We start from the raw sequence: 142,889 nt of genomic DNA, 5'->3' as shown, positions 1-142,889 counted from the left end.
ATACACACAAATATATACTCACCTCTCCACCGCTGCTGTGTAAATATTGCCTGTGGGGAGTCCCCTTGGCACTGAACACAGTGACAGCACTGTCACAGTGTTCAGTGACTAGGGGACTCCCCGCGGGGAGTAAAGAATCCCCTGCCACAGCTGTGGCAGAGGATCGCAATGTTCCCCCATTGCTTTCAATGGGACCAGTGTTTCTGCAGTCCCATTGAAAGCAATGGGCTGCTGGCAAGCCCTGCAGGGCTTTTCGGGGAAGGGCTTTAAATATAAGCCCTTCCCTTAAAATCATCCCTAGAATATGTTAAAAATAAAAGAAAATTATACTCACCTCTCCTAAGCTGCTGGGGCTCAGGCGAGTTCAGCCTGTCTTCTCCCTGCACTGCTCTGAATCTGTTTCAGCAGACAGGGATTTAAAATCCCCACCTGCTGAAAGGGCTGTATCTGGTTGGCTGAGCGCTCAGCCAATCACAAGCAGCTCTCAGCCATTCATTGAATGACAGCTGAGTGCTGCCTGTGATTGGTCACAGCACTCAGCCAATCACAGGCAGCACTTGGCTATTCATTGAATAGCAATTGAGTTGCGACGGGGAGCGGGGGGAAGAGAGGGAGAGAGAGATCTCCCCTCCGTTCCTCCCCTCTTTCCCCCGCCGCTCACGGCTTCCCGAAGGCCCCCGAATCTTTAGAGACTAGCGTGGAGATACTTGGCTAAGGCACTACTCGCTCGAGTAATGTGCCTTAGCGAGTATACTCACTCATCTCTAGTCTTAACGATTAGCTGAAGACAAAGCCGTAGCCGAAGGGTGACTAGAGGCGGTTATGTTCGAACAATCAAAACTATCAAATTATTCAGTGTAAATGCATGCCAAGTGAGCGATATACGTTTATAACGTTACTGTTGGTTGCATGCTCGTTCAGATTTATGTTGCCGTGGGAAAAAAAGACTCTTACTCTCTTACTGTACCGTTAGGACCACTAAGGAGCAACTTCGTAAATGTGGACATACCCACAAACTTTCTATTTATTAGGACAAATGAAAATGAATGCTGTTTAGTATATCTTTGGCTACTTTCACATCTCTGCTAGGGATCCCCTCAATGAGCGGATCTGTCTCATAACGGAACCACACTGTGCCAAACAGACCCATTGTCTAGAATGGGGTCTGTTCACTTCCTGCACCTGTCTTGCATGTACGACTTTTTCGTCTAGCATTTCATGCCGCGTCTGCGTTGGGGTCCCCGATCAGATGTAAATAGAGCCTTGCATGGTCAGCTTCACCTTTGCTGGCTTGGACAGGGGCACATTTTTTTAGTATCCTAAAATCATTGTATTTTTTATTAGATACAGCTGGCTCTCTGGAGAGGTTTTACTTAACAGAATGTTCAGTACATTGGGTACATCCTGATTTGAGAATCTCAGTACGAGTTTTCAGTGCCAAAGGCATCTTGATTGGCCCAAGGTGTTTTCTCGAAGTACAAACTTTTCCTTCTACCCAAGTGAAATCTTCCTGCAGTTTCCACTTAGCTTTTAAAAATGGAACAATTACATTTTTTTGGTCCTGTGATATCGAATGTGTACACGGAGCAGCCATATTGAAATGTGTTATTGTATGTGTTAGAGGGGAAAGATAATCTTCTGAGTGTGACAGTGAAGCACCCATCAGCAGCAGCAGGGTAGGCACACACAACACAAGCTGGCACTGGCATGAATGCTGCTGTACTATAAATAATAATGTTTCTATGAGTGTGGAGTTTAATTTAGAACAGCGGGAGATAACATGTAGGTTGGAGAAAACTTCAGTTGTTTTGTTGTTTGAAAAAAATGGCAAAGCATTTCCGCAAATGGGCTCCTATATCATGCAGTCAGTGTCAAACGGCGGTCCACCAGAGGAAATAATTCAGAAGGGCCTATCTTCCATCTACACAGAACCTTGTTGTTATTGCACATGCCACAATTTATTAATAAAATCTAATGGGCTTTCTGGGGATCAACATCAAGTGATTGTCTTCAAAGTCTGATCCAACGGGGTTGCTACTGCTCAAACTTTAGGACCCATTAACGATCCTGTAGTACTCTAATGGGTCCATCCAACCTTGCAACCAAAGCAATAAAACTGTATTGTATCTCAAACTGATTATGTTTATGTAGGTTGCAGGGCCCTCAGAACTCTAATGTTAAAGGGATTTTTTGGGCAAATACTATTGATGACTTATCCTCTGGATAGGTCATTAATAGTTGATTGGCATGGATTGTCTGTCCTGCTGTCAGTGCAGTGGGGTGGGCGTTGTTATTGGGGTTCCAGCAGGAAGTCTCAGAGGCGGCTTCACTCTCATTGAAATCAACTGTACTGTATTCAGCCTTTAACCCCTCCAAGCACTATGTGGTCTTTTTCTGCTAAGAACTCCACGTTGTTTCCCCAGAGTAGCCAAAGTTTGGTGGAGCAAACAGGCAACAGAGTCTCACAATCCGAGTCTCAGTACCAGCAAGTCAGAGGAAGCAACAGAGCTAAAGGATGTATAAAATCAGGGTCAGATACAGAGCAAGGTCAGAATCAGGAGGACTGCAAGGTACAAAACGACGGGTAAACAGACAATATGGACCCTCTACAGACCTGCAATATGGCCCCTTTTAATGTATTATGGGCCTATAGTCTTTTATGTAAAGGCTGACAGAGGCTTTTTCTCGTGGATTTTTGCACGAATCATATAATCATGCTATGCACCGACAAAAGCCATACTAGTAATTATTAGGAATTTATAGTACCAGTCTTGCTGTTGGCGCAGAGTGCCACACAGCTGTGCTACCAGCACGTTACACACATCACTGCTACATACATTGTTCATCCCATATAACAGGGATCAGAAGCAACACAGCACTGGAGATGAAGGACCTGTGATGACGTCACCGTCATACTCCACCCCTGATCACATGACGGTGACGCTCATCCCGGGTGAATGACTTAAATGCTCCGACCCTGATCACATGATGGTGACATAATCAAAGGTCCTGCATCCTTGTGCAGATTACAGGTGGACTACAAACCCCCTTCGGTCTCAGTTGGCTTGGAATACTAATGAACTGCAGCCGTGTGCGCACAGGACCTGTGATGATGTCACTGTCATGTGATCAGGGGCGGAGCATGTAAGTCATTCACAAACCCACTCACTCACGCACGGACGGACAGGTCATCGTTAGTAGCTTGATTACAAAACTATTCTCCCCTAGAAGCTCTGATCACGAAAGGACCATATGGTGGCACATGGAGTGACTATGGCAACATGTATCTTGGTGTATTCATGGACCCTAATACAAACATAATTATCTGTGACGACATGATGATTTTGAAATAGATCATGTACTACATAACATAGAAGCCATCATACTTTTTTCTTAAATGCGATAGATCAATTCAATTTCCATTGACAATAGAAGTTTTTATAAATAAACTTTGCTCTCAGCAAACATCAGGTTTTCCGGAACACATGGTTTTGATTCAATGTTTATGTGGTGCATTTTGCAACTAATCATCATTACCCATTTTAGATCACGATGAGGCATGGAATCATTTGGCACTTGCAGATAATCGTCAGCGCAGTTCATCTTTAAATTAGAGCAGGGGACAATTCAGCGTATAATGAGCTGGTACACATAACAATCATATACCACCCTTCGCCGTTTGCGGTTGGCTGGGTTCCTAGGGAAACACTCTGTTGCCAAGGTAACAGAACAGCTGGAAATATTTCCAGAGAGGATGCGGATGCCATATGTGGTATACAGCAAGTGCATGTCCTGAACACATGTTCCAAATGTACACATTCTACTGAGCTACAAACACAGACACACTCCATGATCCAAGGGAGTCGGAGTAACACATTGTACCACTTATGTTCTAATATTACGCCGAGAGATAATTCAGTACAAATATCCCACGTTTTATTGCCATTTTAGCAGCTTTTCTTTAACAGTTACATGATATCCATTTATTAACTATGACTGTAGTGCCAACATTGACCCTGATATTATATAATGAATATATTCTGAATTTATTTGTTTTCAGTCTTTATGCATTCGCTTGCAAAGCCAATATGTAAATTGCAAAATTTATGAATTAGTTTTCCCAATACATACCTATAGTGGCAGAATGGTATATCAGTACACAACTTGGCAAATTGTCCATATAATTCGGGCTTAAGCTTAAAGGTGTATACAAGCCAACATGGGTAACCACTGCTATAGTTATTGGCCACCTGGCCAGTAACTACGAAAATAGCCAAGCTCTTCAGCGCAGCTCCAATTGAAGTGAATGGGAGCTGCAGAAACTGTTGCACAGCAAACTGTGCTGCTTCCATCGCTATCATTCATTTCAGTAAGAACTACACAAACTGTAAAGCGCTCTGCCGTTACCAACAGGTGGTCAGAAACAGACATCTGGGTTTTCCCATCTTGGCCATAAAAAGCAAAGATTGGAACACCCCATTAAAAAGTTTGTTAAATACTGATCACATAGCTGAAGGTAAAGTGGTTGTACCAGGATTAAGTTGTATCACCTATCCATAAGATAGTTGATAAAAGTTTGACCGGTGGAGGTCTCACTAGTGATCCCCACCCATTCCAAGAATGGTGGACCCGTGTTCCCCTCTTCTTATCACTGCAGAGATGCTTCTCCCACCCACAATAGCATCACATTGAGTGAAGCTATGGCCAAGTATGAGTGGCCACCACTCCAATCAATTTTTGTGGACTTATACGTAGAAACAGCTGAGTGCTTGTACTCCAGCAGTCCCATTGAAAATTAATAAACAGAGCGCCATAGATGTTCGGCCATTGCTCCATTCAACATCTTCCTTACTGCTGGGGTGCAGTGGAAAGGACAAGGGAAACAGGAGCCCCATTCCGAGGATCTGTGGCGGTTTTGGCAGTGAGACCCCCACGATCAGAGTTTTATCACCTATCTCATGTATAGGTGCTAAAAGTCCATTATGGTACAACCCCTTTAATATCAAAGAATCTCTAAAGACACAGGCTGAGGGGAATATGATGGATAGTTTAGTTAAGAGTGATGGCCATGAAGGGGAATCCTTTTATATTGTGCAACTAGGAAAAAGCTGTGGCGTTATGTGTTTGCTATTGCACCAACTCTAATGGGATTGGTTTATATTATGAAGATGTTCGCAAATATTAGCAGTGGCATAGAGAGAAGTAACAGTGTTTTTGGTCATTTAAGGATGGTGAATATAGAGCTAGTTTTTGAAAAAATTGGGTCTTAAGAAAACATTATGATGGGACCTTATAAACTTTCAATGATTTACCAAAATAATCAATGAAACATTCAGTCTTCATTCCCTGGTAGTCAGTCAAACATTCAACAGCTTGATCATGGGTGACTTAGTGATGTTGTAACCCCTGGTGGCCTGTTGAGCCATATGGTTTAGTGGGTACTTTAATTGTTGCTGCGCCCGTAAAAACTGTAACTATTAGCAGGCATAGCAGTCCCTGGTGACCCAGGTCCCATATTCTATATGTACACCACTGATTACACTAAATAGTTATTCACCAATGCGCTATTGTAAGAAAGCAACAGTACACCATACCACAGCTGACTTTAAAGGGGTTGCACAGTATTGGAAAAATATGGTTGCCTTCTTCCAAAAACATTGCCTTGCAGCCCACAGACCGGGTGTGGTATTACAGATCAGTCCCATTCACTGCAATAGAGATGAGCTGCAATAACAAACATAGCTTGCGGTGTAACTATAGGTGATGCAGGGGATGCAGTTGCACCCGGGCCCAGGAGCCTTAGGGGGCCCATAATGCCTCTCTTCTCCATATAGCGAACCCAGTACTATGAGTAAAGCATTATAGTTGGGGGCCCTGTTACAAGTTTTGCATCGGGGCCCGGGAGCTTCAAGTTACGCCTCTGAACATAGCCCTTTGATAGATATGCACTGTAATTGAAAGAATACCATATTTCTGTTACCCTGTATACCTCCTGTAAGTGGGTGTAAGTTAGGAATAGGCAGATCATGAGTCTATCCAAGAGAGCAGCAAATGTGAATCCATTGGCCCTCTGTGTCTCAAAAGCCCATGTAAACCATTCACAGCGACTAGAGATGAGCGAACGTACTCTTTTCGGGCGTTTTTGCACTTGAGCACCACTTTTTCCGAGTAACTGACTACTCGGACGAAAAGATTCGGGGGGTAGCAGTGGGGAACAGGGGGGAGCTCTCTCTTCCCCTCTGCAACTCCCCGCTCACCCCCGGCGCCCCCCGAATCTTTTCGTCCGAGTAGTCAGTTACTCGGAAAAAGCGGTGCTCGAGTGCAAAAACGCCCGAACCGAGTAAGTCCGCTCATCTCTAATGGCGACCAATAATGTAAAACTCAGTCAGGGACATAACGATTCAGTATTCTTAGATTTTATTTAAATGACCAAAGCAGTAAAGCACATGAGATTGATTTCCAGAGATGATCGTTCCATTTTGTTTCTGACCTCTTCTTAGCAAGCCTTGAAAATAAAGGTGTAGGTGATAACCATTTCTATAATAATTGGCTCCTACCACCATTTTAATTGTCACTAGAACATTGGTGTTTTTTTTTCTATGGTTTTATGCATTCAAAAATATAAATACATTAACTGCTGTATTAAAACCTGGCTGGAAAATACATTGTGGTAATGTGAAAGAACAAAAGTGTCCAAAATAGGTGGTGGAGGATGAAGTGCTCTCACGATGCTAGAAGAAATGTTCCTTTTCATCCATTCCTATCCATCCAGGAAGACATGCTGCTGCATGAACGATATATCGCACATCTCCTTGTGGTGATAGGATATTGCTGGGGTAGAAACGTCTAAACTTTTCAATCCTTAATTTGTCAGCTGAACGTGGACTGTTGATTCTTGCGTGTTGCCTCGAATAGATTTTCCAAATATTATACTAGCCATTTTAAAATAGATTTAGTAAACCTACAAAGAAGAAATATAATAAGGATCAAAACATCGAAATGAGAATTAGGAACTCATTCAACTCATTCTATGAGGGTCGCTTCACACCAGCGTGTTTTTGTGCGTGCATACGCACGCACAAAAGCACGCTTCTATTTGCAACAATGCATTCCCTATGGTGTTCACATGTCTCTGCTTTACAGGCGTGTGGCTGCAAAGATAGGACATGCGTGCACCATAGGGAATGCATGCATTGTTTTCAATGAATGAATGACGGGTGAAAGCTGCCTGTGATTGGCTGAGCATCTCAGCCAATCACATTCAGCTCTTTCAGCAGGCTGGGATTTTAATTCCCCGCCTGCTGATAGATCAGCACAACAGAGCAGGGGACAGCAGGAGAAGACGCAGCTGTGCCCCGGCAGCTGAAGGGAGGTAAGCATGTTTTTGTTTTTTTAAACAACTTACAGATTGCATTTCTTTTTCATTGGAGGACCCAGCCTATCCTTGCATTACAAAGACAGCTCACTGTTTTCAATGAAAACTGTGCAATCCTTAGTTTCTCCTGTGGTGGTACTGCAGAAATATTGAACACTTGCTGCTAGGTTTCCCCACTGATTACAGTGATCACTAAGGGGGGCCCAGCAGCAGGACAGCCTGTGATCAGTTTGTCATTGGTGTACTCTTTTAACAAAAAAAATGCTAGTGTTTTCTTCTGCCTTTCAGGTCTTTTAGCAAAAGGGTACTTTCAAAACACCTTTTTAATTGTATTTGCAGCAATACTACAACCTATGCCCCTTTAAGAACAACCTTGTCAAAAGTTAAAAAAAACAGTTATAACATTTATTTGATAAGAGGCAAATGATTACTTGTGTGGCACAGAAAGGAGAGTGAAGAAGAGAGTCTATGTATACTAATATGTATTCTAAGAGACCAGGTGACCAAGGACAATTCACGATATGCTCAAAAATGTATGACAACATGTTTTACGATAGTTTACACAACCAGAAGTGATAAATTATAGAGAAACTGATGGGGTCCAACTGGAAGTTGAGAATACAGGTCAATACGAACTGACGTAAACTATTAGATTTGACTGGATGCAAAGACCTTTACAGGACTGTTTGTCAGATCTGCCCAAACTGGAACAGTCCCTCAAGGGCAGACTATTCCAGTTTGGGCAGATCTGACAAACAGTCTTGTAAAGTTCTTTGTATCCAGTCAAATCTAGTAGTTTACATCAGTTCGTATTGACCTGTATTCTGGAGCACCCAATCCAAAAAGGGCGACCTCACTATGGCAACGAGACCAGAACCAGTCCGAGACTTAACTGGCAACCACTACGAGGATTACTAAACCTAAATGCCCTACTGAACCACTTATACTAAACTGACAAATACCCTGGAACTGAATTGCTAACAAAACTGACACAGCGTGGAGGGTTGACAAGCAGTATAACTTACACCCTTAGGACTAAGAGACCGGTTTATATAACAAACAACTGTAACTGACTGGGTTAAATGACCACCCAGCCGGCCTATCAGTGCTGGCACCACAGGGTGATGTGATTGGCACAGCACATGCACTCTCCGGCGCATCACGTGGTCCAGAGTGACGTAACAACGACCCCCCACAACAGGACATTTAAGCCAATGGTGTGTATGGAGCATTGTTAATGTCCGCTGTACAACAGACCTGGCACTCCAACATAGTTTTCATTTTTAGTGCAAAGCATGATGCAGGTATGAACAGAACCTAATAGACAGCATTCATTAACATGAGGATCTGAGTTAATATGTACTTTACCTTGTGTCCAATCTAGAGCACTGACCCGAGACAATAAATTAAAATGCTTCCTAGCATATAATAAAAACGGCAAGGCATGATTATCCAGAAAGCAACTTATAGGACAAAACTACTATAACACTGTAGCGTATGGAAATAATATGAAAGTATCTTCATGGAATTGTTTTAATAGGGACTATACAGAGTCTGCCGATCACATGTACTGTTCATTATTTAGACACTTGCCCAGCAGTGCTACAGACGCAAGCGATCTCAGCTTCCTACCCTCCCCATGGCTTCTCTTAGACATTAATCCTTCTAGCTTATGGTACAGACTGCAGAAGGCACGTGTCTGACCTACAAGAGGTGGGGGCTATTGCTGCCTACCAGATTATTGTCTTATATCATTATCTGCTTCCTTGACATACTCACTACAAAATAATCTTATTATTTGCTGTGTAAAGGGGAATTTTCCATGGCAAGAGAGATGGCCACAAAGAAACGCATGTCTAAACCTGTGCAGACTATTGATGTTTGTTGGTTCATTATCATTACTTGCAATGTATGACATCAATATATGCCTGAGACACAATGCAGCACGGATTCATACGGACACTTGCAGGTTCGACTCAGATCCAGGAGAGAACCCTGCAGTGAAAGTCTTTTCTTCTCTTCTGAATGTAGATATCCTCTGATATCCCAAAATAAAAACTAGATACCCCCCAGCAACATAAGGGCTAAGTCATTCGACATGGAAAGTTATTATGCTATGCTTATTATAAATGTTCTATTTTATTTGTCCCTAGGTTTTTAAAAAGTTAGCCATAGATACTCCCAGTAGAGCATGAAGGTTTCTCCATAACTGTTCCAACAACAGATGCCTACAAAACAGATCCAACCAATAGTCTGCCCCATTTAACATCTCTGACATAACACTACCACATTAACTGCCCCAGACAACATTAGCTCTCATAAGTGCCCCAGATACAGATGTGGCCCCCTAAGTGTTTGCAACAGGGGTGCAGCAGTGTGATTACATTAGGCACCAGATATGGTTGTACTAGAACATCTGAAAGGTCTGATACCTCTCTGTATGCTGTTTTCCAACAAATATTACCCAGAGGAGCGTAAATGGCCTTTTGAGTCTCCTCACTCACAGTCTAGGTGCTCTCCCTAAGAAGAAAAGATAGCATTTCTGACCCCCATCCCTCTCACTAGCAAAGCCAGATTTCTACTGTACACTGATGAAGGGCAAACACCCTGAAACAGCTGTCTGTGCATGGAGTCTGGCTTTGCTTTGAATTTCCAGTCATTGTTACAAGGCTTGCATAAAGAGCATAACTTTGGCGTGAAAGAATGCTGCCTTCCAATAGGTGGCACTGTGGAGATATTATTCCATCTCCCTTATTTGCATTTTACCCAGAGGAGCATGAATGGCTTTTTGAGTCTCCTCACTCACTGTCTAGGTGCTCTCCCTAAGGAGAAAAGATAGCGTTTCTGACCCCCAACAAATATATAATGCAGTACTTCAAAGAGAGTCTCTGAATTGCAGTTATTCATTAGCGTGATTTAAGAACATGATTTAAAGTGACCGCTTCTCTGATACCTTATGCATACTGTGTATAGTACGCTTTCGTAGTCTTAAGGTGCTTTTTCACAGAAAGATTGTAGTTCAAAAGAAATCGCTGGATTGTTCAAATTTGAACGAATTGTTCAATGTAACTATGGCCAACCATTGAACGGAGAACTAGAATTTGTTCACTTATCTTCATCATTTATTTTATGCAAGCATTAACTCTCTCCAGTCCAATTTCTATCCTGGTTTTCCTAGGGGGCTTACTCTTTTTCTGCTGTTATACAACGGCGCTATATGCTGGCTAAAGCCAGTACTGCATGAGGTGACACGTTGGATAGGCTCCAACAGCAGAGAGGATGGCAATATACAGTAAGAGAACCCCGACAGGCGTCTTCCAACATCGGAGCTCTACAGCCTTAAATCATAATGTCTTTAGATGCCAGACAGTGGATTGGAAAGGGTTAAAAATGATCATGGGCTTATTCACTAATCGTTCGGTTTAAACACCGACCGTTCAGTTGTTCTCATTCACTGCTACAGTAAAATGAACCACTGAACGATTCTGTTTAAAAAAAAAAAAAGCTTTGGATTTAAACTGACTGCCCAAAGAAACAAGCAAACCATGTCATCGCCTATTCGGGCAAAAGATTTCTCGCTATGTATAAAAGCACCCTCAGGCTGGGTTCACACAGGACAGATTTGCCACGGAAATTCCGTCCGATATTTCGCTGCAGTAAGTCCACCTGCGGCCGTTAATCCCGGGATTAGCCAGCCATATGGACGAGATTTGTCAAAAATGTCGTCCGCACGGGACGGCCAATCCGCCGCGGCACAGCCAGCAGAAGCCGGCGCTTCAGCGCGGATTCCCCGGCTGTAGCATGTCAATTTAAAATTTTCTTTCTGTTGCGGCCACACTCTCCTCTATAGGAGCGCCGGCCGTAACAGAAAAGCGTGCGGCCAAGCCGCTCCAAAATCCGAGGCCAAGTCCTGTGGGTTTTGAAGCAGCGCTTTCCCGGCGGAAATCTCACATTTTTCTCTGCGGCCAAACCGTGAGATTTCTGGCAAGATTCTGCCGTGTGGGAACCCAGCCTTAGAGACTACATGTTGTTTTGACTTGTTAGTGTTTGTCATGTGCACAGCACTGGTCAATCAATGTCTAATTGCCCTTTTACACGGGGCAACCTGATGGGAGTAGATGCCCGACAGGTTATCCCGGCAATGATCGTTCCTGTGCTTCTGCACAGGAATGAGCATAGCTGAAAGAACAGAGGCAAATTGGGTAGGGGATTGTTCTGGCCTGCCTGCTTCTATTCACAGTAAACAGGCAGTCATTCATAAATGGGCTGATTTGTCATTAAAGGAGATGTCTCGAGGAAGCAGTTAATTTTTTTTTTTGCCCAGTCCCCCCCATTAAACATACATTACAAAGCCCCCCTGTAAATGACATTTCTAGCTGGTTCGTACTTACCGTTCCAGCGTTTCAGCAACTTATAAAAGTTTCCTCAAGATGGCCGCCGGCTCTTTCCCCGTCGCTCGCTGCAGCCCGACGTGCGCGCTCCCGAGACGCCGCCAGCTGTGTCTCCATGGCAACCGGACGCATCGCAGCCGCCGACCAGACGCCCCGCAGCCGCCGACCAGACAGCAGGTAAGGCGCTAGCCCCCGGCTCCCCAGCGCTAGACCCTCAGCCCAGGTGAAGGCCCCGGAGCCCAGCGCTAGGTTCCGGAGCCCAGCGCTAGTTCCCCCGGCCTAGCGGCAGCCCCCCCCCGGCCTAGCGACAGCCCCCCCGGCGCAGCCCGGCGCAGCGGCAGCCCCCCCCGGCCTAGCGACAGCCCCCCCGGCCTAGCGACAGCCCCCCCGGCGCAGCGGCAGCCCCCCCGGCCTAGCGACAGCCCCCCCATCACAGCGGCAGCCCCCCCCCCGGCCTAGCGACAGCCCCCCCGGCGCAGCGACAGCCCCCCCGGCGCAGCGACAGCCCCCCCCGACCCATCACTTACCTGGGAGGCTTCTCGGGGCTGCTGGGCTGGGCTGGGCTTCTCCGCTGGGCAGCTCCAGTTTCTGCACCTTCCTCTAACAGAGGATGGTGCAGAATGGCCGCTTCAGCGCGCTCCCGAGCAGTGACAGCTCGTCTGCGCATGCGCAGAAGAGCTGTAGCGGGGAGCACACTGAAGCGGCTCGTGCTGAATGGAGAAGACCGGACTGCGCAAGCGCGTCTAAAAAAGCAAGCTGCCAGCGAATTTAGACGGAACCATGGAGACGAGGACGCTAGCAACGGAGCAGGTAAGTGGAATAACTTCTGTATGGCTCATATTTAATGCACAATGTACATTACAAAGTGCATTAATATGGCCATACGGAAGTGTATAACCCCACTTGGTTTCGCGAGACCACCCCTTTAAGTTTCTGCATGCATAGTCGGAGAAGCTGGTGCGGCCATCTTTGTTTCTCCAGGCCCGGAGGGTTGCTTTAATGAATTTCATTGAACGTGTTGGTCTCAGTTACCTGGGCCCTGTGCTGTGATGGATATGGGGCCTTGTACAGAAGATCCAAGATTGCGGAGCACAGCTGACCATCTGCTACATCATTAGGACTCTTATCTTCTAATCTGCTGCAGAAAGAACACATTTGCATTATGCATGTGTAAAATAGACTTGCAGTCCACACAAGCCCCGTATTGTGACCCTGTATAACAATCCAGCATAGCAAAATCCATAGGGGAAACAGAATTCAATAATGGTAGAGTTGGAAGCGACCTCCAGGGTCATCGGGTACAACCCCATGGTCAATGCAGTATTCACTAAATATATAGTATAGTGCAGAGTACACTCTACTGCAATGGGAAAGTGGAGAAATTGGTGATAGTAATCTTCACACTAACATAAGGCAAGTGTACACCCAAAGGCAGCAATGCTATCAATGGTTAATACTAAAAGCTCACATTACCTGTGGCATTAATGTTCAGACTATTATAAAAGCTGCAAAATATTGTGGCACTTTTGCTTTCATTGTCAGTCTAAGCTAGGGCTTCAGACTGATATTTCATTGTAGTAGGACTGACAGGCAGCAAACAGAAAGATGTGGTCAGAAAGCAAGCTGTGTCAATACCAAAAATATACAAAGCATACGAACACCTTAGCACAGTGTAGTAGGGCCAATGCTAATGGATTTTAGGCTAGAGTGTGACCTGGACCCCCTTGAGAATGTTCAGACAATGATAGACACAGCAGGGTTAACTAGAACATATGCTTGTTCACTTGGAAGCAACTGGCTTGATAGTTGCAGACTCTCAGTGAGGGAAACATGCTTACTGGTTACACTTCTTTACAGAGAAAAATAACTTGAAAGCATACAGCAATACAATCTATAAAACTTTAATTTTAACTGGTGTTTGCCCAGAGCAAATGCAACAGTCAGTAGTGAGTAGTCCCTTGTACTACAATGAAACATCACTATATTCATTGATGAACTGAAAAACTGATGCAAATGGACCTCAGCATGTTAATAGGCCATTGTTCACATATGAAAACAGGTCACACATCAGACAATAGCATCACTCTGACAGATTCCCATGACTAAAGACCTATTTACATGTAACGATTATTGCTCAAAATTCGTTGGAACGACTGAAAATGAGCGATAATCGTTACATGTAAACGCGGGTATCGGGCACTTTTCGTTTAAAAGATGATTTTAAGGTGAACTTAAAATCAATCGTTTAGCTACTGAAAGATAAAGCAAACACATTTATCTCTCAATAGACCACACACTGTTATCTCCACGGGAGACGGCAGATAATAATGTAATCTGCAGTCAGTCACGAGCCGAACAATGCTGGGCGTGTTTTTAAAAACACATGCTGGGCTCTGCAAACAGCTCCTGGAGGCCCTTTTACGTGCAAATGAAGATGATAAAGTGTTAATGGACATTAATGTCCATTAACACTTTATGCAAATAGATCGCTAAATCTTTCAGTTGTTTGAAAGATTATCTTTGCCTGTAAATGGACTTTAAGGTACTTATACATGGTGCGATTACTGCCCGAGTAATCGCTGGAAACAACGAATTTGGGCGACAGTCGTCCCATGTACACGCAGTCACCAACAGGGCATTAAGTGAGAAATCCCTCATTTGTTTGAGCCACTTTGTTTTTAATTCACCTAAAAACGAAGCAACTATCGGCCCATGTAAACAGTCAGTCGCTCATCTATGAACAACTAACTGCCTGTTTGCAGTGAATGAAGGCAGGCGACCAGAAGAGATCTCTGGTTGACTTGCCTCTATTCTCTGAGCAACTATTTGAGCTTTTGAGTGACAGCACAAGAGCATTAGTCTTTGGGACGGCTGTCCCATGCAAAGGTACCTTTAAAATGGAGTTCATCGGGTTCCGCTGAGGTGCATCCAGCAATATTTTTACCATCAAAAATGGAGCCTCCATTATATATCTGAGCTTCTACTTGTCATACTGTGTTAATCAGTTGTAAAACAAATAAAACTAAACCCAAAACTCAAGTATGATCCTACCATTTCCTCCACACTATTTCACAATATATCATATTATTTACCTTGCTTCTGCTGCAGCTTTGTAAATCAACCCAGACAAAGTTGAAGAAGAACTTGGAGAATCAGGTTGTAGGTTCAGATTGGAAGCGTCTGTTTGATAACTGTTGTCTTCCACATCTCTGATAGTACAATAAAAGTTCATCTGAGTTAGAAGTGAAATAATACTTGTAGTAAAACATAAGAAGGTGGCCATTATAATAATTGGATGACCATGTTGTCTCTTTGCTTTTCTCCAGAAACTGTACTAGTAGTTTAAAATTGAGTTTTTTATGGCTTGTCATTTAGATCGGAAGCTGGGACCCGCTACAGACTTGATCAGTAATGGCCCCGGCTGTCGGCTTCCCACAGATCACACATTCATGGAATGCGCAAAGTTTGTTATTCTCACCCAATTAAAGTTCAGTTTTTCCATTCGGCATATTTTGGGTCAACTATGTCATTCAATACAGAAGCATCCCATGAAAAATGTATACCGTGCGGTATTTATAATGAGAGTCAATAGGTGATGCAGCCCCTGCAAATAGCGTATGGATTATTTTAAGACTAGTGTCCAAATAATTTATTCCATGTCGGCATATATTCATTTATTTTCTACCTCCAGCAATTCTCCACAATCACTACTCTATGCATTGCCCCCATTACAAACCATGATATGAAAATATTTCCGTAAGTGGCATATATGTATAATTAAAGCATAGCCTTTATAACTCTAGGGAGACATAGTCATCTGCATAACTAAAGGATGTAAATAAATGATAAGATCTCAATAGCCTGCAAAGCTTCTCAATGGAAACAGAAGGGGAGGCAGCAGGAGATATTTAAAGCTTCCTGATAATCTGTACCGAAAGTCATAGCAGCTGTAGGGAAAAACATAGAATAATGGCAGTTTTCACTGTTTGAAGAGAATGTGTCATCAGAAATGGATATTTTTAAGATTTTAGGGTGATTTTTTTTACATTTTCAATGTCACCATCTGTATTTTTAAATACTCCTAATATCCTGTGGTTTTCACACTGATCACTAAGCCTAATAATAGTCTGACACTTCCCATTCTGTACAGAGCATTTATCAGCATTCATTTCATTATCATGACAGGCAGGATTATAATGAAAGGCGACACCTATATTGATACCTACATATAGATAACATAGGATACATCAGTCACAATGACCTTTGCGCAGATCATTGAGCATAGAGCACTCTCCCATAGAAGTCAATGAATTTCCTCCTGTCCATTATGTCTTTTCCCCATGAAGCTGCTGTAAATCATATCTCCTAAATGCTTTAACTGCAGCTCAGGCAAGATAGCAGCCCCTATAGACATGTACAGGCAATGGAATAAAAAAAAATCTACAATTGGAACATAAAAACTGAGCAGAAAAAAACTGGAAAGAGTTTCACTTGAGTTAAAAATATATAGTTTACATATTCCCTTTAAGAATCTCATTTTTTTATAGGTATGTAGCCCAAAGATCCACTTTAGAATTTTGGCATCTATTTATGATAAAATTGCTCATGTATGGCTTTATAACTATTGCAACCTTCTTGCCATTCCACACCCAACCACATGGTGTGCTGTTAGGGAGTAACCATCTAGGAGCAGGGTGGAGCACATACCATAGCACTTATACTAGTTCATGGGTATGGGGGTAGTGTTGCTATGCTCCCCTTACGGCCTTATGTCCTGTGTTTTACCGATTTTGTAAACACCGGTTCTGCCGGCAAAGCCCATGTATGGCTGCAAGTCAACTGCGCAAATGGAATTGAGTAAAGTAATGCAAGAGTGAAACCGCTAGCACGATGATGATGTATGATGTGAGATGAACTCTGGTTTTTAGTATGTTTAAGACATGTGGCGCGTTCAGTACGTAAGAACATTACTTCTACAGAGCATTTGATTTCGAGGCCTATGACCATAAAGAATGAGGATTAGGAACTGTATGTAGCGATTATGCTACAGTAATGCAAAACTATGAGGAATGCCATGTGCCTTCCTGCTGCCAAGAGGAACTGGATGTACACGTTGGCAAAGGAAGCCAAGTGGTGAGAAGTACTGTCACTTTAAGCAAAAGTTCAATGACAGTTATTACGCAACGTTAAAGTAACAAAAACCCTCCTGTGGAGTGCAATCCTGTTTATCATGCACATGTTCAGTAAAGTTATCTTTTTATAGAAAAAAAATGTGCCGCCTCTGCCTCCGTCTGTCATCGCCGTACCATCCTGAATCTGTGTCACACCACCACCTGCGCCACACATGCAGGTTATGAATCCAAAGTGCCACCTTGTGGTAGGAACATTACATGCATTGAATACATTTCCGTGTTTCTGCTGTCCCAGATGGGCACAGCCGTGTGGCCTGCTATGCCATGCTGCCCCGTAAAAAATACAAAAACCTCATGGACAAATTATGTGAACGGAACACCAGCGAAAACAGATCTGTCGTGGCTCCTGCAAAAACGGAGGTAATGACTAGAGATGAGCAAGTATACTCGCTAAGGCACATTACTCGAGCGAGTAGTGCCTTAGCCGAGTATCTCCCCGCTCGTCTCTAAAGATTCGGGGGCCGGCGCGGGTAACAGGTGAGTTGCGGGGGGGAGAGAGGGAGAGAGAGATCTCCCCTCCTTTCCTCCCCGCCCCCTGCCGGCCCCCGAATCTTTAGAGATGAGCGGGGAGATACTCGGCTAAGGCACTACTCGCTCGAGTAAAGTGCCTTAGTGAGTATACTCGCTCATCTCTAGTAATGACGGGAGTGTGAACAGAGCCTTCCGCACACCCACGTCAAGCACAGCACAGTTACTTCACAAGTGAGTGTATGTCTGTCTGACACTTACCTTTTTCCAGCTATAGCAGAATTTAGAATTTTACGGATTGCCGCTGATCCTCTGGCCCGACTGAATTCACTAGTGAACATACCGTCTACATGCCTCCTAGTCCTGTTTACAAACACAGAATATCTGCAATTAGTGTAACCTACAACTGCAGAATCTATCTTACTTCTTTAATGCACTCCTTTAGTATATTCAGTACTTGTGGGTTATCTGTCACCACTTTTTAAATCAATTTCACAAATGTTTCTCCAACACTAGAGATGAGTGAGTATACTCGCTAAGGCACATTACTCGAGCGAGTAGTGCCTTACCGAGTATCTCCCCGCTCGTCTCTAAAGATTCAGGGGCCGGTGCGGGTGATAGGTGAGTTGCGGTGGGAGCGGGGGGGAGAGAGGGAGAGAGAGATCTCCCCTCCGTTCCTCCCCACTCTCCCCCGCCACTCCCCGCCCCCCGCCGGTGTCCGAATCTTTAGAGACGAGCGTGGAGATACTCGGCTAAGGCACTACTCGCTCGAATAATGTGCCTTAGCGAGTATACTCGCTCATCTCTATCCAACACAAAGGTAAAAAAAAAACACTATTTATTTCTTAAACACTTTTTTTCCTCCAAAACATAAATATTTATAATGTTATTCTATATTTAAAAAGTGCTGACAGATAACCCACAAGTACCGTATATTCTGTATGCATGTAAATTGTTCGTTCAGATTACCCAGCTACCAGCGGACTGCTTGCCCAGGTGACTATCCTTTGAATATATGTGCAACTCAGTTTGCTGAGTTGCACATAATGTGCTACTGCAGAACACATCATATAATGACAAAAAAGATAATCAGATAGAAGGGAAGTAAAATGCACAAATACCAATCAATGTATCATCTGTCTGACCATAAAAACTGTTCGGGCGTTTTTACACAAGCTAATCCGTTTTAGGAACAGCAAAAAGGAAAGAAATTTTCCATTTTCCAGCCCGTAGAAATGTATTGAAGCGGAAGGTCTTCAGTTTCAATTTATTTCCGTATTTTCCATCGCCCTTCCGTTTTTTTACACTGGATCAAAGGCGCAGACTGCTGCACTTTTGTTTCCAGTTTCAGAAACTGAATAAAGTTGGATTGTTTATTTGTTACATTGTACTTCGGGAAAAGCAGGAGTTTAAAAAAAAAAATCTGTACTGCGCATATCCAACAGCAAGCCGTGCGGACCAACTGCAGTACAGGAAGAAGAAAAAGAAAGCAGGTACGCACAAACGCCGCTGCTGCTAGGGCCAGATACCGCTGTGGGATTTCACATGCGGAATCTGACCCGCCCGTGTGCATTCGGCCATATACTGGGACCTGTGAGCCTTGTTTCTGGAGGATCCTGCAAATTTGCTTTATTCTTCCTGTTTTATGGGCCTTTTCTTTTATAGCATAAGTAAACGTCTTTGTCTTCTGACCACTTACCTGCCAGGTAGTGAAGATGAACAAGATAATTGCAAGAAAAGCACAAGGACCATCAATGCTTTAAACACCAATGTTACAGACATGATTCTAGGGAAATATAAAGTAACATTTCAAGGATAAGGTGAGTGAAGAAAACATTTGGATCCTTAGGCTAAGTTCACATCAGCGTTGGGGTGTACATTTCTTGCTCTGTAAAGCTGGGTTCACACGGGGCGGATTTGCCGTGGAAATTCCGTGCGGAATTTCGCCGTGGCAGATCCGCATGCGGCCGCTAATCCCGGGATTAGCCAGCCATGTGGACAAGATTTTTCAGAAATCTCGTCCACACGGGACGGCAAATCCGCTGCGGCTAAGCCGGCAGAAGCCGCTGCTGTGGCGTGAATTTGCCAGCCGCAGCATGTTAATTTTTTTATTTTCTGCTGCGGGTTTTGCAGCGGCGGGTCTCCCAGCGGAAATCTCGTGGTTTTTCGCTGCGGCCAAACCGCAAGATTTCCGCCGGGAATCCGCCTTGTGAGATACCCAGCCTTATGGGAGCAACAAAAATAAATCCAGTGGCCAAATGCATTTGTCTTATGATAGAAATCAATGGCGCCCCCGTTAACTAATTAATGAGGTTCATGTGGCTTCTATTACACTGTCCAGCATTTTCCCGGATGAAATACTACAGCAGGCTGCGCTGTTTCATCAGGGAGTTTAATGCAATTCAGCAATGGAGGCTCCAAACAGAGACCCAAATATTGATGTGAATGAAGCTTTACATGGAAAATAGTGTTCTGATCTATCATAGATAAAAGTGCAAATACTAAGTTAGCGCAGTCTGTGATCTCGGACCACCACTGATTTCCATAATGAGGGGTCTCTAATTTAGGGCATCCCTCTTTGAATAGCAGTCACTGAAAGGGCCTACAAAATCGTGATTTGATGGGACATAGGGATGCAAAAGCTGTTGGACCCCCTGACTAGATCCATGACTTCTTTAGTAGAAAGGTGGCAAGAAGACAGTCATGTGATCCCACTCCACTAATAAGTAAGGATGCTCTAATTAACATACAGTTTTCTTACTGCCCCTAATTAGTTTGTTAGGCGCTGTTCAGTGGGGGTCGTAATACCAACTAGACAATAGTGTTGCTAGCACTTGGCGATAGGGGCAGATGGCCTAGTGCCCTGGGTATCAGGTTCCTATATGGTGGAACTTGCCCATACTGTCCTCTCTCTCTGCTTAGATAAAGAAAATGAGTAAAGATGCCATACTTACTCTTGCAGAGATGAAGTTTTACTCCTCCGAGGCTCCACTACTTGTTTTGAATGAGGACACCAGGAAAGATGCAACAGACATTTCACTATTTATATATTTTGCAGACATGATTGGTACATCATCGGAGATAGTTCTCTACTTTATAGGACCACATGTTCCACACTTCCTGTATTAGTCACAGATGCAGTGATTGCACTATTACATTACAATTATCCAATGATAGAATATAGTGGAGCAGATAAGGTACATGAGTGAAATGGAGCAGGCAGGTCAATAAAGTAATACTGATGTGATCATTAATTTTTTTATCTTCTCTACCCTCTGCAAACAGCTATTTGGAGGGAGGTGAGGTGAGTGTTTGTTCTGCTGATTAACTTACTGTGCCTTAATGATCTGTTATGAGGAATACAGGATGCTGAGGCCCCTGAAACTAAAGCCCCATTTACACGCAATGGTTATCGCTCAAAATTCACTCAAACGATGTGTTTTGAGCGATAATTGTTGCGTGTAAATGCTACCATTGTTTGCTTTTTGTCCAAACGATGATTTTATGTTGAGTTTAAAAACCATTGTTCTGCTGGGCAGCTGATAGCAGGAACCACATGCTGTGTTCTCCACGGGAGCGCTGATAACATTGTATTCAGCTACAGTGCCATGGCAGAACAAAGGGGCTGTATGCCCAGAACAGACCACCTGCTATTCTCTGCACACAGCTCCTGGAGGCTCATTTGCATGCCAATGAAGGTAATAAGCTGCTAGTGAGCATTAGTGCCCATTAGCAGCTTAGCAAAATGATCGCTGAAACGGTCAATCATCTATCTTTTGAACGAATTTTGAGCAATCATCTTTGCGTGTAAATAGGGCTTAAGGGTGCGGGCAGACGAGCGTAGGCGTATTTACGTTCGCACGAGCGCAACGTATAATCGCCCGAGCGATCGTTTTTCACCGATCACGACCAGAGCTAGAAAGCGTATTTTCGTTTGTTCCTACTTTGCAAACGGTCTTTTCGGCGATCTAATATGCGTTGGCGCGTATTTCAGTCGCATATGTTCCGTTTTTTTTCGAATTGCCGTTTTTACGCGCCGTAAAATCGCCCATGTGAACGAATACATTCGAAACCATTGCCTCAGATGGTCACGTATATACGTTTGGTCGCAAAAACGCGCCGTTTATGTGCTCGTCTGCCCGCACCCTTAGAGTGACTGCAATCAATGCACTTAAGTTCAATTAGAAACTTTAAGACGATGGCCTGTCCCGTTGAGGAGTACAATTCTTGAAAAATGTCGAAGACTAAAAGACTCTCTGTCAGATGTATAAGTTGGGGCAGCAATTATCCAGTGTTATACCCCTGATGGAAGGCTGTGATGTAAGCTAGTATATAGACTGTGACCTCAGAGGGTATATACAGTGGGGAAAAAGTATTTAGTCAGATACCAATTGTACAAGTTCTCACACTTAAAAAGATGAGAGAGGCCTGTAATTGACATCATAGGTAGACCTCAACTATGAGAGACAACATGAGAAAACACATCCAGAAAATCACATTGTCTGATTTTTAACAAATTTATTTGCAAATTATGGTGGAAAATAAGTATTTGGTCACCTACAAACAAGCAAGATTTCTGGGTCTCACAGACCTGCAACTTCTTCTTTAAGAGGCTCCTCTGTCCTCCACTCATTACCTGTAGTAATGGCACCTGTTCGAACTTATCAGTATAAAAGACACCTGTCCAGAACCTCAAGTAGTCACACTCCAAACTCCACTATGGTGAAGACCAAGGAGCTGTCGAAGGACACCAGAAACAAAATTGTAGCCCTGCACCAGATTAGGAAGACTGAATCTGCAATAGGCAAGCAGCTTGGTGTGAAGAAATTAACTGTGGGAGCAATAATTAGAAAATGGAAGAGATACAAGACCACTGATAATCTCCCTCGATCTGGGGCTCCACGCAAGATCTCACCCCGTGGGGTCAAAATGATCACAAGAACGGTTAGCAAAAATCCCAGAACCACACGGGGGAACCTAGTGAATGACCTGCAGAGAGCTGGGACCAATGTAACGAAGGCTACCATCAGTAACACACTATGCCGCCAGGGACTCAGATCCTGCAGTGCCAGACGTGTCCCCCTGCTTAAGCCACAACATGTCCGGGGCCAACCAAAGTTTGCTAGAGAGCATTTGGATGATCCAGAAGAGTATTGGGAGAATGTCATATGGTCAGATGAAACCAAAGTAGAACTGTTTGGCAGAAGCACAACTCGCCGTGTTTGGAGGAGAAAGAATGCTGAGTTGCATCCAAAGAACACCAAACCTACTGTGAAGCATGGGGGTGGCAACATCATGCTTTGGGGCTGTTTCTCTGCAAAGGGACCAGGACGACTGATCCGTATACATGAAAGAATGAATGGGGCCATGTATCGTTAGATTTTGAGTGCAAACCTCCATCAGCAAGGGCACTGAAGATGAAACGTGGCTGGGTCTTTCAGCATGACAATGATCCCAAGCACACCGCCAGGGCAATGAAGGAGTGGCTTCATAAGAAGCACTTCAAGGTCTTGGAGTGGCCTAGCCAGTCTCCACATCTCAACCCTATAGAAAACCTTTGGATGGAGTTGAAAGTCCGTGTTGCCCAGCGACAGCCCCAAAACATCACTGCTATTGAGGAGATCTGCATGGAGGAATGGGCCAACATACCAGCAACAGTGTGTGCCAACCTTGTGAGGACTTACAGAAAACGTTCGATCTCTGTTATTGCCTATAAAGGATATATAACAAAGTATTGAGATGAACTTTTGTTATTGACCAAATACTTATTTTCCACCATAATTTGCAAATAAATTTGTTAAAAATCAGACAATGTGATTTTCTGGATGTGCTTTCTCGTGTTGTCTCTCATAGTTGAGGTCTACCTATAATGTCAATTACAGGCCTCTCTCATCTTTTTAACTGGGAGAACTTGTACAATTGGTATCTGACTAAATACTTTTTTCCCCCACTGTATCTCATGGGACCACCATCTTTTCACAAAAGATAAGTAGCAAACATTAGGAATTCAGTCCAACATCAGTAGCTTCTTTTAAAACTGGCTTCTGCCAGATTTATTGCTTTAAGACAGCCAGGATTTCACACAGCACTTGACATATACATAGTGCATAGGAACCAAAACAAATCTTGTTCGTCTGGCCTCTTACTATGCGTATAACATTTATCCTTACTACTATTAGCTCTTGCGCCTAAAACTTCAATCAGTATACCATAACTCAAATATCCCAGCATAGAGGGCATCTTCTCCCCTGTTGTGTCTTGCAGTTAACAGAGTACGGAACTTTCTGACTATCAGAGGGGAGCCAGGAACCCAGGAACCTTTTAACAAGGCCTCTAAGATGGAGCATAATTAGGCTAATCCACAGCAGAGAACTCATCTGTATTGATCTCTTTCTTACTCTATGGCCCTCTGGTCGCTCAATCTCATCACTACTGTAGCTACACTGCCACAAGGCATACAGTACCATCTAGATCTAAGACAGCTTGTAATCATAGGTCAGACCTTACCAATAGGGCAGTAGAAACCAGTCAGGATAGTTTACCCAGATTCAGCTTGTCCATGGCACTGGCTGCAATGCTATACTGGGAAAAGAAGCATTTAAGAAGCATCTGCCCTGTCCCTCAAAACATACATACAAGCTTTTACCGCCACCTCCAACTCAAAAATATTACACAGATAAGGTATTTTCTCAATCCCAAGTCAACAAAAATGCTAGTGCATGTCTTCATCATCTCCCACCTATTCAGTCCATTCACTGGCTACCCATCATCCAGGCAATTCAATTCAAGATATTATCCATGACATGCAAGGCTCTTTCTCAACCTGTCCCCTCCATATATCTCTGACCTAATATCCTGATACTTCTGCACACATAATATCTGATCCTTGCAAGACTTCCTCCTCTGCTCTCCTCTAGCCTACTTCTCACACAATTGCCTCCAAGATTTTTCCCCTGCATCACCTATACTCTAGGACTTGCTACTCCAAAACATCATACTTTCTAAAGTTGCAAAAAGAACCTGAAAACCCACACCTTCACAAAAACCTACAAGCTATAGTAGCCCTGTTACCACTGGCGTAACTATAGGGAATGCGGTTGCACCCGGGCCCAGGAGCCTTAGGGGACCCATAAGACCTCTCTTCTCCATATAGGGAGCCCAGTACTATGAATAAAGCATTATAGTTGGGGCCCCGTTACAGATTTTGCATTGGGGCCCAGGAGCTTCAATTTACGCCTCTGCCTGTTACCACCACTATACGAGCAGCTAGCTTCTACCCTTATTTACTGTCTTTTCGCACTTTCCTTGTTTTTTTGTAACCCCTCATGGGCGAAGTCCTCTCTCCCTCTGTATTAGGTTGCAACATGATTTAATGTTTATTGTCCTGTTTTTCATATGTAATGTATTTAAACCCCAGTTTGTATCTGGAATAAATGGTGTTTTAAAATAAATAATAACTAGGGATGAGCAAGTATACTCGCTAAAGCACTACTCGCTCGAGTAATGTGCTTTAGACGAGTATCTCCTCGCTCGTCCCTGAAGATTCGGGAGCCGCCGCAGCTGACAGGTGATTTGCGGCGGGGAGCAGGGGAGAGCGGGCGGGAGAGAGGGAGAGAGAGATCTCCCCTCCGTTCCTCCCCGCTCTCCCCCGCCGCTCCCCGCTCCGCGGCGGCCCCCGAATCTTCAGGGACGAGCAGGGAGATACTCGTCTAAAGCACATTACTCAAACGAGTAGTGCTTTAGCGAGTATACTCGCTCATCCCTAATAATAACACATCCTTCATTGATTTCCATTCTAAAAATCTGTATACCATGCAGAGAAAAATGTAGACATTCTTTTGGCATACACTTGGGTTCATTGGGTTCCATGGATAGGTTTGGTGTATGTGTCAATAGCTTTCCTTGTGTATACACCAAAACGAACAGAGCTTAATGGCCCATTTTGACACAACGATTATCACTCAAAAGTTGCTCAAAAGACATCCTTTGAGCGATATGTGCATTTACAGGGCAAGGTGATTGCTCAAAATTCACTCAAACGGCAGTTTGAGAGACAGTTTTGAGCGTTGACTTTGCATAAGTGTGTAAATGAAGGCTCACGCTGTATGCAGAAGACAAGCAAGACCGCTATCTTCTGCATACAGCTGTTGTCTTCTTGGAGCGCTCAGCTGATATACAGCTGAGTGCTACAAGCGGGGTATGCAGAACAGAGCTGTAGCGCTGTCTTCTTTATACACCAGCTGTGTTCTCCGAGCAGGACACCAGCTGAAACAATAGTGTCAGCTGTATCCCGCTGAGAACTCAGCATGCGGTACTGATAAGGCTCATCGTTCTCTTTCAGCTTGCTGAAACACAACGATTAACGACTCGTTAACGAAAATTGCACAATGTCTGTGCAGTTAGACCCAATGATTCTCGCTCAAAAGACGTCTTTCAGCGATTTTTGAGCGAGAATCGTTGGGTCTACATGAGCCTTAAGACTGCCCATACACATTAGAGAACTCTTGGATAATAGTGCAGATACGACTTGAATTATCCCGCTAAAAGCATAATTAATACAAACATTATATGTGAAACTATAGTTCTGACCCTGGTGCGCCGTCGGCCACTCACCACATTGGTGAATACTGGCAGGGTCCATGGCTCCCCTGCCTGTTGAATTCAGTGGCGCTGCTTGCTGCGCTGATCCCAGCGCACACTGTGACTTCAGTGTGCAGCCAGGATCCTCCTTCCCCCTCCCCTGACGTATCCTCTTAGGTTCCGCGAGATCAGGGGGAGGAGGCGTCCGGCAGCACACACTGATGTCACAGGAGCATTGGCGCTTCCACGTGGAGGAGGGGGTAAATATATGGGTCTCGGGGGCACTATTACTACTGGGGCCACTGTGGGGGTCACTATTACTACTGGGGGCCACTGTGGGATGTCATTATTACTGCTGGGGCTACTGTGGGATGTCACTATTACTACTGCTGGTAATTACTCAGTGGTGCTGCTATGGGTGCACACACTGACGTCAGTGTTTGTACCTGGGATCTTCCTTACCTGACCTCTTCTCCTTGGTTCTGCAGGAGGAGGAGTTCAGGCGCACACACTGCCGTCAGTGTGTGCACCCACAGCAGTGCCAAAAAGAGAAGCAGCGGCGCTCCGACGACAAGAAAGAGGTAAGTATATAATTCACAGGGAGACACTATTACTACTGGGGCCACTATGGGGCTCACTATTACTTCTGGCGCTACTGTGGAGGGGTCACTATTACTACTGGAGCTACCGTAAGAGACATATTACTAGGGGCATTATAGGGGTCACTATTACTACTGGGGTTGATATAGGGGACACTATTACTACTGTGGCCACTCTGCACGTGGCAGTGTACCTCAAATTGACTTAAGCTATGTTTACATGTGGCAGAAATGCTGCGGACTGTCAGCAGCTGAAATTACCTTGGCAAATTATGCAGCATTTCCGCATCCAATAACAGTCAAAATTCATACCATTGGTGCGGATTTTGACTTGAAATCAGCCATGTACCCACAGCTGATCTTATACTATGCAACGCTCCCCAGCATCTCCAAAGGCTTCCCACTGTCAGCGCTCCCCGGCTTCCGGTTCCCTGCGGCCTGGTCAGGTGTGGCGCCGCTGGTCAGGTGGGGCTACTACAGGCCGCTGGGAGCTAGAAGCCGGGAAGCGCTGACAGTGGGAACCCTACGGAGGAGGTGAGGGGGAGCCTTGCATAGTATGAAATCAGCTGTGGGTATGCAGCTGATTTCTAGTCAATATTTACACCAATGGTACTCCAGGAAAAAAACAGGAGGCGTTTGACCCTGTCTACTTCAAAACAGCCCTCTCCTTTTTATAACAATGGAGGTAAAACATACGTCGTGATAAGCCCCGCCCCCTGACGTGTTGGCATTTTGCGATAAAGAAGTGGGTTTTGGGTTGCAGTTTGGGCACTCGATCTCTAAAAGGTTCGCCATCACTGATATAGTGTATAGTTTTGAATGGTGCTTTGGACAGTTTTGCGCTTGAGCTTAATTCTATACTTATCTTATAGATACTCTTTATGGAACAGATATGTTATCTGAATTAGTGCCGTTTGGCTAATAGGAGCAATTCATAATTACAGCAGAGTCCAACATGATTCCGCTGTATTTACGAGTGAAGCGCTTCCCCAGCCTCCCCTCTCCTCACTCAGGGCAGTACATTCAAATAGCAGATCTGCTGTGAAGCATGTCTGATTGCAGATTCTCTTTAGGCTAGGGCTGTACAGTGAATTTGGTCATGTGACATGAAGGTCAGAAGGTTGCATTGTGTCATCACAATTAATGATTGTCAATGTGGTTATGCTCTACACATGATTTGATGAGCTCGTGATAGGACAGTAGCAAAAAAATCTAAATCTCCTGGATCGACACTGACTTTCCAACAGAAAGTTAAATGTTATTTGTGTGCAACTGAGACTTGTTAGCAACACCACAGCAATTTTCTTAAGTGTCTGTTATGCTTCTTTCACACGAGCGCATATCGGCCGGCCGTTTTCACGATATACGCTACTTTGGCGGCGAAAAAACTGGTGAACGGGTGCACAAATTAAACGTTTGTGCACCCATTCATATGGCCTGGTGAGGCCGGCGCAAATGTGCCGACCTCACCGGGCATCACCCATTTCCCCTCCCTCCCCATCGCAGGCTCACCTCTCTTCCTTCCCGGTCTGTGCAAATGGGGGGGGCTAAGCGCTGGTCAACCCCGCCTCCTCCCATTGATGGTTATGGACAAAGGGCGGGGAGAGGGCAGGCGCTTAGCTCCGTCCATGTCCCGGCCCTTGTCCATAGCCATCAATGGGAGGAGGCAGGGCGGATCGACACTTAGCTCCGCCCCCTCCCATTGCACAGACCAAGCGGGGAGGAAGAGAGGAAAGCCTGCACGGGAAAGGGGAGGAGAATCAAGGGAGGGAGTTTAGCAGCCATAGGAGCCCATGCAGCGGCCAACATATTTTGGCCCAAAACATAGGTCAATGCTTTGGGCCCGACGTAAAAACGCCCGGCGCTATATCGGCTTGGCCGGGTGTTTTTACGCCTCACAAATACGCCCATGTGATCTGATGCATTGCACGTGAAAACGGGCGGCCGATATGCGCTCGTGTGAAAAAAGCCTTAGATTGCTAAATCGTAAATCACATACAACTTGGATTGAGACTGCACCCTTAAATTGTGTTGGACTTCAATACATCAGCATGTAGCAGACAAACTGTACACGTTTTAGCTGCATGACTTGTTTGCGACTTGATGTCATTTGATTTTGAGCCATGGCTTAAAAGTTAGGCCCTTCTTTTGAAGCTACTTTAGCAAAAAAAGTCTGTTTCATAAAGCCACATATATTTCCTCTTCAGCGGCTGAAGGGAAAATGTAGCATTACACGTCAACCATTCAAATAATCTGACATTGTATTGTAGTGGCCCGGAGGGTCCTCCAGAATAGCCACACACTCATTGTCCTGTGAACACCTGGCTATGTGCTCAGACAGAGACATAGAAGGTGTAGCATATTGAAAAGCCCTGTCTTTCCCCTTTCATTTAACAAGCTAAACTAACTGTTCGGCAACACCTGATTGCTGATTGGCTGCTTGTCACAAAGATACTGATTAGGGAAGGTGGAAGGATGACAGTCTGGCGAGCGGGAAAAAGCTCAAGGCGAGTCAGGATGTTAAGCGGAGAAGTAGCTGAGAGTGTGGGAAATAGACAGGCATAGAAGGGGGGTAGTGGTTAGGAGGGGGAGGAGAGGGGACATGTTGTCGGAGCAGGACATGCAGGAGGTGTTCCGCAGACCTACCAAAGAGAGAGAACGTTGCCTAGAATAGGAAGCCGGGATTAAATAAGCTTCCGAATCAACCCACAGCATGGAGAAACAAACTGGGACCTTTTCATCTAACAGTGAGTTACACGGAACCCTGCTCAAATATACTCCGGGAAAGTAAGAGAGGCCCATCTTTAAACCAGCTTCAGTTACTACTGTAAAGTCTTCTAAACAAACACCCCAACAGATAACTAGGACTGTGGGAGTGCTGTTAGGTAACCTCTAGAAACAAATAGATAGAGCATTGCCGAATAAAGTGTCAAATGTACTGGATTTGTAAAGCAACGTTACCAAGTAAATACTTCTGTCATAATCTGCAAGTCTGCCATTGTTGTGATTGTTCCACTATTTCAAAAGCTAGTAAACTGCGTACTTTAATTGCATCTGAAGTTCCTGTAGAGGTGCTGGCGTCACGTGACAAATCACCACTCAGACGCTGCAGTATAACTAGCAATTACTGCTTCTAGTAAAAGTAGGTGCATATGCTGCAAGAAAATCCACCGCAAATGTTCCAGCAGATTTTCCTGCAAATCTGTGGTGAGTCCACACCCAAATTGGCATGTGTAATTTGCAAGATTTTGCTCAAGAGTTCACCACGGATTGCACCCTGACTATACTGAAAAGGGTGAAATACATGTGAAAATCCAAAACAGAAATCGACATGCTGCGGATTTAAAAATCTGCACTGCAGTTCAGTTTCGGGCAGAAATTTTCTGCAGCATGTGAAAGAGATTCGTTAATATTTTATCCACACTGCTGCGACTGTACTTTACTGCGTATGTGTCTTGTACAAATATGCATGTAAAATCTACAGCATTTCCATTCCATTTTCATGTACCCTAAGTATGGGAGTTACTGACTTGAGTGTGCTCCAATAATAACCCCCACAGGCAAGTCTCTAGAGTAGAGTGCCACTTTAAGATGTTCCTGTAGTTGTACTGGAGATTTCTCATTTTTCTTCTGTATTCATGCACCTGAGGAATTTCAAACAAATGTGCTGCGTCAGAATAATTATCCAATCACTTTGTGATTCCAGCTCAACCTGAATTGTATAATTGTATCCTTTGATGATGTTCCTTCATCTACCATTATACACTATGTATGAAATATGACAGCGTGCGCTTGGTCTTGGTCCCTCACATTGATTTAATTGCAACGTTTTGCTGCAGTTTTACTGTTATATATATATATATATATATATATATATAGGCAGACTGAGGCTAATTAGCTGGGACAGCTGTTGGGGCCGTTAAAACCACTAGCCAGATTGTTGCTGAGAGAGAAGAGAACAGAATAGTTATTGCTTAGAAGTAGCTGAGAGGGCTGCAAGCCTAAAGTCTGTTGCCACCAAGCTGTGGGATTACCACAAGTCTGACAAGGAAGGATGTCCCCTAGACTGACACCCTGGATGGGTGTAGTTTTATGGACATTGCTATATTGTATTGAAGTGCCTCTATGATAGATAGAACTGCAATTCTATGTGAGTTAGTATTCAGACAGCTGGGATTTCTGTTATTCACTGCATGTGTGTACTGTGACTACAACAACAGTGCGAAGATTTGTTGCCTTTGTTATCTGTTGTGCTACCAAAATACATGGACTTCCTGAGCTTTACCACCAATTCTGGCTTAGATGTGGGTTACTGAGGTGCGACCACCCATCTAGATGAAGGAAAGATGGCAATTTGATGAGTTAACAACCCCCAAGTTGCCACTAATATATACACACATATAGCATTTTCAGCAAAATTCTCTAAATCCACTATTGGCAGGAATAGAAAGGTAACTGCAAATTCCTGATTATCACATGAGCATAGATAAATTTATGTACTACGCCACTCAGAATCAGACTGATGGTAGATTGTTGGATCTTCTGGATTAGTAGTTGGTCATATATAAGTATATACAGTATAAATTCAAGGCTTGTTCCAGGTATAAGCTACAATAAGCAATAGAACCACAGTGAGCCCCTGTCTACCTTACACATAAGTTGTTAAGCATGGAGTTTATTTAAATAGATGTGTGCATCATGTAGGCTGCCTGTCCACAGGCAATTATTCATTGCGTTACCCGTGGCGATAATCCGTCCGCTGGTAATACGAGGGGCTGCTGATAAGTCTTTGGCTTTACCCAGAAAGAAACTAGATAGAAAGATGATACTTTACATTTATTCCACATACTCTCCACTGATGTCAACACACTTCTTACATCGGTATTCCAAGTTCTGTAAGCCTTGCAAAAAGAAGGATTTTGGTTGTGCCTCAAACCAGTCATCTGTAGCAGCCATGGCATCAGAAATGGTGAGAAATTTGGTACCCTTGAGGTGTTTCTTCAGGTTTGGAAACAGATGATAGTCGGAGGGAGTGAGATCTGGTGAATAAGGTGGGTGGTCAACCACCAGGAAGCCTAGCTCCACCAGTTTTGCCGGGGTCGCTAGTGCAGTGTGAGTGGAGGCGTTGTCTTGCAGGAACAAGATTCCTTTGGACAGCCTGCCGTGCCTTTTGGCCTTCAGAGCTGCCTTCAATTGGTCCAAAAGTTCAATGTAATACCTTGCATTGATGGTGGGACCATTTTAAAGGTAATCCACCAGCAGCACACCCTTCTTATGCCAGAACACAGACTCCATCACCTTAGTGGCTGATTTTTGCACCCTGAACTTCTTTGGGCGAGGAGAACCACTGTGCCTCCACTCTTTTGACTGCTCCTTGCTTTCAGGATCATACAAATAAATCCAGGTCTCATTCATAGTGACCAGTCGATCCAGGAAGTTCTTGTTAGTCCAGAAACGCTGACAAATGGACCGGGAAGTTTTCACTCGCAGGCTCTTCTGATCTATTGTCAAACATTTGCAGATAGCTTCTTCATGTTCAAATGTTCATGGATAATGACACAAACACGTTCATGAGAAATCCCCATGGTGTCTGTTATTCCTTTAGCTGAAATTCGCCGATTTGAGGTTGTGCACAGCATCAACGATCCAACAACCTCTCTCGGTCGTCCAGGACGTTCCTTATCATTGGAGCTGAAGTGGCCCATTTTAAATTTGGCAACCCAGTTCTTAACTGTAGAATATGAAGGGCATTGATCCCCCAATGTCTGCGACATATCACCATCAATATCCTTTGCGGACTTTCCTTGCAGAAACAAGATTTTTATCACTCCTCTGCTCTCGTTTGCTGTGAATATCGCCGTAGACTCCTCCATTTTGTTTTCCCACGTGCCTAGATCACTGTTGCCATAAACTACAAACACAAAAGAACACAAAGCCAAAGACCTATCAGCACCACCTCGTACAATGAATGCTTTCCATAGTGTTGGAAAGCACAGCCGCGGCGTCCACGAGCAGAGAATCATAGCGATTCTTCGCTCGCGAGATTCAAATCGCGGCATGCAGCGATTCTCCGCGGTGAGCCTGTCAGATAGGCTCACCGCAGAGAACTGACAGCGGCCCATCCTCCATTCCCTGCGGCGGAATATCACTGGCGATATTCCACAACAGCCGTGGACAGGGGGCCGTAGTCAGAGAAGCTATGTAGACACCTTTGTCCAACCCGGAGGGTCACTTTAACATTTGCGACATAAATAGGGTAGACAAGCTGTAACTATCCCTGTAGGTATTGCCCTGCTATCTTACTCCGTAATAGAACTCTGTGTAGTTGTATTGCGACTCGCAAGTTACTGTGAACATGTCCCACAGATTGCAAATGAATCCAGGCGTACTAGAATGTTTTAGCGATCAGTGGGTTGCAATTGTGGCAAGTTGTTACGGCCCATTTAGACACAATGATTATCACTCACAATTTGCTCAAACGGCAGTTTGAGTGGCAGTTTGCATAAGCTCTTAAGCAGCTAATTAGTGTGTAAGTGAAGGCTTCTGCTTTTGAGTGAATTTTGAGCAATAATCGTTGTGTCTAAATGGCACTTAATCACAATATGACCACGTTGGGTCTAGCCTAAACCTATATGATACAAGTTTGAGGGTGCGTTCACAAGAGCGTATATCGGCTCGGTTTTCACGCCGAGCCGATATACGTTCTCCTCATCTGCAGGGGGGGAGGCTGGAAGAGCCCAGGAGCAGGAACTGAGCTCTCGCCCCCTCTCTGCCTCCTCTCCGCCCCTCTGCACTATTTGCAATGAGAGGAGGCGGAACGGGGGCGGGGCTAAGTTCCGGGAATTAGCCCCGCCCCCGTTCCGCCTCTCCCCATTGCAAATAGTGCAGAGGGGTGGAGAGGAGGCAGAGAGGGGGCGGGAGCTCAGTTCCTGCTCCTGGGCTCTTCCAGCCTCCCCCCCCCTGCACATGAGGACAACGTATATCGGCTCGGCGTGAAAACCGAGCCAATATACGTTCGTGTAAATGCACCCTTAGGGTGCGTTCACACGAGCGTAGGCATATTTACGTTCGCAGGAGCGCAACGTATAATCGCCAGAGAGAACGTTTTTCGACGATCACGACCAGAGCTAGAAAGCGTATTTTCGTTTGTTCCTACTTTGCAAACTATCTTTTCGGCCATCGAATATGCGTTGGCGCGTATTTCGGTCGCATATGTTCCATTTTTTTTTCGGGTTGCCGTTTTTACGCGCCGTAAAATCGCCCATGTGAACGAATACATTCGAAAACATTGCCTCAGATGGTCACGTATATACGTTTGGTCGCAAAAACGCGCCGTTTATGCGCTCGTGTGCACGCACCCTTACTTATAGAGCTTTGATTCCCCCCTTATGCAATTGGCCAAATGCTCATCACACCCCTGCCCATAGATTCTTTTCCCCTTATAGGACTTTCATTTTTTTTATTTGGCAAGAAAGCTGTACCTTCCTGCTTATTGTTTGCAGACCTTGTGCTTCTTATCTGTTCAAACATGTTCAGCAAAGATGATGCAGACAGGAAGTCAAAGGCCAGAGAGCATCTTGATATCAATAGGTTAATGGGAATTCTAAAAGGTTGTTTCTGAGATGTTAATTAAAAAATGTTTACCCAGCTACATCAGTTGATATGGGCCTGGTGCCTGTGCTCAGGTAACACTAGAGATTATCCAGGATTTGATAAGGAGAAACAAACATTTTAGAAACTTTTTTTTAGACTGGCTCTAGTTTGAAGCTCCAGGTAATTGTATGCATAGCAGTTCCCTAATTTTATAATCAGAATCACTTCAACTATGAGTGATGCAAAATTATATGTTCTGCAAGCCAAATTCAAGGAACTTGACATTTCCTGTAGTCCTATAGATCACTGACAATTTTTTCTCTCGCAATTAAAGCAATTGCAATCATATTGTTCTGAAAGTTCTATTTCAGCAGTTCTTTATTATCATGTATAAGTGTTACATTTGACCTGAACATATTAGTTGCATCCTAAAAGATGAATATATACACTTTCAATGTAAATGTAGATAACTTAAAAAAAGCAAAAAAGACAAAATGGGGAATACGGGGAAACTAACCCTAAACCTTCATATACAGAAAGACCCTACCTACTAGTGGAGCACCTGCCCTGATGAGGACGACCGCATGTCAGGAACCTGGGACAACCCTGACTTTCCCTAGATGGTGACAGGGAATAGTGGCAAAGATTAGATGACACTCAATAAATTAAAAAAAAAAATGCAAGAGTATGGATATTCAAACATCCTAGATAATAAGTAAATCACCAGCGGACTGATCTTAACTGAGACGCAAGTCAGGACAAGAAGCTACCAGTAGGACCAGAAACACCTGCAGACAAAGAATACAACTGGCATACTCTGCGCAGAGGAGCTGGAATAAATATACACAAACTAAAGCAGATTGGCTGACCAGGATGCCCACTTCCCAGCCAACCAAACTGGCCGTACACCTGCAGAGATGGTTCCCCATCGGCAAATAGTGAGCATGCGCCGGGCCAAGGCTGTCGCTATGACATCACTGCAGTCATGATCGGCATTCATGGCCGACGAGCCATGACATAAAGTAATACTGCAACAGGAAAACGAAAATAATGGCATCCTGTATCCATTAAATGACACCAGCAGCAGCTGATGGAACCCACTGACTACAGTATAATGGATTCCGTTGGGTTTTTGTTATGTTGTCCATCATTTTACCATTCCAGCATTTATGACGGAAAGCCCAGATGGAAATGTGAGCAGAGCCCTATTTTCTATTTTGTATTGTTTATTTAACCCCTTAGTGACCAGCCCATTGCCTTTTTACGCCCTAGCTTGCTGGGCCTTAATCCCTGAGGACGTAAAAACAGGTTTCCTGCAGGGATCAAGGCCCTGCAAGCTGAGGACGTGACAGCTCCATCCCAGGCCCCGGTCCCCTCCTCCAATCACGATTGCCGGCATTTACCGAATGCCGGTGATCATATAAAAGTCAATGAAAAGTTTAAAAAAGTTAAAGATTCAGCTGCTCTGATGGATCGGATCCATCAGGGCAGCTAAAAGTACTAACCCGCCTTTTCCGCGATGTCCCGCGCTATCCTGGCCTCCCGGGTCACATCGGCGCCTTCTGCGCATGCACGCCCAAATGGCGCTCGCGGGCCGGGAAATTTGAAAACTCTCTGGCTCCCGTCTCCCATGTGTAGCTGTATGCGGTTCCCGGTCACATGATCACTGCTATCCAATGGATAACAGCGATCATGTAAAGTAAAAAAAAAAAGTTTTGAAAATGTTTAAAAAAAAAGAAAAAAAAGTTTAAGTTTCATCTCCCCTCACGGATATGATGAAATAATGTGCCTAAAGCCTTGGATTTATCCGTGGACCTCACCACGGCTTTTGCCAAGCCGGACATTCAGCCAAGCTGGACATTTATATGCATGGAATAGCTGGCGGAAACAGCTGTTGGACAAATGATTTTCATCTGACACTTGTTGAAGGTATATGGGGGCCTTTATACAGGGCTTAAAGGGGTTGTCCCGCGCCGAAACAGGTTTTTTTTTTTTTTCAATAGCCCCCCCGTTCGGCGCGAGACAAACCCGATGCAGGGATAAAAAAAACCAACCGGGTAGTACTTACCCGAATCCCCGCGCTCCGGTGACTTCTTACTTACCTTGTAAAGATGGCCGCCGGGATCTTCACCCTCGGTGGACCGCAGGTCTTCTGTGCGGTCCATTGCCGATTCCAGCCTCCTGATTGGCTGGAATCGGCACACGTGACGGGGCGGAGCTACGAGGAGCCGCTCTCTGGCACGAGCGGCCCCATTCAGAAGACAGAAGACAGGACTGCGCAAGCGCGTCTAAGCGGGCTATTAGGCGCTGAAGATTAGACGGCACCATGGAGACGGGGACGCCAGCAACGGAACAGGTAAGTGAATAACTTCTGTATGGCTCATAATTAATGCACAATGTACATTACAAAGTGCATTAATATGGCCATACAGAAGTGTATACCCCCACTTGCTTTCGCGGGACAACCCCTTCAAGGAGATGATGCCTGACACAGGAATTCATAGGGCAAGACAGACTTTTATGCACTGGAAGTAAACAATGGATAAACCTACTGAGATCTTGAAAACTCTAAGGAATTGACACAGAAAGTACAATGGAAAATTGTGAAACTTTTCATTACACAAAAAAAGGAACAACTTTTTTTGCATATACAGTACTTGTATTAAAAAGTGTACTTGTCTGCACTGTTCAATAGCATTGAAGCAAATGTAACCCATTCAGAGGCGTAACTTGAAGCTTCTGGGCCCCTGTGCAAAATTTGTAACAGGGCCCCCAAATATAATGCTTTATTCATAGTACAGGGCTCCCTTATGAGCCCCCTAAGGCTGGGTTCACAGGGGGCGGATTTGCCGCCGAAATTCCGTCTGGAATTTCGCTGTGGCAAATCCGCATGCGGCCGCTAATCCCGGGATTAGCCAGTCATGTGGACGAGATTTCTGAGAAATCTCATCCACACAGGACGGCAAATCTGCTGCGGCAAAGCCGCCGCTGCGGTGCGGATTAGCCAGCCATAGCATGTTCATTTTTTTTTTCTTCCGCTGCGGCCGCGCTCTTCTCTATGGGAGCGCCGGCCGCAGTGGAAGAGCAAGCGGCCGGGCCGCTTCAAAACCGCTGTGGGTTTTGAAGCAGCGGTTCTGCCGGCGGAAATCTTGGAGTTTTTCGCTGCGGCCAAACCATGAGATTTCCGTCGAGAAACCGCCCCATGTGAACACAGGCTTATGCTCCTGGGCCCGGGTGCAACTGCATCTCCTATAGTTACCACCTATGTATGCTAGTCAAAAGCATCTGTAAAGGACCCTCTGAGCATATTAGACATATATGAGATTCTCACGGTTTATACACTGAGCTTGCATCAGACAGGTTTTTCTATAGGGTTATGTCTGCAGCTGAGTAAAACAGCAGCAAACATCTGTGACCAAGGCCGCAGTTTGTCTTCTATGTATCTTCTGCATGTCTGCAGCGAGCTGGGAATTCCACAGTGAAGTCAGACACGCAGGCAGCAGCCATTGGATGCAGTCACTGGTGGGAGGTCACGAATAGGGAAAGAGTTTTCAGTAAATGAAACTGAAAGTTGTGCAGTTGTGAGAGCTGAAGCCGTAAGCAGCACTGAGATCTTCAGGTAAGGGAGACCAGGTCTAATATTATGTCTTTATTATATGATCTATATATCTGAGGGGTCTACACAAGGGGGGGGCATTACTAACCTGGGCACACAAGTTTATACAACTGCTGTCATTGACCATTCTTAAGAGCTCCTCAGCACAATGTAATTGTGCCATGATTAAGGCTTTTTTGTGTTCATGTCGGCATTTTTCTTTGTACTTTTTTGCGCACACAAAAAAACCCCCAAAAAACCCGGGCCCATGTATTGATATGGCTTATTAGCTTTAGGAGTTCCAGATGTGTTCTTTTTCCGGCATTTGCCCACCACCCGTAGACTTCTATGGGACTTTAGTAGGCAAATGCAACCAAAAGTAGGGCACGCTGCGTTTTTGTATTCGCACGCTAAATACAGAATGTTACTGAACCTATTGCAATCAAAATACACCTGCGGTGGAGCCCTAAAAATCAGTTCAGCCCCCTGTCAGCTGTATATACATTGTTTCTTTCTGATGAATGTCCATGCTATAAGTCGTTGTATCTTGCATGAAACAACCGTAGTTACAGATAGCGTGGGAAAAATCCATTGGTTCTAATTGTCATATATACAATATTACAATGAGCAGCTCCGATGAAACCTGCTGCTTCGTTATAAGAGACTAAAACCCTAAGGCTGGGTTCACACAGGGCGGAAATTCCGCGGCCGGATTTCCCGCGGAATTTCCGTTGCTGCAAGCCTGCATAGGATTGCGTTAACAAACGCAATCCTATGCAGACGGCCGCGATTTGGCCGCGCAAAATATCGCGCGGCAAACAAACCACGGCATGCTCTATTTCTGTGCGGGGCTCGCAGAGCTCCGCCCAGAAATGTCACTCACCCGCCGCCGGCTCCAGTCTGCGCATATGCCGGCTGCCCGGCAAGCCGGCACATCAAACAGCCGGAGCCGGAAGGCGCGGGTGAGTACACTCTGGTCCCTGCAGGCACTCGGGTCGGGGCCCGCGTGAGAATCCTCACCGCCAGAACCGACCCGCCCGTCTGCAGGCAGCCTAAGGCTGGGTTCACACAGGGTGGATTTGCCGCGGTTTTTCCGCTGTGGTTTTGCCGCAGAAAAACTGCTTCTGCTGCAAAACCGCTTCAAAGGTTAATTTTGGCTTGCGGATTTTCGTACGGAAAAATCCGCAAGCATTTTTTCCGCAGCGCTTTTTTGCTATTTGCCGCGGATTTTGCTGCGTCCATAGACGTCTATGGACAAAAAAAGCGCTGCGGAAAAGACAGAATGGACATGCTGCATCTTTGAAAACCGCGCCGCAGTTGCATTTCCGCACTGTGAGAACAGCTTTTTGGCAAAACCCATTTGTGCTGCATGGTACTGCAAACGCAGCAGTTTTGCCGCAGTGCGGATATGCAACGGCAATCCGCGGCAAAACCACAGCAAATCCGCCCTGTGTGAACCCAGCCTTGGGCTGCCTGTTATCCTATGGAAAGCTTGTCATGCGAGCTCCGCATGCAATTTCTCACCACGGATCTTGCAATGACACCTCGCCCGTGGACAGCCAGTCTTAATTAGATTTGTTTTGTTAGTTTACTGATGAAATTCCTAGATTTTATAATAAAATTCTATTTGCAGCAGTGCAGGAAACTAAATGTATAGATGATTACTGTTCAAATAATTGTCGGATGGTGAAAAAATAACCAATAATCGTCCAGTGTACAGATGGCCATGATGGAATGACGAATGACAGCTTGTTCGCTTATCGTTAGTTGTTCGTTTTATGCAGGCATAAAATCATTGTTCGTCGTTTGCCGGTCGCTTCGTGTAAAAGGTGATCGTTCAGTCATTCGCAGACCATTCCCAGTCTCCCCTGACAGACCACTGATGAACTGAACAAGCTATGACAAAAAATGTAAACAATTAGCTGTGCGTGTAAACGGACATCGGTAGAAAGTAAACCAACCATTGTTCACTCGTTCCAAGCACTAACTGCTCCATGTAAAAAGACAATTAGGGCTCTTTCACACGGGCATTGCGATTTGCGGTCGAAAATCGGATGAACAAGAGAAAGCCGCGAGCGTTTATTCGCCCATTCAGACGGACGGGCTGCTGCATATGTACGCTGCAGCCTGGAATGCCATTGGCTGGGAGAAAAGACTTTAGCACTGCTAGAGTCTCTTCCCCTCCCTTTGTCGGCTGATCGCGGCAATAGAGGTTCCTATAGAAGCCTATGGGATCTCTCGACAAAGGGAGGGGGAGGGACTTTAGCAGCGCTTGTCATGCTAATTTCCCTCCCCTGTCTCCCCAGCCTGTAGGAGCTGCCAGCAAAGGGAGGGGGAGGGACTTTAGCAACACAACCCGCAGCTAAACTCCCTCCCTCCCCTCCCCTTTTCTGGCGGCTCTCATAGGCTCGCATAGGAGTCTACGGGAAGCGGCTGCGTATTCTGGCAAAAAATAGGACAAGTCCTATCTTTTCTGGCTGGCTGATTTTACGCGCCAGAAAATCGCCCATCTGAACGGATGCATTGGAATCCAATGCTTCAGATGGTCGCGATAAAACGCTTGTGTGAAAGAGGCCTCAGAGAGCAAAAACTCGTCATAGTCTATCATCCTTTAAGCAGCATTTAAATATAAATCTGCATATAAGGATGCCTGTCCATGGGCGATGATCCGCATGCGATAAATCGCCCGCGGATCAAGCTATGAACAGCTTTCCATAGGCTAACTATGCAAAGCGCAGGCTGACGTCCATGAGCAGAGAATCAGCGATCCTCCGCTCGCAGATTTTAAATGGCGGCATGCTGCGATTTGCCGCAATTGTCCGCAGTGCGCCTATCTATTAGATAGGCTCATCGCGGAGACCAGTCAGTGCTCCCCCCTCCTCCCCCGTGGCGGAATATTTAATAGTTAGGGTGCCTTCACACTTGCGATCGCGATATCGCTGTGTTTTTTTAATGTGAATGTCTATAGGACTTTCTAATGTTAAAAATGCATTGCACAAAATCGCAAAGCACAAACTTGCGATTTTTGTGCGATGCGTTAACATTAGAAAGTCCTATAGACATTCACATTAAAAAACGCCAGAATATCGCAATCGCAAGTGTGAAGGCCCCCTTAGAAAACTCTGCGTTCGCGTTCAGTTCTACAAGGGCCCATTGAAATCAATGGGAGCGTTGTACCGCGATTAGCACAATGTTTAAAACATTGCAGTAATCCTGGTAAAAGGCGCCTGAGTGAGAGTTGGCCTAAAGGTTGCATTTCAATCTTATTTTTCCATGACCCTTCTAATAAAAAAGATTGCTTAAGGCGAACAACCACTATAATGGTGAACTGAAAGATCTGCTGTCCATCCAGCATCCGAAAATGTACTTTCCGATCAATCTTCGACAGATATGCACACAGGTGACAAATAGAATGTAAAACAATATCAAAGACTGCGTTTCTTGGCAGATTCCATGAATACTGTGGAGATGGGCTCTAAAAAGCCACGTATAGTCCCCTGGCTCATCAACCAGATCAACAGTCAGGAGTATCCTGGCCTCATATGGATCAACGAAGAACACACACAGTTCCGAATACCGTGGAAGCATGGCCTGAGGCAGGACCGGTCAGGGGATGATGTGAAAATATTTGAGGTAACTGTGTAGTGATGTAATAAACCTGGCAATTATTTTTGATTTCTGGCCAAATTTGTATGTGTTCTTCTATCTGATAAGACCAACATAAAACCTAAGTGAAAAGTGACAGTAGCCTTAACACCTTGGAAGGCTTCCACAATTTAGGTAGTGAATAACTTTGGGCCTACCATGTGCCTCGTAGGAGGTTCTTTGTGTACTAAAATAGAGCATTATACACTTCACAAGAGGAGAACAGGTGGTATTTCATGGCACCTATTAGATTTTAAGATCTACTCCATTTCTTAAGATACAAGTAACTTATCCACTGTGACTCATATGGTCAATATCGGGTCTCCAATTAGTGTAAATCTAGTGAGTAATAAACAGAGCAGCCGATTTTTATCAAGTTTAACTGACATTACTTAAGGGAATTGTATTTAAGATCCTATATCTGATTTAAAATTCAGGAAACTAAGCTGTTACATAGTTTAAAGCGAAACCTCATCATAGGGAATAGTGTGTAGTCATTTTTTGGATGCTAGTGGGGCAAAAGCCCACTTACACACAACGATTGTCGCTCAAAACTCGCTCACAGCCGTCTTTTGAGCGATAATCGTTGTGTCTAAAGACATGGACATCGTGCAGTTTTCGTGCTCGATTCGTTCCTCGCTCAATTCTAGTTTTCTAGAATTGAGAGATGAACTCTTATCAGCAGTGTAGGCTGTTATCAGAGTCGGCAGCACTGATAAGATTTTTTTTTAGCTTGTGGCCCGCTGGTAGTTTACAGCGGGACAGGAGCTGTAAGTGTGGAGAACAATGCAGCTGTTTGCTTATGCAAAACAGCTGTACGAACGATTGCGGCAGTGTCCCACTCCGCCTGCATAGCTCTTTAGTAAGTACTTAGCTACTATAGACTATGAAAAGTTGATCGCTCAAAACTGCCACTCAAACTGTCGTTTGAGCGATCATCTTTCAGTGTAAATGGGGTCTAAATGCTGTGTATCTCCTATCTCCCTAGGCTTGGGCCATTGCCAGTCACAGTTATGACCCTAAAAAGGATACACCCAATCCTGCTGTGTGGAAAAGAAATGTTCGCGCTGCCCTGAATCGAAAAAATGAAATTCGTGTGATCACAGACAACAGCTCGGACTCTAATGAGCCACATAAAATTTATGAGATCATCAGAGGAAATATTGCTGGTGGTAAGTTCAGTATTCCTACCCCATGAATTGCTCTATTCCTTCATCCTGCAGCCATATTGAAGATCCACAATAATATATTCCCTGGAGTTTCTGGTTTATGTTTTTGTCTTAAAGGGGATGGAGGCAGGTCTAATGATCAGTAACACGCTCCATTTAAAATAGACAAGAGAACAGTTGCAGAACACTCAGCAGTCTCTTGCGGGGGCCAGAGAACTGTGCGCCACACCACAAATGCTCCAGGAAGTCAGTTTGCACCCTGGATGGCTTAAAGCAAGGTGGATAATGGTGTTATGGCACGGTGGTGAAAGATGGAGGCAGAGGCATCACACATTTTTTATTTAAGTTTACTAATATAGTACGAACACTAACATCTTGTTAGACCAGTCTTTCTTATCTAGGTACTTTGTGTTTATCCCAGCTCGGATTCATGACACTGTCCTCTTCCGGGACCCATTCCTGTGTGGGAAGGTAGACTCCCTCTCTTTCCATGCAGCTTGCTTCTTTCGACCCTCCAGGTCATCAGGGCCCTTTTGTGTCCCGTTGCTTGGATCCATGGCTACACCCCAGATAGCAGATGCCCCTTTCAAATGGCTACCAGCACATCCTTTACTATTGCCCTGTGTGCGTCACTAAACTCCCCCAGTGGTGCAGGTACAATATTACTTTTATAGGTGCCTGCAGGACACCTAGGAAGTGCTTAAGACCTTTAAGGAGGCAGGCTTAGCCCTCATACTCACACTTTTTTCCTATCATGTGGACAGTCTTCTTGGCAGTGATGCGCTATTCACATCACCGCCCGAGTCATCCAGTAGAAGCTTCTGAGTGCTACCAACATGGTGGCTTAGCGCCGATTTAGCTTCCAGACGCTGCTGCAGGTCTGGCAGGGGAGCATGGTCTTTTTTCTCAAAAGCGATACAAGTGCTGAACAACCAAGTGCCGGCAAGCATCACCTTACCCGTTACTCGTCTGGTCCTTCAACTCCCTTCTCCCCCTTCCGGCCAGATCCGGTGAGGGTGGGGCTTAATGCCACAGCTCCTGAGCTGCATCTGACAGTGGCTGAACCGCTAACCCCTTACAGGCTGACGGCTTTTGACTCGGCCAACAGTGTTGCTATGGGTCAAAGGTTGGCTATTACAGCTTGCACTGCCAGTGTGTTATTCCCAGTGTTGCACTAACCACAAGTATATAGTTGCCCTGGCTCCTCAGGGGGTTCTTTCAACAGCTAGGTTGCAACATTTCTAAGGAACTTCCTCCCCACCATGCACAACAGCATATATACTGTGTGCATGTTGCCAACACTTTGTGTTAAAGGTGAAAATTGGTGTAATTTCTGCAACACATAGAGCATGCGGCAAATTTGAAAATCCACAGCATGACTTTCTTCCACTGTGGATTTTTTTCTGCAATAAGTGAATGGGGTTTGTTAAAATTCCGCTGCCATTCTGTTTACAGTGTGAGTCTTTTGTAGGGATTACTGTCTCTTTAAGACTAACGCTTCACATTTATTTGTGCGTTGTTGCTGCAAAGTTGAAGTGAATTTCTTCACAGTAACTTGTAGGGCTGTGTTCCCATACAGCATTAACTGCAGCTTGCAATCGATACCCCACCTAGTATGGCTGACAACACCTGGTATCACTACAGAAAGTGATTCATGATTCAGCTTCATACTGGTTTGAGGAACTGCAGACGACTTCCCTTGCTTCTTCCACCCCAGTACACACTCAGTCTGCATACTGCTGGGCCTTAAACGTTGCTCCATTCACAATACTGGATACCAAGCTGGATACCAAGCTTTAGCAGTCTGTATAAGGGCTCATTCACACGGACAATGCGATTTTATGCCGGCTGCATCAGGGGCAAAAATCACATCAGTGCGGAATGGCCGCAATTAAGTCCCGAGATTAATTAGCGTTTTCTTGTCCATTCACATGGGAGTATGGGGTGAAAAATACGCTGCAGCCCGGAATTCCGTCAGTCGGCAGAAATCCTCAAATGACCTCTAGTGCATAGAGCCAGCTGTCTTCATTTCTGAGTGCCGGACACAGGTAAACTCCCTCCCCCTTCCTTTTTTTTAGCTCCAACAGGAATCTATGGGAGTCCGCTAGTGTTTTTCGTCAAGGACAGGTCAAGCCTATCTTTTGATGCAGCGTGAAAAATCGGCGACCGAAAACGGTCACCATTTTCATTGTGCAATTGTTTTGCACAACTGAAAATCGCCCGTGTGAATGAATGCATTGGAATCCAATGCTTCACATGGTCACAATTTGAGATGACGTTTTAATGTGGCTAAATAGCCCGTAAAATCGCTTGTGTGAATGAAGTGTAAGGCTATCCAGGGTGACTAAGGATTTTCTATCTCCAGGTCCTGACTCTAAGGCTTCTTTCCCATGAGCGTAAATCAGCCGCCTGTTTTCACGGACGGCTGATATACATGGTGATCTGATGCATTGGATTCTAATGCATAAGATCACATGGCCATAAAAGCGCCCGGCCAGCCCAATACAGCCCAAGAGATAGTCCTAGAGCTATTTTTTGGGCCAGAATACGTCAGCCGCTGCATGGGCTCCTTTGGGAGTCCATGGCAGCAGCCGCAGGTGGGAGGGAGTTGAGCAGCGTGGCTGCTAAACTCCCTCCTTTTGCTCTCCTCCCTCCATGCAGGCTCACCATTCTTCTCCTCCCTGCTGGTTCTCTGCAATTGGGGGAGGGGGGGTGGCTCAGGGGCGGAGCTAAGTGCTGTCCGGCCTCCTCCCATTGCTGGCTGTGGACAAGGGGTGGGACATGGGCGGAGCTAAGCATCGGCCTTCTCCCTGCCCTTTGTCCATAGCCATCAATTAGGCCTAGACCTCAGCTGTCACTTTCAGCAGGTTTCTCTACTTCTCTTGCATCTTACTGCACACATACTCACACAAAGCACTTACACACGCTTAATATGGATGCACCTCGCACCCACAGGCACTACACTACAACGACTCTGGCATCAGGATGCCCACCGTCAAGTCAGTGCAAGGCTGAATGCAATGGTTGTTTTTGATTTACATCTCCTACCCCTACGGGATTGCATCTAAAAATCTCATTTTAGTCTCGCCAACTAACACAGTAATCACTAAAGTAGCAATTCACCGAAGGCTGGACTTTGTGGGGTGCACCAATAATACACTGAAATACATTGTACAATTCTATCACTAAACAAGATATAAGGTACAAACGCATAACATATGCTTGTAAGATGGCAAGTATGAGTTACTGGTGCCAGTACAGTTGCTCTTCTATTGTCCATCTCTCCTGTTGTAACTTCTGGTCACTGATTTCTCTTGTTCCTGAATACTGATACTTGTATCAGTTGGACTTCAATCTGAACTTCGTTATAAAACCTTACTGTATTAATTTGCATGCCAGCAAACTGCTACTGCAGGCTTATTGCTTGACCTTGACAAATGGCTCTTCTGATTTTTTTCTCATCAGCTGAAGACTCGTTCAGTTATATTGTAATGACTCTTCTCAGTGCTAGATCAGAGAATAAACATGGGGAATCAGAACAAGCACTAAGAGAGCAGTTCCCAGTCTGGGGCTCTTTCGAGGCAGCCCTTGATATTTCTCAAAGCGGGCCAGAGTTCACCCATCTTTTGAATCTCTCCGAGGACCGGAGGGAGATCCAAACCTGCCAAGTATTATAAAACTCCTGAGCATCACTCTCTCCTGCCCTCAGTTCGTCAAAACGCATAAGTTCGTTCAGCTCCTCCACCCACATCGCCCTTGATGGGCCACTGTGGACTTCCAGGATCTAGGAATAATTCTCCTAGTAGCGGGTATAAAATATCTGATAATACCTTTTTTAGTTTTTTTTTAATAGGTCCTGGGAGAATTTGGAGCAGAGCCATCTCTATCATTAATTTCATCTGTGTCATACAGATGTAATTGTAGACCTCCATCACTTCCCTCCACAGGGCCGTCACTGCAGGGCAACTCCACCAGATGTAGGACATGCTCCCACTGTCTGTGTTACAGCGCCAACAAGTGGGGGAAGTCTGAGGGAAAATTTTGGGTAGTTGGTCTGGTGTCCTATACCACCGAGATAAGTATTTGAAATTTAGGTCTTGAGCTTTGCAGGTGGATGATATTTTGTGGCAAAGGATCAAAGCTTCCTCCCAATCCTCTTGCAGTGGATCCACCCAATTTCCCTCTCCAGGGCCTTAACATATGGCGGCCTCTAGGCCTCCGCTTCCCGATTCAGCATCATCTTGTACAAAATAGAGATCGTATGCCTCAGAATGGTCGCGGACATACATATCTGCTCAAATGGTGTAAGGAGACCAGTGAGATTCACCCCGAAGGACCTGAGACCACACAAAAACCCTCAATTGGAAATATTGCAGCCACAAGCCGGAGCGCGGTCCACCCTCTCCCATGATCTCCGTCAGAGTCCTCAGGCCTGTACTTGACATTACATCCCATATCCTTGGTAAGTGGGAGGAATGCATTTTTAGTATAGGGGGCCCCCCTCAGAGAGGCCTCGAACTATGAATTGGAAACCAGGGGGGTAAGGGGTCCTGGAATGGAGTCCAGACCGTTGGCCTGCGCAAATTCTAACCAAGTCCTACGTAATTGACCTATGAACAGTGAGATGTTAGGAATTGAACTTATAAATCTAGGTGGGATCCATGCCGCACCTGGTAAAGTTCCTAGAACTAGGGTGTGTTCTGCCTCAACCCACAGTTTGTTATTATCCCCTTTGAGTAAGTCCAGAATACAGTTGGAAAGACTGGCTTTATAGTAATGGTCAAGGTTGGGCAATCCCAGGGCTCCCCTCTCTTTACTTCTTGTGAGTAATGAAAAACGCATACGTGGTTTCCTCCCCCTCCAGACAAACGCAGTGTAAACGTGTAAACGTTTTAAAAAAGGACTTGGGAGTTTCACTGGAACTGTCTGACATAAATAGGGGAACTTGGGCAGGGAGTCCATTTTAATAACATTTAACCCTTCCACTCCAGGACAGGAGCAATGTTTTCTATTTATTAAGGTCTTTCTCAAGCTCTGCCAGATAGGGGACAAAATTGAGTTTGAACGCCTGGGATATGTCTGCTGGCAATTGGGTTCCTAAGTGTTTAGAGGGGGCTATTTGCGTACTTGGCCCTAACGATCATCGACAAGGATTTAACAGTGTTGTCCCTAGCTTCGCTGCCCGGGACAAAACCCACCTGTTCCCTGTGAACCAGGCGCGGGATGATATCTTGAAGGCGTGTGGCGATTAATTTTGCAAATAATTTTATATCTATGTTAAGGAGGGAAATTGGTCTGTAGTAGCCGCAGATCGAGGCATCCTTGCCTGGCTTGGGAATGACCGTGATGTTGGCCATCAAAGCCTGAGCCGGAAAGGGACACCCTCGCCCTACCGCGTTGAAGGCTCTGAGTACCAGAGGCGATACCTCCTCCTTAAATACTGTATAGAACCTGGCTGTAAAGCTGTCAGGTCCTGGGCTTTTACCCACTTTTAGGTTTTTAATTAACTTTGCAAGTTCTAGGGAGGAGAAGTCCTCCTCTAAGTCCCCCGATTCCTCCTCCGTCATTCTTTTGGAGGCATTAAGAGCAAGGTAAGCCTTGATCTCTTCACTCAACTGCTGGGAGTCCGGCTGTACTGATTCCTCAATACTGTAAAGTTTAGGGTAATATCTCCTGAATTCTTCCAGAATGTCAGCAGTAGCGTGAACCAACCCATGCCTGCCCACCTGAATTTTAGGGACATGTGAGAGGGATGTTCTGGGATGAAGGGCTCTAGCTAGCCAGCTTGCACATTTGTCCCTGTACTCAAAGGCCCCGCTACATAGCCTATCTCTAAAGGCCAGGGATCGTTGGTCAAGAATTTTGAGGATCTGCTGTCTTATGGACGAGATCTCTGCTTTGAAGGCATCACTTTGGGATCCTTTGTTAGCTGCCTCTTTTGCCTTTGGATTTAAAATAAGTTTATGCAGACTTGCAGCATATTCTTTTTTAAGTCTAGCCCCGTGGGAGATTAGGATTCCCCCGATGATGCATTTTAATGCTTCCCACTGGATAGGGGCCGCCGTGGGGTCAGTTTGATGGACCCCTATAAATTCTGTGATCGAATTTTTATTATCAATAACACACAGGGGGTTCTTGAGAAAGTTAGTGTTAAGTCTCCATGAGATACCCCTGGGCGGCCACTCCACCTAGAAAACTCACCATATACCAGCGCATGATTGGACCATATAAAGTCCTTGGGGAGCAGTCCAGCAGACTCTGTGAGACCAGGAGAATATCTATCCTAGTGTATGAGTTATGTACTAAGGAATGGAATGTGTAGTCCCTGGTCCCCAGATAGAGAATCCTCCACAGGTCCACCAAATGTAGAGCATTTAAAGTTTTTTTTAAGTGAGTGTAGTGCTGATCAGGAGACAGAGGTCCTACCTGAAGATGCGTCAAGTTCTGGATTTAGCACCTGGCTCAGGTGTCCACCAAGAATGATTTTGGAGCCGTCTGCAAACCCTGCTAGTGTCTTCAGTATCCTGATGGCATGGGAAATCTGTTCCTGGTTAGGAAGATAAACGTTAGCAATGAAGGAAAATGTATCTACCTTCTGGATCCGTTTAGATTCCTGTACCATGTGTCTGAACCCCCTATGAAGAGCAATTGACACACCTCCTGCTTTCTTGAAAGGGTGCGGGCCATGGAACCGGGTAGGATAGTACTTTGAGCTACATGATGGGATATTGTCCACCCTGAAATGCGTCTCCTGGAACATGGCCCCCTCCCCCCTTTTTTTGTGGAAGTGATAGAGTAGCTGGCTTCTCTTCTGTGCAACATTAAAGGGGTTGTCCCGCGCCGAAACAGGTTTTTTTTTTTTTCAACCCCCCCCCACCCCCCACCCGTTCGGCGCGAGACAACCCCAATGCAGGGGTTAAAAAAGAACACCGGAGAGTGCTTACCTGAATCCCCGCGCTCCGGTGACTTCTTACTTACCTGCTGAAGATGGCCGCCGGGATCTTCACCCTCGGTGGACTGCAGGGCTTCTGTGCGGAGCTACACGGAGCCCCATTGAGGAAAGAAGAAGACCCGGACTGCGCAAGCGCGGCTAATTTGGCCATTAGACGGTGAAAATTAGTCGGCTCCATGGAAACGAGGACGCTAGCAACGGAGCAGGTAAGTGAAAAACTTCTTATAACTTCTGTATGGCTCATAATTAATGCACAATGTACATTACAAAGTGCATTAATATGGCCATACAGAAGTGTATAGACCCACTTGCTGCCGCGGGACAACCCCTTTAAGTCCCTTAGCGTTATACATGCTGCATGATAAATCACCCATGATCACTATATGTGTAGTAGGCCCACTGTTTGAATCCCTGCCTGTTCCCAGCGGGGACGGGGGTTGTTGGGGGGAAGGGGTGGGATGACACACTAGAAAGACAAGACAAATAACCAATAACGCAATAGGTGACTAGTGTCTCTTGATAGACTGCGAGGGCTAACCATGCCATCGCTTCCGTGTGGAATAGCGTGAATTGGCTAACATGTGAACACACTCTCTCACCCCCCGCACTCCAAAAGAATTTTCTCAATGCTCTTTCTGCAAACCATGTAATCCCTGAACAGGTCCAGGATACCCCCACCCTCCCAGATAACTCAGGCTCCCTCAGGAGAATATGCATCGGATGCTTGGACAGTTCTCTCAAGTTAGATCTCTTGGAGGGGGCGTCAGGGTTCCATGGTTCCTCTGTTGTGTCTCTTGCTGTCGTCACGAACAGTGGCCTACTGCCTGCCAGTCCACTCTTGTGGGGGCAGAAGAGAGGAAGGTTTAGGCCAATCCGGAAGAGTTACGGACAGAAGCTCAAAGGTGTTCAATAAGTTAGGCAAGTCGCCCGCTGTACTATCTCATTGAAAAACTCCCGAGCCCAGTTTTCCAGCTGGGAGTTGCCGATTTCCTCAGTGAGGCACCAGATTCTCAAGTTGTTTCTGCAATGTTGGTTTTCTGTTAATGGTGGATGGGGAGCTGTCTGTGCAGAGTGTTAGGGAAAGCGCTGCAGTCCCTGGCGCACTGCCATCCCCCTTAAAACAGGTCTCTTTTGTGACCCCAGCTCCTCTGAGGCTTCTCAGCTTTCCCTTTCCCCCAAGGGCCCTTTCAAATGGAGAATGTGGATGGGGGGTTTTCAAATCCCCTGAATTTTCGTACTGGGAGTTCATTGCATTAATAATGGCTTGTGCAGGGGATTCTTTCCCCAAGACGTTCCCTTTATCTCGGGCCGAGCCATGGCCCCGCTGCCTTTGCGACTTAGGTATGGTTACCAGACTGTGTAGAGTCTCCCTGATGCTTCCTGTCTGCTCTGTCATCACAGTGGGAGTGCTGCCGGCCATAACATCCGAGGCTGTCCCACCAGATGCTGCTCTTCCCACCTAGTTACAGCCAGCAGGTGCCACGGGAGTCCCCATCTCTGCCGCTACCTCCTCTGCTGGGATCTCCACGGCCGGCACCTCACCCACGTGTGCAGCTCTCTTCCGTTGGTGGTGCCATCTTGGAAGTAGCGCCGCGCTCTCCGATGTTTCCTGCACAGCGGAGCAGGGTCCAATCCACATCTGGGGTCTGGATAATGGTGTCTGGGCCGGGAGCGATGTAGAGAAGCGTCTCACTTGCCCATCAGCCGGCCACACCTCCCACTGTTGCTATATCTTTTAACGGACCAGTCTGTCTGATTCTGAGTTTTTTGCTCTGTTGATGACAACTTATTTTGACTAGTTTGGATAAATTTTTATTAACATCTGTCCGCGATCAATACAGGTAACGGATTTGATGTAAAAGTTGTCCCAGAACTGGTTGTTTATATTTTTCATTTTTTTCCTTTCTCTAATTAATAATCATCTTTCACCCAGCCTTTGTCACCATAAGTCTTCAAGAGAGAAGACCATGAGTCTTCAAGGGAGAAGTTCTGGAACAGTGTTGTCCTTCTCAGAGCGGTTACCCTGTGTAGGCAGGAAATTAATAGATTAATAGTCCCTATTTAGTGGTTTTACAATTACAAGTTAGGTTTTACCTTCTACAATGGTGTCTGTTTTAGGTTTTTTCTTTAATCAATTATTTTGACTATGTGGTCACAAACTCCAATTTTCCATTTGTACTCCTATTTTATCATAGAACGTTACAAGGAAAAAGGTCAGTGGATCAACTACTATTTTGATATATAAAGGCCTAAAATATCCATGTGCTGTGCCAAATGTTGACCAGAGTGATGGAGAATCAGTCTTTGGACTTAATGTTCCTTGCGTAAATACATAAGTCCAAAGTTTGGTGGAGGTGGAATAATGGTCTGGGGATTTTTTTTAGTTGCTTTGTGCTAGACTACATAGTAACTAGAGATGAGCGAACGTACTCTGTAAGGGCGATTTCGCAATCGAGCACCGCGATTTCCGAGTACTTCGCTACTCGAGGGAAAAGTACTCGGGTGCGCCGGGGGGGGCAAGGGGGGGGCCCTCTCTCTCTCCCCCCCCCCCCCCCCGCTCACACCCGAGTACTTTTCACCCGAGTAGTGAAGTACTCGAAAATCGCGGTGCGAAATTGCGAAATTGCCCTAACCGAGTACGTTCGCTCATCTCTAATAGTAACATTGAAAAAAAAAATCTCAAAAACCTTGTCTCACGTCACAGAATAGCTGCCTTCACAATGCAGCTATTCTCATAACTCTCCAAGGAACAATGCCTCTATTGGGAATAGTAACATGTAATCAATTTTACATATGCCAAATAGAGCATTTCATTGGGCAAAATGAATAAATAATTAAATTAGCGTTTTCTCCGCAGATGATGTGGCTTCTGAAGACTTGAATGACAGCATCAGTCCAACTGCTGGCACAACCAACTTGAACATCTCAGGAAGCCAGATCGCGGGGGTTAGTTGATTTGCATTTTTCTTTCTGCAAAGTGCCAAACAACCCCAGTATAACTTCCGCAGAATGACTAACATTCTACTGCGGTATGGTTGGCACGCCATAAGTCTCACATTCACTACTGAATTGTCTTGTTATGGAATTCAATGTTCCGTCAATATGCTGTGAGGCTCCAAATCAGAGGTGGTTATGGCGGCCGCCGTGAGAAAGCAATGAAACACAGAGATCAGGCCTGTGTCTAGAAGCAATCTGTGTTTATTCTGTACATTGTCATTTCTTATACAAAAAATAGAAGGAGTATCAGTAGGCGTATCAGTGCAAAGGCTAGTGTTACAAAGTTCAATCTGTTATACTGAGGTCAAAGTACTAAGGTGGTGAATAATTGCGTTTTCTCAATAAACATGGCTTCTTTTGTTGGAATGTATACTGGCTGTCTAGTACCTTGATTCTTTATCACAATCTACATTTTAATCACATGCCCTAGACAGCAGTTAATGATCGAAGCATTCCATTATCCTTTGATCATTGTAACGAGATTAACAAGATCTTGGAGACATGATGGACATTTAAGATTACACCTCTACTTAATGTAATTAAGTACTAACCTAAATGTACAAGCATTTATCAGAGCTTTTCATAGGACACAGAATAGAGTGTACAATTTAGGCCTAAAGCCTCCGGAAACGTATATCAAAGATACATACATATATAAATTAGTATGTTCATAACCCTCACAATCCCCCATTCAAAACAGTCCATCTTGAAAAGAGCCTTTGTTGTGGTACTATCAAGGGTGCTAAGCCACCCCTGCCGGTCTTTCTATCCTCTTCGCCGGATCCCCACTGTTGTTGCTCTTTTACTCTTTTGACTGTTTTAACGATATCGTAGAGGGAGCGATTCCAGATAATTTGCTTGTCTCCGTATCCCACAGAATGTCCATAAGTTGCAAACACCATCACTTTTCCTCTGGCTCGGGAACTTTCTTGCAGTGGGAGGCATGTATCCACTTTTTACAGAAGTAGGCGTTGACAACAGAACTTGGTATGGTCTGTCAAACCTTGGGTCCAAGGCCTTTATTACGTGTCTTTTTGCGACCACCCAGTCTCCAGGCTGCAAGAAATGAGTCCCCTCTAGGTTGTCAGGGTCTGGAATTGGGGAAAACACTAGATCGGGTGTTATTTTCAGTTTACGACATAATTCTTGTACATATTCAATAACCTTATCACACCCCTGCTGTAGGGCCTGTGGATGGTACAGGCCTAATCTTGGCATAGAGCTAAACACTTCTTTTAACTTAAGCGTACCGTTTTAGTTCTTTCAACTCTGCGGGTGATATGGAGTGTGAAACGCTTGTTCCACTCCCAGGCTGACATCACCTCTTGCATCACTTAACCTGTAAATTGTGTACCTCTGTCACTCTCAATTGTCTCTAGTACCCCAAATCTACATACAAGTTCTGACACAAGTTTAGTCACTGTACATTGTGTGGTGGCTTTGAACAGGTCCACGCACACAAGGACGTACTCATATCTGCCTGATTTGGGAAGCTGGATGTAATCGATTTGTAATCTCTGAATAGGATACAGTGGTCTGGGTGTGCACTTCACATATGCCTTTGCCAACCTGTCGAACCCTGCAGCATACTATACCTTGTGCAGAACAGAAACCATGGCATTCCGAGAGGCATGCACTTTCCCGTGAGCTAGGACGGCGAGGTGGGGGTAGGCAGCCGCTGGTACATCATCTACGTCCCGTAGGATGCCAAATCCCAAATCAACAAGAGTGGTGGGACCAAGATCCAACTTACAGCCCAAGGGGTCTTGCGTCCTGTCCAGGAGGGCTGCAGCCTTGGCTGCCCTATCCCTTGCTCTCTGGTGACTGCCCCTGCATGTGTGCTTTAACCTTTATTATGGCCACCTGTCCTGGCAACATGATAGCTTAATGGGCTTGCCTTGTGCCGTGAGAAAGCTCCTGGACCGCCAGATGGGTCCATAATCGTGTGCAGTACCAAAGGCGTACCTGGAATCAGTGTAGATGTTAGCAGTGATAGCTTTTTCAATCGTACAGGCCTCAGTTCCTGCGCTGACATGTATGGCGGCAGTGGTTTTTGTACAAGCATCTCATTCAGTGTGACTACTTCAAAACCTGTTACAAACCTTCCTTTGTCATTCAGGTCTCTAGATCCATCCACAAACATTTCAAGGTGGGGGTTTAGGAGGGGTTTGTCAGTGACATGTGTGAACCCAGCTGTCTCCTGCTCCATGAGCGCTGCACAATCATGCTGGTGTTCTGCGTCAAAGGCCTCCTCTTCATCAGTCAGAGAATTTGCAAAAAGCTGGTCCTCTGTACTTACTCCCCCATTTGAATCAGTGTCACCTAATGGCAATAAGGTGGCCGGATTCAAAGTGGTGCAACGTTGAAATGAGACATTGGATGAAGAGTGTAATGCAAGTTCCATTTTGATCTGTCTAGCAAGGGACAGATGTCTACGGCTTACCTGTGTCAGGATACCATGTATGTCATGTGGGGTGTAGATCACCATGGTGTGATCTAGGACAACGTCAGAACTTTTGTCCATTAGTGCCTGAACTGCTAGAACCGCTCGGACGCAGGATGGAGACCCTCTAGCCACAGCGTCAAGATGGGCACTGTAGTATGCTACAGGTCGCTTTTTGTCACCATGCATTTGTGTCAGTACAGCGGTGGCGTGTCCCTCCATCTCAGTGACGTACATTTGGAAAGGGTTGTCATAGTCTGGCAACCGCAGTGCACCCGGTTACCTGTACTTTCAGCTGATAGAAGGCTGACTCGGCCTGCGGGGTCAGGGCAAATGGCCGTGAACCCAAGCAGTCGTACAGAGGCTGCATGGTCATGGAGGCAGAGCGTCCATTGCCAATAGTATGAAACCAGTTCCAAGAAGGTACGCAACTGGGCATGGGAGGTGGGAAGTTGCATGTCACTTACCACCTTCGTGCGTTCCGGCGTCAGGTGCTTAGTACCTGGACCTAGGCAGTGGCCCAGGAACACTACGTGAGACTTGCAGAACTGAAGTTTCTTTTTGCTGGCTTTGCAGCCATTCTACTCTGATGGAGGAAACACAAAAAGCTTAGTGATGCATTGAGGTAACTATTTGTGTCAGCAGTACATAAAAGAAAATAAAAAACAAATCATCAACATATTACAAGAGGGCGGTGCCCTCGCGAATTGGCCAGGCGTCTAATACCAGTTTCATGATTCTGGTGAACTGGTATTGGGCTATACTGTGCCCCTTGTGGCAGCACTATCCAACAGTACTGCTTTCCTCTGAAATTAAATACAAACAAATACAGACAGTCTGTCGAGGTCCGTCTGACTGGTAGCCCAAAGGCTCGAAGGAACGACACTAAGAACTTGTTTCTCTGCGTGCGTAAAAGTGAAGACAGGTAGAGGTGTTGCTAGGTCTGCTGCCATCCGACAGAAGGTCGGGTGACTTTCAGACCTGGGGTGTATACGAGCCCCACCGGACGGGTGAAGTTCGATACAAGGTCCCAAAGGTCCCATCATTTCGGTTCCCAATATGCTTTCAGGACTTTCCAGCACAAGGAAGCGCATGAGGCATCGTGACCCTTTAAACATTACCTCTAGTGGTTCAGTTTCTGCCAGCTAAATCGGCACTCCTGAAACCCCTTGCACCTATTACTGCTAGACAATCAGGCTGGTATTCTATTTAAAATAGATCAGAATCTTGTTGCAAAAAAAAAATTAAAAATTTAGAAATTGCTGACCTGCAATACCTGGATCACTTATGTCAGATGTCCAGTTCCTTGGGCTAAGCAGTGACTCAGGAATTGGAGTTTGTCTTGGAGGTGGCTTACTATTTGTCAGGACCTGCGGAAAGCTGAGTTTCTGCAGTAGCTATCAAGACAAATACATGAGCCGGATCCACCAAGAGAGCAGTTAGTTTACAAACCTCCTCTGAACTGTCACCTGAGGTCTCAACCCGTACCGATCCATCCGGTGAAAATTTGATGGATGCAGATAAGGCTTGTAAGATATCAATACAAATAACAGAGACATGAATTACAACAAGGCAGAATAATCCACAAACATCTATCCACATTGAAATATGATATTCTTTAAGCAAATTCATTATTAATCTGATCCTGCCTGCAATATCTCATCAAATTTGAGAAGGAAAAAAAAAAACTTTTCCTAACTGCCCAAGCTCCTCACCCCCTCCCTTTGTAGACAAAAGAAGGATGAAACATTACCTACTTTTACATTATCTAGCTCCACCCCTTGATGCTGGTCGTCTGCATGTCTCTCCTACAGAACATTCTCTCAGAGACAGTGCAGTACTAACAGCATTTAGCAGTGATACAGACGTCCAACCAATTACAGAACTGACATTTACCCCCCCCCCCAAAAAAAAAAAAATATATCTTAAAATCCCTATGTTCTCTATTTTTAAGACCGTATAATTCACATAATTCATTACAAGTTTCTTATTTCATCAGTGTCTGTCTTCCTTTCTATGACACTGAATTTTATCTCTATGAAACAGAATAGCTAAGATATTAATAAGCAACTAAAACATTCAGACTTTAAACAGCATTAATTATTAGTAATTACAAGACGTATACTTCTCTCCTAGGCTGGTCTGTGTTGAGGGTGGAGCAAGACCTCTTCCTATTGTTCTTCCCTCCCATCTCCTTACATCACCTAGCTCCACCCCCTGTGGTCTGGCTCAGCGTTTGGTCTTTCTTGCCTCATTTAGTTTCTAGCCACCGGACAGTATATACCATATAACACAATCTAACTCTCATACGGGCCCTTCATTAATACACAAATTCACACTCACTGGGGTTTTCATTCACTCATATACAGACTGATAAGTATCTCATGTGAAGTAGAAACTGGGATTGTATTTATTGTTCATAGAACTTCCCATATTGAACAAAGTATATATAATATATATATATATATATATATAAGAAAAACTCTTATGTACCGCGGTTTTTACATATTTTGTTCAGAATAGGCTATCCAATGACAAACATAATACAACTTATGCCCATTTCCATCCACATACTTATATTCACCACTCCAGATAGCAACTATTATCACTGTTCATTGTTAAACCTTCTACCTTTCCTTAAAGGGGTTGTCCCGAGGCAGCAAGTGGGTCTATACACTTCTGCATGGCCATAATAATGCACTTTGTAATGTACATTGTGCATTAATTATGAGCCATACAGAAGTTATAAAAAGTTTTATACTTACCTGCTCCGTTGCTAGCGTCCTCGTCTCCATGGTGCCGACTAATTTTCGCCCTCCGATGGCCAAATTAGCCGCGCTTGCGCAGTCCGGGTCTTCTCCTCTTCTCTATGGGGCTCCGTGTAGCTCCGCCCCGTCACGTGCCGATTCCAGCCAATCAGGAGGCTGGAATCGGCAATGGACCGCACAGAAGCCCTGCGGTCCATGGAGACAGAGGATCCCGGCGCCCATCTTCAGCAGGTGAGTATGAAGACGCCGGACCGCCGGGATTCAGGTAAGCGCTGTGGGGGTTGTTTTTTTAACCCCTGCATCGGGGTTGTCTCGCGCCGAACGGGGGGGGGGGGTTTAAAAAAAAAAAAAAAACCGTTTCGGCGCGGGACAACCCCTTTAACTCATTGAACCTTCAGCTAAAATAGTTTACATCAACTTTTTATTTTTACTTTCTTGTAACAAGTTATACTACACATTCTTTGTTCCCTATTAACCTGCACAGTCTGTTCACACCATTCACTACTACAGAGACAATATAAAAAAAAAAAAACATAGCTCACACCTTCTTACACTCAGAACATTACTTCACGGACAACATAAAAACCACACAGTATATATACTTCATTGTTCTTTTGAACCCCCACAGATGTGAGTGGGGTATAACTTTCTTACACTTACATGAAGAAGACTAAGTCGTACAACAAAGATTAGTTTACATAACAACAAGACTTACAAGACAAACAATAATGGTTATTTGTCACATAATTGTCCACAGATTTTGCATGAACTTACTTTATGTCCCAGAGGGACACAAACTATAAGAGGATTCCCTTTCTCTGATAACCCCTTACTGCCGTATCTATACTTGCCTTTTTCCAACTATTCAACATTTCCTGTAATCCATTATCTTTTGCCCACCCAGCATGACTGTCTGAAAACCTTTCCCACTGCTGGAGATCTAATACTCCTGTCCCTTTATATCCTATGTGCTTAAACAATTTATCACATCCTCTACCAACTGCAGCTCTGCCTTCTCTTTCTTGTACAATTTCTTTAGCTGTCTTCCATACCTTATCCTCTTTACCAGCAGTATTGCCCATGGCTGGCGGTTTATGTACACCAAGAGGCTTATTATTTTATCCTTTCACACACATAAAACAATCCCCTGACCGTTGAAATATACAAACGGAACTGCAGGGGGCCCTGTCCAGAATCGTGGCCTTGTTAGGGACTCCTTTCAGCGTCACTGATCAGGTTCCTGTTAACACGGGACACAGAGATTTATATTTGCACCCCGGAGGTCAGGTTCCGTCGATCAGGTCAACTCATCAATCACTCACTCGTGCATAAACAGGCACACATAAAGACAAAAACATTTGAATGTCAGTTACTACTTTTTTTAAGTGTCAGTACTTCCTCACTTGTCTGTAAGTGTCGGTACCTCCCAACCCTGCTTATTTTTCCCCCGTCTCAACTACTTCTCTTATACCTATAAGAGGCTCCCATCAGGGATTTTATCCCCTGAAAATTTTTAGGCTTCCCTGGTACAATTTATACCATGCCTTCCAGAGATCGGCAAGAGGGTTTCATATTCTGTACACTGACCATGCAAAGTAACAAATAAAGACAATAACAGTTAAAGAACACCCGCACAGCATATTCAGCCCACCATATGAATTCTTAAAAAGCTTGAAGATTTATAAGAGGCATGCACTTCTTACCCCTCGGACAGGAAAGGAGCAGCCAAGAAGCACGGATAGATTGTGGCAAGATAAAGCCTTACCTTACTGCGCAGTTTTTGTAAATCCGTGGTTCCGAGTGGCTCCTTATCCCATCTGGGTCCGGGGGGGTTTGAAGTGCAGGTGGTCCTCTTGTTCCTTCAAGCCCCACGTTTTGGGCACCAAAAACTGTTATGGAATTCAATGTTCCGTCAATATGCTGTGAGGCTCCAAATCAGAGGTGGTTATGGCGGCCGCCGTGAGAAAGCAATGAAACACAGAGATCAGGCCTGTGTCTAGAAGCAATCTGTGTTTATTCTGTACATTGTCATTTCTTATACAAAAAATAGGAGTATCAGTAGGCGTATCAGTAGGCGTATCAGTGCAAAGGCTAGTGTTACAAAGTTCAATCTGTTATACTGAGGTCAAAGTACTAAGGTGGTGAATAATTGCGTTTTCTCAATAAACATGGCTTCTTTTGTTGGAATGTAGACTGGCTGTCTAGTACCTTGATTCTTTATCACAATCTACATTTTAATCACATGCCCTAGACAGCAGTTAATGATCGAAGCATTCCATTATCCTTTGATCATTGTAACGAGATTAACAAGATCTTGGAGACATGATGGACATTTAAGATTACACCTCTACTTAATGTAATTAAGTACTAACCTAAATGTACAAGCATTTATCAGAGCTTTTCATAGGACACAGAATAGAGTGTACAATTTAGGCCTAAAGCCTCCGGAAACGTATATCAAAGATACATACATATATAAATTAGTATGTTCATAACCCTCACAGTCTCAAGCTAAACACTATTAATACTGTACAATATTACCGCAATTTTCAATCAGTTTCTATTTGTATCCGGGTCATGATTGTTACAATATTGCTAAGACTGATTCTTATATGTTTCACAGGACAGATATTTGACACAGGGAATGACAGAGATCTCTATTAATGATGAAGGTAAATATTTTTCTATATGAAACTATATGAAATTGTATAGAATGTACTGCAGAAAATAAGTATAACTAGCAGCAATAGACAAAGTAAAAAAAAAAAGGGGAACTGCATTTATTAGTAGTAGTGGTATTGTCACAATCCACACTATTATATCATTATGTTACTTATAGGCTACGTCCACCTTTGCAAGCTTTTTTTATACAGCAATGCATCTAAAAAAAATAAAAAAAACCTTTGCAATTACTCGTGATTTTAAATATCCCGCCTTTTAAGTATATAGCAGGTTCATGCAACTGCTGCTCCATAGATCCAGACTACAAATATACCCTACAAGACAGGAATTTATGATGAGCCTGTACCACAATGCTCGTATGAAAAAGGCACACATTTTTCCACAAGTCATAGTTTTGCAAAGATTTGTGACTTTTTTTTAACTGCCCTTGCCTCTTTTGCACCACAGTAGTGCATGCTATATTGCACCTTACAAAAAAACCTAAAAACATTTAAAAACACATGTGGCCAGAGCCCTGACCCTAAATTGCACTATAGACAGCTAGTGATAATAAATAGATATACTAATACATTCAATATAGAAAGTGCTGTGTGCATTACAGGCTAAGGCCTTGTTCACACAAGCGTTGTTTTGCACATGCGTATGTGCGTGCAAAACAGAGCTGCATGGATGTGCAAAAAAAGCATGTGAACGAAGGTCCGTGCCCATTTCTTTCTAAAGGGGCCGCCGCTGCTGCCGGCGGCCCCATTGAAAGCAAGGGGATGCCGGCAACCCCTGCAGGGATTTTTGGGGAAGGGCTTTAAATATAAGCCCTTCCCTGAAAATCATTCCCAGCTTGTGTCCAAAAATAAAAAAAAATAAAAATACTCACCTGTTCGCCACTTTTGGGGGTTCGGTGCGTCTAGCAACTTGGCTCGCTGGCAGTGTATTGAAGCTCTTTCAACAGGCAGGGATTTAAAATCCCTGCCTCCTGAAAGGGCTGCATCTGGTTGGCTGAGCGCTCAGCCATTCATTGAATGACAGCTAAACGCTGCTTGTGATTGGTCACAGCGCTCAGCCAATCACAAGCAGTGCTCGGCCATTCATTTTTAAGGTAACAACGTCCCCGGTCTCTCAACCTTATGCGTTACGCTAGTATACACCTAGTTTCATGCCTCTGATGAAACTAAGTGTATACTAGCGTAACGTGTAAGGTTGAGGGGCCGGGGACATTGTTACCTTAAGACAGGTCTAGCAGTGACTCCTCCATGCAGGTTCCAGTATTGTGTCTTTATCCTGGCATTTGGTTTGCAGTCACACTTTTGCTGCGGGATATATGATGCTGAGGAGATCTTAGGCCCCCTGCACATGGGCGGAAATTCTGCGGTGGGATTTCCCGCAGACTTTCGGCCCTGCCCGCCTGCATAGGATTACATTACAATACACAATCCTAAGCAGACGGCCGCGATTTGTCTGCGTGAAAATGCACGCGGAAAAAAAATCACGGAATGCTCTATTTCTGTGCGGGTCTCGCAGAGGCCCACATAGAAATGTCACTCCCAGGCTGCCGGCTCCGCCCTGTGCATGCGCCGGCTGTCTGGCAGCCGGCACATCACAGAGCCGGAGCCGCGGGAGAGGTGAGCGCCGCACTGGTCCCTGCAGGGGCTCTGGTCAGGTCCCGCTGCGAGAATTCTTGCAGTGGGATCTGACCTGGCCGTCTGCAAGTGGCCTTATCTGTGATTGTGGAGATGTATATGTATATGTATGTTTATGTATTATCTCTAGCTGTCTATAGCGCAATCTAGGCACAAGGCTCTGGCCACATATGCTTTTAGGTTTTTTTTAAGGTGATGTGTTTGTGTACCATGTTTAATAAAGGTGGAATTATCAGTATTTGAGTGCTGGCATGTGTTTGCTTGCTTCCTGCTCTCTCTGTCTTTAGATGCTAGCTTCAGCAGGCCATATGCAAATTTGTGCACCATTAGTTACTTGAGATTGATTGAGGCTGTACCCACTGTTTTTGTTTTTTGTTTGGATTGCTATCTTGCACCAGAGCACTGTATTCAAGCAACTGGTGCAACCCTGTAAATAATGCTTAAGGCCCATTTAGACACAACAATAATTGCTCAAAAGATGTCGCTCAAGTGACTTTTGAGCGATCATCGTTGTGTCATTTACAGCCCAAGATAATCGCTCAAGATGAGCGATCACCTTGCGCTGAAAGAAGACGATGAGCGACGGGATAACGAAAACTGCACGATGTCAGTGCAGTTACACACAACGATTATCGCTCAAAATACGGCTTTTGAGCGAATTTTGAGTGATAATCATTGTGTCTAAATAGGCTTTTAGGCAGGACATACTGCATGTAAGATGTGAGCTAGAGCTGTCAGTCATCTCGGGTGCAACCTAATCTATAGGTAGCAGTAAAAGAATGTAAATTTTTCTGCAACTGTCCTTCTGTTCAAGTGCATTTACCCACAAAGTGTGAGCGAAGCCGTTAGGATAGTGCACTTCATCTAGAGACTGCCAGCATAGTACCCCTCTAATCTGCAAACAGGCGGAGAAATCAGGAAATAAAATAAGAAATGCCAAAATAGCCAACGTTGCAACATCAACATTTCCAGGAATACCCTGTTTCCCTAAAAATAAGGCATACCTTGAAAATAAGACATAGCATGATTTTCCAGAATTTTTGAGGATCCAAAATGATTTTTCAGGCTTTTTGAGGATGCTTGAAATATAAGCCCTACTCCAAAATTAAGCCTTGCTAACAGTTAATTTAAAAAGTCAATTTAAATAGTGTCCAGGCAGCTATACATGTAAAAAAGGTTAAACCTTTTTGAATAAAAATTAATATAAGACACTGTCTTATTTTCAGGGAAACGCGGTATCTTCTGTTGACCCCCATGCGGATTATACAAATAACTGCATTCACATTATGTCTAGATCTGTACCTTGCTGCTGAAGACTTGGAAAGCCCACTTGAGATCCAGTGTTGGACTGGTATTTTATCTCCTGATGTGTATTTGGCTGAGGCCGGTGCCAGTGCCAGTCCTGCCCTCCCTAACGTTTCACCATATTCAGACTTTGACGAGAAATCTAGTAAGTACACTATAAAAATCAGTGGCAAATGTAATCCTTCTGTAAATGTACAGGAAGTGTAAGTCCTCCTCTTTGAAGTAATCAAATTTTTTTCCTTCTTTAACATGACATTCTGCATCAATTCCTTCAAGTTCTCAAGATCTCTGTTTGCTGTCATAGGAACTGTCATTGTTTATTTACAGACATTTGCTGAAACCATTGTACCCATTTTAAGGGTATTATTCAATCTTTAATAAAATGGGCCAGGACCCTGTACCCAATATGTGGCCCCAGCAATGACATCTCGACCAATTGCATATTAGCGGTGAATTTGCACCTGCTCATTGGTTTCAATGGGCTCTTCAGCTGTGCAAATGTGCACAAGATACAGCATATCATATATTTTTTCATACACCCGAATTTCACACACAAAACACTGATATGTGGATGAACCCATTGAAATCAGTTGGTTCTATTCGCTGCCAATTATGGACGCAAAATTTCCTTGTGTAATACACAACGCAAATACAGCCATGTGAATGAAGCCTTAAAGGGGTTCTGACACAAATAATTTTTTTATGCTTTAGCAGCCATTGTTCCCTGGTCTGCCTAATGGACACAGGGAACCCATAGTTTAATGGCTGCTAAAGCATAAAAATCTTATACGTACCTTTTCTTCTGTTGTTGTTGTCAGCAGCGGGGTCAGCCTCTTCTTCCTGCACGAGCCGCGCTGCTCCGGGATCGCGCGCATACGCAGTGGAGAGGTGCCCTCTGACAGGAGTCAGGACAGGCCGCGTCTCCACTGCGCATGCGCAGAATCTCGGAGTTCAGCAGGACGGACGGGCCACCCACAGCAAGCACTGCTTGTGACGTGCTTGCTGTGGGCGGCCCGTCCGTTCACCTCGGAAGTGCCTGACGGACGGAGCAGAGCAGGAAGCGGTCTTTTTGACCGCTCCTGCTCTGCTTTTACAAGGCACAGAAGAAGATGCCGGCTGGAGGGGACATGCCTGGCGATCGGGCCAGGCCAGGCAAGGTGAGTAAAATTTTTTTTTTTTTTATGTCAGAACCCCTTTAATACAATTCTTTTACTATAAAGCACCTTTCCAATCTGCGTTAGCACTTACCTTTATAAGCTGTGCACATTACATTTGCTGCTCTCATAGTACCCATATCAGTAAAGACATCTCAGTTTCACAGTTTTTACTGTATAATGTCTCTTTGTCTTCTTTACAGGACAAGTTGAATATGCTGCAGTTGAAACACAAGAATCAGTGCATCAAAACTTACTGAATCAGTTTTTCCCGAACAAGAACTTTGGTAACTTTTTTTAAATTTCCTATTCAATTCAACGAATTTCTATACATTTCACATAATATTGAGGCTAATATTAATCCAAGCTGTAGAGAGCAATGACATTCTGACAGTATCTTGAAAAACTCCATCCACTTTAAAGTCTATGGAAACCTATATATATGAAAAATCAACACACACACATACCCTACTGCGTCCCTGCAAAAAATATCAGTTTTTTCTTGTATTGAGTTTTCATTCTCTTGTGTTTCGAAAACCTCTTACTTGGTTTGCAAGCTCTTATGCATTAAGTTTCTGGCTTGGGGGCATTTCCAACACTGATCAGCTGCTCTCTCTCATGAATGTCACGTTTGTCTTGAACTGCTAACAAAACCAAGAGATGATTAGGTTCCAGAGCAGTCAGGACAGACGTGTATGCTTGTTACTTGAGTGGCTAGATGCAGGAGCTAACAGAACCAAGGGGTAACAAAAGAGCGGGCACTCTGAACTCCACTGACAGAACCCACCTCAAAGTGGAGCACCCGTGCTGAAAGGGACGACCCCACTTCTTCCATGAGGACAGGTCCACAGTCAGAGGGAAACCAGAGTACAGAAAACCAGAGACAATCAGAGACTGACAACAAATGAAAGATAGGAATACAGAGTGCAAAACAAACAGAAACACAGGGGACAAACCAGAAAACATGAGCCAGATAGACAGGAGAACTAAGCAAGCTGACTTGATCAGAAACACTAAAATATAACCAGCATCTCCCAGCCAGGGAGCGCTGGGTTATATAGGGGGTGGGAAGAAACGGATTGGCTGACAGAGCTGTCAATCACAGCCACTCCCTTAGCTAACAGCTGCCAGACTAATTACCCCTACCTAGACAGGACCAAAGATATTAACCCTAGCTAGTCAGGATAAAACCCACAGTAGCTAAGGTGTGCTGGCAGTGACATGACAATGAACCTGCACAATCTCAGCACCCCCTCCCCTCCTCTTTCAGAGGCTGTGTAGCATAACAAGCTTTCCCATCCTCTCTCAGAGTAGCTGCTGGTCTGTACCTCCTCACTGCTGATAAAAGCAAAAAGAAATAACAGAGTAAGTTACAGCCCTCTGTAATAGTAGTTTTCTCTGCTCACTGTCCTTCTGATCTCTTTCATCATCCCTCAACACTGTCATACAGCGCTCTATAATAGCTCAATGGGAAAGCAGTGAATGCACATTCACAACAGCAGAGCAGGCTAGGGGAGGAGTCAGTCAGTTTACTCTGACTGAGGGATTTTGGTAAGATTTCAGTCCCCGAGTCTGTAGTGCCTTGGAAAACAATACAAGCATAGAAATCAAACATCAGAATTTTTAATGAAAATAAATTTCAAAAAGTCTTAATTTCCAAAAACACATTGATTGAAAAGTGAGTGCAAATGTGTACATAGCCTTTAAAGGGTTTTTCTGAGATTTAAGAAAAAATGAGAGGGGGCAAATAAATAATGGTGTAAAATAAAGGAAAATCATACTCGCCTTTTTATATGGCACCCCTGGTCCAGCATAGCCACTCCGGTCCGCAGAAGAGACTACTGCTGTCACATCCTATTCATTGCTTATATGTCTACTCAGTCAATCATTGGCCTCAGCAGGCATGTGTGATAGCTGCTGGAGGTGGCATTTAAAAGGTGAATGTTTTTTTTCTTTATTTCACAGCATTATTTGCCCCCTTGAATTTTTTTTGTTTCAAATCTAATTTGATTGCTTCTGGAGATCTACACCGAATCACTAGTTTTGCTCAATCTTTCTAACTACATCCATGCCCACATCTGTGGTGCGTTTCGTGATTGGTAGCACATCTAGTACAACTTGCACATTTCCAACCCACAGGGCTCTTGCTTATTGTTTGGGCCACACCTACCCTATGGGTCCTGCTCCACCCTTTTTTCTTTTGAACTGGATAGGTCTGAGTTGCGATACCCAATGCCCATAGGTTTGTCACTGCTTCTGTTTTTCTAATACTGAACAGTCCCTTTAATGTAAGTAAGCCTGCAATTACAGCAATCAGGTGTGTAATTATATTAATCCTGTAATCAGACACATATGAGTAGTGACATACAACAGAGGGCGGCCAAGGTTCTAGGAACAGACCCCCCTACAACATAAATACACTAGTTAATATGCTTTATGGTGGATTCCAGCACAGGCAAAATAAAAGCCAAAATCTTTATCAGTGCATAGAAAATATTGGCGAAATACACAGACATAGTGACCAGGAATATCACCAACGCGTTTCCAACGTAAAGGTTCATGTTCATGGCTTTTTTTTTTATTTTGTATTATTTGGCTTGGATTTTTTCCTCCGTGGTCACTGAAAAGTTATAATATTGTTATTTTTGCTCATCTACCTGTACATATATTTATGGCAACAGACCAAATCAATAAAATTTTGACCCATGCCATGAATAGGAACTTTTGTGTTTGAAACGTGTAGGCCAAATCTCTGGCTTCTACGTCTGTTGCAATTCTTTTTACTACTTTCTATGCAGTAATAAAGATTTTGCTTTTTATTTTGCCTTTGCTGGAATCCACCAGTCTATATACATCTATATGCTAATGGAGCCAGCGTTGATCTGTGCACAACTTAATATCTAGTTAAGGCCGCCTGCAGACAGGCGGGTCGGATCCGGCGGCGAGGATTCTCGCCACAGGACTCGACCCGCGTGCCTGCAGGGACCAGCGCACTCACCCACGCCCGCGTCTCCGGCTGTTTGATGTGCCGGCTTGCCGGGCAGCCGGCGCATGCGCAGACCGGAGCCGGCGGCGGGTGAGTGACGTTTCTGTGTGGGGCTCTGCGAGCCCTGCACAGAAATAGGACATGCCGCGGTTTGTCGCGCGGCCAAACCGCGGCCGTCTGCATAGGATTGCGTTTGTTAATGCAATCCTATGCAGGCTTCCAGCGGCTGAAATCCTGCGGGAAATCCCACCGCGGAATTTCCGCTCGTGTGCAGGCGCCCTAAAGCTACTTGTTTTCTCAGTTGTGTGTTCATGTGAACTTTTTTCATTTTACATGTGCTTAAGTTTTCAAACACGAGGCCCCAAAACAAAATGAAAATGTGGTTCCAGCTGGTGCCGGATATACCATCAAATTTCAACATCCCAGACCAGGATGACTATGCGCAACCACCCACCCCTTCTTGTTTCTTATCATGACATTCTGGTCATTCACCGCCTCATATCTCTGTATTTGTGGGATTCCTGTGCAGATTTACATGACCTGTTGGAAGGGGTAAAGTACTTGCTTTAGAACCTTGTGTGCCGCAGAGTGTTAAGGCAGCAGAATGCAGTCCTAAGCTCTCGCTCACAACTTGAAGGTTGTGAGTTCAATACCCGCTTGGTTCAGGTAGCCAGCTCAATGTTGACTCAGCCTTCCATCCCTCCGAGGTCGGTAAAATGAGTACCCAGCTTGGTTGGAGGTAATGAATAAAAATTACCTGAAAGCGCAGCAAAGTAAGTTGGCGCTAAACAAATAACAAGATTATTTTTTTTATTTACATTTATGTTGGAAGCACTTTAATTTACGATAATTTTATTTTTTCCTATAGAAACCGAATTTGATGTGAAGATTTATTACCGGGGAACTCTGGTGAAGAACACCCTAGTAAGGAACTCAAATGGCTTCCATATCACTTCAAATAAACAACCAACTCCTGAGAGTTATTTAGAGGAAGTGACACTGCCGCCACCAACCGCAATACATGACCAAAAAAAAGCTGCTGAAATAATTAAACTTCTAGAGAACCTGCAACTAGGCACAGTGGTGGAAGTGAGAGATGGGGCCATTTGTGCTAAACGCCTAGGCAAGTGCAGGAGCTACTGGGCAATGACAGACATGCCAAACACATATCAACCCAACCCTATAAACAAAACGGACTATTGCATTCTGTATAACTTTCAACAATTTGTCAAAGGTATGGCCCAAAATCTTTTTCATGAATATTGGTTTACTAGAAGTATATGCATGATACTAAAGCAATTAGGTCGGACTAGTGATATTGTCTTCTGTTTGTTAGAAACATTGATACAGGACTTGCTTTTCAGTAATGATTAATCAGCATGAAAATAGTTATCAAAGGAGAAATACTGCAAGTTGTCCTGCCTAGTCATGTTGCAAGATGGAAGCAAAGCAACTTCATTGGACTTCTGATGGTGGTCATTGTTGCAAGTCAACAAAATTTGGGGTTTAGCTCTGAAATGTAAAAAACTTTTCAAGATTTTCTGGTGGATCTTGATAATCCCCTTAACCTTACAAGACATCAAAAAATAAAAATGCTTTAAATATATTCATAGTCTTGAAAAAGACTGTTTCCAGCACTCTGTCTCACCTGTTGTGGTTTTCTAGGTAGTGAAGTCACAATTTCACTTAACTGGACAGCCAATTGCGGTACTGCTCAGTGGAGACAACATCATAGGCTCATGGCATGTTTGGCTGCTTTGGTCATATGATGTGGTATTAGTGGATGTGATATCACTACCCAGAGGACTGGTGGTGAGGGAGGCCTTGGCCTTCTTTTTCTGTTTGTAATTATATTTAAAATAGTCTTTTTTCTTGGATGTTTTTCAAAAGTCAACCTAGATCTCAGGAAAACCTCATTAAGGCTACATACACACTAGCGCTGACTGAAAGTTGTTCCTAAGAGACTCAGATGCAACTTGCGCTGGACAGCAGACGGATACTAGTCCGTGTGCTGTCTGGTATACACGGACACAACACATGCATTGGCATGTCTGATTTCTTGTCCATAAAATGGAAAGGAATATGGCTGTGCGTTCCTACACGCGAACCATGTGACCATGTGAAAGAATGTCCACGAGTATAGCTTCATATTCTATAGTGGGGCCATGTGCTGTTCGTGGAGTTACATGGACAGTGGCGTGCTGTCCGAGAGTTATGGGGATGCCACATACTGAGATGGAGATGTCAGGATGAGGTGGGTTAGCAGAGGGCAGAAACACCAGTAGGTCAGTTTTTGAGGACATAGTGTTAGAGATAGCGGACAGACAGTCGGTGGCATTCTGGAGGAATAGTGCAGTGATGTCACGGGAAGAGGTGTATAGCTGAGTATCATCAGCCTAGAGATGGTGCTGAAAGCCAAAACTCCTGATGGTTTGTCCAATAGGGGCTGTGTAGATGGAGAAGAGGAGGGGGCCGAGGACTGAGCCCTGGGGGACCCCAACAGCAGGGGGAAGAGGAGGGGAGATAGAACCAGCAAAGGAGATGCTGAACAAATGGTCAGATAGGTAGGAGGAGAGCCAGGATAGAGCAGTGTCTTTTAGGCCGATGGAGCGAAGCATACTGAGGAAAAGTTTGTGGTCGACAGTGTCAAATGCTGCAGAGAGATCGAGGAGGATCAGTAGGGAGTAGTCGCCCCTCGATTTGGCTGCCAGGAGGTCATTTGACAATTTTCTAAGGGCGGTTTCTGTCGAGTGTGGAGGATGAAAGCCGGACTGTAGGGGGTCAGGAAGAGAGTTTTCTGAGAGATAGCTTATAAGGCGGGAGTAAACCAGGTGCTCTAATAGTTTAGAGATGAAGGGGAGATTTCAGATGTTTCGGTAGTTGGCAGTATAGGTCGAGTCAAGAGTTGGTTTCTTCAGCAGTGGGGATATGATAGCATGTTTGAATGAGAAGGGGAAAATGCAACAGGTCAGAGAGATTGAATATAGTAGTGAGGTGGGAGATGACCACTGGGGAGAGGGAAAGGGGCGCTGGCGCAGGTGGTGGGGCGAGCAGAGGAGAGCAATCTAAAGACTTCTTCCTCTGTTTGTCTGAGTACAGAGAGTGAGCAGGAGCTAGATGCAGTACTGACGAGACTAGGGTTGGGGATAGTCTAGGATTGGGAGGTTATTTCCTGCTGGATGTCGTTTATTTTCTTTTTGAAGTAAGCAGCGAGCTCTTCAGCACTGAGATCTGCCATGGGGGGTAATGGGCGGGGCAGCAGTTTAGGACTAAGAAGGGAGTGGAAAGTGTTAAAGAGTCGTTTATGGTTGTGAGCTAGTGAGGAGATGAGAGAGGTGAAGTAGCCTAATGCTCCTTATACACAAGACAATTCTCCTTTAAACCAGTGCATGAGCGAGTGACGTCACAGCTAACTTGTTCGCAATCGTTCACACTCATTCAGCCTGTTTAGACAGGCAGATCATCGTTGAGCATCGTTCACTTCTCCTTCACTCCTCATTCAGCGCTTCACATGCTATGTGAAACATTGAGTAGGGAGCGTTTAAACAAGAAGTGAACAAGCTGCCAATGATTTTCATGCTGGCAGAAAATGAACAAAGATGAAAAGTGAACAATGGCTGCCGTTTAAACATAACGATTATCACACACGTTTAGTCGTTAAACTGATTTTTCAACGATAATGGGTAGATCTAAATGGTTCTTATGTGTTAAGGAGATAAAGTATTTCTTACTTGCATGTGGTATGGTGCACTCAGTTTATATATATATATATATATATATATATATATATATATATATATATATATATATATATATATATATATATATAATTACAGTATTGTAAAACATTGACCTATTAAATTGGTAGACCTGGTTGTTTTTTTGTTCTACTAGATTAGATTTGCTACAATAATTTTCTTCCTCTTTTCAGAGCTGATTGAGTTCATAGAAGAAAAGAGGAAGGAGTCTCCTCAGTATTCCATCTGGATTTGTTTGGGGGAATTGTGGCCGGATGAAAGATCATGGAAGAAGAAGTTCATTATGGTGCAGGTGAGTTTACCACCTGTGCAATCAACAAATCTGTTATAATTTACTGGTCTGATAGTCACATCATTCCTTAAATTTGATGTGATTGACCCACAATGCACAGTTATCCGTTAAAGTTTTTGCACTATGAACAAGGCATTCTTGCATGCATATCGGAATACTTTACTGTACTTTTTCTGCCGTCAGGACATGTTCATGTGTGCGTGGCAAACAAGTGCATCTATTGAAATGGATAATTAGTTGATGGTTTGTTTTTTTCCAAGGGTGTTTTATGTATCTCCCTGCATATTGCATGCGCATTTGTGCACCCCCATTGTCTTTTATGGGGGACTTTAATGCACAAATACACAGAAAGATACAGCATGTTCTATCTTTTTTAGTCTATTAGCCTATTGGTGAGTTCAGTAAATAGGCGTGTTGCCATCACAAAGGGGTTAAAGGGTTTTTTTGAGTTACAAAACTTTGGTGGCAGCGGGGGTGAAGTCATATATTGAAAAACAAAACAATACTCTCCTGCTGTGATGCTCCCCCACTGCCCCTTTGGTCTTCTGTTTACTCAGTCTGCAGTGGTCGTGACTGCTGCAGCCAGTAGGAGTCCCAACAGGGACGTCCTCAGTGATGTCCCTTAAACCTACTGGGGACTTCTACATTAGAACGCCTACATGACATTTTTTTGAGACATCAACAGGTCATAAGACCTGGTGACATCACCTGTCAGATGACGCGGCACGGGGCCCCAAAACAATATAAAAAAATTAACTTGGTCAACTCCTTTACCTCACCAAACCGCTTTACTAGAATATGTCCTTATTATTTCAGATCACACCAATCTCAATGCAAATGCTTCATGAGCTGAGTTACAACACCGGAGCCTCGTCGCTACGCAGCAGTGAGGTCAACCTGCAAATCTCCGACTCTCTGTCTCTGCACAGTACAAGTGATCTGCTGACTTTTCTTAAAGAGTTTGAGGAAAAGATGGATTGTGCTTAGATAACTCATAAATCATGCAGAAGATGAACGTGAAGGAATTTAATCCTTGATGTACAGTTTTGCTGTACAGAAATTGACTTTTCTGAGATGTCATTCCACAAAACATCTGAGATTCTCAACATCCCAAAAGAAGTCTTAATTACTTGGATCAACTGCACCTTAGACTTGTATTAACAAATGATCTATTAGAAAACGATCTCTACTTTTTCTGGGCTGCACAATGTACCTATATACACATATGGCCAAATATGGTGTCCAGACTGAACCCTTGGTGGCTCTGTAGGCTGCTCTGGTCTCTGACTAATAGAAGCCTATGGAGCTATCCAGATTTCTGTCTGGACGCTGTTTTCTTCGGCCATCCGTGGAGCCTTAAGATGGAACTCCCACACAGACTTTTGAATGGTATTTGAACGAAGCTTTAAAATGGCATTCCAAATAATAATTAATACAGATACATAAGATGTGTTCGAAGATTTGAATCATTATGTGCCCAAATCTCCAAATTTAGAATCCAGATGACTTCTCATTTAAGGAGCACCCTCTTTCATCGCCAGTGACCTCTAAGCTGCTGACATCTCCATGATGAACCTCAAAGAAATGATGTGATGTTCCAGAGGAGCGCTTTGTTCATACTTCATTTGACTGAGGACCTGCAACATGTTCTGATTTTGCAGTCTTAATTTACAAGTTTTACAGCCCACACATTCAAAGCAACGGGTTCGGTGTTGGGGTAAACTGTATGTTTTAGTGCCAGCATTTTGGGGTACTTATCTTGTATTGAATAACTTATTCACATTTGGGAGGGGCAATGGAGAATAAAAACAGCAATTCTGCCACTGTTCTTGAGATTCTTTTTTATAGCTTTCACTGCGCGGCATAAATGACATATTACCTTTATTCTGTGGAATGTGGAAATACATACAGTACATACATAGAATTCATTTTATTCATTTTTTCAAGAAGAGGTGAACAAAGAGCACAAATTCTGGCATCTTTTTTTGTCTTTTTCTATGACGTTCCCTAGGCACAATAAGTAACATACATTTTATTACAGAAGCTGCAATATCAATTATGTATACTTTGCCATGATACAAGATGACTTTGTGAGGGGAAAAAGTGTTTTGGGGGATTTTTTTTTAACTTTCTTAAAACTTTATTGAACTTTTTAAATGTTTTTTCTTTAGTCCCATATGGGACTTGAAAGTGCAATACTTTGGTCACTTCCATAATATATTGAAATACTTCTGTATTGCAATATTACTCTGTGTGTTGGTGTACGTGGCAAACCTGGGAGTCATTTTTAAACCCCTAACTGCTATGGTAATGCAACAGAATCCCGCCATCACATAACTGAGGTGCAATGTGCTTACAGAGGGATCTCCATCTCTCTGTAAAACAACTTAGGTGCTATAGTTCATATTGACCACAGAATTTTAAAGGGTTAAATGTCCAGTATTGGAGTCTCTAGGGCTTGGGATCATGCCTACAAGTGGGTCCCTTACCCCTTGTAAAGTTCTACAATCAGGCTTGATTGTGGCACTGAGAGGGCTGCCTGCCAGGACCAGTGTTTTCTACAGTTCAGGTAGTTGTGGCAGAAGTGTGCTCGTGCAATTATAACCATCTTCCTGCCGGTGATCACCTGGGCATGGAGGCAGCACACGCGCACTCACCTTAACATAATCATATGTCAAGGTCCACTAACTACCTAAGGCCTTTGACATAATGCTTAACATTGCTTCACAGCCACTCTGTCCTTCCTATTTGCTAGTCCAGGACATGTGACTGCTGCAGCCAATCACTGGCTATAGAAGGTCATATGTCCTGGTCAGCAGCAACCAGGAAGGACAGAGTGGCTGTGAAGCAATTTTAAGCCATGGGAAACCCCCGGCATTGAGTTTTCCTAAAGAAAAAAATTATTATGGGTAGGGAATTGTGTAAAATTTAAAAAAAATAGATACCTCTTAAATGCCCTCCCACTTTATAATCCATCACAGCCGCCCTGGTCCTGGATTCTTCTGCAGTGTACCAGTGGTAATGATGAAATGAACAGCACACAACTGCAGAAGACTGTGATTGGCTGCGGTGATCACGTGAACAATGAACAGCACTTGATCTCTGCATCAGCTTCTAGAACTATATTTTTTTTCCCTGGAAAACCCCATAAGATTTTTTTTTTTAGAGACTCAGTGATGTAGCAGAAAATTCCAGACTGAGTCTTTACAGCCATTGTTCAGCATCAGGAAGTAGCACAACAGTACCCAGACAGGACAACAACCTCAGCCCCAGGGGTCAAGTCATCCTCCACAGACATGCTCAGTACATTCCTATGAGTAGTTGGGGGCCTAAAGTTTTTGGAAGAACTCATTACTTTAGAATTTGGGGCCCCACTTTTAATTTTATCCAGAGCCATACATTGTCTAAAACTGACCCTGGATGGGAGAGATCTCTGTATTGACCCCTGATATATCTATACATAGTTATTAGAGATGAGCGAGCGTACTCGGAAAAGCACTACTCGCTCGAGTAATTTGCTTTATCCGAGTATCGCTGTGCTCGTCCCTGAAGATTCGGGTGCCGCTGCGGCTGACAGGTGAGTCGCAGCGGGGAGCAGGGGAGAGCGGGCGGGAGAGAGGGAGAGAAAGATCTCCCCTCCGTTCCTCCCCGCTCTCCCCTGCAGCTCCCCGCTCCGTGCCGGCACCCGAATCTTCAGGGACGAGCACAGCGATACTCGGATAAAGCAAATTACTCGAGCGAGTAGTGCTTTTCCGAGTACGTTCGCTCATCTCTAATAGTTATTAGATCGCCCCTCAGCCATATATTTTCTAAACTAAATAACCTTAAAGGGGTTGTCCCGCCGCCCAAACTAATTTTTCCCCCCCCATGAATGCCCTGTAGAGTAGAAGCATCACACACAAAAGCCTTTCCCATAAAAAACGATATTTTCCTCACCTTTTTATTCCTTTTCTTCCCCTTATAGAAAGCTTGCCTGAAGAACTTTTTAAAGATGGCGCCGCTGGGTAGTTCCCATCATGCACTGCTGCCTCTCTCTCCTCAGCGTGCGCGCTCCCGATGATGCCGGTCACATGACTGGAGGACCGGCGTCATGCACGCTTCACTGCTTTGAATGGAGCCGGCAGCCAGCGGCTCCATTCAAAGCAATGACAGAGCAGTGCGATCTCCTGCTTACTGCTGTGACAGCTGTTAGCAGGAGATTCTTTCATCTCCCCGGCATGTCCCCTCATCACTGGACACTGAGACAGCAGTGTCCCAGTGTGTCCAGTGACGAGGGTACATGCTGGGGAGATTAAGGAATCTCCTGCTAACAGCTGTCACAGCAGTAAGTGATTGTGATCTCTAGCAGCACTTTCAATAGTAGAAAGTGAAAGTAGCACCAAGCATGACACACACATGCCCCCCCCCCCTCACAGTGCCCACACACCGTGCCCCCTCCAGTGCCCACACACATGCCCCACCTCACAGTGCCCCCTCCATTCTGCCCCCCCACAGCCACCCCCCCTCCAGTGCGCCCCCCCCTTCAGTGTCTACACACAATGCACCCCCAAAGTGCCCACACACAGTGCACCCCCCACAATGACCTCCCCACAGTGCCCTCCACAGTACACCCCCTCAGTGCCCCCACCACACACATGCCCCTCCACAGTGCACCCCCCACAATGCCCCCACCACAGTTCCCCCCTCCAGTGTCACCTGCCACAATGCCCTCCCACAGTCCCCCCCCCCCAAAGTGCACTCTTGCATCCACCCCCGCCAGAAGTCTATGTGACCGCACACCCACCCCCGCCAGAAGTCTATGTGACCGCACACCCACCCCCGCCAGAAGTCTATGTGACCGCACACCCACCCCCGCCAGAAGTCTATGTGACCGCACACCCACCCCCGCCAGAAGTCTATGTGACCGCACACCCACCCCCGCCAGAAGTCTATGTGACCGCACACCCACCCCCGCCAGAAGTGTATGTGACCGCACACCCACCCCCGCCAGAAGTGTATGTGACCGCACACCCACCCCCGCCAGAAGTGTATGTGACCGCACACCCACCCCCGCCAGAAGTGTATGTGACCGCACACCCACCCCACAAGAAGTGTATCTCCCCCCCGCAAAGTGACAGCCCGCGCCCGACTCCTGCACCCCCCACCCCGCAAAGTGACAGCCTGCGCCCGATTACCGCCCAACCCTTTCCCCCCCGCAAAGTGACAGCCCGCACCCAATTACCGCACCCCCCCGCTAAGTGACAGCCCGATTACCGCACCCCCCCTCCCCCCCCCCCCCCCCCGCAAAATTGCAGCCCGCGCCTGATTACCGGGCCCCCCCTCCTTGCTAAGTGACAGCCCGCGCCCAACTCCTGCACCCCCCTCCCCCCACAAAGTGACAGCCCGCGTCCGATGAAAGCTTGAGGTATTGGTTTGTGGATTGGCCAAGTCACTTAAGCTCACAAGCCACTACAAGGCTCCTTGTTGTTTTGCGGGTCCCTACACTAGCAAGACAACTGACCCCAAGCTGCAGGGATAATGGCAGAACCCTACCTGTAAGCAAGGCGATTGCCTCGATAAAGGCAGCCCCGCACTGAAACCTCGTACCGGACTATTCCTGAAGGAGAAGGACACAGAACCAGACAGAACTGGCACACAGACAAATGCAGGAGAGAGTGAGGGCAAACTGACATGAAATTAGCAGAAAATAAACATAAGAACAGACACAGATATGCAAGAAGGTCAGGAAACAGACTCAAGCCAGAGAGGCAGACAGGATACAGATCGAATATAGCAAGCATGCAGGAAAACCAAACCAACTAGGCAGAAGGCGGATATTTATCTGCAAACAGACTGGTGTTGATTGGCTAGCAGGAGAACACCACACCCTGCCAGCCTAATCATTCCACACTTGTGGGGCTGTGCTACTAGAAACCTACGTGATACAAAAGATCCCAGCCAGCACAACCCTTACAGTACCTGTCCCTTAAAGAGGGGCCTTAGGGGATACAGCTGCCTAACACCTAATTTTGATAACCTATCTAGGTATTGTATAAATGTCCATTCCATTTACTACTTTAAGTGCTCACCTTTGTACCCACTCAAGCTCTGATATGTCCTTCTTGAGTACCCAAAACTATACACAATATTCCATTTGTGGTTTGACCACTGCCTTGTTAAGAGGAAGAACAATGTTCTTCTCATGTGCCCTTAGACCTCTCCTGATGCCCCCCATGATCCTATTTGCCTTGGCAGCAGCTGCCTGACACTGGTTGCTCCAGTTAAGTTTACGGTTAACTAAAATCCCCAAGTACTTTTCTATGTCAGTGTTACCCAGTGGTTTCCTAATTAGTATGTAATGGTTAGTGGCAGATTGTAATGGGGCGGCTGCCCCAGGGCCGAGACTCCAGCAGGGCCCACGGCCATTCCAATCACCGATATTATAATCCACACTGTTAAACATATGGGTGCACTGAAAACAAGCAGTTAAACACTTTGTTACACCCCTACACCCACAACCTATCCCTTCCTGTAGCGGCTAGAATATGTCATCTCCTGGCAGGTGGTGATGTCACATTGGCACGTGACTTTCCTGACACGTGACTATTTCATGTTGTTTCTTGCACAGACACCGAAGAGCAGAGTGGGAGAAGGTTACACTTCTGTATGTCTGTTGTGGAAACCAGCTGCTTGCAACTCTGGTGAAGACGAATAGCTAATGCGTGAGTTTGCAGGGAAATCCTGTGCACTGCTGCAGCTTTCCTTCGTACAGCATCCCCGGCCCGGCAATAAATACTGAGTGGTGTATGTAAGGCCTGTTTGTGTGGGAGATTTTTTTCTCTTATTTGGGGTCTAATGAGCATTGGGTAGGATTCTGGAGTCTATGCTGAAGAATGTGGTGGGGCAAGTCTGTGCTCTTTGCTGAGAATGAAAATCTGCTGCCAAACCAAGAAGATTCACACCAAATTGTTATTTTTGTGGTTTCTTATTTAATGTTTTATCAGAGAATATCTTATCTGGGGGTTTGGGTGGTATTTGTGATGGGGCCCAAATGGTGTGAACAGCCCCAGGCACATTGTCACCTTAGTCCACCACTGGTATGTATTTCCGCTGCCCATGTGCATGACCTTACATTTATCAGTGTTAAATCTCATTTGCCACTTTTCTGCCCCCACTTATCCAGATCCTCTTGCAACTGCATTCTTTCCTCCCTTATGTTAATTTTTTTACATAGTTTTGTGTCAACTGCAAATACTGATATTTTACTGTGCAGTCCTTTTATTGGTCATTAATAAATATATTAAAAAGAATAGGACCTAAAACTGACCCGTCTGGTACTCCACTAGTAACAGTGACCGAATCAGAGTATGCACCACTTATAACCCCCCTCTGCTTTCTATCACTGAGCCAGTTACTTACCCTTTTAGACACATTCTTACCCAGACCAAGCATTCTCATTTTATATGCCAACGTTTTATGCGGCTCAGTATCAAACGCTTTGGAAAAATCCAGATACACAAGATCCAGTGACTCTCCCTAGTCCAGTCTAGAACTTACCTCCTCCTAGAAGCTGATCAGGCTGGTTTGACAGGGGTGTCCCCTCATAAACCCATGCTGATATGGAGTTATACAGCCATTTTCCTTGAGGTTCTCCAGGATAGCATCTCTTAGAAACCTCTCAAATATTTTACCCACAGTAGAAATTAGAGTTACCAGATTATCTTTTTGACCCCTTTTTGAATATCGGCAAAACATTTTCTATGCGCCAATCCAATTGAACAGACCCTGTCACTGTAGAGTCCTTAAATATAAGAAACAGTCTGTCTATCACATTACTTAATTCAACTAGAACCTGAAGATGTATGCCATCGGGACCCGGCATTTGGTCTATTTGAGTTTTTTAGGGTGGTTCCACATTTCTTCCTGGGTTAGATTGGTGAGATTTAATAGCGAGTTTACTTTATTACTCTGAATTTCACCTGACATTTCATTTTCCTGAGGGAATACATTAACAAAAAAACCTATTTAACAGATTTGCTTTCTCCTCATTACCCTCTACAAGTCTTCCCTCATTACTTACTCAATGGCCAATACTTTCTGTTTTATCTTTTTACTATTTATATAGTTGAAGAATAGTTTAGGGTTAGTTTTACTCTTTTTGGCAATGAGTCTCTCTCCATCCTTGCTGCTTTTATTTGGTTTTTACATTATTTATTTTTTTTCCTTTAAGCTTTTTAGTGCTTCTAAACTGCCTTCTTGTTTTAGTAGATTAAATGCTTCCTTTTTTGCTGTTTATTGCCCCTTTTACATCTTTTATTGAGCCACATTGTTTTTCTCCTATTCCTAGCACTTTTGTTCCTATAAGTTGTAAACCACTCACAGTGAGTATTTAAGATAGTTTTTAAAAATTCTCATTTATTGTCTGTACTCTTAAGCCGGCTGTTTGTTACAGTCACAGCGCTATTTCCTCCCTGCTTGCGCTCCCTCTGTACTGCTCGTGAGCTGTTAGCCAGCTGGGTCCAACATGTGTGTGACAGTCCCGCCACTGTTGCCTCCCTGCATGCGCTCCCTCAGTCTTACCCCAGCCAGTGCTCCCACGCTGTTAGCCAGCACCCTAGCACCCTGACATTCCGTGCTGTGCTCTACCCGTCATTGGCTGCCGGCTCTCACAGTGTCTGCTGCCGCTGCTCTCGCCTCCCCGCTGCCAGGCCCGAGGTGAAAGTGACATACGTGCTGTGCTCCAGCTGTCAGCATCCGCCAGCTCTCACGGTGACTGTCACCGGCACTCTCGGCTTCCTGCTGCCGGCTGCCCGCCCCCAGTAATGGCGCCTCACGCTGCTGTGGCCTCCCTGCTGGCGATTCTGCTCAGCGCTTAGCGGAGCAACACATGGGGGGGGTGCATCCTTCTTGAGCGCCGGCAGGGAAGGCACTTACTCATGGGCCTGCGCGGCTGCAATGGGGGGCCGCTGTATGCTTTTCACATTCTTTGTTAGTGGGCTGCCAGGACCTGTAGCCGACCCCGCTGTCCAGCCAATCACGTACATGGGGCATCACCCCCTGTCAATCTTGACTCCACCAAGACTTCCTGGTGGCGTCAAGATACACCAGTACCCAGGGCCCCCAACTATAAAGCTGTATTCAAAGTACTGGGCTCACTATATGGAGAAGAAAGACCTTATGTGCCCCCTAAGGTTCATGGGCGTGGGTGCAACCTCATCCCCTGCATCCCCTATAGTTAAAGGGGTTGTCCCGCGAAAGCAAGTGGGGTTATACACTTCTGTATGGCCATATTAATGCACTTTGTAATGTACATCATGCATTAATTATGAGCCATACAGAAGTTATTCACTTACCTGTTCCGTTGCTAGCGTCCCCGTCGCCATGGATCCGTCTAATTTCAGCGTCTAATCGCCCGATTAGACGCGCTTGCGCAGTCCGGTCTTCTCCCTGGTGAATGGGGCCGCTCGTGCCGGAGAGCTGGTCCTCGTAGCTCCGCCCCGTCACGTGTGCCGATTCCAGCCAATCAGGAAGCTGGAATCGGCAATGGACCGCACAGAGCCCACGGTGCACCATGGGAGAAGACCCGCGGTGCATCGTGGGTGAAGATCCCGGCGGCCATCTTACTAAGGTAAGGAAGAAGTCGCCGCAGTGCGGGGATTCGGGTAAGTACTAAACTTTTTTTTTTTTTAACACATGCATTGGGTTTGTCTAACGCCGAACGGGGGGCCTAGTGAATTTTAAAAAAAAAACGTTTCGGCGCGGGACAACCCCTTTAAGCCCCTGTTGGAGGCATAAAATTGCTGAAACCATGAGGTAATCTGTTGAGTTCAGTAGAACCACAAGGATCCAAGAGTAAGATCCACAACACAGACAGTTAAATATATGTGTAATATGGCTTTCATAAACGGGCATTATTGATGCTCTGCATGTTTAGGTAAATTGGATTAATAAATGCAGTTTGTACTTTTACGTCTGGAAATTTTGCTAGTTTGCCAGTAAGTGGAAATTTTATTCATTTTTCATTTCAAGTAATAAAACAAAACAACTTTAGCGCCACCTAGAGGTATAAAGATCCTGCTAAGTAACAAAGCGGGCTGCAACAGGAAGAAATGCAGAAGTCTGGAAAATGAAACTTAGCCTGATATAAAAAGAAATTGTTTCACTTTCCTGACATCTTGGAACTAAAGGAGACTGTGCGGGGCAGCGATAGCGTGAAGATCTTGAAAACTGCAATATATTAGGTGAGTATTGTCCAGCTTCTCTGGGCACATATACTTATGCATCTAGAAGCATCTAGTATATTTCACATGGTATCTGTTGGTGGACAATTGTATACATAATGTTCTGCATCTGTTTTCTATTTTCCTATTGAGTCAAAGAGACTCTGTAACCGTCTTTTGCAAACCTCTCTGTGGACAGTACAAGTAGTGGCAGTCACACTGATTACACTGATATGTCTGCTGGGTGAATCTGTGCAGTAGTTTTAGAGAAATTAGCATTCTGTCAGTAGCTGCACATGCACAGGACTACTTAAAGTAGTCCTTGATATTCATGAGCTGCAGGCTAGTCCTGCCCACCCAGCACTCTAGCCACTGATTAAAGGGGTTGTCCCGCGAAAGCAAGTGGGGGGTATACACTTCTGTATGGCCATATTAATGCACTTTGTAATGTACATTGTGCATTAATTATGAGCCATACAGAAGTTATTCACTTACCTGTTCCGTTGCTAGCGTCCTCGTCTCCATGGTGCCGTCTAATTTTCAGCGTCTAATCGCCTGATTAGACGCGCTTGCGCAGTCCGGTCTTCTTCTTTTCTGAATGGGGCCGCTCGTGCCGGAGAGCGGCTCCTCGTAGCTCCGCCCCGTCACGTGCCGATTCCAGCCAATCAGGAGGCTGGAATCGGCAATGGACCGCACAGAAGACCTGCAGTCCACCGAGGGTGAAGATCCCGGCGGCCATCTTCACCAGGTAAGTAAGAAGTCACCGGAGCGCGGGGATTCAGGTAAGCACTATCCGGTTTTCTTTTTTAACCCCTGCATCGGGTTTGTCTCGCGCCGAACGGAAAAAAAAACAAAAACGTTTCGGCGCGGGACAACCCCTTTAACTGCTGTCTGTCTATTACTGATCATAGAGAAAGAGAGAGAGATGCCAATCATTGGCTGAAGTGAAGCATGGATGTGGCTAGTATGCAGCTCATGAATATGTAGGACTACTTCTGTGTCTGGCTGCCTCTAAAAAATGCAAGTTTCTCCAAAACTACTGCATAGATACATACTGCAGAGATATCACAGTAATCAGCATTACAGGCACTAACATATGGCGCTCTCAGTGAGGACTGCAAAAACATGGTGAGAGATTCCCTTTAAAGAGGTATTCCCATCACAGCAAGTTTTCCACTAGATCCTCTATCCACAGGAGAGAGGACAACTTGCTGATTGTTGAGGATCTAACTGCTGGAACCACATTGATCTTGAGATCACAGTCTGGAAATGAGGGCAGCAGATGACAAGCATGTGCATCTCTACTAGAGATGAGCGAGCACCAAAATGCTCGGGTGCTCGTTACTCGGGACGAAATTATCGCGATGCTCGAGGGTTCGTTTCGAGTAACGAACCCCATTGAAGTCAATGGGCGACCCGAGCATTTTTGTATATCGCCGATGCTCGCTAAGGTTTTCATTTGTGAAAATCTGGGCAATTCAAGAAAGTGATGGGAACGACACAGCAACGGATAGGGCAGGCGAGGGGCTACATGTTGGGCTGCATCTCAAGTTCACAGGTCCCACTATTAAGCCACAATAGCGGCAAGAGTGGCCCTCCCCCCAACAACTTTTACTTCTGAAAAGCCCTCATTAGCAATGGATACCTTAGCTAAGCACCACACTACCTCCAACAAAGCACAATCACTGCCTGCATGACACTCCGCTGCCACTTCTCCTGGGTTACATGCTGCCCAACCCCCCCGCACGACCCAGTGTCCACAGCGCACACCAAAGTGTCCTTGCGCAGCCTTCAGCTGCACTCATGCCACACCACCCTCATGTCTATTTATAAGTGCGTCTGCCATGAGGAGGAACCACAGGCACACACTGCAGAGGGTTGGCACGGCTAGGCAGCGACCCTCTTTAAAAGGGGCAGGGCGATAGCCCACAATGCTGTACAGAAGCAATGAGAAATATAATCCTGTGCCACCGCCATCAGGAGCTGCACACGTCGGCATAGCAATGGGGAACCTATGTGCCACACACTATTCATTCTGGCAAGGTGTCTGCATGCCCCAGTCAGACTGCGTTTTTTTATAAATAGTCACAGGCAGGTACAACTCCGCAATGGGAATTCCGTGTGCACCCACAGCATGGGTGGCTCCCTGGAACCCACCGGCTGTACATAAATGTATCCCATTGCAGTGCCCATCACAGCTGAGGTAACGTCCGATTAAATGCAGGTGGGCTTCGGCCCACACTGCATGCCCCAGTCAGACTGGGGTTCTTTAGAAGTGGACACATGCAGTTACAACTCCCTGTGGACCCACAGCATGGGTGGGTGCCAGGAAGCCACCGGCAGTACATAAATATATCCCATTGCATTGCCCATCACTGCTTTAATGCAGGTGGGCAAAAAATTAATTGGATTACACTGTAGGCGAGGGCCCCAAAAAATTGGTGTACTAACAGTACTAATGTACCTCAGAAAAATTGCCCATGCCCAACCAAGAGGGCAGGTGAAACCCATTAATCGCTTTGGTTAATGCGGCTTAATTGGTAACTAGGCCTGGAGGCAGCCCAGTTAAAATAAAAATTGGTTCAGGTGAAAGTTTCAACGCTTTAATGAACATTGAAACGTATAAAAATTGTTTACAAAAATTATATGACTGAGCCTTGTGGGCCTAAGAAAAATTGCCCATTCGGCGTGATTACGTCAGGTTTCAGGAGGAGGAGCAGGAGGAGGAGGATGAATACAGTACACAGATTGATGAAGCAAAAAGGTCCAAGTTTTTGATGGTGATAGAGAACAATGCTTCCATCCGCGGGTGCAGCCTACGTATTGCTTAGGTATCGCTGCTGTCCGCTGGTGGAGAAGAGAAGTCTGGGGAAATCCAGGCTTTGTTCATCTTGATGAGTGTAAGCCTGTCGGCACTGTCGGTTGACAGGCGGGTACGCTTATCCGTGATGATTCCCCCAGCCGCACTAAACACCCTCTCTGACAAGACGCTAGCCGCACGACAAGAAAGCACCTCCAGGGCATACAGCGTGAGTTCAGGCCACGTGTCCAGCTTCGACACCCAGTAGTTGTAGGGGGCAGAGGCATCACCGAGGACGGTCGTGTGATCGGCTACGTACTCCCTCACCATCCTTTTACAGTGCTCCCGCCAACTCAGCCTTGACTGGGGAGCGGTGACACAGTCTTGCTGGGGAGCCATAAAGCTGGCAAAGGCCTTGGAGAATGTTCCCCTGCCTGCGCTGTACATGCTGCCTGATCTCTGCGCCTCCCCTACTACCTGGCCCTCGGAACTGCACCTTCTGCCACTAGCGCTGTCGGATGGGAATATTACCATCAGTTTGTCCGCCAGGGTCCTGTGGTATAGCATCACTCTCGAACCCCTTTCCTCTTCGGGTATGAGAGTGGAAAGGTTCTCCTTATACCGTGGGTCGAGCAGTGTGTACACCCAGTAATCTGTAGTGGCCAGAATGCGTGTAACGCGAGGGTCACGAGAAAGGCATCCTAACATGAAGTCAGCCATGTGTGCCAGGGTACCTGTACGCAACACATGGCTGTCCTCACTAGGAAGATCACTTTCAGGATCCTCTTCCTCCTCCGGCCATACACGCTGAAAGGATGACAGGCAAGCAGCATGGGTACCCTCAGCAGTGGGCCAAGCTGTCTCTTCCCCCTCCTCATGCTCCTCCCCCTCCTCCTCAACGCGCTGAGATATAGACATGAGGGTGCTCTGACTATCCAGCGACATACTGTCTTCCCCCGCCTCCGTTTCCAAGCTCAAAGCATCTGCCTTTATGCTTTGCAGGGAACTTCTCAAGAGGCATAGCAGAGGAATGGTGACGCTAATGATTGCAGCATCCCCGCTCACCATCTGGGTAGACTCCTCAAAGTTTCCAAGGACCTGGCAGATGTCTGCCAACCAGGCCCACTCTTCTGTAAAGAATTGAGGAGGCTGACTCCCACTACGCCGCCCATGTTGGAGTTGGTATTCCACTATAGCTCTACGCTGCTCATAGAGTCTGGCCAACATGTGGAGCGTAGAGTTCCACCGTGTGGGCACGTCGCACAGCAGTCGGTGCACTGGCAGATTAAACCGATGTTGCAGGGTCCGCAGGGTGGCAGCGTCCGTCTTGGACTTGCGGAAATGTGCGCTGACCCGGCGCACCTTTCCGAGCAGGTATGACAAGTGTGGGTAGCTTTTCAGAAAGCGCTGAACCACCAAATTAAAGACATAGGCCAGGCATGGCACGTGCGTGAGGCTGCCGAGCTGCAGAGCCGCCACCAGGTTACGGCCGTTGTCACACACAACCATGCCCGGTTGGAGGCTCAGCGGCGAAAGCCAGCGGTCGGTCTGCTCTGTCAGACCCTGCAGCAGTTCGTGGGCCGTGTGCTTCTTCTCTCCTAAGCTGAGTAGTTTCAGCACGGCCTGCTGACGCTTGCCCACCGCTGTGCTGCCACGCCGCGCGACACCAATTCTGGGGGTGGGTAGGACGTGAGCGGTCCCAGGCTCTGACTCTGTCCCAGCCTCCACTAAATTCACCCAATGTGCCGTCAGGGAGATATAGTGGCCCTGCCCGCCTGTGCTTGTCCACGTGTCCGTTGTTAAGTGGACCTTGGCAGTAACCGCGTTGGTGAGGGCGCGTACAATGTTGCGGGAGACGTGGTCGTGCAGGGCTGGGACGGCACATCGGGAAAAGTAGTGGCAACTGGGAACCGAGTAGCGCCGCTGCCGCAATCATGCTTTTGAAAGCCTCCGTTTCCACAAGCCTATACGGCAGCATCTCCAGGCTGATCAATTTGGCTATGTGCACGTTTAACGCTTGAGCGTGCGGGTGCGTGGCGGCGTACTTGCGCTTGCGCTCAAACAGTTGCGCTAGCGACGTCTGGACGCTGCGCTGAGAGACATTGCTGGATGGGGTCGAGGACAGCGGAGGTGAGGGTGTGGGTGCAGGCCGGTAGGCACTCGTGCCTGTGTCCTCAGAGGGGGGTTGGATCTCAGTGGCAGGTTGGGGCACAGGGGGAGAGGCAGTGGTGCAAACCGGAGGCGGTGAACGGCCTTCGTCCCACCTTGTGGGGTGCTTGGCCATCATATGCCTGCGCATGCTGGTGGTGGTGGCTCCCCAGCTGATCTTGGCGCGACAAAGGTTGCACACCACTGTTCGTCGGTCGTCAGGCGTCTCTGTGAAAAACTGCCACACCTTAGAGCACCTTGGCCTCTGCAGGGTGGCATGGCGCGAGGGGGCGCTTTGGGAAACAGTTGGTGGATTATTCGGACTGGCCCTGCCTCTACCCCTGGCCACCGCACTGGCTCAGCCTGTGCCCACACCCTGACTTGGGCCTCCGCGTCCTTGCCCGCGTCCACGCCCTCTAGGCCTACCCCTACCCCTCAGCATGCTGTATTACCAGTAGTGCAGAAACAGAACGCTGTAATTAAATGTGCCGCTTATTGGCCTGTGGTTGGAGGCTGACTTCGCTTACGGAACGCACAGCAGAGGCAGGAAAGAATTTTGCGCAAGCCTGCTGTAACACTTAGCTGGCTGCGTATGAATTAGGACAACTACCCCCAGCAGAGACCCAGTACACTTGTGGACAGGAATACAGCGGTGATGTAAGAGGCAACACAGAAGCAGGAAAGAATTTTGCGCAAGCCTGCTGTAACACTTAGCTGGCTGCATATGAATTAGGACAACTACCCCCAGCAGAGACCCAGTACACTTGTGGACAGGAATACAGCGGTGATGTAAGAGGCAACACAGAGGCAGGAAAGAATTTTGCGCAAGCCTGCTGTAACACTTAGCTGGCTGTGTATGAATTAGGACAACTACCCCCAGCAGAGACCCAGTACACTGAGGACGGTCACAGGCAGCCCAAATAGATTTTTTTTCCAAAATGTTTTTGGAAAGGCTCACTGCCTATATACACTAAATACGTCTTCTGTCCCTGCCTCACCACTACTGGCCCTGGACAATGTAAAATTACTGCAGGACGCAATGCTCTGCACGGCCGATATACAAAAAAAAAAATGTGCAACACTGCAAAAAGCAGCCTCCACACTACTGTACACGGTTAGATGTGGCCCTAAGAAGGACCGTTGGGGTTCTTGAAGCCTAAAATAACTCCTAACGCTCTCCCTATAGCAGCTCCGGCACCAGCAGCACTTTCCCTGATCTCTGTCAGAATGCATCTGTGGCGAGCCGCGGGAGGGGCCGATTTATATACTCGGGTGACACCTGATCTCGCCAGCCACTCACAGCAGGGGGGTGGTATAGGGCTTGAACGTCACAGGGGGAAGTTGTAATGCCTTTCCGGTCTTTCTATTGGCCAGAAAAGCGCGCTAACGTCTCAGAGATGAAAGTGAAAGTAACTCGAACATCGCGTGGTGCTCGCCTCTAGTAACGAGCACCTCGAACACCCTAATACTCGAACGAGTATCAAGCTCGGACGAGTACGTTCGCTCATCTCTAATCTCTACTCCATTCACTTCACTGGACACTGCCAGAGATAGCCAAGTTCAAGTGCTCAGCTGCCTCCACCAATCAGCAACTTATCCCGTATCTGCAAAACCATTCTTTTTGGGGGTTGTCTTGCCGTTGCCTCTCCGGTGCATCTGCTGTCACTTTCATGTGCACCAAAGCAGGTGAAATTGATTCACAATAGCTTATGCTTCCTAACTGGACATATTGACATCCCTGAAGTTTAACCCCTTTTTAACCAAGGCCTTTGATGCCTAAATGTCCACATCAACATTTCACATTAGAAAAAGGTACATTCTAAGGCCTCATATCCACACGCAGTCTGCATTGGAATCCAACCCTGCCCACGGCCGAGGACACTACTTACATGTCTGGGTCCTCTGTGTGGCTGTGCGGGTCTTCTATCTTCTCTCCTGCTTTTCCGCGGCCCGTCCACAGTGTCAGCTGCGGACGGGCCGCGGATCGGACAGCTTCCATTGACTTCATTGGCAGCCGTCCGTGCGGGAACCGCAGTAAAATGAAGCATGCTGCAAAACACATCTGCATGCTTAAAATTCAGCTGCGGACGCCAATGTTTGTCTATGGGTGGCTTGAACTTCAGATTCCGCAATTCAATTCCGCCCGCGGCCTCAGAGTCAATATTTTTAAATGATATCCTTTTTATATTTTGTGCCATAGATTGGACTCTCATATGGTACCAGGACACGGCCAATATTTTAATTTCATGTTTTATATAAAGACAAATGGGCAGAAATAGTATAAAATTCACATTTGTTCTATTTTTAATTTGATGTTCTAAATTTGATAAACTAAATTTATTCAAAAAATAATAATCTTGGACTTCTGTTTACAATAATACCAAATATGTGACCTTAAATTAACCTATTCTATCACTATTATACCGCGGCACAAAGGTCCTCATTTTTATGTTTTGGTATCTTCTCTCATTAGCTGCTAATTCGGCTCACTTTGGCTGCTATGTTTATTACTTTTCATGGCCCTAGAGCTGAACATTTCAATTCCCTGTCACTTCATTAGGATCAATCTAACAAGGTGCCAAGCCAATATCTTTATTGGCAGAGGACTATACGGTGACATTTGCCACTAAAGTGAAAGATGTGTATATATATATATGGGCTCATGCCTATGAGCGTCGCGAGATGCGCCTGCGGATTTACACTGCGGGAGTACCGCGATTACAAACAAAGAAGTGCCTGCGAGTGATTTCCATGGTCTCTATTAATGGTATATTAATGGAGACCCCCGTGGCGTAAGTTCAGGGCAAATAGATCATGCCGCGATTTATTTCCCTCTGCAGAAATCCACAGTAGAATTCTGCAGGTGAGCACTGGCAGGCAGAAAGCTATTAGGTTCAGTAGAACCTAATAGCTGCGGAATTCACATGCGGATTTCTGCCATGGAAAACGTGGTAGACATCCGTCTGTGGGCATTCACCCTAAGTCCTAACTGAGCAGTAAATGAACAATTAGGACGTATAAATAAATAAATATATATAAATATATATATATATATATATATATATATATATATATATATTGTGAGACAGTGACTGGCAAAGTGCTGGAGGGTGGATACGTGCCACCGAGCGGCCTGGGCTCGGTGGAGGAAGCCAGCATTTCTGTGTCAGTAACGCTATGTTACTGACACGTTGTAGTTTGTAAGTGGCTCCAAGCCGCATAGTCCGGGCCGGCGTTTCCTGGAGTGGTCAAAGCGAAGGGTGGGATGGCCACTCCCACGTACCAGGTGAGGCTGGTACCAGGCCTTATAAAGCCTGGGCCTGCAGGTCAGAGAGAGAGCGAGAGAGAGCATCTGGCTGAGAGCCAGGGAGAGGGTGTCTGGCTGAGAGCCAGAGAGAGGGCTCTGTGGAGCATGGAGCCCGGCTAGCCCAGCGTGTGGGCTGAGAGAGCCAAAAGGCGAGGTTGACAGGGTGACGCCCCTAACCTCAACACCCAGGAGGGTGTGGTGAGACCTCCACAGGTCTGAGGACCAGACTGGCTGTGTGCAGCAAGCAAGAAGTATTCTGACAGTGAGTAGTCAGGAACAAGCAGATGTATAGTGAGTGCTCAGACGAGCAGGTGTTTATTTCCGTTTTGGTTTTGTTTCTGCTGCAATAAACCCAGGCAAAGCCTGGACTAAAGAACGTTGTTGCCCGGTGTCACTGTCTCTGGCCGCGGATGCCCACGCTGCTACTGCCCCTAAACGCTAATCCCTCACAATATATATATATATATATATATATATATATATATACACTAAAGGATGCAAAGGGGTTAAGTGACTTGGGGTTACTGTGATGCTTAGGCGTCTCCTTATTTCAGCTATCTCTCGTGGTCCCATTAAGGTGAATGGAGTGGAGTGGAAGCACGCATGTGCATCCTCTGCTGCCCCCACTTCAGAACACTCTAGGGCAGTGTTCCCCAACTCTAGTCCTCAGGGACCGCCAACAGGTCATGTTTTCAGGATTTCCTTAGGCCTCATGTCCACGGGGAAAATCAGATCCGCTGCAGATTCTACATGGAGAATCTGCAGCGGGTCCCTCCTGCCCCGCGGACATGAGCGCTGAAAATAGAAATTTAAAAGCATTTACCTATCCGTAGCGGGCGGCGAAGGTCAGCTGTTCCTCACGGCCGGATCTTCATTTTCGGCCGGCGGATGAATTCCTGACGCCGGCGGCACGTCGCCGGCACGTCGTCGACGTGCCGCGCGCATGCGCCGGGCACATCCGCCGAGCCGAAGCAAGGGAGATGCGGCCGTGAGGAAGAGCAGAGCTTCGCGGCCCGCTGCGGGTGAGTAAATGCTTTTAATTCCTATTTTAGGTCTCCCGCGGATCCGGACGGCTTCCATAGGCTTCAATAGAAGCCAGCGGGAGCCGTCCCCGCGGGAGACCCGCATGAAAATGGAGCATGGTCCAGATTTTTTCATGCTCCATTTTTTTTTAAATGCCTTTTATTGACGATCCGCGGGTATTTATGTACCCGCGGGTGGTCAATGCATCCCTATGGGGTGCGGATCCGCGCGCGGGAGATCCGCTGCGGATTTTAAATCACATTTTGCCCGTGGACATGAGCCCTTAGTGTTGCACAGGTGATGTAATTATTGTCGGTGCCTCAGACGTTGTCACAGGTGTTGTTACCATAGGATGTCCTGAAAACATGACCTGTTGGTGGTCCCTGAGGACTGGAGTTGGGGCCCCGTGCTCTAGGGCTGCACTCTTGGGATCAGTAGGGGTCCCAGCAAGGATTCTCGTTGATCAACTCAGATTTCCCCTATACAATATTTAAAATGGACTGACCTTCCCCCCTTCTACTGAAGTAAGCCTCATTTTCCATAAGGTTTAATTATGGTCTAAGTTCCATCCTCTGGTGGTAGTCTGGTTGTTGTAGAAGCTACAATCTCACCATATATTGGCTGCATGAAACTGGCCAAGCCAGTACTTGCATACTCAAAGGAAAATTTACATCAATAGATTCTATTTATTTCCATTAGGTAAAAGTTGAGCTAAGGTTGCGACTCTAAACAGAAAGTAATTTTTATGTTACTATTAGACTTTAGCGCACAGTTGTGATGTCATTGCTTTCATTTCCGTTTCCTATTCCTCAGCACCCCTTTGGCTTTGAACCATGAGCTCCCAGAAGCCTCGTATTATCCCTTGGCTCATCAGTCAAATTGATAGCAAGATTTACCCAGGGTTGGAATGGGTAAACAGTGAGCATACACAATTCCGGGTGCCTTGGAAGCACGCCCTTAGGCAGGACCGGTCCCCTGATGATTTTAAGATATTTGAGGTGAAATCTAATTTTTACTATTATTGATAGATTAATAACATTTTACAGATTTGTGCTGTTTTATTCTGTGTATATAAAGCTAAAAGCTATGGACACCTTTGGGGGGGGGGTTATTTTTTCACTTAAATGCATGTATTTTGGGTTGGCAATCACTTTTACAATAGGTTTAACTGAATATTTTACGCCGTTTGTCTTCTGCAGCTTCTACGTATCACTGCATATAGGAACTGCAGTGTAAAGCCCCTCATACATGGGACAACTGTCAGGCACTTCAGTGCACAATAACTGTCCCAGCCATGATCACTCCTGTGCTTTTATACAGAACCGATCATCGCTGAGTGAATGGAGGCGGAGAGGGCCCAGGATCGTTCAACCCGCCCGTCACCAGTCACAGTAAACAGGCAGTCGTTCATAGATGAATGATTGTCTGTTTAAATTGAACGATGCTTGCATTCACGCTGCACACTATTAGAAGGTCCATTTAGACACAACGATTATCGCTCAAAAGATATATTTTGCGCGATAATTGTTGCGTGCATTTACACGGCAAGATGATTGCTCAAAATTCGCTCAAACGGTAGTTTGAGTGAAAGTTTTGAGCATTCACTTTGCATAGGTGTGTAAATGAAGGCTCACGCTGTATGCAGGAGACAAGCGGGCCCCCTTGTTTTCTGTATACAGTGATTTTCTACTTGGTATACAGGTAAGCGCTCCGAGTGGGGTATGCAGAACACAGCTGCAGCGCTGCCTTCTGCATACTCCTGCTGTGTTCACGGAGCACACAGCTGGTATACAGCTGAGGGCTCTGAGCGGGGTATGCAGAACACAGCTAGAGCGCTTGTCTTTTTCATACTCCTACTGTGTTCTCCGAGCGGGATACCAGCTGAAACAATAGTATCGTGCGGCACTGATAAAGCTCATCGTTCTGTTTCAGCTTGCTGAAAGACAGCGATGAACAACTTTTTAACGAAAACTGCACGGTGTCCGTGCAATTAGACCCAACATTTCTCGCTCAAAAGATGACTTTGAGTGATTTTTGAGTGAGAATCATTAGGTCTAAATGGGCCATTATCGTAAAAACCACTTAATCTAACAAGCAATTTGCATGATGATTGTTCCGTATAAAAGGGATTTAGAATACTTCTACAATCACCCGTGTAATTGCTCAAAAGAGTGATTATGGGTAACTATCACCCCTTGTAAAAACGTTGGACGTGACATGGCAAATGAGCGAGAACCAGTTACTTGTTGGAGTCGCTTGGTTTACGACTCGCCTAAACACCCAGCGGATGTCAGCTCAGGTTAACAGTTCATGTTAACATTTATGAACGACTGCCTGTGTACTGTGAAAGGAGGCCAGAAGAGATCTCTGGCTCACTCCGCCTCCATTCAGTAAGTTATGATCACTCCAGTGTTAAAGCAAGTGACAGTCATCCAGTGTAAAAGTATCTAAAGGCCCTTTTACATGGATTGTCGACTTTGAACAATAATCATTCAGTTTAAACATGGGCAACGATTAAATGCCGAATGATAATTTCTTCGCTTTTCATTTGATGTTCATTTTATGCAGGCATAAAAATCATTGTTTGCTCATTTGCAACTCTTTATGTGTAAACGGCGATTGTTCAGTCATTCACATTCAATGGTACAGTTCCCTGAATGACTGAACAATCAAGTGAACAAAAAATGTAATTTAAGAGCCCGGCAGTAATCCCAGCAATCATCGCTCCTTTGCTTTGACACAAGAGCAAGCATCGGTCAGTGAATGGAAGTGGAGCGGGTCCGGGATCATTCTGGCCCACCTGCTTCCATTCACAATAAACAGGCAGTTGTTCGTAGATGAACGACTGCCTGTTTACACAGCCTGATCATTGTTTGATTTTTATGTCTGCACAATCCGAACGATGAACGAATTATTGTCTGTCGTTCAGATCGTACAGGTATTTACACTGAACAATTCCGTTTAGATTCTTGCAATCCAGCGAGAGTCTGAATGACAATCAGTGTTTATATACAGTGATAAGTTGACTATCTTGGGTAAAATAAATGTGTGGGCAGGGTCTCCTATTTTTGGAAGGAGGAAAAATGGAGAGTAAACTCTCCATAGTACTGACTTAGTAATAGTCCCACACTGTGCCTATATTATATAGTGACAAATAAAAGTACAGTACAGTGTCTAAACTGGGCCTAAATAATACTGTCATACAGTGCAAATGACATGGTAATAGTGCCACATCCCTTCTGTGTCTATGCACAAAGGATATTTTTACCTATTTTTAATATACACTATGGACATGTGTTTAGATATGAAGTGGGCATTAATAACAGTAAGCAATAAACTCTAGTTTAGGCATTCATAGAACCAAAAAATAGGTATTACAGTAGCAAAATGACCCAACTCACTTTTGTCTCTCCAGGCTTGGGCCAATGCTAGCGGTTGCTATGATCCCTTGACAGACCTGTCCGATCCAGCGCGATGGAAAAGGAATTTTCGCTCTGCTTTAAATCAGAAGGATGGAATCCTCATGATTCTAGACCGCAGCTCAGATTCTGTTAATCCCCACAAGATATTTGAGCTCACCAGTAAGGAATGGGGAATGGACCCGAGTGTCATAGGAAGGATGTGTAGCCTACCTTGCCTATTCTATGTACACCACTACCCCGAGCCAGTATTATAATACATAGTTCAGTACTAAGGTCCTTTTAGACGGAACAGTTCCAAAAAATTGTTCAAACGAGCCAAAGTGAACAATAATTATAATCGTTTGGTCTAAATAGGAGCCAATGACTGAACAACGAACAAGAATAGTTCGCTTTTTTTTGCTCGTCGTTCATGTTATGCAGGCATAAAAGCCATCGATGGCTCATTCACTTATCGTTCAGTTTAAATACCGATCATTCAGTCTCTCTAATTCAGCGAATACGAAAGATTGAACGAGTCAAAGATGTATCTGCCTCCATAAACAGGCTGCACGGGAACGAATGAGCTAACAAAGATGCCACTCACTCCCATCAAAGATAATCGGCACATCTAAAAGGACCTTATGGTGCGTCAGTCAGTGTTATATTACCCCAGTCCATTATTATGTAGAGTGATTGGTTGTTCTATTGTTCTGTAATAACATAAAGGTGATTTTCCAATCTTATAAAGTGAAGGTATATTGCAAGAATATGGCACCACTTAATGATTGGTTGGCATTTGACCTCTGAGATCCTCGACGATCCCAAGTATAAAAGGGACAGCAGTGCTGACCTAGGGCCCATTTACACGCAAAGATAATCATTGAAAAGATAGGCCGTGAGCGAATGTTTTGCATAAACTGCTGATAGACACTAATATCCATTAGCAGCTTATTACCTTCATTTGCATATAAATGAGCCTCTGGGACCTGTATGCCGAGAACAGCAGGTGGTCTGTTCTCTGCATTCAGCTCCTTTGTTCTGCCCCAGGGCTGCAAGCTGAATACAATGTAATCAGCGCTCCAGTGTGGAATAGAGCAGCTTGGACAGCAAACACAGCATGAGGTCTGTGTTATCTTCTCTCCGGCTGAACGATGGATTTTATGCTCACCTAAAAATCATCGTTCTGTCGAAGAGTGAAAGATGGGAGCATTTACACACAACGATTATCGCTCAAATGATGGCATTTAACAGAATTTTGAGTGATAAGCGTTGCGTGGAAATGGTCCTTTAGCCGTGTGTCCACTTATAAATTTTCCTTGCACAGTGGTACTCCCACCCATCAGACTGTGCAGGGAACTGCTGCCGCCTGATCACTTGAACAGAGCTGAGCTGCAATTCCTCTGCACAACAGTTGGCCCCGTTGTATGGGAGAAAACAGCTAAAAAAATTGCAGTGCTGAATTATTGCTATAGACCCTTCATTCTTAGGAACAGCGAGGGTCCCAGAGGTCAAACTTCCACCAATCATAAAATATTATAGCAATATTCCATCACTTGATAAAATGGGAATAATCCTTTAAATTGCCATCACGTTTTATCAAGCTGAGAATACTATGGATGAGGTGGGACCCCATTTATTAGACATTTTTTACATAACCTGTGAGCAACGTTTTACACCCAATTTGTCAATTCACTTGATTACCAAGTGCATTTTCAAAACCAGGTTTTAATTCAAAATTGGCAACTTTAGCAGAATTATAGGGGAATTGACTGTAGCAGCAATTCAGTGAACTGATGGGAAAAGCAAATCAATTCATTCACGCCATGATGCAACCTCAGACGTGTATTACTAAAAACATTAACAATGTGATGCCCTCTAGTGGTTATAAGATAGTTGAAGCATTTTTTAGAGAAGTGCTTCCCATGACTTATTCCTATTGAAAGAAGCCAATCTCTTTTCTCTTTTAGTTCCAGCACATGGAGCTACAGAACAGTATAACAACAGTCCTGCAAACCCAAATTTCCATCCAATCTCCTCCACAAACCAAGGCATTGACAGCGCACCGGTGAGTTGATTTTTTTTAAAGAGTAGCCACTGATGCCTCCTTATTGAAGCTAATATGCCTCAGTGCAGCCATATGATGATCTTAATTTCCTCTCTGCTGGTTTAGTAGCTTTTAGTGTACAACAATTCTGTCCTTGTAAGGCTGGGTTCACACAGGGCGGATTTGCCGCGGAAATTCCGTGCAGGATTTCCCCACGGCAGATCCGCCTGCGGCCGCTAATCTCGGGATTAGCCAGCCATGTGGACGAGATTTCTGAGAAATCTCGTCCACGCGGGACGGCCAATCCGCTGCAGTTAATCCAGCAGAAACCGCGGCTGCGGCACGGCTTTGCCGACCGCAGCATGTCCATTCTTTCTTACTTTCTGCTGCGGCCGCGCTCTCCTCTATGGGAGCGCCGGCCGCAGCAGAAGAGCGAGCGGCCGGGCCGCTTCAAAGCCGCCGCGGGTTTTTCCGCAGCGGTTCTCCCGGCGGAAATCTTGCGGTTTTTCGCTGCGGCCAAACCGCGGGATTTCCGTCGGGAATCAGCCCCGTGTGACCCCAGCCTAAGAGTAATGAGCTCGTCAAGCAGCGACTTCCTGCTGAGCCTGTGCTTATTACCTGCACTGTATAAAGGATGAGGCGGAGCAGAGCAGCTGCCTCCGAGGAGGCAGAAAGTAGATTCCAGACTACTTCAGGCACCCATATGCAATGCAGCAAAGCCTCAGTCATTGATCATAGCTTTTTCCTGGCGGAGCAAGCAAAAAAAAATAGCTAACACTAGATACAATTAAGCAATATCGATATGTACCGTGTTTCCCCGAAAATAAGACAGTGTCTTATATTAATTTTTGTTCAAAAAGGTGTAACTTTTTTACATGTATAACTTCCTGGACACTATTTAAATTGACTTTTTTAATTAACTGTTAGCAGGGCTTAATTTTGGAGTAGGGCTTATATTTCAAGCATCTCCAAAAAGCCTGAAAAATCATTTTCCATCCGCAAAAATTCTGGAAAATCATGCTATGTCTTATTTTCAGGGTATGTCTTATTTTCAGGGAAACGGGGTAGTAATTTACATTTATTTCCTTAAACTATACATGGATGTTCAAACGGTGCATAGGAAGACTACAGAGTCTACCTTGCAGTTGCTGGTGCCAGCAGCTGATTGGCCAAGGACTGGGGCGGCGGACTCCTACTGAACAGCTATTGATGGCCTCTTTTGAGAATCGGTCATCAATTTTTCAGAGCTGGAAAACCCCTTTAAATTCGATGTCCACTTTTAGAATCCTTTTAATAGCTTGACATGTATATTTGAGTGCCTTTAGGCATATATTGCATTAGTTATTATTATCTTGTCTAGATCCTGACTTACAGCCTCTATCATACTCAAGAAATTCATTCCCAATTTGGCTGGCTTCAGAGCTGAACTCTCTCACCGTTCACGATCTGACGAAATGTCTGCAGAGAGTCTTTACAATAGACAATGTGGAGTAATTTGATGTAGGAAATAATAACTATACGACTGTATATTACCCCCTTAGTGACCGATCTTTTTTTCGTTTTTTCCTCCCCCCTTTTAAAAAAGCGTAACTGCTTTATTTATCCATCTACGTCGCTGTATTTGGGGGGGGGTTTGCGGGACGAGTTGTATTTTTCAGTGGTACTATTTAATGCACTGAAAAACTTATAAAAAATTTAAGTGAAGTAAACTGGAAAAAAAACCACAAAATTCCGCCATCTTTCGGTGCGTTCTGTTTCTACGGCGCACAAACTGCAACAAAATTGACACGATAACGTTATTCTATGGGTCAGTACGATTACTATTATATGAAACTTATATCGTTTTTTTTTTGCTGTGCTCCTTTTTTTTAAGACATTGGTTTTTTAAAAATTATTTTCTGCCGCCATCCTCTGCGCGCAATCACTTTTTTATTTTTCCGTCAACATAGTTGTGCGAGGGCTCATTTTTTGCGGGACATACGAGTTTTTAATTGCTTTTTATTGCCTTTTATCTTGAAGACAAAGCGTCGACTTCTGGCGTTCTTTATTTTTTTCGGACGTCGTTTACACTGCGGGGTAAATAATGCGGTACTGTGATAGATCAGACTTTTACGGTCACAACGATACCAAATATGTATTTTTGTTTTAAGATTTGGATTCTTTTATTATAAAAATGGCAAAATGTTTTTTTTTTACTTTTATAACTTTTTTTTTTTAATACTTAGTAAAACTTAATTGTTCTTATTTTTTCTTTTAATTTTTAGTCCCTAGAGGGGACAACAACTTGCGATGCTTTGATCGCTACTGCAGTATCATGTAATGCCACATACTGCAATCGGGCAGGCAGTCTATCAAGCCACCCCATAGGTGGCTTGATAGACTGGCTCTTGTCATGGCAGCCAGAAGGGCTCCTTGTAATCTCATCATGGGGGGCATTAACAGGGGCATTTAAAGGGTTAACAGCCTGAATGAGCTGCACGGCTTATCAGGACTGTTGCCACCGTGTGTCGGCTGTAAGAAAATTAAAATTTTCGTTTACACTTTAAATTATTTTCTGATGACACATTCCCTTTAAATGTAGTTGTCATGTGTGCTATGTATTATGTTATATACATCATGCTAACATATTCACTATCTTATCACTGTTTCTCTTTAGCAGAGAATGCTTTTTGAAGAACTGGAGCAACTGAAGCTTTCCCAAGAGGAGGAAGGTATCCTTCATTTGTAACTGATTTCCCATATATTAGGACTAGGGTTGTATAGGATTCGGCATTTGCTCTTCATCTATTATGATATACCGCATGCAGATATTATATTATGAAAAGGATTGTTTTACTGGAGAAACTCTTCTAATTGTAGTATATAATGTAATAATTGTACATTTGCAGTAGTTACATTTTGAACCAACGGGGGTTAATAAGAACAGCAATATTGGCAGCAAATAAAGTGAAAATTATTAAAGAATTGATACACAAAGTATATTAGAAAGTTGCAGATTATTCTATTACACAATGATTACACATTCTGTACATACAACAGAATAAGTTATATGTTATAATGTTTAAAATTTATATATGCTACCAGAGGCATAACTTGAAGCTCCTAGGCCCCAATGCAAAATATATAACAGGGCCCCCAATTTTAATGCTTTGTTCATAGTACTGGGCTCCCTATATGGATAAGAGAGCCTTGTGGGCCCCCTAAGGCTCCTGGGTCCGGGTGCAAGCGCATCCCCTATAGTTACGCCCCTGTATGGTACCAATTGTCAGATTTTAATTGCTTTAAAACAGCTGCAAAGATTATTCTCCCAACTCCTAAATAAGAGTTGGATCTAATATTCCCAATTGAAAATTTGGGTCATCACCAGTATGAATTGAAACTTGTAAGTTACAGATCCTGCCGTTATATTGCTCTTCAGGGTTGTACCATCCGTGTAATGATCTGCAAGGCAGTGAGGGAGAATTGGATCCGAATTTGGATGGAGCAGCTGCCGCAGCTATTCCTCTGTACGGGGGAGATTATGTTGTCTACAGTGATTTTCCATCACATATAGCTACTGAAGTTGAAGTTGGTAAGTTAAACTTTTTAGCTCCACTCCATTAGGTGACTATAGCATAGCTACATTGTCTAACAAGACTCTTGAGACTTTAAAGTAGTCTGAAATTCCCTCCTCCCCTTCTTTCATCAGAAGGTCAGGCTCTTGACTTGTCCCCCGTGCTTTATACTGCAGCTGGGATTGTTTGAATACTGTGCACAAGAATAATCTCACCATGGGCTCCAATAAATAAGTGCATTGAGAGAAAATGTTCATTACAGCATGGATATAATGATTAGACAATAGACAGTAAAAACAACTGAAAATAGCTGTTCCTAAGAATTTTGGGCAACAACTTTTGGGAATGCACCAACAATATTTGCCATCCAGCTATCCTACACTCCTCAAGATAAATCTGCCAGGTACAATATTGTTGCAGATTTGTTAATTAGAATCCTAAAAGTAGTAATAATAGGCTGTTCACACTTTGTTTTTACTACTTCCCTGAGTTCCGTCCCATGGTTCCATCTGAATCTCCGAAAACAGGACTCAAATAGAACCCCAAGACGGAACCACCTTGGCTTCTCTTGCTCAAACACAGGCTAATAAGGTCTCTGAGCAGCTTTTTGTTTGTTTCCAACATGGTAGACCACAGTATTCTGTCTGGCTAAAGTATTGGGAACGAACGGAAAGCTGCTCAAATAGAGACCACGTTAGTCTCTATTTGAGCAAGAGAATCCTATAGTTCCATCTAAATCCCGTTTTTGGAGAATCAAATGTAACCTTGGGATGGAACCTGAGGACATAGTAAAAATGAAGTGTGAGTGGCCCCTAAGGCAAACGTGTATGTTGTAATCAGAGTTTTATTTTCATTTTATGAATTCTTTACTTGCAGAACACGTTCTGACCCAACCAGTTCAGGACTTTGAGACTTTCCAACAAAGCATACTTAAACATTTCAGCTACAATTCATTTGGTAAGAATCTTATTATAGGTGTATAATGACCAACTTTCCGCCATAAGATGTTATGAATCTTTAGCAATGAGAACTAGAGATGAGAGAGCCTACTCGCTAAGGCAAACTACTCGAACGAGTAGTGCCTTATGCGAGTACCTGCCCACTCGTCTCTAAAGATTCGGGTGCCGGCGGGGGAGAGCGGTGAATTGTGGGAGTGAGCAGGTGGGAGCGGGGGGGGGAGAGAGTGAGAGAGAGATCTCCCCCCTGTTCCTTCCCGCTCTCCCCTGCCGCTCCCCGCCCCCCGCCGACACCCAAATCTTTTGAGACGAGCGGGCAGGTACTCGCATAAGGCAATACTCGCTCAAGTAGTTTGCCTTAGCGAGTACGCTTGCTCATCTCTAATGAGAACAGGTACACAGAGATCCAAGCCACTCTAGAAACGGACCAATAACGTCTCAAAAATTGCATAACAGTTCTCCAGCACTCCAAGAAAAATAGTTTGATTAAAAAATAACTTTAATTACATCAAGATAGAAACAATGTAGAGAAATAAAATATAAAAACAAGATGGCCCCCGTTACGCGTTTCAAACCAACTTATCCTGGCTATTACTATAGTTTGATATAATGAAAGTTATTTTTTAATCAAAATTCTTTTTCTTGGAGTGCTGGAGAATTGTTACACAATTTTGAGAAGAATCCTATACTAAGTGAAGGAACATAAACTACTTGGTAATATTTAGTGCAAGGGCTAGACAGCATTGAAGATAATCTGCCAGGTTGGATATGAATACATGGCAAACACTATGTTAAATTCTATGGTTGGAATAATGGAGGATCCCACCCCTTAATAGAATTGTACAGTTGGTTGAAAAGCCCTAGTCCAGAAACTGATCTTGGTTGGCCTAAGAGTGGTTTCTAGATACTAGATAATGGTAGGTCATTCCTGGACAAGGAGGTTATCCAATGATAGGATGTGAGCTAAGTACGGGGGCTTTTAGACGGAACAATAATTAGTAGAGATGAGCCAGCACCCAAATGCTCGGGTCCGCGTTATTCGAGTCGAGCTTTTCGTAAAATTTAAGAGCTCTACTTGTGTAACGAACCACATTGACTACAATGGGAGACTCGAGCATTTCTGTATGTGGGACGTCGGGTGCCGAGTTTTGTTTTTTTTTTATTTCTAGGTCTCTTTCTCTCTCTCTCAAACAATAGTTGCTTGGTCTAATCGCAGCTAACGACTGAATGATGATCAAGAATTGTTCACTTTTTCTTTCATCGTTCCTTTTTTGAGGCATAAAAATCTTTGTTGGCTCGTTCGCTTATCGTTCAGTTTAAACAGCAATCGTTTAGTCCTTCTCATTCACTTATACAGAATCCTTGTACAGCGAATGTGAAAGACCGAACAATGCTTCTTGTAAGAAACGGGCGACACTCAGGATGTATGAAGGAAGATCACCCCGCGATCTCCCTTCATACACGTTCTGCAGGTACAGGACGTAAAAACACTACAGAGCTGTCACTAAGGGGTTAAGACACTACATGCTGTTCTGACTCGCCAATGCTGCTTACATGGCAGCACTGGTCAATCATAGCAGGTGTCGTGTCTTACACTAATGATGCATACACAGGATGCGCCAGGTAGTCGGAGAAGCTGGTGCGGCCATCTTTGTTTGTCCAGAACTGGAGGGTCGCTTTAATAGGCGCAGGATATTTTATGGCAACTCCAAGGGCAATGTACAGTTTTATAGCCGACAGCCTTATTTTGTCGCACTTAAATGAAATATTTAAGTGCACTTCCATTATTTTTTTACATGAATCACAGTTTAATAACATTTTTTTCTGTTTGTTGCTTTACTACAGAAACTAATTTTGAAGTCAAAATATATTACCGGGGTAAATTGGTTCAAACCACAACAGTGACAAACCCACATGGCTTCTACATCACTGCCGAACCACAGCCGGGCCACAGCAGCTACTTAGACCGTGTATATCTGCCTCCGCCTGCATTAGTACTGTCTGATAAGGTGTTGGTTGCAGCAGTTAATGACCTCCTCTCAAAGCTGAAAGAAGGGACTCTTGTGGAGGTTCGACAAGGAGCGATATGTGCCAAGAGATTTGGCTATTGTAGAAGCTATTGGAGTATGACAAATACACCAACAACTAAAATACCTAATCCAATCGACAAAACCGAGTTCTCTGTCCTGAAGACCATTCAACAGTTTATTACAGGTAATCCATTCTTATTCTTCAGCTCTGATCTTCTATGGAGGTCAACTTAAGAAAATGATAACTCATATTGGGTAGTTTTACAGACTGTTGAGGCAAAAGTAGATTCAAGAGGCAGGGGATATATATAGGAAGGACTTCTACTTCTCCTTCCTGCTGGATCCATTCTGGCTTTGGCTCCAAAAAACGGCATTAAAAGCTGCCACAAAAACATATGTGTGAAACCACCTATGTGCAGAAATAAGTGCGTTAGTGCGGACAGCCGCCTACAAAAGAACTCTAGCAGATGAGAAAATATTGATATGAAAGGCTTGGGCCTCAATACACCAGGAGGTACTGCTACCTTTACGCCAGATTCACCTGGGAGTATTTGCGCACGCAATACGCAGAAAATAGAATCCACTGATTTTAATGGGTTCGTTTACATGTGCGTATTTTGCATACAGATTTTTGATTGAACAAAAAAAGATAGAACATGCTCTATCTTTGGGCTTATTCACACTGCCGCAGGCACAACTATACCTTTAATGAGGTAGATTTTCTCTTCCTCGCCGGCAGCTCAAACTCTGCACCAGAGCGCATAAGTTTGAAACAAGAAACGGGAAGCTAGCGGCAGCCTGATCTCTCCCGCATGTGTTCTTCACTACGTGCAGGAAAGATACAGCACGTCCTATCTCCTCCCAGCCGTACAAATCACGACCAGGAAAAGAGCTAGTGAAAACAAAACCTCTAAAATCCTATCGAGACCCCAAATGTGCACACAATAGACAAGGAGATGCGTCAAACACTGAGTTATCCCACTGGACAAAGAACACATCTGGAACTCATTAGCCATTTCAATGGATGGTTGTTTGCCGTGTGCAAATGAGCATGCCTGCTGGCAGAAATAGTAAAATACACGAATATGCACACAAAAATAAAATTGTTCATAGCACAAAAAAAGTTGCGTGTGAAGACACCCACTTCTTCTGGCTAAAATTCGGGCAGCTGGGTGGAAACCAAATAGACCTCATTATAGTCAATGGGGTCCGTTCAGCGCTGTTCGGTTCCATCATAAGACAGAGCCATTCAGCCGCAGGGATTCCCCTTTCCTGCTCCCCGAACAGAGCAGGAAATGACAGGTATGCGCGGACACCGGCTGTGGTCAGGGCTGGATTCCGCTGCGGAATCCGGCCTATTCGTTTCTAGGGGTTGGTAGCCTCTGGAGTCTATTAATTCCTTGATGGAGACCATTCACTTAACCCTTTTAGTGCCAGGCAGCCATGCACCTCAATGTGGGAATTTTACAGTTATCTCCATAATTAATCAGTACACTCGAGTAGCTCTAGTCTACCCCTTTACCTTGTCAAGCTGCTCAGGTCCACAGCTGTCCAGGATGGCCCAGTAGTGTACTGGTTGAGTGTCGGGTTATTAAAGAGCAATTCTACTATAGTTTTTTCTATACTAATTTGTCAAATCTGTTATCAATCTTCCCCCCGGTAGCAAATTTGGATTGACATATACTGTAGAGTGTGGCAATTGGGTTCTTCCGCAGACAAATAGTTAAGTAACCAGAAGCCAATCCTAGGAGCTGTATGGAGCTTCTTGATGCCTCATAATTGTCTTCTACATCTTGAGACAACTTTTTATTTTATATCTATGTACAATACAACATGCATTAAGCAAACAGCTATACTTTACATATCTCTTCCTTCCTTGGATCAGAATTGATTGACTTTGTGGAAAAACGGAGGAAAGAGTCTCCGCAATATAACATCTGGATTTGTCTTGGGGAGCAATGGCCGTATCAGCAACGCTGGGACAAGAATTGCATCATGTTGCAGGTGAATGGAAAATGTATCAAATAATGGATAATGTATATGAGGTCAGCTCTCAGAGGATAGGGTAATGCACTAAGCGCTGATTCACATGGATATATTTGCGCACACAAAAGTAAAATGCACAGATATGCATGCAAAAAAAAGCCTTGTACATAGCACAAATATGTTGCGCTGAGACGTGCACAAAAATGAGCCCTAAGGTTGATTTTTACTTATCCAACTTTTTGATTCCGCTGGACAGAAAACTAGATTAGTAAAGATAGATCCCAACAGAAGGAATTGGGGGAAAAAAACCACTGTACCCGAGGCCTCTTCCACGCAGCCGGTTTTTTACGTGGTGCTGTAAAAACGCGTGAACAGGCGCCACACATTTAACGTTTGTGCGCCCATTCAGACCGCACAGGCCCTAGTGCGTATATACCGAGGCCACAGTGCCGTTGCCTCCCCCTCGCTGGCTCACCTCCTCTCTCCTTGCCTCTGGCTGTTTGCAATGGGAGTGGGCGGAGCTAAGCAACCACCCCCTCCCCTTAACTGCAGCCAGCAAGTTTGCTACCATTGCAAACAGCCGGAGGGGAGGAGAGAAGAGGTGTGACTGCTAAACTCCCTCCCACCTCCTTTCTCCGGCCGCTGTCATTGGCTCTCATATGAGCCCATGCAGCAGCTGACGTATTCCGGACGGAAAAATAGTTCCAGGGCTATCTTTTTGGCCCAACCTGAAAGCACCCGGCGCTACATCGGCCCGGACAGGCGCTTTTACGCCGCGGGAATACAGTGATGTGATCTGATGCATTGGAATCCAATACATCAGATCGTAGATAAGGATGAGCGAGTATACTCGCTAAGGCACTACTCGTTCGAGTAATGTGCCTTAGACGAGTATCTCCCTGCTCGTCCTTAAAGATTCGGGGGCCGCCGCGGGGCGGGGAGCTGCGGGGGAGAGCAGGGAGGAACGGAGGGGAGAGCTCTCTCTCCCTCTCTCCCCGCCGCGACTCACCTGTCAGCCGCGGCGGTCCCCGAATCTTTATGGACGAGCAGGGAGATACTCGTCTAAGGCACATTACTCGAACGAGTAGTGCCTTAGCGAGTATACTCGCTCATCCTTAATCGTAGAGTATATCGGCCGGCCCTGAAAATGACGTCCAATATACTCTCGTGTGAAAGACCCCTAAGGTGTAGAAAAGCAGAGCTGAGATGAGTCCTGACTGATGTCAATATCCCCTATGTCAGTTGTATCCTAAACCTCATTGCCCTTCTTTTCTTTATGGCAGGTGATCCCTGTAACAATGCAACTTCTTCATGAGCTAAGTTATAGCACCGGAGCGTCATCTCTAAATAGCCACATAAATCTGGAAATCTCAGACTCTTTAACCAGCACGAGCAACCTGTTGTCACTTCTGAGGACGATTGAGGACGTGATGGACTGGGAATAGAGAATTAACCACTTTTCTGCACCCTTCATATGCTGTGAAGTATAAAGTGCCCCAATCCTAAATAAAAAAGGCATCACAGGGTGGAGACTGGAAATATGTTAGCTCTTGCTGAGAGGAGTCAGGGCTTCTAAATCTAATGTGTTTGGCCACCGTAAGATCGGCCAAACATCTGATGTATGTAGCAGCCTCTTGACTTTTAGCTAAGTATGCATGTGTATGATAGATGTCCACTCATTCGGCAGCTCTCTAATGCCTATGGGTATCCTAAGGCTAGATATGTCAGCCCACACACAAGACTGATGTAGTGGCCATACTGTACTTATTAGCAATCAAAGAAAACAGGAATAGCTGGCTCTGGTGATCCAATTCACAGAGGTCTTCCAGGAATTAAATATTGATAGGCGATAGGAGTTATAAAAAGAAGTGCTCCCCAGCTTGTATTGCCAACTTTTCATGCATGCAATATAAGATCACATTCTCACCATTTCTCTGCCGGTTTACACTTCAGACAAACACAAAACATTTTCCTTATTTTTCTGAATGTAGACAGACACCTTCCACATTGTGAAAATTCCACTCAGCACTTTACATTTTATGCGTGCCATCACACAATTTGCATCAAAAGTATAATGTTCTGTATAAGGGTGGTTCCACATTTGTGTTAGAACCTGCAGTTGGAGGTTCCGTTACCGATCCAGCTCAAGATACTGGAAGAAACAGTGCTAGATGCAACGCTTTTTCTTCCGTCTAAAAGCCGGTTTAGCCAAGTGGAAACCAAATGTAGCCTACTATAGTCAATGGGGTCCATTCTTCAGTGTTCAGTTCCATCCTGAGACAGAGTCGTTCGGCCACAGGGATTCCCCTTTATGAATTCCCGAACAGAACAGAAAAGTGGGACCCCCCGACACAGGTGTGAGACCACCCTAAAAAATGCATTAAAAAAATTCACCTTTGTGGCTACATGAATGCCCATAGCAGAGATTGCAATGCACAAAACCTACCGAGAATAAAAGTTTAAGACATGCAGAGTTCCTACATTACATTTACAGTGTGTTTATGTCTACATGCACAAACAGCTCTGCGGTCCACATCCCAGTAAAGATCAGACAAATGGCCAGAGTTGGTGCAGGAGGAAGGTAACCTGTATTTGCTCAACTTATTCCGTCTGTATCCAAAATTGGATTGCAAAGGGTTAAAGTCCCAGCACAAATTTTGTTGTTCTTCCTTATTGCCCTTGTGCTCCAGCAGCTGTTTTTGCCTCTTCCTGGCAGCTGAAGACGACCCCATGTAGAGCTGTATGGGCCACCTTCAGCTGCCATGAGAGGCCAAAAACAGCCGATGGAGCACGAGGGCTGCAGACTAAATGTGCAGGTACTCTTAACTGGACAGTGCCATAGCATCCCGTCCTGGATGAACAACTACAGCAGCCAAAAATCGAACTCATCGCAACTAGTGTTACCAAAACATTAGCACCATTGAAGTGAAAGGGACGGAGCTGCAATACTGCACACAACCTGTGGACAGGTAAGGCTATATTTTGTTGGAGGAAGCAGCCATGATATTTTAATACTCAAACTAAAAAAAAAGTCGGCCATCTTTCTCTCTTGTACTGGTGACTCATAGCATCACAATCTTGAGCAGGAATTCCATGATTCGCCCATATTCACTACAGCATTGTTAAGATCTGCCTGTGTTAACTGTAAGCTGTGGACCAAGATGCCAACCAACAGCCCAAGTTTTGGATTGAGGCTTAGTGCTCATCACAAGTGTTTCTCATTGATTTGAATGGAAAACATCTCATTGCACGGCGTGCAAGTGCCATGTGATGTCTTTTAAAGGTTTCATTGAAAACAATGGGCGAGACGTTCCAAGAGACGCCCATGAATAGAACATGCTGCAATTTTAAAAAACCGCTCATGTGAACAAGTCCATTCAAAAGAAGCGTTCATATTAGTGCGGGTTTTGTTCCTCTTGCAACGCACAAGAGTCTCACACGTATGAATAAGCCGTAAGGGTCCTTTTAGACAAGCCGCTTATAGTTTGAATGAGTGACGTCACCGATAACTGTTTCGCACTCGTGCAGCATGTTTACATAGCGAATGCATCGTTGGCTCATTCAAACGAGAATTGTTCAGTCTCTTTATAAGCGAATGACAGAGACTGAACGCACGCTGTTTACACCAAACAATAAGTGAGCGAGACAACAATGGTTTCTACACCCACATAGAATGGTCGAACGAAAACCGAACGATTATTATTGGTCATCCAGATAACTCACATTTAGACTGAACTATTAGCGTTCACTTTTGCTTGTTTAAACTTTAACACTAGGGAACACAATTTTTGGTGACTGAGATGGTAGAATTTTTTTGTGTGAGGGGGGGGGGGGGGGGGGGGTCATAGATTCTGAAAATTACATTAGATTTTCTCCATCAAGATCTGACATATGACCATATAAATGTACATATATTGTATTATACATGTAATGACTGACAATCAAAAGCTGAAGGAACAAAGATAAATCCCAAGAAGCCCACCCAGAACATGGATAAAACAAAAGTTTTTGAGACATGTTGATGAAACTACATTTCTATGATTTCCTGCGAAGAAATGTTTCTGGACATTCTCCCTGGATGTTTCACCAGTAGTCCGCCATTATATGCTATCCCATCATCCGCAGTACTGTTTTTCCACGATCACCAGTAGTGCTCCATCATATGCGTATCCCATCGTCCGCAGTCCTGCTCTTCCACGGTCCTTATTTCCTGGTGACATCGCTCACCTTGTTCATCACTTCCATCACCAAGACAATCTGGAAATCCATCCACAATGGCTGCAGGCCCTGCGTTCTGACGCTCATGTTACACCCATGTGTTCATGTTCTCCACAAGTTCACCGGAGTTTACAGCCTTATAGCTCTCAAGGAAATGCTTCACAACCAAACAACAACCGCACATGCGCCGCAAAGTTGTCCACTAGATCTTGGAAACGTGGTCTTTTATGAGTTCCCAGATTTGTGGTCCATCGAATTTAGCTGCTTTTAGCTTCTCCATGCTCATCGTAGGAAATGTTCTACATTTGTAGCCGAAGCACCTTCCATTTCTCTTCAATGTCTTTACACATTGTTTCATCAAACCAAGTGTGATGTGCAGCGGTGGCGATATGTATCATATGTACTAATAGTAAGCAAATACTGGCGGGAAAATAAATATAACAAAAATAGATAATGGCATCAGGAATATCTAAAACACTAGAGCACCTAGAATGAAATGGATGGTATGTTCAGAAATCAGCCACACAAAAATACCCAGAATAAAGCCTAGAATTTCAGGAACCATGAATTTTTTTTTTAAGTTCCCCAGTGTTATCGTTCTATCTAAAAGCACCCTAAGGAAGGGTCTAATCTAAAGTCAACATGAAGAAAGGCACAGACAATATTAAGAAACAGGCAGAGAGGCTACAGGATGGCATTTTAATACAGCTATCAGGAAAAGGAGTCTTTAACAAGAACTTGCTACCCCAGAGATGAAACCGTGAGGATGTGTAAAATCATGCAAAATAAAATAATAATAGTAGGGGGGATAACAGTGTTAAGAATTAAAATCCAGTAGAGAATATGGATAATAAAGCTGCAAATCTGTGAAGCAAAAATATATTTACAAGAGACGACTATTTAAAACGAGATCGCACAGCAAACAAGTGGCCTGTGCAGGACTATCTAGAAGTTCCCGACTCTGACAGGTCTGTGACCACAGTACAAGCAGAGGAAAGGGACTTGTCAGGAGTCACATATATTTAATTCTAAAGATAGGTATTTCTAAATTTCATCAAATATTTGCATAAAAGTTTTTTTCATTTCTTTTGTCTAACTTTTTTATTTAAATTGACATTATTTGATCAGATGTATTCCAATAGTCCTCTGGGGTTCAAATTAGTGGTAAAGGGGGTAATGTTTTATCCAAGCCCCCCTGATCCTTTCCACTACGGTAACTGCTCTCGTCATCATCCATTTTCTTGCCGTGTTTCCGGAAGTACTTGTAACGCTGGACGTAGGCTTTCACCAAGTTATTTACTTTGACGGGGTTAATTTCTCCACTTTTGCTATGGCAGATCTGTAAGGAGCAAAGAAGAAAAGCTAACATTTGGAAGGATTGAAAAAGTTTTTAAAAAAAATTATATAAATAGAAGAAAAAAAAAGGGAAAAAAATTATATTAAAGAAAAAAAAAATTGTTACATGACTTCCATTCTGACATATATATGCTGAGAGAATTTTGGCAGGGAACTCCACCTGATTGTTCTGTCCAATTGAAAGGTCACTGGTGGCTGCCCATTAACCCCTCAGTGACCAAACTTGTTTCTGCCTTAATGACCAACTAATTTTTCAGTTTTTTTTTCAACATCGCATTTCAGGAGGGCTTGTTTTTTGCAGTTGTATTTTTAATGACATCATATTTGGATACATACAATGTATTGTATAACTTATTACATTTTTATAGGGGGATTGAGGAAACAAATTTAATTCTGCTACTTGTTTCTTGGATTTCATTTTATGGCGTTCAGTGTGATTCCACAGCCCGATTCCAGCGATACCACATTTATACAGTTTTTTATGTTTTGCTATATTTATACACAAACTTTTTTATTTTTATATGTAAATATCAGCTTTTATATGCTGCTGCATTCCAAGAGCCATAGAAATTTAATTTTTCCCCATCGCCGGAGCTCTACGGGGGCTTGCTTTTTGCAGAATGAACTCTAGTTTTCATGTATCCAATTTTTAAGAACATAACATTTTGATTGCTTGTTATTGCATTGTTTTCTAGAGGCGAGATTAACTAAATCTGTAATTCTGGCAGGTTTTTTGCAATAAAAGCCACATGTTAAATTAGGTTGCAAGCACTACCATTACACCAATACCAAATTTCTATAGGTTTTTTTTCCCTGCAACTTTTTGACACTTTTTTTTCTTAAGGTATTCTTTGTTTATTGCTGCATTCAAAGACCACTAACATTTTTCTTTTTTTTTTTTGTGAGCGGTGTTGTGAAAGGGTTTTTTTTGGCGGGACAAGTTGTAATGTTTAATGGTACTATTTGTTAATCCATGCGACATATTGATCACTTTCTATGCTGTTTTTTGCAAGATTTTTATTTTTCATTTTTTTACATAGTAAAAGGTGAAAAGATAGGGTTTTGAAGTATTTATTTTTTACAATTTTTTAAATATTTTTTTAAACTTTTTATTTTTTCTTCCACTAGGGACTTGAATACCAGGAACCCCTCTGGTGTTTTGGAGATGCTCTGACCCAGTGGTCTTGCCATCACAATTTCACCCTTGTCATAGTCACTCAGTTCCTTATGCTTGCCCGTTTTTGCTGCTTCCAATACACTTCAAGATATATTTATCATCATCTTTTGCATAACACCACGCCCCATAAAGGAGTTAATAAAAAATACAATATATACACACACATGCAGCACATATATACAGAACCACAAGGAGATAAGTACAGTTCAAGACAACCAGAATGTCTTAATATAATCAGATTAAGTGTTTGCACTACGGGTAAATTGGCGGATGAACAGATAAACCCACCTTATGTACGGCCTTTCTCAGTATATCTTTATAATCTTCCTTTGTAATCTCTTTCCTCTGATAATACGGCTTAATGGCTAGTTTCACCTCTTCCACAGCGCGCTCCTGTGTATGCAGCTTCTTCAAGTACTGATTTGAAAGGAAAAAATAAAAAATTAGAAAAAAAAAAAAAAGTGCTTGGGCACCAATTAAGTGGTGCTCACTTAAATCTGACTGGAGACAACATCCGCAGGAAGTCGTAATGATAGACTGATTGACTTCCTACCAATTGTCAATAGTGTGCAGGTGGAACAGGTGTAGAACAAAAATAGTGAAGTACAGCAAAATCTACACTACCGTTCAAAAGTTTGGGGTCACATTGAAATGTCCTTATTTTTGAAGGAAAAGCACTGTACTTTTCAATGAAGATAACTTTAAACTAGTCCTAACTTTAAACAAATGCACTCTATACATTGCTAATGTGGTAAATGACTATTCTAGCTGCAAATGTCTGTTTTTTTGTGCAATATCTACAAAGGTGTATAGAGGCCCATTTCTAGCAACTATCACTCCAGTGTTCTAATGGTACAATGTGTTTGCTCATTGACTCAGAAGGCTAATTGATGATTAGAAAACCCTTGTGCAATCATGTTCACACATCTGAAAACAGTCTAGCTCGTTACAGAAGCTACAAAACTGACCTTCCTGTGAGCAGATTGAGTTTCTGGAGCATCACATTTGTGGGGTCAATTAAACGCTCAAAATGGCCAGAAAAAGAGAACTTTCATGTAAAACTCGACAGTCTATTCTTGTTCTTAGAAATGAAGGCTATTCCATGCGAGAAATTGCTAAGAAATTGAAGATTTCCTACAACGGTGTGTACTACTCCCTTCAGAGGACAGCACAAACAGGCTCTAACCAGAGTAGAAAAAGAAGTGGGAGGCCGCGTTGCGCAACTAAGCAAGAAGATAAGCACATTAGAGTCTCTAGTTTGAGAAACAGATGCCTCACAGGTACCCAACTGGCATCTTCATTAAATAGTACCCGCAAAACACCAGTGTCAACATCTACAGTGAAGAGGCGGCTGCGGGATTTTGGGCTTCAGGGCAGAGTGGCAAAGAAAAAGCCATATCTGAGACTGGCCAATAAAAGAAAAAGATTAAGATGGGCAAAAGAACACAGACATTGGACAGAGGAAGACTGGAAAAAAGTGTTGTGGACGGATGAATCCAAGTTTGAGGTGTTTGGATCACAAAGAAGAACGTTTGTGAGACGCAGAACAAATGAAAAGATGCTGGAAGAATGCCTGACGCCATCTGTTAAGCATGGTGGAGGTAATGTGATGGTCTAGGGTTGCTTTGGTGCTGGTAAGGTGGGAGATTTGTACAGGGTAAAAGGGATTCTGAATAAGGAAGGCTATCACTCCATTTTGCAACGCCATGCCATACCCAGTAGACAGCGCTTGATTGGAACCAATTTCATCCTACAACAGGACAATGACCCTAAACACACCTCCAAATTGTGCAAGAACTATTTACAGCAGAAGCAGGCAGCTGGTATTCTATCGGTAATGGAGTGGCCAGCGCAGTCACCAGATCTGAACCCCATTGAGCTGTTGTGGGAGCAGCTTGACCGTATGGTACGCCAGAAGTACCCATCCAACCAATCCAACTTGTGGGAGATGCTTCTAGAAGCGTGGGGTGCAATTTCACAAGCTTACCTCAACAAATTAACAGCTAGAATGTCAAAGGTGTGCAATGCTGTAATTGCTGCAAAAGGAGGATTCTTTGACGAAAGCAAAGTTTGATGTAAAAACAATGTTATTTCAAATACAAATCATTACTTCTAACCTTCTAACCTTGTCAATGTCTTGACTCTATTTTCTATTCATTTCACAACGCATGGTGGTGAATAAGTGTGACTTTTCATGGGAAACACAAAATTGTTTGGGTGACCCCAAACTTTTGAACGGTAGTGTATGTGATGTTAAATACTCTAGAATAGCCGAATAAATTGGCGCTATACAAATAATATTTATTTATAATACTTTCATTCTTATAGAATGGTATTTAACATCACAGAGATGAGTGGCACAGAAAAATGGATTTTCTGCATGAATGCAAAATATATTGGCACTAGGTTAGTAAAATGGAGAGAAACTGATCCCTACTGATTATACATTATCTATTGAGCACCTTGTCAGTATCGCCTCTGCCCTCCGAGCTTGTGCTGCCCTCCCGTTTTCCCAGGTCAGAGAGAGATGTAGTGTTGAAGAACGAGCTGGATGTCGAGCCAGACATTGCCTGTGTGTTAAGGCATGTAATTCCAGTGGGGGTAGGAGGGCTGGAGCTTCTACTGAGGGGTAGACCACCAAGAAGATACGGAGGAGCTGAATGACCCATAGACGACAAGACGGGTGGAGCTGGAGGCTGGCTAACCAATGAGGTAGAAGGCTTGCTTTGACTGAGTATCTATGGAAAAAGAAAATGTAGAACAATGTGAGTCATGTAGGAGTCCCTTCCTCATTACAGCATGCATTCCAGAAAAGGAGAGTGGATATCTCCAGCCCTGAAGAAAACCATATGAAAAAGCCTGGCTCTTATTAATTTCAGTGCCTCCACGATCCCTGTAACACAAGTGCTCAGGATCTGATTGTAGTTTTCGTACATACCATGAGTTCCCTCTCCTCGATTCTCATAGTTCCAGATGTGAGGCAAACGGGCGCGCTCTTCTCTCCGTATGCCATACCCACACATTGTGACTTTTTAAAAAACTTGTCGACACATTCACTAACTGCATCGCCCGAGAAGCCTTTTAGGTTTGGTTGTGGATTTAGTCCATGCTAAGTGTAAAGAATAGAGATGAGCGAGTATACTCACTAAGGCACATTAATCGAGCGAGTAGTGCCTTAGTCGAGTATCTCCCAGCTCGTCTCTAAAGATTCGGGGGCCGGAGCGGGTGACAGGTGAGTTGCAGCGGAGAGCGGGGGAGAGAGAGATCTCCCCTCCGTTCCTCCCTGCTCTCCCCCGCCGCTCCCCGCCCCCCGAATCTTTAGAGACGAGCGGGGAAATACTCGGATAAGGCACTACTCGCTCGAGGAATGTGCCTTAGCGAGTATACTTGCTCATCTCTAACCAGGAACAATTTTTATTACCAAAATAAGTATAAAATGGAACAACTTTGCAACAGAGGTATTGATTAAATATTGCGGTTCCTATGCAGATTAAGCGTCTCCATGGTAACATACAGAAAATTCGGTGAAATATAGTCCTACAGTCTTGTACCTTCTTGAGTTTGTTTCCGTAGGGCCAATGTCAATTTGCGGAATGAATTTGCGGAATCTGCTCAGGGCACCTGCGCGGCTGGTCCGCAGTTCAAGCTGCCCATAGACAACCATGGGTGCCTGCAGTTAAATTTAAGCATGCAGATTTGATTTGTGGACCTGTTGGTCCGGAAAACAAATCGCAGCATGCTCCATTTTGCTGCGGGTCCCACACGGACGTCTTCTACTGAAGTCAATGGAAGCCATCCGATCCACGGCACACCCGCAGCAGACACTGCATATGGGCCACGGATCCCACGGAAAAGCAGGAGATTAAAAAAACAAAAAAAAACAAACTCCACTCTGCATATGCGACAGTGCGCCCGCCCACATCTACAGTGGAGGAGATGGAAGACCTGTACAGCCTCGCAGAGGATCCGGATGGGCAAGTAATGTCCTCTTGCCGCAGACAGGTTGGGATTCCGCTGCGGCTCCCGTCAGTGGACACGAGGCCTTATTTTGTGCTAATGTATACTTGGTAGGTTATCTAGAAGTAGAGAATAGATAGAAGAGAACAGGACTGCAGGATCAGACTACAGAGAATGAGTGTGTTGTCTGTTACCATGGAGACATGTAGTTTGCATAGCAGCTGGAGAAAAAAAAGGTAGGAAATTTTTAATCAACACCTATTGCAAAGTTGCTTCAGTTTTCCTTTTCTATGCATCTAGAGGACAACAAATGTGAAAGTGGACGTAGCCTTTTAAATATGATGCCCCCGATTAAATGTAATAGCCATTGCAATGTCAGCTCTGTAAACATCTGCCTATAGTTGCATGCATAATTATGATATATATTACTACACGATAGATAGACCACCAGCTAATATCCAAAGTAACCGCCTGGTGCAGCACAAACAGCTGCTAGACGGGGTGGGGATGACTTAATAAGGTGCTGGTTGGCCAATAATCATCCCTTTTTGCAATTCTGATAAATCGCCCCTTTCACCCATGACGAGTGAAATGTGAGCAGACAGCCTATGGCACACCTTATATACACACCAAGCCAGCCCACGACACGTCGCTTGCTTCATGGGCTACGCACTGCCGACATCGAAAGTAGAAGGGGGTCATAATAATGTGACCCAACCTGTGTATACATAGATAGATTATATATTTCCCTGCACATACGTGTGTCAGATTACTTCCATAGCATATAGGTGTGCGTGCAAATGCCATACTTTAAATGGTCACTGCACTTTGAGACAACGTGCATTAGTACGACCGCCAATGATTAGATGAGCAAATGTGCAAGTCACTATTTACCTAAAATGACGTTTTTTGCTTAAAAAAAATCTAGAGTGCTGGCCATTAGGGGCCTTCCTTCCTTCTAATTTGCCACATACTGTATGTGGTGATGTGAAGACAGAGAGACCAAGATGGATTATAGGAAGGAGAGAGGGGGTGGGGTGTCATGTCACCCATAGAAGTTTAAGCAGCGAGGGGAAAGAGGTTGCTGCGCAAGGAAAGAGACTTACAAAGAACTAAAATATCATCTACACTGCTCAGTACTGCAGAACACTGTCCACCATTGTGCTGTTATTTACTTGTGTTATGGAGAGAGGGAGCAAAAACAGCTATTTTTTCCATACATATTGTATATGGACATCACAATAGCAGTCTCTATCCACCAGCTCAAGGACAACCTAAAATGAAAAATGCAACCTGCAGAAGGGAAAACTGGTGAAAAAATGCCATATACAAATCATATAATGGCAGAAGTAGTGTTGTTCCTCATATATGCATGCATGGCAACTTATTCTGAAAAGTTATCTGAAAGTTTGGATATGCAGCTAACCTTCATATAAGCATTCATTGTATCTGTACCTGATTGGTGGCTTGGATTAACTCCTGTGCCTTGGCTCTGCTCGCCATGTTAGCTTCTTCCATCTTGAAGAGCAAAGCAGTCACTGAAAAGCAAATCAAATACAGTGTCAAATATGTCAAACACAGGCAAATTACTTTAAAACATACGAAGGATACGGGTTGAAGTGTACGACTGCCTTTGACAATCATTTCAGCTTTTCTGTAGTAATTGAGTAACTTTGCAAATACATTTTAAAACTTATCCTATTACACTACACAACTGCAGTCACAAATCTGCATGCTTCAGAGTCGAAATCCATAGCATTCTGCTCGGATGAATTCAGGAAAGTGCCATCACCAGGTGCCGGATAATAATCTGATTTAATCCAGTAGTGACAAAGTCCGTTTGCGCTTTAATGACCATCTAATATTTGTTTTTTTTCATGGTCTCAATTTTTTTCATATGAGAGCATGAATTTTGTGGGACCAGAAAACGAACCACGTGATAGGTATTGTCGATAAGGGTAAAGGGACTTGTTATTTGTATAGCGCCAGCTTATCCTGCAGCGCTTTCAGGCAATTTATTTATTACGCCCCAGCAAGCTGGGGACTCATTTTACCGACCTCAGAAGGATGGAAGGTTGAGTCAACCTTGAGCCGGCTACCTGAACCAAGCGGGAATTGAACCCGCAACCTTCAGGTCCATGTGAATGCATTCTGCTGCCTTAACACTCTGCACCACACTAAATGAATTATCTAGTCCGTAAAGGTTGAGTCTGTATAGGTTGAGAAAAAACATATGGTAAGATATCAAAGTCAATATTACGGGCAAAATATTGGTACCACCTAGAGTTATAGGAGATTGGATGGGCAGATAATTTAGGTTAAAATGCGCTTAAAGCGTGTAAGTTCAGTTTGTCATAGTTATTTAAACTCCAACTAGTATGATGGGCACTTGTGCATTGACTACCGGGTTTTCACTGTTGGTCTTTGTATTCTCAGAGTAAGCCATCATTCCTCCGAATAGCAGCATTTCCAAATACCTCACGATGGTTGGCCGCCTTAACTTTGAGACGCTCCCGATAAGCTTTTTGATGTTCGGCGTTCGTGCTTTTAGATTTTTTGTAATTCTCACAAGCCGCTCTATTCTCGAATGCATTTTCAATAATTATGAAGCAGTTTATTAGAAATATGTTGCGACTAGAGATAAGCGAGCATACTCGGTAAGGCGATTTACTCGAGAGAGCATCACCTTTTTCGAGTAACTGCTGGCTGGTCCCTGAAGATTCATGGGGGCTGTGGGGGAGTGGGAGTGAGAGAGATCTCTCCCTTCCAATCCCCTCCGCATCTTCAGGGAGGAGCCAGCAGTTACTGGAAAAAGGCAATGCTCTCTCTCTCTCTCGAGTAAATCGCCTTACGGAGTATGCTCGCTCATCTCTAGTTGCGACATTTTGCAAAATAAATAAAGTTTTCCCACTTCTTCGCACCACAATAGTCTCAAAATGTTCACCATTTGCTTTTTCTTTGCCGTAAACTTGTAGAACTAATGAATCAAATGACACCTCACATGCCATGATAGCACGCAGGAGTCCAGAGCTACCGTAATTTTTATGACAATTTTTAGTACCTCAAAATGGATGCGCTATTGCATCATCCGATAATGTCATACCGAGGTCAGGCTCTTGTTGCTGGGTAGTGGTCCTTCCTCTTTACAATTAGATATTTAACACTGTCGTATGTGTGGTCTAGAAATTATTTTGATTTTAATACTTTCATGTTTTTGTAAAGCTCCCCGGCCCCCGTACGGTTCAAAACCTATAGACGTATTCTACGTCAAAATGCGCTCCAATTCTTTCCAAAGTATGTATATGGTGATACAACAGCCCTATTCTCATACACTAGATGTGTAATGTTTACAGATTTGATGTTGATTTAGGTACAAATAGTTGCAATCCCCTAGAAACACAAATTACACAAGACTTATGGATGTGCAGTGGAGTAACAAAGAAATATACTTACACGCTAAAACACCACTTGTAGCGCAATCAACTCCTGACTGCAGGTTCCACGACATTGGTGCAGGAGGGGGTGGAGGAGGAGGGGGAGGACGGGGCGCTTCTTCTTTAGGTTCCGAAATACTATCAACCTCCAGGTCCGTACTTCGCTCTGGGTCTGGAGGGAGTTCCTCTGGCATGAATGACACATCTGGAGTCTTGCAGCTACTATCTACAGTCTGTGAATCAGGAGTGAGCTCCTGCTCATTGGCTGGCTTCGGTGGACTGGGTGGTTTCAACTTAATTTCAGTTTTCTCTGTATCTGACCAAATTGGTTCTTCTTTGGCTTCGATTGGGCTTAGGATCTCCTGACTGCAGCTATCGGCCTTAGACTTCTTGAGTGAAGCCTTTGTTTTTAGTTTCTTTTTCTTCTTCTCTAGAGTTCCCTTGGTTTTAACAAGAGCTCCTCCAGCTCCTGTCGTCTTTACTTTCTTAACACCGGTCTTGGTTTTTAGGCCTTTTATTTTTTTAGGCCTTAAAAGAGGTTCTTTTATATCATCAGTTTCAGGTTTGGGCCGACTACTCTTAATATCGGTTATCTTATCTTCTGATTTAAGGAACGGAGAACGGCTCTCTCTATCCCGACTAAATTTAACCCCAATGGAACCTGCTTCTTTGACAGAGGTCGTACTACTTACTCCTTCACGAATTAAAACAGCCACTTTAGACTGAAGTTTAACCTTTCTGGTCGAACTTCCTTTGCCATCTTTATGACTGGTCTTAATTTTCTTTGGAGTTTTATCCTTTTCTGCACGAATCTTTTCTCGGTCTAACTTCAAAGGCTCAGGTTCTGGTTCAGGGACTTCTTTGAACCGCTTTTTATATCTCTCACGGCTGTCATCCGTGTAGGATCTATCCCGCTTTCTATCACGCTCTTTAGAGATTTTCTGTCTACTCTCCCTATCTCCCTCTCCCCTCTTTGTGTCATATTCCATGGGTAGCCTCCTCTTCCCAGAATCAGATTTCCCTGAATGCCTATCAAAAGGCCTATTTAATTTACCATCCCGGTCATCTAAAGTTTCACGGTCAGAATAGGTTTCAAAGCTTAGTCCTTCAGAATCATAGAGAACTTCTCTTTTACCAGACAGCTCAGGAGAGCGAAGCAACTCCTCCCTATCCAATTTCTCTTCTGGATTGACTGTAATAGTTCGCTTTATAGTAAAAAGATCAGCATTATTGAGATCCTGAATGGAAGGCGGCACTACTGACCGACTGTCTCGTCGTCTCCTTTCTAGTAGAGGAGGATTTTCGACCTTGGGTTCATCTAACGAGTGCCTTGATCTTGGTTTATCTTTTTCCTTCTGTTCATTCGAGTGACGTGATGACCGTCTGTCTCGGTCTCTTTCCCTAGATTTAGAGCGAGATCTTTTCTTCTTTTTCTTTACCTCTGACCGATGTTTCTCTTTGTGTTTATCTTTTCGAGACCGGTCAGTACTACCAGAATAAGACCACCGATGACTTTTCTCTTTTGATTTTGATCTACGACCTTTCCTCCTTTCAGCAGATGTACGAGAGGATCCTACAGCAGATAAGCTGGTGCTAATAGAAGGTGACCAAGAGCGTGATCTCCTTCTGTCTCTAGACCGAGATCGAGAAACCTTATTGTCCTTATTGTAAGAACGTGACCTAGACCGCTTACGATCTTTACCATCCTTTCCCATTTTTTTTGTATTGGACCAAGAAGTAGATGTCCTAGGTTCTTTTGACCTTTTTCGTTCTCTTGATCTCTTCCTGTCCCTTTTGTTTTTCTTACGGCTACGTGAACTGGAAGGAGAACGAGATTTTGACTGCTTTTTAGTTCTTGTGGGAGACCCTGACTTTTTACGATACCTCTCCCTGCGCTGATTTGTGATCTTTCTTCTCAGGTCCAGCCCTTTCCATCGGTTATCCATCTGATTTTCACCAAAATCAATCTGTAAGGCCCCTTCCTCATCTGAATCCGCATGCAGAGATAGAAAGTCATCTCCTTCAACCATTCTAAGTGGTCTCTCCATAACACGACACCGACTGCGGAACAAGGGCATTGGACTAAAACAATCTTCATCTGGCTGGACAATTTCTCCCTCTTCAATTTCGGAATCATATTTTCGATCAGAGTCGTCATCCCGATCCCTCCTTTCAGAGGAATGTCTTCGTTTGTGGCGTGATCTTGACTCACTTCCAAGTTTGGCAATTTTCTCTAAGCGTAAATAGGATTTCATGTCCGGCTTTGCTAAAGACTCTAGTGATACTTTAATTTCAACCTTAGATTTGGATTCCGCTTCAGATGAGAATTCTGATTTATGACTAAAGTCCTTACCAACATCTACAGTGAATACTCGTCTTATTGGCTCCACTGAAACATCCGACTGATTGGATTCATTCAAGGTCGAATCAGCAGCAGGTGGTTCATTTACATTTGTTTCCTCAGATACTTTAGGAGAAGCTTCTTGTACCTCCACATCATCTGTTGTGTCTAGATCTATGCTGGAGCTAGGACTGTAAGGTTCAAAATCCAGTTTTGAAACATTTTTGGAAGCAGACTCTGAGGAATCTTTGGAAAGTCTTTGTTCCAGTTTAAGACTGTCAACTTCAGGACTGCCCTCATGCTCATCAATCCCTTGAAACTTATCATATTCAGCAGGTTTTGAACTTTCCTTGTTTTTGTCTAGGCCTGGATATTCTGGGCTTAAACTGTTATCATCATAGATACCTGCCAAAGCTTCAGATATTCGACCTTCAGGATGGGATTCACTCCCAATATCATCGTCGTCATCATCATCATCCTCATATGGTGAAGGACTGCGCTCAGAAGAACTTGGATTAGAGCCGGTAGGATCAAATGGATCATATTTTTGATCTTCCTGTTCATCCATTTCTTTCTCAGGGGAGTCATCATAAATATAATCGCCATTCACATTCTCCTCGTCTGTTGGGTGAAAAGGGTCATAAATATCTAGATCCTGTGACATATTAGACTGCGTGCCACTGCCGCCAGCAGAGTGTGCGGGATTCTGTGAAGAGGACGATGAATAAGAGGAACTTGTATCTGTTTTTTCCAAAGAGCCAGCAGGTTGTGAATGCTGGTTGTTTGATGTGGACCCTTCTCCACCAAGTGGTCTTTGTTGTCCACCTGATACTCCAGTGCCATTTCCTAGAGCCAGTCCTAAGGACACTAAAGCATCAGAGTGGTCTGTAATAAATTGAGTATTGCTATTAATCAGACTAGTCCTGTTTGAGCAAAGTTTATTCTGTACCCTAGATATTGAGAAGGCATCCAATGGACTTTTGTCAGGCCACAAAAGTCCTGGTACCACAGCTGCTGTAGAAGGACTTTTCTGTTGTAAAGTCCTATCCAGATCTTTGCAGTGAACACCCTTTGATTTCGGTATTTGATCACATTTTGTGCTCACACCAGTTCTGTGCAAAGTCCGGGGCATATAAGGTTTTTTATTTAGAGGGCATTTAAGGTGTTCCAGTGAGTTTTCAGTTCTTGAGAACCTGGATGCCGTCTCCTTGATTGCCGATTGTCTTTCAGAGAGTTGCTGCCCTGAGGTACTTAGGCACACTGCAACAACAGGAAAACAAATGATAAGCATATAAAAGCAGGATCTAAAAGAGAATACAATTCAGAAAAAGATTTAAAACAACTTAGTAAATAGCTGAAAACCACCAATAATCTAAGTCCCTGCACACATGACAAGCATGCAACACACCCGATTTCTGGATCCTCCAGCGTCTGTCTCTTCTGAAGTTTCCTGGCCACGTACTTGAATAAGCTTCAACATCTCCAAGTCTGATCTCTGCCACAAATTCAACTTCATCCATTTCATCCATGGAACTTAGGAAAAAAAATGAACACATTCAAAATAGAGTATAAAATTAGTAAGGCTGGGTTCACACAGGGCGGATTCCCGTCGGAAATCTCGCGGTTTGGCCGCAGCAAAAATGGCGAGATTTCCGCCGGGAGAACCGCCGCGGTTTAAGCCGCGGCGGCTTTGAAGTGGCTCGGCCGCTTGCTTTTCCGTTGCGGCCGGCGCTCCCATAGAGGAGAGAGCGGCCGCGGCAAAATAAACAAACAAAAAAAAAAAGTAAATAGACATGCTGCATCTTCCGGAACCGCGGCTGCGGCGGCCGCGGTTTCAGCCTGATTTATCGCTGCGGATTGGCCGTCCCGTGTGGACGAGGTTTCTGAGAAATCTTGTCCACATGGCTGGCTAATCCCGAGATTAATCCGCCCTGTGTGAACCCAGCCTAAGTGATTAGATGTGTCAATTAAAGGGTTTTTTTGAGCTGTAGGGAAGGAAAAAAAATTACAGGAGGGCAGGCAATAAAACAAAAACAACAAATCAAGTTGTACTCGCTGCTCCAGTCTCCCACCACTTCAGCATGCACTCCTGTCCTTTCCTTCAGTCTTTGTTACATTGGCTACAGTAGACTTTGATTGGATACTGGACTTCAACTGATCCCAAAACCATGCTCATAAAGAAGAAAAAAAAAAAAAAAAAAAAAGGTCTCCACCAGAACAAGCTGATTACCAGATATCCTCCCGCTGGAACCAACAAAATCAGGAATCCATCAGCAATTGTGACATTTTGCCCACTGAAGAAAAACAGGGAACATGGGAATTTTCCTCATCCCCTCATAACACCAAGCAAATTTTGGTCTTATGAGGATCACTACATTGGCCCTATGTATTTTATTGTAAACACGGATAGCGTCCCACAAGAAAGAAAAGATTTTTTAAAATATTTAATTGCTACTATTTGGGCCCTTTTTCTTTTTTAAGGTTGAATGCCCACAGACGGATTATCGCTGCGGAAATCGCGGTCAGACACCCATCACAAATTTTGCAGCAATGTCCGTCCATAGACATGCTGTGTTAAATAATTCTCCCTGCTCATGAGTGACGTCTTCTATTGCAGTCAATGGAAGCCGACCGTCCCACGATACTTCCGCAGTGTGAGCACAGCAGAAGTATCATGGAAATCCGCGTCACAGCCCAGCCCCTGCGCGTCATGCGCTACACTGCGAATGCAGGCTGAACAAGACACTCGTGGCAGATCTGGAGAGGTGGGTACAGGGTCTTTGGGGGGCGCTGGGTCTGATTCCGCTGCGATATTTCGCAGGCGGAATCCAACCTGGCCGTGGACATGAGGCCTTACAGGACAAGTCGAATATTGTTTAGGGATCATTGTCAGTTAATTATGTAACATTTCATTTATAGAATTTTCTTTGGTATTGGGGAATGAATAGCAAAACAATTCTGTCTTTGTTTTTTTCCAGCTGTACAGCGTGAACCATTAACATTTATAGTGAATGAAGCTTTATTGTATGACAATGGTGGGATATATAAAAGGGTTTTTTTTTTATTTTGATGAAATAATATTGATGTCAAAAAATGTTTTTGGATTTGTTTTTTGCAGTATGATTTTTTTCTTCAATTGTTTAATTCACTCAATTTTGTTTAGGGAACTGATTGTAACATTATTAATTTATTTTAACATAATGAATAGAGATGAGCGAGCAGCCAAATATTCTCTCTCTCTCATATTCTCTCTCGGGTTAGCGTGAATGAAAAGATATGGAAACAGGTGAATGCCAATTTCATCACCAATGTATCGCACAAGATTACAGGCTATAGTAGATCAGATTTACTTATAAACCCGTTGAGGGGCTTTATTCTGAAGCGCCGACTTTTGACAGCGGCTGCATGAGAAGCCTAGCGCGAGTCTAACAACGGGGACCGAAGACACCCTTTACATATTTAACCCTTTACTGACCGCTGCATGTAAAAAAAAAGTCACCCTCAACCTCTGGCTGAGCTTTATAGGCTTTCTAATGCACAACTATACTTAAGTACAGTAGTGTATTAGAAGAATTATAAAAGACAGACAGACAGCTAAGGCCTCCTGCACACGGGCGGATTTGTATTGCAAAATCCGGAGCAAGATTCCGCCTCCGGATTTTGCAGCAATGAGAAAACGCGATTTCCCACCCACGAGTGGAAATCGATTGAGATTTTCTGCTCGCAGGCAAGAAATCGCAGCATGCTGTGATTTTGTGCGGGCTACGCATGGCTGGCTCCCATTCAAGTCAATGGAAGCTGTCCATTTCGCAGCTATTCTGCAATCATCATTGCTGAATTGCCATAGTGAAGGCGCGGCGTCCTCTGTACTGCGCACGTGCTTGCTAGCACTCGAGCTGGCACATTCACAGCAGAGAAGACGCCGGACAGGTAAACTGGGGTGTACCCAAATATGATGGCATTAAAAAAAATACAACTTGCAAAAAACAAGCCCTCATATAGCTAGGTCAATGGAAAAATTAAACCACTGTGGATCTAAAAATGTGACAATGAAAAATTAGTTGGTCATTAAGATGCAAACAGGCTTCATCAGTAAGGGGTTAATTAGCAATATGACCGTGCTTGTCATTTCTATATTCCAATAAACTCTTGCACCGATACTTACTACAAATCTTCATATTCTAGGTTCTCTTCTATAGAAGACTGGAGACGAGACCCTGCTGTGATTGTACTACAAGTCTTTTCAACATATTCTAATGCACTAGCTGGATTAAACAACGGATCAGTTGTGGGTTCAGGAATCTGGAACAGAAAAAAGGGCGATACATATAAATGCAAATTATATGGCTTTCAAAACTGGTCCTATGGGCAAAAACAGTAACGTTCTTATAATCCACCTACAACTGAAAAAGCAGTATAGCAGCAATGGGCACATCAGTACAAAGCCAGGAATATTTGCCATCTAAAAGTTTGGAACGTTGCCGGATAACTTCAGTGGAAGCTGTAATACTGGTTGTGACAATACAAGGACCTGATAGATTATTCTTTGGGAATGTGGGGAGATATAATATCCTTATTTGATATCACAGAGGTGCTGTGTCAATCTTCTCGTATATCCTACCAAGCAAGTGTACAAAATAAAAAAAATTTTTGATTTTTTTTCTTACTGTAAATTTTTATTTGAAATTTTCAAATTTTACAATATTGTAGTAAACATTTAATTGAAATACATCACAGTCTCAATATTATATCACAGAAGTTGTTTGTAGTAGTATGGGTCGGGGGAACGAGAGAAGAGAGCACACCTAGCAGGCATGTTTGAGCATTCCTCCCTCCTGGTATCCCGGCCCAATCTGGAAATTAGACTGTTGGTTAACGGAAACAGAGTACTAATGGCCTGGCCAGGGCCTAACCTGAGTTTTGGGGGAGTAGGGGAGAAATAGGGAAAGGTAGGGGAGGGGTGACTTCTGAGGCGGAAGGGGTTTTTGTTCCCATGGGGTGGATGTTGTAGAGGGCGGTTTCGGGCTGTAACACGGTGAAGTGACAGAGGTTGATCTTTGTTGTTCTAGTTCCCTTATGTGTTTACAGGGAGGTTAGGAATCTATTGTTTTGTGATGGGTGGGAATAATCTAGCCATGGGGACCATATTTTTAAAAATTTCTCATGTCTGTCGGCTAGAATAGAGGTCAGCTTTTCATTTATTAGGTACCAGTCCATCCTGCGCTTAACCTCAGTGAAGTCCAGGGTAGCTTTGCGCCATGAATGGGCAATAACTTGTTTTGTGGCCAGAAATAGAAAGGATATTAACTTTCTTGAGTCAGGAGGGATATTGGTTATGCGTTTATTTAATAATGCTTCCCAAGGGTCTTTGCGGATGTTGTAGCCTGTGACTGAATATATTAGGGAGTAAACTCGGATCCATAGTCTCTTAACCCGAGGGCAGGAACACCATATGTGGAGCATATCTCCCGAAACTAGACATCCGCGAAAGCAGTTGGGAGAGCATCCGGGTATTGCGTGGGCTACTCTATCTGGGGTTAAATACCAGCGGAATAAAATTTTAAATGAAGTTTCTAGCATTAATGTGTTTCTGGCGCTAATGTTGGTTGACCCCCATATTTGAGTCCAGTCCTCTTCGGATAGAGTTTTGCCTAGGTCTCTTTCCCAACGCGTTATGTACGGCATTTGAGAGCGATAGGAGGAATGAACCAAATCTGAGTAAATCTGCGAAATGAAGCCTCTTGCATGTGGGTATTTCTGGCAATATCTCTCAAATGGGGTTAAGGTCAGTGGAGAACTTGTGTTCTTGAGGAGTGAGGATATAAAGTGTTTTAGCTGCAGGTATCGGAATATTTCCGAAGATGGTAAGTTATATTTTTCCTGTAGTGTAGGAAAAGGAGTAAGCCCTTTTGTTGAGAGCAAGTGGTATACTTTGATGAGGCCTGACTTCGTCCAATTCTTAAACAACTGAGGCGATTCTATTCCTGGTATAAACATAGGATTTCGCAAGAATGGCGCAAGGGGTAGGTGCGGAGATATTCGTTTTCCTGAATATTTTATTGAGTCCCAGATATGGAGGGAATGGTTGATAACAAGGTTGCTAACAAGGGGTCTATGTTTAGGTGGTATCCATAAAATGGAATTGGTGGTAAGGGGATGTATTTCTGTTGCTTCCAGTGATACCCAGAGAGGAGTGTTAGAGAAGGAGTGTAGGAGGGCCAGTTGAGCCACCTGGGCCGCTTGGTAATATTTTGAGTAATTAGGAACTCCTAAGCCTCCCTTTCTTCAATGTCTATATAAGGTAGATTGTGGGACCCTGGGAATACCGCCAGCCCACACGAATCGGAGGGACATTTGCTGAAGAGTCTTCAGCATGTATCCAGGCACCCGTACCGGGAGAGCTCTGAAATCGTATAATAGTTTAGGGAGAAATGACATCTTTAGGGCGTTAGCTCTCCCAAGCCCGGAGATGTGATATCGGGTCCAACTTTCCAGGAGTAACCTTGTTTTGCGAAAAAAGGGAATGTAGTTTTGGCTGTACAAAGATGAATAGGAGTTAGTCAGTTGGATGCCCAGGTAGCCCAAAAAGCCCGTCGCCCACTGAAAGGGGAAGTTTGTCTGGAGCAAATCCACCGTCTCAGGTAATAGTGTGAGGTTGAATGCTTTGGATTTTGTATGGTTAATTGTTAAGCCAGAGATTGACCCGAATCTGGATAGTTCCGCCATGAGGTTGGGTATGGTTGTGTGTGGGGAAGATATGAGCAGTAATAAGTCATCAGCAAACATTGCGAGTTTGTGATGAACTGAGGCGATCTCGATTCCTTTTATATCAGGGTTGTTATGAATTTTAATAGCCAGGGGTTCCATGGCCAGAATGAAAAGTAGTGGGGATAGTGGGCAACCCTGTCGTGTTCCCCGATGGATTGCGAATGTATCGGAGCAGAAGCCCCTGTATCGTACGAAGGCCTTAGGGTGGGCATATAGTATTCGTAGCCATGTGAGGAATTCGTTGGGGAATCCCCACCTGTCGAGGACCGAAAATAAGTATTCCTAACCTAATGTGTCGAACGCTTTATGTACGTCTAGGGATAGAAGCATAGCTGGGATCTTTCTGGTGTGGATTATTCTTCGAATGCTGTCAGGAGCCTGACGGCCTGGGACAAATCCTACTTGATCTTTATCAACTAGTGTGGGGAGGGCCGTATTTAATCGCGTCGCTAGGATTGTGGTGAGGAGCTTTACGTCTACATTTATTAAAGAAATGGGGCGATAGTTTTGTTTGTCTAACAAATCTTCTCTGTCTGGCTTAGGTATCATTGATATGGAGGCCAGAAGGGCTGTCTGGCCTACTCGGTGGCCATCTCTCACTGCATTGAAGTAATCGGCCAGATAGGTGCTTAGGATTGGCGAAAATTTTTTATAATACGGGGCTGAAAAGCCATCTGGGCCAGGTCTTTTATTGGGTTTTAGTGCTTTAATAGCATGAGTCACTTCTTCATGGGTAATTTTAGATGCCAGGTTGTCGAGGAATGTTTCTCCAAGTGTTGGTAGCGGGATTTCTTGGAGATAAGAAGTGATTTCATTTCTTGGAAGAGCACATTGTTGTGAATACAATTTGGTTAAGAACTTTTGGAATTCCCGCGTTATTGTGTTTGGGTTTGCTGTAACTCTATTTTGGTTTGTGTGTAGTTTGTAGAAAGGGTTTATGTTGGGGTGCGAGCGAAGTCAACGGGCTAGAGGTGTGGAAGGTTTGTTGTTAAGTACATAAAAACGCTTGTCGGGACCATCGTATTTTCTGTTCTATTGTATCTGTAAGGCAAAGGTCTAGCTCCGTTTTAGCTCGAGATAGCGCTTGGAGATTATTTTAAATTAAAAAGTTTTTAAAGTTGCCAAAACACATACAGAATTTTCGTTTTCCGCATGAAGGCAAGCTCTCTCTTCTGGACCCACCAGTCTCTTCATTGGTTTCTTTTTGCAAGTCTTTTTGGACTTTGAACATTTTGATTTTAAGTCTACGAAATAAAAAGAAAAAAATATTATGCACAAAACTAATGACAAGATACATGAACCTTGTACGGCATCTGAAGGTAGTATGTATAATACATTAGTATGGTCACTAGTGGTATTCTATACAGAGTTGATGTGCTCCTGTAATGCAGCCTTGGAGCAGAGCTATGTCACATCTTCAAAGATGCATCACGGGTCTTCAGTTAGCCTCCAAAATGGAGTTCAGGAGCCATTAATGGGTATTACTAGTAGTTATTAGGAAATTATATAGCACCAGTGTTTCTGGTGGCGCAATGCGCCAGACAGCTCTGCTACATGCACGTCACACACACACACACACACACACACACACACACCTCTGCTACATGCACGTCTCACACACACACACACACACACCTCTGCTACATGCACGTCTCACACACACACACACACACACACACACACACACACACACACACACACAGCACTGCTACATGTACATCATATATAGCTCTGCTACATACATTCTTCATACAACAGAGATGAAAAGCACTGGTCCCCCCCCCCCTGGTAATGTGACCGCAGACTGCTCCCACACAGGAGACGGATTACATGACGGTGACATCATCACAGGTCCTGTAAGCACACGGATGCTGTAGGTGTTCGTTAGTATTCCATCTCCTACAAACCCCTGCTGCCTCAGTTGCTATAGAATACTAACGAACACCTAGCCGGACAGCAGCCGTGTGCTTACAGGACCTGTGATGACCTCACCGTCACGTCATCGGGGGTGTTACAAGCTCTGCCCCCTAATCACATGACAGTGATGTCATTACAGGTCCTTCATCCGGAGGTTACCCCGAATGAGTTATGCATCCCCTAAAACCCCCACGGCCTCAGGTACTATGGCATAGGAGCTCAGATGACGTCACGGTCATGTGATCAGGGGCGGAGCATGTAACTCACTGACACAGGGTGGACCTTTGATGACGTCACTGTCATATGATCATGGGCAGAGCATCTACATCAAGCACGGACAGACAGACAAGTGGTCGTTAGTAGTTTGACTTCACTTACCAACAAAGCGAACTTAAGAGGACACTCCATGACCCCAGGTAGTGAGCAAAACAAAAGAAACTACCCAGGCAAAACTTCATTAACATTCCCCATAGTGCTGACCCAACATACCTGTAACCCTGTAGAGCGGTTTCTTGCTTTCACTGACAACTTGCTGCAAAGCTTTCTACAATGGAATAAAAAAGTAATTTAAGCTAATGATGAGGGAAGATCTCATAGCTCCCACACTTGAATGTAATGTTCCTGAACACATCACTGTATCAAGGTGTTCTATTAGGGCACATGGACTTGATAGAGGTCTCGTCAGAGGGTGGGGAGCCACAACAGAACAGTGACTCCCGCTGTATAGGATTTCCATGTAGAAAGAAAAAGGGACTGGCTGCATGCAGGGGTGCAATAGAAAATATAATTTATTGCCCCATCACAGACATAAAAAGCAATGTTTCGGCCGTATGGCCGCCTTCAAGCTCTTTCGCTGTATAGGATTTGGCAGAGCCATATATTACATTGTCATCAATATACCGAGTGTGGTTTTTCTCAGTAATAGAGACCAAGTAATCTTGTAGATATGATACCTTTTAATGCCTGACAAAAATACATGATGTTATAGTGAGCTTTCCAACTTACGCAAGGTTCTTCCTCAGGCATAATGGAACAGGTCTAAAGACGCATTTATATAAATACATATACACAATCACTTGGGAGGGCACAAATATGGTATTATTAATTTGCACTTCAAACAAATTCCAGGACATGATTAGAAGGCACAGACATGATGTGATTAATAGCACTATAGATAAATAACAGAAAGGGGTGAGCAGGACAGTAAATACTTAATTAGTCCAGTGACAAGAAATGTGAAAGTTTTATGGTCACTAAATTGATGTTAGGGGGTCACCCCGAGACACCATATTTCCCCTGCAATGACCATTGAAAAGGAATACACAGTACTGCGCAAACGTTTTAGGCAAGCGTTTATTTTTGTCAATTAACAAAATTTAATTAATTGAAAAAAAAAAAACAACTATTAACTCCTCTATTTTTGAAAGCATTCTTACTTTGCAGCATTTTTCCACACCTGCCCTAAACTTTTGCACAGTATTGTAAGTCGCCGACAGCTATGAGTTTCAGAAGCTGGGCCCATGGCTTGATTTTGATAAAGGAATGTCATGTTGAGACAACCCGCTTTAAGGTCAAGATGAAAAGTAGCTGAAAATACTTTTTGCAGTTTTCTGATCAACGTACGAGACATATTTAGCACAAATTACCAGAATGATGTGTCCGGGGTAGATCACTTCAGTAGGATCATGTTCGGCGACCTTGGCAGACAGCTCAGGCTCATCCTCCGATAATGTTGGCTCTGTCGTCAGGACGGATTCTGCCGTTGCCTCCTCTTCAGCATCATCCTTGGTTTGTTTCTGTTCCTGGCGGTCTTCTGCCATTACTGCAACCTGCAATTAAACACCTAAAAGATAAATGATAAAAAAAGATGTTAACGATGAAAACCCGGAATAGTGATCTCCAGATGTAGGTCGTTAGAAGTCGTAGTCTTGCAACAGCTGGAGGGTCAAATGAGATTACAGTGAAATTGGTGCAATCTGCTAAAACACACTAACATATGGGGAAAAAGACTTTTCTCCCTATTTCAAGGGCAAGAGTACAAGAAAAGTGAAATATGAAAAGGATCAATTGCACCGAGGAGTAGATACATTGTAACAGCTGTGAGGTCCATGACTGACGCACTTCATCTGGAGGACCGTTCGGCCCCTCGCGCACATTGAGAATGAAGAGGCTACAACATTGGGTAAAGTTTTGTAAGAAAGTTTCTACGATGTGCAGCTTTTGCAACTCGACTCTAGCGATTAAAGGGGTTGTCCCGAGGCAGCAAGTGGGTCTATACACTTCTGCATGGCCATAATAATGCACTTTGTAATGTACATTGTGCATTAATTATGAGCCATACAGAAGTTATAAAAAGTTTTATACTTACCTGCTCCGTTGCTGGCGTCCTCGTCTCCATGGTGCCGACTAATTTTCGCCCTCTGATGGCCAAATTAGCCGCGCTTGCGCAGTCCGGGTCTTCTCCTCTTCTCTATGGGGCTCCGTGTAGCTCCGCCCCGTCACGTGCCGATTCCAGCCAATCAGGAGGCTGGAATCGGCAATGGACCGCACAGAAGCCCTGCGGTCCATGAAGACAGAGGATCCCGGCGGCCATCTTCAGCAGGTGAGTATGAAGACGCCGGACCGCCGGGATTCAGGTAAGCGCTGTGCGGGTGGTTTTTTTAACCCCTGCATCGGGGTTGTCTCGCGCCGAACGGGGGGGGGGGGGTTTAAAAAAAAAAAAACCCGTTTCGGCGCGGGACATCTCCTTTAAGTATTACTTTACATCTATGCAAGGGCCTGTTCGGAAATACTGTCGCCAAGTAAAGCCAGTTCTCATGTCAGGCCATCAGTTAGAGATACACTGGAGGGAAACTGATCACATGATCGTCTATGGGTTCGTTCATAGCAACCGGCACATCAATTCCGATGCCGGATGTTTCACTACACCAGGCAGAAGACATAAGGTTCTCAGGAACTAGACACAACTGATATATGCGATCACACCACAGATCCGCTCTACCCCTTGTTCATCCTCGTTTTTAAAAAATGCGCAAGTAAAGTAAAGTTCCTCCAGTCCGGCATCTTGTAGACAACACATTCCAGTAATCAAGAATGAGATGAAAAATAATGCCATGCCAGATTAGCAAGAACTTTGCTTGATGGTCCAGAATAGGACTCAGCGGTCAACAACCCCTTTAAGGCTTAGCTTCAGTTCCAGACTCGTTGCTAGGACATCCCAGTTAATGCGTGAACACTGCCATTAGTACGTATGCGGTCAATAGTGGCCAAAGGGCATCAGCAGAAGGGAGCGTTGGGAGTCCGCAGGGATGTATATACTTGTTCTATCCAATGTTTTGTGAATTCTGATAATCTGGCATCTCAGTAAGCAAGAGTATGATGGACACAACGCTTGAATATTCATGTATTACATCTATACAGCCCTATCCCATATAGATCAACTACTTACTGTCTCAACACCAAGATACGGTAAGCACCTAACATCATCCTTATACCCGATTGCTGCCACCTTGCCACTCCACAGGTGTTTTAGGACTAAGCGGAAGCACCCGGAGCTAGACATTGCCGTCAACGCCACTCTCCACCAATATGAGTGAGACATTATGTATCCACGTCTAAGAGTGACAGCTGCTAGTACAGCGCCCTCTTCCTATCACATTGGGGGGAAATGGATTGTTTTTAAGTTACAGCTATGGAACAGTGCTGTCCGGGCTGGACACAAATGGCAACAAGGCTGTAAATTATTGTTGCCATTTTGCAAAACAATCTTTGCCATTTCAAGTCCTGTTAGGCCTCCTTCCCACGAACGGATTTCCGCCGCGTAATTCGCGGCGAAAATCCGCTGCGTTGCACGCAGCTATTAGGTTCTATTGAACCTAATAGCTCCATGCTCACGATGCGTAATTCCACCGCGGAATTACGCACCGCGATTTCTCCCGTCCTCACCCGCAGCATGCTCTATTTTCTGCGGGTGAGGACGGGCTGTACGCACTGACGGCTTCCATTGCAGTCAATGGAAGCCGTCCATTCACGCTATCTCCCGCTGTAACCAGCGGGAGATAGCGTGAAAAAACGCTTTCCCGCCCACCGCCGAGCGTCATATGACGCCAAATGACGCGGTCCGGCCGCGTCACGTGACACGGCTGGTGACGCGAGAGCGGTGGGCGGTGACGAGCGGTGACGCGGCGGTGGTGGGCGGGGAAGCGATTTCACGCTATCTCCCGCAGGTAAGTATAGGGGCTCTGGGGGGCGCCGTGACGGGCTTCACAGCGGAATATTACGCTGCGGAGCCCGTCACGCTCGTGGGAAGGAGGCCTTAGGGTCAGTAAGTAGCAGGAAAACAAAAGACATCACTCTAAGGGGTGTGTTCACACGTCACAGATTTTGGTGCGGATCTGCAACAATTTCACCCTTTAAATAAATTCTAATTGAAGGGATGAAATCTGCTATAGATCTGCACCAAAATATGCAGGAAAGACCAGAAGCAATGGGATGAAACTGATAGGGAGGAGACACAGATTAGATATTAGAAAAAGCTTTCTGACAGTGAGGTGATCAATGAGTGGAACAGGTTACCACAGGAGGTGGCGAGTTCTCCTTTAATGAAAGCATTCAAACAGCAGCTGGACAGACATCTGTCTGGGATGATTTAGTGAATCCTGCGCAGGAGGTTGGACCCGATGACCCTGGAGGTCCCTTCCAACTCTATCATTCTGGGAAATCAGCAACATGTCAATGCACCCAAAAAGGTGCTCATACAAATTTTATGAATGTCAGTCGACCATCTAATGTGTATGAGGACGTTCCAACTCTCCACACATAGAAGATTCTTTGTGCTCATGGGAAATAAACCACCGTCAATTGCTGTCTGTCAATGGCTTATTGCCCTCTGGCATGGCAAACACATGCACATGGGCCAAGCCCAGCCTGCATGTATGTATATGGAAGGGTGGGAAAGAATAGTTGTTGGCCATCTGAGGTTTATGGTCACTTGAAAGGGGGTTCCAGGGAGGCAAAATCCTTACCAGGACTTAGAATCATAGAATTGTAGAGTTGGAAGGGACCTCCAGGGTCATCAGGTTGCGTGTTGGATTCTCCAATTCCAGTCCAGTTCTGTCACTAGGTCACATGGTCAAGAGTCCGTAATGTCATAGCCGACAGGGCTGTGGAGTCGGAGTCATTGAGTCAAAGTCCCATTTTGGTGGGGTCATGGCTAATGCAAAGAGAGAAGGGATCTTGGCTTGATCATGACGTGATGGGCACAGAGAGAGTCCATACAATGTGACCCAGTGTTGTAACTTCCACTTCTGGGCTGGTTCCAACGCAGCAGGTCTGGGTAAGGATGTCACCTCCCTGGACGACCTCTTTAGGGGTAAATTCACATGCAGCAGTTTTGTTGCTGAAACTCTTGCAAGTAAAAGTCAGTTCCATACATGTGCATGGGGTTGTTTCAGCGGCAGCCGTAGGGATTTTGCAAGTCCTACTCAAATGAATCAGATAGCTGTAGAAAGTTCTGCAATAATTACCATGTGTGATAAACCTGCTCCATACCGCAACATACTGACACCAGAACACAGCGAGACAAGCCAGAGAAAAAAATGCTAAAGGTGGACAACATTTCCAGAAGAGAACGAATATAGGAAGTCTGGAGGAGGACTGTACAGAACTGTCCATCCAGAGCAGGGTTTCCCAACTCCAGTCCTCCGGGACCCCAACAGGTCATGTTTTCAGGATCTCCTATAGTAAGAACCCCTGTGGCAATGTCTGATAATAATTACATCACCTGTGCAACACTGAGGAAATACTGAAGACTAGAGCTGGGAAACCCTGATGCAGAGTATCTGGTCACAGCGATCTTCTGAGATGTCCCATACATGACGTGAGTGCGGCCATGTCCAGCACCCAAATTAGTTAAATAAAAATACGGCAGCATTTAAAGGGATTGTCCTGTTACAACTTTTTAAAATCACACCAACATAGGTTCAACTAATAAAACAAATGGCTACTTACCCTCATCAGCCTTGGCGATCTCGAGCTGCAGCACAGAGATTTTGACAGTCTCTGATGACAGCAGAAGTCAGGTGACCGCTGCCTGCCAATAAGAGGCTGCAGCATCCGATTGGTAGTCAGCAGTCACCTGACTTCCACTGTCCTCAGAGACTGGAAAAATGGCAATTCTGCAGTACGGGGTCACCAGGGCTGAGAGGGGTAAGTACCCGTTTGTTTTAACATATGTAGCTATAATTTTAGAAAGTTCTTCTGTACTCGGACGACCCCTTCAAGTGAGTGCTCACTGGTCTATACATAGGTGAGCGAGAGCTTGAGGAGACGGAGCGGATGAAAGGGCAAGAAGGAAACTTTGTTGCATATCATGTTGACAAACAACGTCCTTGAATTATGCGCTTCTTGTTTGGTTTAAGCTGTCATTAAAAACCAGTACCCGCTCGGGCGCTTATCGTGCCGTTTATACACTAATCGTTAATGCATAGAGATAATACACACTAAACGATTAGTGAACGCAGTCTAAACACGCTGCCCAAGCCGGCTGGTGATGATGTCATTAGCTCATTCGCTCCTGCAGACAAACTTTTGATTGTTGTGAAGTGTATAAGGGGCATTAAGCTTCCCTCACTCCGGCGTTAGGGTCAGTTCAGGGATTCTGTCGCTCTGCTCTTACAGAAGTAAAACTGATATTAAAAAAAAAGGATCAGGTTTTTTTTACCATTCATTTCAATTGGGTTTAAGAAAAAACGGAAAGGCTTCCATTCCATCAGGCTTCCTGTTTTTTGGGGGTTTTTTTAATCAAAAAATGGCGAAATCTGCAGCCTTATTTTTCTGTTTAAAAAAAAAACGACAGAATAGAAGCGAACAAAACCCTTTCCATTTTTTTTTTTTATAAATCAATGGGGGAGGAAACAGTTCCCCCCCCCCCCTACAAAAACGGAGCAGAGAGACGGAAACCCTGAACTGACCCTAACACCGATGTAAATGCAGCATTATATAGTAAAAGCCCCAAGTAACCTGCTCTCATACATCATTTGGTTCCAATTGTTTTTATATATGTGTTATCCAGTTATAACCCTAAATCAGTATTATAGGGGGCGTCTGACACATATGACAGCCGCGGTGGCCTCATCACTTATACATGCTGTAAGACAGCAGCAAGTGACATATAGAAGGTTTTGGGCTTGTCCCTGTTACTTCTATAGAGATCCCATATTGTGCAATATAAAGCCCATAAGATGAGTGCAGGAGAATATATTCTGCATATGATACACTGATGCAACATTATATATATAGTGACAGATCCCCATATATTTTTATATATATATATATATATATATATATACACACACACACACACACACACACACAGTATATATATATATATATATATATATATATATATATATATATATATATAGATCTGTCACTATAGAGGCAGATATATACACATGCCATGTATACCTGACTGTATACGTGCACTGTACCTGTATACACAAAGATCTGTCACTATAAATACAGGGATGCCATGAATACCTGACTGTATAGGTATAGTATACCTTGTATATGATGCCATGTATACATGACTGTATAAGTACACTGTACCTGTACACACAGGCATATGTCACTATATATACACACACACATATACCATGTATACCTGGCTGTAAAGGTGCCCTGTACCTGTATACATAGGGATCAGTCACTATAGATACAGACATAACATGTATACTTGACTGTATAGGTGCCCTGTACACACAGGGACCGGTCAGTATAGATACATGTATATCTGACTATATAGGTGCCCTGTACCTGTATACACAGGGATCTTTCACTATAGATACAGATATACCATGTATACTTGACTGTATAGACGTACTGTAGGCGAGATATATATGGATCGGTCACTATAGATACAGAAATGCCATGTATACCTGACTGTATGGGTGCCCTGTACCTGTATACACAGTGATCTGCCAGTATAGATATACCAAGTATACCTGACTATATAGGTGCTCTGTACCTGTACACACAGGGATCTGTCAGTATAGATACAGATATACAATGTACACCTGACTGTATAGGTGCCCTGTACCTGTATACAAAGGGATTGGTCAGCATAGATATGCCATGAACACCTGACTATATAGGTGCTCTGTACCTGTACACACAGGAATCTGTCACTATATAGATGCCATGTATATCTGACTATAAAGGTGCACTGTATCTGTACACACAGGCATCTGTTACTATATATACATACACTATGTACACATGACTGTATAGGTGCCCTGTACCTGTACACACAGGGATTTGCCAGTACAGATACAGATATACCCTGTATACCTGACTGTATAGGTGCCTTGTACCTACAGGGATCTGTCAGTACAGATACAGATATATTAAGTATACCTGACTGTATAGGTGCCCTTTACCTGTATACACAGCGTTCTGTCAGTATAGATATACCATGTATACCTGACTATATAGGTTCCCTGTACCTGTATACACAGCGATCTGTTAGTATAGATATGCCATGTATACCTGACTATATAGGTTCCCTGTAACTGTTCACACAGGCATCTGTCACTATACATATACCATGTATACCTGACTTTATAGGTGCCCTGTACCTGTATACACATATACCATGTATACCTGACTGTATAGGTGCTCTGGACCTGTATACACAGGGATCTGTCAGTATAGATATGCCATGTATACCTGACTGTATAGGTGCCCTGTACCTGTATACACAAGGATCTTTCAGTACATATACAGATGTGCCCTGTATACCTTACTGTATATGTGCCCTGTACCTACAGGGATCTGTCAGTATAGATATACCATGTATATCTGATTATATATAGGTGCCCGGTACCTGTATACACAGGGATCTGTCAGTATAGATACACGTATATCTGACTATATAGGTGCCCTGTACTTACTGGGATCTGTCACTATAGATACATGTATACCTGACTGTATAGGCACCCTGTACCTGTGCACACCGGGATCTGTCAGTATAGCTGCTCCCAGATGTAGTGCACACCTGGCTGCACAGCTCTGCACGGAGCACACGGGCCTGCACTACACCATTATGCCTGCAGATTGCTTATAAATGACGATTAGTAATCAGATCCATCAGATCGTCCCGATGGCTCCATATCCCGTAACATATCTCCCCATCCGGCAGGAAGACCCCTCCCAGCCCCCGGCCTTCTCCCCGCACTCATCCCCTGCCTGCTCAGACCCACCGACTCACGCAGGCGCTTGCCGCTTACAATCCGCCTCTTTTTGGACGCCCTGCACTGGCGAAAAACGATTTTGGTGGATTTCCCAGCTTTACAACAAAGGGAGCTTCCCCAGCCTTCCAGCGGCCGCCATCTTACCCCGCTGCTTCAGCGGGTCCTAGCAGTTGCACGGCATGCTGGGCGTTGTAGTCCTGTGGTGCAGACGGTCACTGCGTAGGTCGGGGAAGCCACACTCAGTCACATACTACAAATCCCAGAGCGCACCACAGTGTACGTCGACAGCTTGCTCATAACCTGACGCAAAGCACGTCGGGAAGTGTAGTTCACTGTTTATACGGTAAGGATAGAGGGCCAATAGCAAAGAGAGAAGGCTGCACTCTGTGACCCAGAATGCAACGCGGCACAGCGGAAATGACTCGAGATAAGGCACGTATGGAATGTTGGGAGTTGTAGTGCATAGGAGGTCCTGCAGCAATTGCGCATTCGGTGTTGAGATTTGCAATTGCAGATAATAGTCGGGTGTGAATTTAGACGGGTTTCCTGCAAGGACAGCCTCAGAATAGAGTGACCAATAGAATATTGTATTACTGGGTGTCAGGCATCTGGCGATATCACAGGCCAACTTCTCGAATTTGGCAACATACAAATATACAATAAGTTGTTACGTGCCAAACGGTAGAAAGTCGGCCAAGGTCGTGGATGCCGGCAGAGGTTAATGGTGATTTGTCGTAATTTATGGCAATGTTGTCTAGAACATCCTCCTTTTACACAGAACGACTATAATGCCAACTGCCGTCCAACCGAATATCATTCCCGCACTTTTACGTAGAAGCGATCATCGCTCACGGAATGGAGGTGGACATATGTGGGCGCAGTGTACGCCGGTATCCCGCTGCCTGTGGTTTGGCGGGACCCTTACCCCAGAGGGCGTAAATTAAGTCTTACGGATGGTGTGGGCTCAGACGTGAGCCTGCGTCATCCCGCAGTGGGAGGCGGCTGGGACTGATGGCCGGCTTCCCATTGAAAAGCAGGGATCGATGAGAACATTGATTCCAGTTTTTAACCCCTTACTTGCTGCAATCGATGTGTATGTAAAGGGATCAATGTAATTGCGGAGGGCTGATGGTTTGCCATGGCAACTGGACACCATACACGGATCCCTATTGTAAGTGATACTGCATTGCAGTACAGAAGTACTGCAATGCGATATCATAGCGACCAGAGCTTTTATTTTCAAGTCCCCTACAGTGACATGAAACATAAAAAAATAGCAGTGTAAAATAAATTTTTTTTGCACACTTTCCAGTTTGTATAAAAAAAAACCTCACATATTTGATACCATCGTATCCGTAATGACTTGTACAATAAATTGAACATATCATTTATCCTGCACAGCAAAAACCATTTTAAAAAAACATTGGCATAATGCTTATTTTGTTTATTTTAGCTCCGAAAAAAATGCAATAAAAGTGATCAAAAAAGCTGTATGTACTGAAAAAGGGCACCAATGAAAACTGCAGATCGTTGTGCAAAAAACAAGCCCTCACAGAGATCTGTCCATGGAAAAATAAAAAAGTTATGGGACTTTAAGTGGAAAAAAAAATGAATATAAAAAAAATATAATTACCCCCCAAAAATTTTTAGGCCTCATGTCCACGGGCAAAATATTATTTTAGATCCGCAGCGGATCACCCGCATGCGGATCCGCATCCCATAGGGATGCAATGACCACCCGCGGGTAGATAAATACCCGCAGATGGTCAATAAAAGTGATTTTTATTTTATTTTTTTAAATGGAGCATGAAAAAATCTGGACCATGCTCCATTTTCGTGCGGGTCTCCCGCAGGCTTCTATTGAAGCCTATGGAAGTCGTCCGGATCCGCGGGAGACCAAAATAAGAATATACTCACCTGCCTGGATCTGCCCTGCTTCGCGGCTTCATCTTCTCTCCGTCACGGCCGGATCTTCTTTCTTCGGGCCGGCGCATGCACGCGGCACGCAACCGCCGTGCCGTGCATATCCGCCGGGCTGAAGAAAGACGATCCGGCCGCGACGGAGAGAAGATGAAGCAGGGAAGATCCGCAGCATGCGAGAGGTGTGTAAATGCTATTTTCAGCGCTCATGTCCGCGGGGCAGGAGGGACCCGCTGCGGATTCTCCATGGAGAATCCGTAGCGGACCTGATTTTCCCCGTGGACATGAGGCCTAAGTGTGGAAAAACCTAAAAAAATAATTTTGGTATTGTCGTAATCGTACCAGGCTACAGAAAAAAATTAGCATGTCATTAACCCCTTAACGCTCCAGGGCGTAAGTTTACGTCCTGCAGCGGGGTACTTCCTGCAACAGGTCGTAAACTTACATCCTGGGGATAGTGCGAGATCACTTATGATCTCGTGCTATCCCGCAGCGGGAACCAGCTGTCAGTCACAGCCGGCCTCCCGCTGCAACAGCTGGGGTGCATCAGAGATGCACCCCCGCTGTTAACCTCTTCCCTGTCGCGATCTAAGTAAATCATGGCATGGGAAGGGTTCACAGAGGGAGCGCGCTCCCTCCGTGACGTCACCGGGCTCTCGCAATATAATCGCAGAGAGCCCGGCCTGTTGCCACGGCAACAGGACGCCAGACACTGCGTCCTGTATTGCCAGAGCCTGTGATCGCTGTATAAGCGATAAGGCATGGTAGGGCAGTAGACCTGCCATGCCTTATTACATCGATCATCAGTGCTGTGCTGCAAGTCCCTCAAAGGGACTCAAATTGTGTAAAAAAAAAAAAAAAAAAAAGCTTTAAAAAAACCAATAAAAAAGATAAATGATAAAACTCAAAAAAATGTAAAAACATTTTTAGACTTTTTCTCATATTAGCATAAAAAAAGGTAAAAAAAAATTTAAACCCACATATTTGGTATTGTCCCGCCTGTAACGACGCGTACAATAAGTTGCACATGTTTTTGACTGTGCACAGAAAAAAAGCGTGAAAAACCCCCCCCTAAAAACACACTAAAAGTGATCAAAGAAGCCGTAAGTACCCCAAAATGGTACCAATAAAAAACTACAGCTCGTCTCGCGAAAAATAAGCCCTCATAGAGCTCCGTACATAAAAAAAATTAAAAAGTTACAGGACTTTGAATGCAACAATTTAGAAGAAAAAAGATTTCCAAAAAAAGGGTTTTTATTGCAGAAAAGGGGAAAGACCTAAAAAAAAAAAGGAAGAATTTTGGTATCCTTGTAACCGTACTGACCTGCAGAAAAAATGGATTGTGTCATTTATGCTGCATGATTAACGCTGTAAAAAAAAAAAAAAATCATCTATGGCAGAATTGATGCGTTTTCTCTCCCTATCATAAAAAAAATTAAAGTTTTACAATGTAGTCAATGTACCCAAAAGTGGCACCGATAAAATCTACAGTTCGCCACGCAAAAAACAAGCCCTTATACGGCC

At 44.6% G+C, this 142,889-nt stretch overlaps 4 protein-coding genes across 13 annotated transcripts; 2 read left to right on the top strand and 2 right to left on the bottom strand.

Moving 5' to 3' along the window:
• Positions 1 to 6,792: 6,792 nt before the first annotated feature.
• Positions 6,793 to 19,179, bottom strand: SCT (secretin). The gene is made up of 5 exons (XM_066607211.1): positions 19,126 to 19,179; positions 17,688 to 17,789; positions 14,859 to 14,975; positions 12,799 to 12,904; positions 6,793 to 6,961 (listed from the first exon to the last, which is right to left on the bottom strand). Exons 1-5 carry the CDS (start codon positions 19,176 to 19,178, stop codon positions 6,953 to 6,955), a joined length of 387 nt encoding a protein of 128 aa, XP_066463308.1. The 5' UTR covers position 19,179; the 3' UTR covers positions 6,793 to 6,952.
• An 18,573-nt stretch (positions 19,180 to 37,752) lies between these two features.
• LOC136632382 (interferon regulatory factor 3-like) lies at positions 37,753 to 73,406 on the top strand. 2 transcript variants are annotated; one of them, XM_066607209.1, is made up of 10 exons: positions 37,753 to 37,817; positions 41,242 to 41,426; positions 42,427 to 42,610; positions 52,417 to 52,505; positions 60,391 to 60,439; positions 63,378 to 63,533; positions 64,746 to 64,829; positions 68,397 to 68,762; positions 71,460 to 71,578; positions 72,395 to 73,406. In XM_066607209.1, the coding sequence occupies exons 2-10, from the start codon at positions 41,247 to 41,249 to the stop codon at positions 72,563 to 72,565; spliced, it is 1,398 nt and encodes a 465-aa protein (XP_066463306.1). In that variant the 5' UTR covers positions 37,753 to 37,817; positions 41,242 to 41,246; the 3' UTR covers positions 72,566 to 73,406. The 2 variants fall into 2 exon arrangements, with proteins under 2 accessions (XP_066463306.1, XP_066463307.1); XM_066607210.1 differs by lacking the exon at positions 63,378 to 63,533.
• Positions 73,407 to 78,145: 4,739 nt separating this feature from the next.
• LOC136632381 (interferon regulatory factor 3-like) lies at positions 78,146 to 107,499 on the top strand. Of its 6 annotated transcripts, none has more exons than XM_066607206.1 (10): positions 78,146 to 78,279; positions 91,869 to 92,053; positions 94,471 to 94,636; positions 96,424 to 96,521; positions 99,160 to 99,211; positions 99,919 to 100,071; positions 100,931 to 101,011; positions 102,856 to 103,224; positions 104,926 to 105,044; positions 106,310 to 107,499. In XM_066607206.1, exons 2-10 carry the CDS (start codon positions 91,889 to 91,891, stop codon positions 106,469 to 106,471), a joined length of 1,365 nt encoding a protein of 454 aa, XP_066463303.1. In that variant the 5' UTR covers positions 78,146 to 78,279; positions 91,869 to 91,888; the 3' UTR covers positions 106,472 to 107,499. The 6 variants fall into 6 exon arrangements, with proteins under 6 accessions (XP_066463303.1, XP_066463300.1, XP_066463304.1 ...); XM_066607203.1 differs by having other exon boundaries at positions 99,157 to 99,211; XM_066607205.1 differs by lacking the exon at positions 78,146 to 78,279 and adding an exon at positions 79,922 to 79,938 and having other exon boundaries at positions 99,157 to 99,211.
• A 2,430-nt stretch (positions 107,500 to 109,929) lies between these two features.
• SCAF1 (SR-related CTD associated factor 1) lies at positions 109,930 to 139,706 on the bottom strand. 4 transcript variants are annotated; one of them, XM_066607200.1, is made up of 11 exons: positions 139,590 to 139,706; positions 131,841 to 132,037; positions 130,684 to 130,738; positions 129,412 to 129,521; positions 125,675 to 125,811; positions 122,918 to 123,042; positions 119,188 to 122,769; positions 117,190 to 117,272; positions 114,240 to 114,515; positions 112,066 to 112,194; positions 109,930 to 110,583 (listed from the first exon to the last, which is right to left on the bottom strand). In XM_066607200.1, the coding sequence occupies exons 2-11, from the start codon at positions 132,012 to 132,014 to the stop codon at positions 110,398 to 110,400; spliced, it is 4,857 nt and encodes a 1,618-aa protein (XP_066463297.1). In that variant the 5' UTR covers positions 132,015 to 132,037; positions 139,590 to 139,706; the 3' UTR covers positions 109,930 to 110,397. The 4 variants fall into 4 exon arrangements, with proteins under 4 accessions (XP_066463297.1, XP_066463295.1, XP_066463296.1 ...); XM_066607198.1 differs by having other exon boundaries at positions 139,455 to 139,661; XM_066607199.1 differs by having other exon boundaries at positions 139,463 to 139,661.
• Positions 139,707 to 142,889: the final 3,183 nt, after the last annotated feature.

Source organism: Eleutherodactylus coqui, chromosome 6 (assembly GCF_035609145.1).
Source record: "Eleutherodactylus coqui strain aEleCoq1 chromosome 6, aEleCoq1.hap1, whole genome shotgun sequence".
Lineage (NCBI taxonomy): Eukaryota > Metazoa > Chordata > Amphibia > Anura > Eleutherodactylidae > Eleutherodactylus > Eleutherodactylus coqui.
Note: the sequence above shows the minus strand (reverse complement) of the source record. Positions and strands in the feature narration are given on the sequence as shown.

Bases quoted from the DNA above. Each gene is read 5' to 3' on its own strand.
- SCAF1 (XM_066607200.1), bottom strand. From the start codon at position 132,014: ATGGCAGAAGACCGCCAGGAACAGAAACAAACCAAGGATGATGCTGAA. The intron at 130,739-131,840 runs GTAATTTGTGCT...ATTCCATTGTAG, and splicing joins ACCCCGGACACATCATTCTG to AAAGCTTTGCAGCAAGTTGT. The intron at 129,522-130,683 runs GTATGTTGGGTC...TTTATTTCGTAG, and splicing joins ACCGCTCTACAGGGTTACAG to ACTTAAAATCAAAATGTTCA.
- LOC136632382 (XM_066607209.1), top strand. From the start codon at position 41,247: ATGAATACTGTGGAGATGGGCTCTAAAAAGCCACGTATAGTCCCCTGG. The intron at 42,611-52,416 runs GTAAGTTCAGTA...TTTTCTCCGCAG, and splicing joins CAGAGGAAATATTGCTGGTG to ATGATGTGGCTTCTGAAGAC. The intron at 60,440-63,377 runs GTAAATATTTTT...CATTATGTCTAG, and splicing joins GATCTCTATTAATGATGAAG to ATCTGTACCTTGCTGCTGAA.
- SCT (XM_066607211.1), bottom strand. From the start codon at position 19,178: ATGGTCCTTGTGCTTTTCTTGCAATTATCTTGTTCATCTTCACTACCT. The intron at 17,790-19,125 runs GTAAGTGGTCAG...GTTTGTAAACAG, and splicing joins TCATCTTCACTACCTGGCAG to GACTAGGAGGCATGTAGACG. The intron at 12,905-14,858 runs GTAAATAATATG...TTCTTTCTGCAG, and splicing joins AAAGCTGCAGCAGAAGCAAG to CAGATTAGAAGATAAGAGTC.
- LOC136632381 (XM_066607203.1), top strand. From the start codon at position 91,889: ATGAGCTCCCAGAAGCCTCGTATTATCCCTTGGCTCATCAGTCAAATT. The intron at 92,054-94,470 runs GTGAAATCTAAT...TTGTCTCTCCAG, and splicing joins ATGATTTTAAGATATTTGAG to GCTTGGGCCAATGCTAGCGG. The intron at 94,637-96,423 runs GTAAGGAATGGG...TTTCTCTTTTAG, and splicing joins CAAGATATTTGAGCTCACCA to TTCCAGCACATGGAGCTACA.